Source organism: Lepus europaeus, chromosome 9, assembly GCF_033115175.1.
Source record: "Lepus europaeus isolate LE1 chromosome 9, mLepTim1.pri, whole genome shotgun sequence".
In the NCBI taxonomy this organism is placed as follows: Eukaryota; Metazoa; Chordata; class Mammalia; order Lagomorpha; family Leporidae; genus Lepus; species Lepus europaeus.
Genome location: NC_084835.1, coordinates 3,695,164 through 3,837,926, shown reverse-complemented (window position 1 = coordinate 3,837,926; position 142,763 = coordinate 3,695,164). Strand labels below are relative to the sequence as shown.

At 52.9% G+C, this 142,763-nt stretch overlaps 2 protein-coding genes and 1 long non-coding RNA gene across 5 annotated transcripts; 1 reads left to right on the top strand and 2 right to left on the bottom strand.

Annotated features, from left to right (window-relative positions):
- Positions 1-19,795: 19,795 nt before the first annotated feature.
- LOC133766402 (uncharacterized) lies at positions 19,796-21,898 on the top strand. 2 transcript variants are annotated; one of them, XR_009866703.1, is made up of 3 exons: positions 19,796-19,988; positions 20,385-20,740; positions 21,677-21,898. It is a non-coding gene; the product is annotated as an uncharacterized LOC133766402 (long non-coding RNA). The 2 variants fall into 2 exon arrangements; XR_009866704.1 differs by lacking the exon at positions 21,677-21,898 and adding an exon at positions 21,277-21,398.
- Positions 21,899-60,986: 39,088 nt separating this feature from the next.
- On the bottom strand, positions 60,987-82,067 carry EDEM1 (ER degradation enhancing alpha-mannosidase like protein 1). Its single transcript, XM_062200356.1, has 12 exons — positions 81,562-82,067; positions 79,109-79,181; positions 76,667-76,770; positions 75,575-75,746; positions 74,646-74,829; positions 73,063-73,237; positions 71,499-71,619; positions 71,016-71,186; positions 69,447-69,520; positions 68,034-68,130; positions 65,361-65,564; positions 60,987-64,142 (listed from the first exon to the last, which is right to left on the bottom strand). The coding sequence occupies exons 1-12, from the start codon at positions 82,032-82,034 to the stop codon at positions 64,053-64,055; spliced, it is 1,938 nt and encodes a 645-aa protein (XP_062056340.1). The 5' UTR covers positions 82,035-82,067; the 3' UTR covers positions 60,987-64,052.
- Positions 82,068-86,508: 4,441 nt separating this feature from the next.
- Positions 86,509-137,291, bottom strand: ARL8B (ADP ribosylation factor like GTPase 8B). Of its 2 annotated transcripts, XM_062200354.1 has the most exons (7): positions 137,072-137,291; positions 96,771-96,851; positions 93,825-93,898; positions 93,344-93,437; positions 90,972-91,039; positions 90,617-90,687; positions 86,509-88,591 (listed from the first exon to the last, which is right to left on the bottom strand). In XM_062200354.1, exons 1-7 carry the CDS (start codon positions 137,192-137,194, stop codon positions 88,542-88,544), a joined length of 561 nt encoding a protein of 186 aa, XP_062056338.1. In that variant the 5' UTR covers positions 137,195-137,291; the 3' UTR covers positions 86,509-88,541. The 2 variants fall into 2 exon arrangements, with proteins under 2 accessions (XP_062056338.1, XP_062056339.1); XM_062200355.1 differs by lacking the exon at positions 90,617-90,687 and having other exon boundaries at positions 137,072-137,290.
- Between the last annotated feature and the right edge of the window lie 5,472 nt (positions 137,292-142,763).

Below are 142,763 nucleotides of genomic sequence, written 5' to 3'. Positions count from 1 at the left end.
TACGCCATAGACTCTGGGGCCAACACTGTGGCACACAGAGTTAAGTCACAAGCAAGTATACACAGCACAGAACTCTCAGCAGGAGAAGAGAGAGTGAGAGGTACAGAAAGCTTATCTAAAAAAATAACCAAGATTTTTTCCCAAATCAGAGGGTTAAGAGAGACATTTGGGCAGGCATTTTGGTTAAGATGTCACTGGGGCTATTCTTGTGGCCCAGTGGGTTCAGCTGCCACCTGAGATGCAAGCATCTCATATGGGTGCCAGTTCGAGTCCCAGTTGCTCAGTTTCCCATCCAGCTCCCTGCCTACGCACCTGGGAAAGCAGCCGGAGATGGCCCACTTGGGCCCCTGCAGCCAGTGGGAGACCTGGAAGAAGCTCCTGGTTTCAGTCTGGCCCAGCCCTGGTCATTGCAGCCATTCTGGGGTGTGAACCAGCAGATGGAATATCACTATCTCTCTCTCTCTACCTCTCTCTCTATCTCTCTCTCTGTAACTCTGCCTTTCAAACAAATAAATAAATCTTAAAAAAAAAAAAAAAAAAAAAAAAAACCACCACTTGTGCTACTCACATCTCTGGATTCAAGTCCTGACTGCTGATTCCAGCTTCCTGCTAACGTTGAGGATAACTCCAGTGATTCAGCCCCCGCCACCCGCACGGGAAAACCATATGGAGTCAGGGGCTCTGGACTTCGGCCTGGCCCAGCCTTCTGGGCTGCTGGAGACATTTGGGGGAGTGAACCATCAGGTAAAAAGATCGCTCCTTTTGCTCTATCCCCCAACAAAATACAGTAATTATAAATACATATGTACCCAACACCAAAACACCTAAATACATAACAAATACAGATCTAAAGAGATAAACTGACACTGACACAAGAGAAGTTGTTTTAATATTTCACTTTCAACACTGGATAGAACATCCAGCCAAGAAATCAGTAAATAAACAGCTGAGTTGAACAACACTCTCAAGACCAAATGGACGTAACAGGCACACACAGAACCATCTACCTGACAGTGTAAGAAGCCACATTTTGGGGCTGGCGCCATGGCACAGGTTAGGTTAATCCTTCACATGCGGTGCTAGCATCCCATATGGGCACCGGTTCTAGTCCCAGCTGCTCCTCTTCCAATCCAGCTCTCTGCTATGGCCTGGGATAGCAGTAAATGATGGCCCAAGTCCTTGGGCCCCTGCACCTGCATGGAAGACCTGGAAGAAGCTCCTGGCACCTGGCTTCGGATCGACGCAGCTCCAGCCATTGTAGCCATTTGGAGAGCGAACCAACAGATGGAAGACCTCTCTCTGTCTTGCCCTCTCTCTGTCTGTAACTCTACCTGTCAAATAAATAAATAAATAAATCTTAAAAAAAAAAAAAAGCCACATTCTTCACAAGTGTCCACGTAGCACTCCCCACGACAGGTCACACGCTGGGTCACTAAACAGCCTCGATACATTTAAGAAGACGGAAATCATACCTCAGATCTCAGAGCTCACCGGAATGAAACCAGAAATTACCAACTAGGAAAAGACACAAACACATGGAACCCAAACAGCACACTTATGTAATTGTGTGAAAGAATAAATCAACAGGGAATTTTAAAAGAATCCTTGAGCCAAATGACAATTAAACTTATGAGATGTAGCAAAAGTGGTACTAATTAGGACTCTTGTACTGTTACATGTGCACACTGAGGAAGACAAAATATATCATCAATCTGACTTTGTAACTCAAATAACAAAAAAAAACTAAGCCCAAAGTTATCAGAAGGAAGGAAATAATAAAGATCTGAGCTCACATAAATAAACTAGAGAGTTCAAAACACCAAAGGAAAAAAAAATGAAACTAAGAGTTCATTCTTGGAAAAGATAAACAAATTTACAATTTTTCAGCCAGACTAACATGAGAAAGAATTTCAAACAAAGAGGACACATTGGAACTGATATTACAGAAATACAAAAGACCACAGAACCACAGACACCTGTATGCCCAGAAATGAGACAACCCAAAAGGATGAATCCCTAGCAACATACAACCAACCAAGACTGAATCATGAAGAGACAGAGAATCATAGCAGACCAGTAAGTAAGAAGATGGAATCAGTGATCAAAATTCCCTAACAAAGAAAAGCAAACAGCTGCACAGGTGAATTCTATGAAGGATTTGAAGAATTAGTAGCAAACTTATTGAACCCTTCCAAACACAGAGATAAGGGGACACTTCCAAACAAGGCCAGTGTCACCCGGATTCCAAAACCAAAGATAGCACCAGGAAAACTGCAGGCCAACATCCTGCATAAACAGAGTTGTAAAATACTCAATGAAATACTAACAACCCAAACTCAGCAGCAGATTGGAAGGCTCATATTCCACCATCAAATAAGTTTAACCCTAGGATGTAAGAATGATTCCACATATGCAAATGAATGAATGTGACCCACCACAATAACAGGATGAAGGAAAAAAATTACGATGACTTCAGCACATGCAAAATTTTAAAAAAAAGCACAGATAAAAATCACTGTCCCGGGGCCGGCATTGTGACACACGGGTTAAGCCACCACCTGCAATGCCAGTATCCCCTATGGGCACTGGTTGTAGCCCTGGCTGCTCCACTTCTGATCCAGCTCCCGTTAATCTGCCTGGGAAAGCAGCAGCAGATGGCCCAAGCACTTGGGTGTCTGCACTCATGTGGTCAGCTCCTGATTCCTGACTTCAGCCTGGCCCATCCCTGGCCATTGTAGCCCCTTAACTCTGCCTTCCAAATAAATAAAATCAATCTTCGAAAAAATTCGCTGTCTCTTTATGCCAAAACTCTCAACAAAATAGATACGTAAGAAGCTTACCTTAACACAATAAAGGTTAAATACAAAAAACTCACAGGTAACATTATTACCAAGTGGGAAAAAATGAAAGCTTTTCTTCTAAGATCCAGAATAAGCGAGGAAACAGCTTTGTTCTGCTCTTACTCAGCCTGATTCTGAAAGTTGCGGCCAGAACAACCAAGCAAGAAAATAAAAGGCATTCAAATCAGAAGGGGTAAAGTCATGTTATTTTTGTATGCAGATGACTTAATACATAGAAAATCCTAAAGACTACACACACACACACACACACACAGATCTAACAACTGAAATCAGTGAAGCCGCAGGACACTAAGTCAACACACAAAAACTTGGTGCTGGGGTTGGCACTGTGGTGTAGCACCTAAAGCCACCACCTTCGATGCCAGCATCCCATTTGGGTGCTGGTTTGTGCCCCAGCTGCACCACTTCTGATCCAGCTCCCTACTAATGCTCCTGGGAAAGCAGCATCAGATGGCCCAACTGCCTGGGCCACTGCCCCCATGTAGGAGACCCCAAGAAAGCTCCTAGCTCCTGGCTTCAGATCGGCCCAGCTCTGGCTGTTGAGGCCATTTGGGGAGTGAGCCAATGGATGAAAGATCTCTGTCTCTCTGCAACTCTGCCTTCCAAATAAATATATCTTTAAAAAATGGGCCAGTGCCACGGCTCACTTGGCTAATCCTCCACCTGCGGAGCTGGCACCCCGGGTTCTAGTCCCAGTTGGGGCGCCGGATTCTGTCCCGGATGCTTCTCTTCCAGGCCAGCTCTCTGCTGTGGCCCGGGAGTGCAGTGGAGGATGGCCCAAGTCCTTGGGCCCTGCACCCACATGGGAGACCAGGAGGAAGCACCTGGCTCCTAGCTTCAGATTGGCGCAGTGCCGGCTGTAGCAGCCATTAGGGGAGTGAACCAATGGAAGGAAGACCTTTCTCTCTGTCTCTCTCACTGTCTAACTCTGCCTGGCAAAAAATAAAATAAAAAAATAAAAATAAAAAATGTTGCCATGATTTGTCCCCATCAACACTCAGATTATAGCTTAGTTTCTTAAAGCTGGGACCAGCATTGTGGCACGGGCAGGTTAAGCCGCTGCCTGCAACAGCTGTAACCTCTATGAGTACGGGTTGAAGTTGCAGCTGTTCCACTTCTGCCCCACCTCCCTGCTAATGCACTTGGAGAAGCAGTGCAAGATGCCCCTGCCACCCACATGGGAGACCCGGATGGAGCCCCAGGCTCCTGGCTTTGGCCTGGCCCTGACCAGACCAGTGCGGCACCTGGGGAGTGACCCAGTAGAGAGATGAATGCTACCTCACAGGACTGGGTGAGCTCCCGCTGAACCAGCTCCTGGGAGAACAGGTGTCACGAAGCACAGCTCCCCCCACCCGCTGTGTCTTCTGCGGGCGCTCTCTGGAGCCTCAGCCTCCTGCCAGGAGCTGGCACAGCACGAGGTCCCCAGCAGGCGGGGCTCACATTTCCCACCCCCAGAGAACCAGAAAGCAAAGCAAATCTCTCTTCTACACATGACTCAGCCTCAGCTATTCCAGTGCAGCAACAGAAAACGGACCCTGCCCACACTCTGTGATGGAGGACGCTGGTACCTTGCCACGGAGCTACCTCCGAGTCCTCGGCCAACACTGGGTCTGCAGGGATGTCTCTGGGGACACAGACAAGCATGCACCTGCCCGGCTCCTGAGCAGCCAAGACAGGACCGCTGCTGGGCATGGCTGGAGCCAGGTCACCAGGCTGGGCACCGTCTACAGCCAGACTGCTGCTCCCTACAGAGGGACTGGGGGGTCCACAGCTGAGTGGGCAGCCCTGTCAGGGTGGGAAGGACCACAGGGAGCACTGCCCCCCACTCTCAGTGTGCAAAATAAAGTGATGTGATGAGGCGATCCTTAAAGACACCCCAACCATCCACCAAATTCCACAGTGGGAACACAACCGTTGTCCTTGCTTTCGGCTACCTGGATTTCAAGAACCGCTGTTGTGTAAAAGAAAGGAAGAAGGAGTTGTGTTGAAGTCCCGGCACCAGCATAGCTAGCTCTGTGTGCATCGATTAAACACGTAACTGCTCTCCCCCTCACTTACCACACCTGTAAAGCGGCTGCAATGCCAACCATCCCCCCAAGCTTAAATCGGGCCACAAACAGAAAGTGAACCTCGAAACAACTCAGAGCCTCGGTTCCTGTCCTTCAACACTCAGGCAGCGTCCACGTTGCGGTGGCTTGTGTTCGCTGTAACGGGATGGGTCAACGCTCTGTCAGCAAACAGGCAGGCACAAACAGGGAGAGGGAGGGAAGAGATATTTTGCCTCAATTCCCGGGGTACTCACAGCTCCATCACTTTGACGAGTGAAGAAGAGGGAGAGTTAAGTGTGCCTCGGGCTGGGGAAGGATTGACCAACCTCGCTCTATCCTCTTTTGCCCCTTCTTTCACACAGTTGGGACTGAGAGAGATGTATGCTGTGCTGCACGCTGACAAAGGCGTGGAACCACACACACCGGGCGGAGACCTGTGTGGGCCGGGTGTGCTGTGTGTGAGTTTTCACAGCAAAGGTTAAGAGATACGATCACAGACAACGCCCGGCACCTGGCTCCATCCGCCAGTAGTGGACACAAGGACTGCAGGAAGCAGATTCCAGGGATCTCCTCCTCCAGCCTGGGTCCCCATGGCCGATGCCAGCCCTGGCAAAACGACCTCCCAGAAAGACAATCGCCCCTCCGATGACTGAGAAACGCACAGCCGGTCTTCCCGAAGCCAAATCAGCACCGCGTTCAGGCGAGACCAGGGGAGGGCAGCTCACTGCCCAGCCTCCATGCCCAGCTGGGCTCCCACCACGCACGCGGGAAGCAGAGCGTCATACTATGTTTTTGGTTTTTCACCAAAGTCCTCACCATGGCGTGCAGTTTTCTCTGCACAGCCAAGGGCGATGCTGAAGGAGCCGACGCCCCTGGCCCAGTCTCTGTGGAAGCCACAGAGCGTTTCTCTGGTCCTGAGGACCTTGGGCATAAATTACTGCCCGAGAACTCTATCAATAAAGCCGTGAATGGGGGAGGGGAGCTGCTCTGCCCGCCTCCCGCTCGGCTGGCTGCTGTCCCTGTCCTGTACCTTTCGGCAAAGGCCCAGTGCAGCCCATAAAAGCTGACAGCACTCACCGCACCTGCTGCTCTCCCAGGAAAACAAAAGCAAGAGCAGACACAAAGACAAACTGACGTCTCAGGTGCGGGTACCACGGGTGCTTCCTCAGCTAATGCTCACGCCATTGGGAAACTGGAATAATTAGGTCTACTTCATTTTCCCTTTAATTTTTTTTTTTTTTTGACAGGCAGAGTTAGACAGTGAGAGAGAGAGACAGAGAGAAAGGTCTTCCTTCCATTGGTTCACCACCCAAATGGCCGCTGTGGCCAGCGCACTGTGCTGATCCAAAGCCAGGAGCCAGGTGCTTCTCCTGGTCTCCCATGCGGGTGCAGGGCCCAAGCACTTGGGCCATCTTCCACTGCACTCCTGGGCCACAGCAGAGAGCTGGACTAGAAGAGGAGCAAATGGGACAGAATCCAGCGCCCCAACTGGGACTAGAACCGGGGGTGCTGGTGCCATGGGCGGAGGATTAGCCTGTTGAGCCTGAGCCTGAGCCTACGCCTGTGGTGCCAGCATCCCACACGGGCACCAGTTCACGTCCCAGCTTCTCCATTATGATCCAGCTCCCTGCTGATGGCCTGGGAAAGCAGTGAAGATGGTCCAAGTGCTTGGGCCCCTGCACCCGTGTGGGGGACCCGGAAAAAGCTCTTGGCTCCTGGCTTCACATAGGCTCAGCTCTGGCCATTGTGGCCATTTGGGAACTGAAGCAGCAGATGGAAGACCTTTCTCTGTCTCTCCCTCTCCCTGTCTGTTACTCTGCCTCTCAAATAAATAAATAAATCTTTTATATAAGAAAAAAGACGTACTGCTCTTTTTTGCAGCTCCCATTTTTAGCTCTGCGTCACTCCCACAGTTCATTAACGCCCATTTGGCTGGACAACAATCCACCAAGCACGCTCTTCCGTGGGCACATTACACAGACGTGTGCTGTACTCAGGGGGAGTGTCCTAACTCTGGTAACACACGTGTGCTGCACGCGGGAGCCAGTGTGCTAACTCTGATCACACACGTGTGCTGCACTCGGGGGGAGTGTCCTAACTCTGGTAACACACGTGTGCTGCACGTGGGAGCCAGTGTGCTAACTCTGATCACACACACATGTGCTGCACTCGGGGGGAGTGTCCTAACTCTGGTAACACACGTGTGCTGCACGCGGGAGCCAGTGTGCTAACTCTGATCACACACGTGTGCTGCACTCGGGGGGAGTGTCCTAACTCTGGTAACACACATGTGCTGCATGCGGGAGCCAGTGTGCTAACTCTGATCACACACATGTTCTGCACACCTGGGTGAGTGTGCTAACAATTACACACACGTGTGCTGCACTCGGGGGGAGTGTCCTAACTCTGGTAACACACAAGTGCTGCACTCGGGGGGAGTGTCCTAACTCTGGTAACACACGTGTGCTGCACGCGGGAGCCAGTGTGCTAACAATTACACAGACATGTGCTGCACTCGGGGGGAGTGTCCTAACTCTGGTAACACACGTGTGCTGCACGCGGGAGCCAGTGTGCTAACTCTGATCACACACGTGTGCTGCACTCGGGGGGAGTGTCCTAACTCTGGTAACACACATGTGCTGCATGCGGGAGCCAGTGTGCTAACTCTGATCACACACGTGTGCTGCACTCGGGGGGAGTGTCCTAACTCTGGTAACACACATGTGCTGCATGCGGGAGCCAGTGTGCTAACTCTGATCACACACATGTTCTGCACACCTGGGTGAGTGTGCTAACAATTACACACACGTGTGCTGCACTCGGGGGGAGTGTCCTAACTCTGGTAACACACAAGTGCTGCACTCGGGGGGAGTGTCCTAACTCTGGTAACACACGTGTGCTGCACGCGGGAGCCAGTGTGCTAACAATTACACAGACATGTGCTGCACTCGGGGGGAGTGTCCTAACTCTGGTAACACATGTGTGCTGCACGCGGGAGCCAGTGTCCTAACTCTGGTAACACACGTGTGCTGCACGCGGGGGGAGTGTCCTAACTCTGGTAACACGTGTGCTGCACGCGGGAGCCAGTGTGCTAACTCTGATTACACACACGTGTGCTGCACTCGGGAGCCAGTGTCCTAACTCTGGTCACACACGTGTGCTGCACGTGGGGGGAGTGTCCTAACTCTGGTAACACACGTGTGCTGCACGCGGGAGCCAGTGTGCTAACTCTGATCACACATGTGTGCTGCACTCGGGGGGAGTGTCCTAACTCTGGTAACACACATGTGCTGCACGCGGGAGCCAGTGTGCTAACTCTGATCACACACGTGTGCTGCACACATGGGTGAGTGTGCTAACGCTGATCACACACACGTTTGCTGCACACCTGGGTGAGTGTGCTAACAATTACACACACATGTGCTGCACACCTGGGTGAGTGTGCTAACAATTACACACACGTGTGCTGCACACCTGGGTGAGTGTGCTAATAATACACACACGTGTGCTGCACACCTGGGTGAGTGTGCTAACTCTGATCACACACACATGTGCTGCACACGTGGGTGGGTGTGCTAAAATTACACACACGTGTGCTGCACATGTGGGTGAGTGTGCTAACAATTACACACACGTGTGCTGCACACATGGGTGAGTGTGCTAACTCTGATCACACACACGTGTGCTGCACACCTGGGTGAGTGTGCTAACTGACACACACGTATGCTGCACACGTGGGTGAGTGTGCTAACAATTACACACACGTGTGCTGCACACCTGGGTGAGTGTGCTAATAATACACACACGTGTGCTGCACACATGGGTGAGTGTGCTAACTCTGATCACACACACGTGTGCTGCACACCTGGGTGAGTGTGCTAACAATGACACACACGTATGCTGCACACGTGGGTGAGTGTGCTAACAATTACACACACGTGTGCTGCACACCTGGGTGAGTGTGCTAACAATTACACACACGTGTGCCGCACACCTGGGTGAGTGTGCTAACTCTGATCACACACACATGTGCTGCACACCTGGGTGAGTGTGCTAACTCTGATCACACACACATGTGCTGTACACCTGGGTGAGTGTGCTAACTCTGATCACACACGTGTGCTGCACACCTGGGTGAGTGTGCTAACACTGCTCGCATGTGTGTGTTACATGCAGGAGTGAGTGTGCTAACTCTGATCACACACACATGTGCTGCACACGTGGGTGAGTGTGCCAATGCTAATTACACAAGCTGGGAACCAAGGCCTTGTCACTCACTGTGGGGAGCAGCCATGCAGAGGGGCAGCACAGCAACGTGAGAGCTCCCTAACGTGGCCATGGGGTCCATTGGTGTGGAGTGGACTTCATCAGAAGAAATTTCCAGAACCTAATTAATTAAACCTCCATCAGAGGCACTCGGCTCACAGGACTCCGCTCTGAGTTCCAGCATCCACATTAATTAACCCCGTAGCCGATACATCCCCAGCCGTGTGAAGAACATTCATCATCTTAATCAAAAAGATCGCAATATTAATGAACACAAATGGAACAGCAAACGCTGATGACCTAAGTGCGACCTTTTCGCCCCTCCAGTTTTAAACTCATTTCTGTCTGTGGACACTAGGAAAATCGCTGGATGACACAGACCACAGAGGAAAGGTTTTTCTACTTGGAACTAAATGTTTTCTCAGTTCCACCACTGACGCACTGTATGGCTTCTGGAAGCTACTTCTGTTGTCTTGCTCTTTTTCCAAATATTTGAAAAATAGTTTCCCTTGTATCTCTAAAATTCTAACTGCTATCCAGCTCAAGTTTCATTGTTAAATTTTTCACACTTTATTTATTTGAGAGGCAGAGTGGCAGAAAGAAAGGAGAGAGAAGAGAGAGATTTTCCATTTGCTAGTTTACTCCCTAAATGACAACAATCAGGGCCAGGCCAGAGCCAGGAGCCAGGAACTCCATCCAGTGTCCCATGTGGATGGCAGAGGCCCAAGCCCTCGGACAAGCATCTGACGCCTTCCCAGATGCAATGCGGAAAGCTGGATTGGAAGTGGAACAGCAGACACTTGACCCAGCTCTCTGATCCGGGAAGCTGGCACAAGTGGCAGTTCTACCTGCCACAGCACGACACCAGCCCCTCGAGGTTCATTTAGGTATGTACACACACATGCGCTCCTCAGGCATGTTTCTATATTTGCACAAGTCAGCAATTCTTCCCTGTGAACACCCGAGATAGGTGCAGGCCACACATTTGCAACAAGCAGACACAAGAAAACGGCGTCGGGCAAGCCGAGCACAGTATGCCCAACTAAAAATGTACAGACACGGAACTCCGAACTTTATAAAATTCTCACTGCTCTGTAATTATTTTTGTTTTTGTTTTTGTTTTTTAACTTTTTTTAAAAACTACATAACAATGTAAAAACCATTCTTAAAGGGCCAAGTCTTTGGCCTAGAAGTTAAGGTGCCCACATTCCGTATCAGCACCTGGGCAACTCAGCTCCAGCCCCAGTCCCAGTGCCTTTCTAACACAGACCATCAGGGCCAGCTGTGACAGCTCAAATCCTTGGGGTCCAGCCACCCACAAGGGGGACCTGGATGGAGCTGCCAGCCCCCAGCTTCTGGTTGGCCCAGCCTTAGCGTTTGGGAAGTAAACAGTCAAGAGGAGAAATCCTGAGCTCTCTTTCCCCCTGCCACCTGCCCACCTTAAATAAAACAACGGTAATAACAATAAAGTCCACTCTTAGCTCGCAAGGCTGACAAGCAAAAGGGGGCCAGATGCAGCCCACAGTTTGTCAGCACTGCCAGGAAGGACGGCAGCAGATGAGACCCAGCCTGCGCCATGAGCGTGGTGTGGAATGCTGGCTCCCCCAGGTTGTAGCTCCTCCCCAAAAAGCTCATGCAGTCAAAACAAGATGCTCACCACTTGCACCAAGTGTGGAAGACACCAAGTCCCCGAGCGTCTGTGTGTGCAAAACAAGGGACTGGTTCAGGTGCTTCATAAACACCAAACCCAGCAGGTGCTCAGTCTCTTTCACTGAGTAACAACATCCGTACTGAACCTGCACATATCCTCCCATACACACCAAGTCCCCTTAGATTCCTGACAACACCTAATCTAAGAGCTATGCATACAGGGCCGGCACTGGGCACAGCAGGTAAAGCCGCCACCTGGAGTGCCAGCATCCCATATGGTGCCAGCTCCAGCCCCGGCTGCTGCACTTCTGATCCAGCTCTCTGCTATGGCCTAGGAAAGCAGTAGAAAATGGCCCAAGTCCTTGGGCCCCTGCACCCACATGGGAGACCCGGAAGAAGCTCCTGGATCCTGGCTTTGGATCAGCACAACTCTGGCTGTTGCGGCCATTTGAGGAGTGAACCCGTGGATGGAAGACCTCTCTCTCTCCCTCTTCTTCTTTCTGTGTAACCCTGACTTTCAAATAAATAAACCAATCCTTAATTTAAAAAATCCAAAGAGCTATGCATACAGCTGTAATCCTGTACAGACCGGCCGGCGCCACGGCTCACTAGGCTAATCCTCCACCTGCAGCGCTGCACCCCGGGTTCTAGACCTGGTCAGGGGCACCGGATTCTGTCCCGGTTGCTCCTCTTCCAGTCCAGCTCTCTGCTGTGGCCCTGGAAGGCAGTGGAGGATGGCCCAAGTCTTTGCACCTTGCACCCACATGGGAGACCAGGAGAAGCACCTGGCTCCTGGCTTCGGATCGGCGCAGCGCGCCAGCTGTAGCAACCATTGAGGGGTGAACCAACGGCAAAGGAAGACCTTTCTCTCTATCTCTCTCACTGTCCACTCTACCTGTCAAAAAAAAAAAATACTAAATACTGTACAGATCAGGGAACAATGACAATAAAGTATCTGCACATGATCAGTACAGGTGCGTTTTTCCAAATATTTTTGATCTGCGGATGGTTGGATTCAGGGATGTTTCACACCCAGGTGTGGAGGCCAACTGTAATACTGTCTTCTCGTGTTTTCACGCTTGTGTAGACTGTTCGTCACCATATTTGCCTTCTTTCTGCTAAGCGGGGGTGCGTTTCTCTAACCTGTGACTTTGGGCTTTGCCATGGGCTAGCCTTGGGCGGTGGTGTGCCAATAAACACGACACACACATAGACTGGAGGTGCACACGTGCAGTTCAGCTTGTTCCCTTGTGCTGCTGTCATCGCTGTGAGGAACTTCCAAGCCTGCTCATGTCGTCCACCTGGGATGACAAATAACTCTCAGCAGATCAGATCCTGCAGGCTTCCGTGGGAACCAGAGCCTCCCAAACCCACCCAACCACAGATCCGTGAAAACAAATGATCTCTGGTGGTCTGTCTCTAAAGTGGTCCCAAATATTGCATGTCCAGGGGCTCGCCTGTCTGTGGAACTCCCTTCCCTGAGGGTAGGCAGCCCTGTGGTTTACTTCAGCCAACAAGAGGCAGCAAAGGTGATGCAAGTATTGGCCGGCGCCGTGGCTTAACAGGCTAATCCTCCGCCTCGCGGCGCCGGCACACCGGGTTCTAGTCCAAGTTGGGGCACCGGATTCTATCCCCGTTGCCCCTCTTCCAGGCCAGCTCTCTGCTATGGCCTGGGAAGGCAGTGGAGGATGGCCCAAGTGCTTGGGCCCTGCACCCGCATGGGAGACCAGGAGAAGCGCCTGGCTCCTGGCTTCAGATCAGCACGGTGCGCTGGCCGCGGCGGCCATTGGGGGGTGAACCAACGGCAAAGGAAGACCTTTCTCTCTGTCTCTCTCTCTCTCACTATCCACTCTGCCTGTCAAAAAAAAAAAAAAAAAAAGGTGATGCAAGTATGACCTCTGTGCGCGTTTTATCTAAGAATGGAACTTCCTGTTGAGAACATGCTCTCTGTACTGCCTTCTCGTGGTGGGTGCTTGAGCAAAGGCAGCCGCCATGATGGGGCAAGAGAGCGAGCGCAGCCTATGGTCAACAGCCAGCAAGGAAACAAGGCCCTCAGTCCACCAGGCTGCACCTTGCCCATACCCACGGGAGCCTGGAGTGGCCCTTTCCCCCACGTGTCTTCCAGTGCAGACCTCAGCCCTGGCCAGCGCCTTGACTGCAGCTTCCTGGGAAATCCTGCTGCCGAGGACCCAGCTAAGCTTGCCCGGATGCTTGCCCTGGAAGACGCTCTGCATGGGCAGCAAGTGGACTGCACCCCGAAGAACCACACGAGCTGACACTGTCTAACTCCAGGCTTTCATAAGGAAATAAACTGCCATCTTACCAAAGTCACTTCGTCTGTGTGTTTTGTTGGCTCTGTATTTCCGTGTCATTACTTGGGATTAAATTCAATCATAATATAAGAAACACGGCATTTGGAGTTTTGTGCTTGTGTTGCTTGTTTGTCTCAAAATCAACATGGTAATGGCTGGCATTGTAGAGTAGCCATTAAAGCCACCACCTATAATGCCAGCATCCCGTATGGGTGCCTGTTCAAGTCCCAGCTGCTCCACTTCTGATCTAGCTCCCTGCTAATGGCCTGGGAAAGCAATGGAAGATGCTCCAAGAGTTTGGGCCCCTGCCACCTGCATGGGAGCCCTGAATGAAGCTCCTGGCTTCAGCCTGGCCCAGTGATGGGCATTGTGGACATCTGGGCAGTGAACTAGAGGATGGAAGATCTCAATCTCTCTCCCTCTCTCTCTCTAATAAATAAATAAATAAATAAATCTTAAAAAAAGGCAACATGGCCAGTAAAACCTCCAGTCTTGAGGAGGAATTCCTATCTCTACCTGAGTTGCTAAGAGCCTGAAGCAAGCGTTCAGTGCTGGAGGTTATTTACAGCTGTAGCTCTAGGGTAGTGACAGCAAGTGATGCAGAACAGAGAAGAGTGGTAACTCTGCAGGGGGCTGTGTCACTCCCGTGGCCACTGCTTTCCTTGGAGCCGCAGAGAGAGACGCCCACATGGGACATCTTCAGGCCGGCTCCACACGTGAACCATGCAGCCCATGGGAGACCACAAGAAGAGAAAATCCATCTCTGTGCCCCCCTGGGATAGCCGACATCCCCCTCTGCTCAACTACCTCCCCCGCTCTCCTGGACTGGATCAGCTGGCTCCCTGCACACAGCCTAGAAAGCAAGAGCTCACACACTGGGTGCCCCGTCTTCATCCCAGGAAGCAGCGAGAAGAACTGGAAAATCCATGTGGGGCCACTAGCTGGGCACGCAGCAGCAGCCATGGCAGAGAAACCAGACTTGCAGGAACAATATGACTCCAGCAAGATGCCTGCGACGTTGGCCTGGACCAATAAACCCACTGCAGTTCCTACTCCAACCATGTCTGCTGGGTAACTCAGACCCCAGACGTGCTCAGAACTGGCACCTGTGGTCCCCATACACATGCAGTCCTGCCTGTGAATGTACTCCTGTCCATTTTGGTATCCTAGAGCCTACCTTACCGGGGCATGCCTAGCTCGGCCCCTGGAAGCCGAAGGTGGTACCTTCAATCTACAGAGGATTGGACAAACAGACAAAACATGAGCCAATCAATCATAATGCTAAACTGATCAACTCCTCAACAGAACACAGAAAATGAGTGGTGGGGAGGCTGGCATTGTGGCACAACAGGTTAAGCCACTGCCCGCATCACCAGCATCCCCTATCAGAGCACCGGTTCAAGTCCCGGCTGCTCCACTTGAGATCCAGCCTCCTGCTAACAGCCTAGGAAAAGCAGCAGAAAATGGCCCAAGTGTTTTGGCCCCTGCCACCCTCATGGGAGACCCAGATGAAGCTCCTGGGCCCTGATTTTGGTTGGGCCCAGCCCCCACCATCACAACCATTTGGGAAGTTAATCGGCAGGTGGAAGACCTTCCCCCCCCGCCCTTGCTCTCTGTCACCTAGCATTTAAGATAAGTATTTTTTTAAATGAATGGTTGGAATTGCTGGGTTTACAGTGCAGAGCAGATAACACGAGGGTCAGTTTTGACAAATACAGGGAGACTCCGTCTCAGATAACAAAACCCAGGGCCTCCCAGTTTTTCTCAGTTTCTCTCTGGAAGCAGGAATGGATTTTGGGAGGCTGCTGGCATCGCCTGGGTCCTGGTGTTGGGGATGCCTCCAGGTTTCACAGTGCCATTGGAAAGCTTCAATTCACATTCTACCTAGAGACACAGACCTTTTAAAAATGCGAAGCTTCCTCTTCTAGAAACGCACAGCTTCATCTGGTAGACACGGCTTCCTGCCCAGGGCTGTGTGCCAGACAGTTCCCAACTGGGTGAAGAACAGAACGGCAGGACCACCTGTTCTTCCTCCTCACCAGGAATCGCGAAACACATTGCAGCTCCAGTTCAGCCACGTCCTGGTTTAACAGGGGCAAACCCCTTACATTTGGTAAACCCAGTTTCCAATTCTCTAAAAGGAGGTAATATTCCTGCCACTTTCAAACAGTTTCAAGTACGATCCTCATGCAGATAGAAAATTGATGTGTGGGCCGGCGCCATGGCACAGTACATTAATCCTCTGCCTGTGGTGCCGGCATCCCATAAGGGCACCAGTTCTAGTCCCGGCTGCTCCTCTTCCAGTCCAGCTCTCTGCTGTGGCCTGGGAAAGCAGCGGAAGACGGCCCAAGTGCTTGGACCCCTGCACCCACGTGGGAGACACAGAAGCAGCTCCTGGTGCCTGGCTTCGGATCAGTCCAGCTCCAGCTGTTGCAATCATCTGGGAAGTGAACCAGAGGATGGAAGACCTCTCTCTCTCTGTCTCTACCTCTCTCTGTAACTGTCTTACAAGTAAATAAAATAAATCTTTAAAAAAAAAGAAAAGAAAAGAAAATTAGTGTGTTTCAGGGCGGTGTTGGGGGTTAATGGGTGAAGTTGCCATTTGCAGTGCCGGCACATCCCTTATGATCACTGGTTCACACTCCAACTGCTCCACTTCTGATCCAACTCCCTGCTAATGACCTGGGAAAGCAGCAGGAGATGGCCCAAGTGCTGCCCCTGTCAGCCACGTGTAAGACCTAGAAGAAGCTCATGGCTCCTGCCTTCATACTGGCCCAGTGCTGGCTACTGCGGCCATCTGGGGAATGAATCAGCATATGGAAGATCTCTCTCTCTCTCTCTCTCTCTCTCTCTTTCTGTGTAACTCTTTCAAAATAATAAAAAATTTTTTGACAGGCAGAGTTAGTGTGAGAGAGAGACAGAGAGAAAGGTCTTCCTTCTGTTGGTTCACCCCCCAAATGGCCACTACAGCCGGCACGCTGCGCCGATCCGAAGCCAGGAGCCAGGTGCTTCCTCCTGGTCTCTCACGCACGCACAAGGCCCAAGTACATGGGCCATCCTCTATTGCCTTCCCGGGCCACAGCAGAGAGCTGGACTGGAAGAGGAGCAACTGGGACAGAATCCGGCACCTCAACCAGGACTAGAACCCGGGGTGCCAGTGCTGCAGGCGGAGGATTAGCCTAGTGAGCTGCGGCACTGGCCAAATAAATCTTTTTTTACTAATGAAATATGAACATGCTTCCTGTTGTTATTCAACTCATCAATTAATAAGAGAATCAATAAATGTTCTGACAAGTTCAAAGAAGAATATAAGAAACAGATATAGTCAATTAAAAGAATGACAAAATAAAGTTTCTAACAGCTCAAACCTAGTTAATATCTTATAGGACAATAAGCTGTACTACACAAGTCATCTCTTTCCACCACATAAAAATAATATCCAGCAGACAAAATTTGCTACATCCCTACGGAGAGCAGACACGTTTCTATTGGAAAAGAAACATTTGCAATGTTCCTGGGGTGGTTTTTTTTAAGTTAATTTCCACCTCTACAGAGTTACAAAACAGCCTACTCTTGGAACTGGCAAATGAGTCGCATTTAACCTAGACTCTGTTCAAAGAATGGCTTCTACACTTCTAAAGCAGCATAAAAAAGAAAAAAGGGGAAGACAACAGTCCAGATACCACACATTTCCTAAAAATCCTAAAATCTTGCTATCAGATAGATCACCAGAAAACATTTTCTTGGACCAGCCTCATGGCGCACTCTCGCAATGTCAGGATCCCTTATCAGAGCGCTGGTTTGATTCTAGCTGCTCCACTTTCCTGTTAATGTGCCTGAGAAGGCAGTGGGAGATGCCACACGTACTTGGAAGCAGTGCAGGAAACCAAGAGGGAGTTCCTGGCTCTGGCTCTAGCCCGGGTTCCACCTGGCTATTGTGACCATTTGGGGATTGAACCAGCAGAGGGTAGCTCTCTCTCGCTCTCGCTCTCACTCTCCGCATCACCCTGCCTTTCAAATAAAGAAATGTTGGAAAAGAAAAACTCGTTTTCTGAGCCTTGGTCTAGTCAGTAGATAGTGAACACCCCTGCAGAATTAGTCTGTGGAGGAGCTGCTACGTGGGATCTGTTCTTCAGTGAAAAAAACGAGCATCCCTTTAGCCTCTTCTCAAACTCCAGATAATGTTCCTGGACACAATGTTCCATGTTGAACTGCCAGAACTGTGATGAGAGTTCTAGATCATTTCTCTGGACACGGTCTTCCACTGCCAGAACTGTGATGAGAGTTCTAGATCATTTCTCTGGACACGGTCTTCCACTGCCAGAACTGTGATGAGAGTTCTAGATCATTTCTCTGGACACGGTCTTCCACTGCCAGAACTGTGATGAGAGTTCTAGATCATTTCTCTGGACACGGTCTTCCACTGTCAGAACTGTGGTGAGAGTTCTAGATCATTTCTCTGGACATGGTCTTCCACTGTCAGAACTGTGGTGAGAGTTCTAGATCATTTCTCTGGACACGGTCTTCCACTGTCAGAACTGTGATGAGAGTTCTAGATCATTTCTCTGGACACGGTCTTCCACTGTCAGAACTGTGACGAGGGTCAGTTTAGCTAAGGCAAGTCCGCATACTATAGAGAGCCACCTGTATCCAGGGACACGCGCTCGTGGGCAGGGGCTGACAGCTCTCCATGGGAAATCCTCCAGGGCCTGACAAGCTCAGGACCACACCTGCCCCAGGCTGAGGCTCCAAACGTACTCAGAATGCTGCCATGAGGTCATCTACCTGCACAGGGTCTGTCCCATATGTCGTTCTCAGTCCCATTCAGTGCAAGAAAACTTGCACTTTTATCCTCTGGGATTGGCTCAACAATCTGGAAGCATGTCGGACCCCTCACTGAGTTTTGGCTTTGTCTGTATGTGTATAAGACAGAGAGACAGTTCCCATCCACGGACTCACTCCCCAGGTACCTGTAACAGCCAGGGCTCAGCCAGGAGCTCCTGTGTGGGCAACAGGGACCAATCAGCAGCCCCATCACTGCTGCCTCCCAGGGTGCACATCGGCAGGAAGCTGGAATTGGGAGTGGAGCCAGGACCCAGCTCACTCTGATACAGACACAGGCATCCTAACCACGTGGTCCAACACCTGCCTGTTTTCACTTTTTGTTACAGTTTTTCTGTAAACTGCTCAGCTATTCTCATAATGACAGTGGTGTCCTCCCTCGTCCCCAGCCCGATTACAAGGCAATCACATTTCTATGCAGGCTAAGACTTCCTGAAGCCATTAATACTTTTCTTAAAAATGAGAGTGATTAATAAAATTAAGCAACTCTCAGCTTGCCTGCTCCAAAATGTAACTCCTACTGAAAACACATGGAAATCCGTTCCAGTCTATAAAATACACCATCTATCTCCATCAGGGAGTGTCCTGGTCTCTGCTCACGTCCAGCTGAGTATGAATCGTTCTGACACACATTCCAGCAGATGGAAGAACAGGGAGGAGAGCCCAGCTGTGTCCCCTAAGAGGCTTAAAATCTACTTAGAAAAATAACCACAGGCCTAAGTGCAAGGGCAGACCCTCGAAACGCCAAGTTCCAAGTGGTGCGGAATCTGTGTCAGCCACCAGCGTGGCTCACGGCTCCGGGACACACAGAGAGGTACCCCATTCCTACCAGCAGTTGCGTAAGTATCAGTCACTGCTACTGACGAGACATTTCGGGGCGAGCACTTGCAGAGTGGTGAGAGCACACATGCTGCCCTGGAGTGCCTGGGGTTCAGTCCAGCTCCACGCACGACCAGGTTCCTGCTAACGCACACCATGGGAGGCAACTGATGATGGCTCAGCGTCTGGGTCCTTGCCATGCACTTGGGAGACCTGGATACAGCTCCCAGCTCCCGTTTTTGACCTGGCAGAGCCCTGGCTACTGTGGGTATTTGAGGCAAGAATCAGTAGGATGAAATAGCTCTCTCCTCTGCTCGCTCACTCACTCGCTCTGTCTCTCTTTCTCTCTCCCTTTCAAATAAAGTACGTTAGTAAATTTTCTTTAGCATCATATAAAACAGAGATTTACAAGTTTGCTTTCAAACTCCAATAACCTGGCAAACCGGACCCACATTCCTATGTGGCAACACCAGCTGGGTTCTTACGTCTCGGAATGTGGACCAGGAGACCAGGAACACAGCACCACCTGGGATAATCAGACTTGCACAATCACAGGCCCCCTGGAGATGAAACCCCAGCAGCGAGTGCCTGGGTCACTCCCATGAGCACTAAGAGTTCAGCTCCATGTTAGGCTGCACGAGATCTTCGGATGGGCACGTGCTCTTCACACCGGCTCGGTCCCCATCTCTCTGTCTTCCTTCCCACCTGGTCATGCTGATCGCGTTACATCATCTGCCTTGCTTTTGTAAATATTATGGCTTCAACCCTGATCCGACTCCCCTAAGCCATCAGACAAACCCACCAGAACTGTTTCGAAACTTCCTCTCACTACTGCCCACACAAATCCTTCAACTCTCAGGAATCTGCCAAACCACCTCCCCCGCCGACACTCCCCATCATTCTCTCCCCTGAAGTGCCCCCTCCCTCGGTGCCAGGCCTGATGCACAGCGGGGTTTGCTGAGTGATTATTGTCCTCGTCCTTTCATTCATGCCCAGGGGACAGCACGCATACAGTGTGCGGGAGCCTCTGATAGGACCCTTCCGCACATGTGCAGTCTCGGCACCAGCACGGAGCCTGGGTATGGTAGGAATTCAGCAGCGGAAGAGTGGGAGCAGGGACAAGGCATCCCATCCAGCTGACGCTGTAGACAGCAGATTCCTGGGACCCGCGACGGACTCTCCAGGTCTCGGTAAGTAAGATGCCACACCTGCTCTTCAGCAGTCCCCACTCAATCCAGACAGCCTGGCGGGTAAGCATCACTGGTACACAAGACAACCGAGCTGAACTAGTCCAGCCGTTCCTGATGGCTGTAACAAGCTTGAATGACAACAGCCACAAAGCCTGAATGGCACGCAGTGGTTACCACTCTTCATCATCTGGGGTGGTCACCAAGTGACTTCGCTGCTCTTGGCCGGCGTTGACTATGTACCTGTGACTCAACTGGAGGTCCAATGTTCTGGAACATTCCACCTGGAAACACTGGCTCCCCTACTTCAGTAGACCTGCCTGGGCATTGCCATGGTCATGGCAGACGGGCAACTCTATTTACAGGAAAATGGTTAAGATTTACTTTTCTTTGGCAAAGGAACCACCTCCACTGTGCGCACTGCGAGTTTCCCAGCAAGTGAGCTCCCAGCCCTGCCTCTTCACCCACAAACACTTCCTGATGACGCCGCAGCTCGGAAACCCGGGGCAATCTGCAGCCCTCGAGTGAGCCGACTGGAAAAAGGTGACTCACTGCTGTGTGGAGCTTTGTGAGACACCCCCAGGAGCTGTGTCTCGAAGGAATCTTGCTGGCAGCGTGGAGGAGACGCCTGGAGCGCCACTAGGCAGTGGCTCAGGACCAACAGCAACACCCGTGGCTCTTTTACAGCTTTCTTGGCATCACGTCCAAGGCAGCTCATGGACCAAGACGGTCACGTGATGAATTAGAAACAAAGAGTAAGCAACAAGAGCATGTTCTTATTGCCTTACTTTTTGATTAACAGGTAACATTTGTACACCTCTAAGGGGCACAGTGAAATGCTGCAACAGGTGCACCCAAGGAGATCTTCCTGAAACGGGCAGCCAGCATCCCCACCTCCCGTCATGCTTGGAGCCTTCTGGCTCCCGTCTTTCAGTCCTTCCCAGGGCACGTAACACACTACCTGGGAGCTCTCGTCACCCCACTGGGCTGTGGGACACTAGAGCTTGTCACTGCTACCTGGCTGTGTTCTGGCGCCCTTCATGCAACCTCTGTCGCAACTTCCCTATTCCCAACATGCCCAGTCTCTACTCATCACTCTTCTAAGCTCAGATAGATTTTTTTTATTATTATTATTATTTCCTCATGTGTTGTCTTTCTGGGTCTGGCTTGGTTCACTGAGCACAATGGCCAGCAGTTCTACCCACTCTGCGGCAAACGTCAGGACTTCACCCCTCTGTGTGGCTGGAGCACGTCCCATCGTGTGGAGGCACCAGTTTCCTTCTCCTTTCAGGCGCTGTGCACACCCACATCGATCCCCTGCCGTGCTACTGTGAACAGTGCTGCCTTGAACACGGACATCTGTGCGTCTCTTTCATACGCCAATTTAGCTTCCTTCAGACATAGACTCAGAAGTGGGAGAGCCGGGTCATGGTAGAAGTATTTTTAGATTTCTCAGGAACCTCCATACTGTTTTCCATGTGACTGTTTAATTTGCATTTCCACCAACAGGGTATAGGAGTTCACCTATCTCTGCTTCCACACCGATGCTTTATCTTTTTTATGATAACCTTCTAACTCAAGTGAGAAAATGTCTCACTGTGGTTTTGATCTGCATTTCCCCAAAACCTAGTGATATCGAGGGCCAGCACTGTGGGGCAGTGGGTTAAAGCCCTGGCCTGCCATCCCATTAGGTGCCAGTTCGAGTCCCGGCTGATGCACTTCAGATCCAGCTCCTTGCTCATTCACCTGGGAAAGCAGCGGAGGGTGGTCCAAGTCCTTGGGCCCCTGCACCCATGTGGGAGACCCGGAAGAAGCTCCTGGCTTCGGATTGGCTCAGCTCCGGCTGTTGCAGCCACTTGCGGAGTGAACCAATGGATGGAAGACCTCTCTCTCCCCCTCCCTCTCCCTCCCTCCCTCCCTCTCTCTCTCTCTCTCTCCCTCCCTCCCTCCCTCCCTCCCTCTCTCTCTCCCTCCCTCTCCCTCCCTCTCCCTCCCTCCCTCCCTCTCTCTCTCTCTCTCTCTCTCTCTACCTCTGGATGTAACTTTGCCTTTCAAATAAATAAAATAAATTAAAAAAAAAAAAAGCTAGTGATATTGAGCATTTCTTCATACATTTGTTGGTCATTTGTGTTTCTGTTGTAAAATGTATATTCATATTCTCTACCCCTTTCTTAACTGGATTGTTTGGGGATTTTTGCTATTGAGCTGTTTATTTTTTGCTTCTTCTTTTTGAGAAGCACACAGAGACAGACCATAGGGAGGGCTCCTGGGGTTGGCGCTTTGGCATAGCAGGTAAAGCTGCAGCCTGCAGTGCCAGCGTCCCATATGGGCACCAATTCCAGTCCCAGATGCTGCACTTCTGACTGAGCTCGCTGCTGTGGCCTGGGAAACAGCAGAAGATGGGCCAAGTCCTTGGGCCCCTGCACCCACGTGGGAGACCCAGAAGAAGCTCCTGGCTCCTGGCTTCAGATTGGCGCAGCTCCAGCCACTGCAGCCAGCTGGGGAGTGAACCAACAGTTTTGGAAGACCTCTCTCTCTGTCTCTGCCTCTACCTCTCTGTAACTCTGCCTTTAAAATAAATAAATAAATCTTTAAAAAAAAAAAAGGAGGGCTCCCATCCACTGTTTCACTTCCCAAATGAACACAATGGGTGAGGCTGGGCCAAGCCAAAGTCAAGAGCTGGGAATTCCATCTTGGTGTGGCCGGACCCAAGCACTTGAGCCATCACCACTGTCTCCCAGTGCCTCCATTAGCTAGGAAGCTGGAATTGGGCGTGAAACGGGGACTGGAACCCAGGCACTCCAGTATGAGAAGTGGACATTTCTTCCAGTATCACACCCACCTCTGTACACTTCTTGGAGTTCTTCATATATTCTAGATACCAATCCTTTGTCGGAGGAGCAGCTGGCAAACATTTTCTCCCATTCTGTCAGTTGTCTCCTCACTCTGTTGATTGTGCGGTTTGCTTTGCAGAAGCTTCTTTCTCTGGTATAATCCAGTTTGTTTGCTTTTCTTGAGGTCTTGTCCAAAAAGTCATTGCCTATACTGATGTGCAAGTGTTTCCTCAAGGTTTTCTTCTGGTACGTTTAGTTTCAGGTCTTCTGTTTGCACTGGTTTTTGCACAGAGTGATGGGCAGGGCAGAATCTTCAAATGCCTGGGTGTGGAGATGCAGTTTTCCCAACACCAGTTACTCAGGAGGCCATCCTGTCTCCAGTGTACGTTTTTGGTGCCATTGTCAAGAGCCAGCTGGATTCACTGTTGGGTTCATTTCTAAGATCTCTGTTCTGTTACACTGATCTGTACATCTGCTCATGTGGCATACCATGCTGTTTTGGCTACCAGAGCTCTGTGGTATGTCTTACAGTCAGGTAGTGTGATTCCTCCAGCTTTGTTCTCCTTCAGGAGCCCCTCTATTTTATTTATTTGAGAGGCAGAGTCAGTCACAGAGACAGAGAGAGTCTTCCATCCACTGCTTCACCCCCCAAATGGTCACAACACTCGGAGCTGGACCGATCCAAAGCCAGGAGCCAGGAGATTCTTCCAGGTCTCCCACATGGGTGCAGAGCCCCAAGCCCTGGGCCATCTTCCACTGCTTCCCAGGCCATAGCAGAGAGCTGGATGGGAAGAGGAGCAGCTGGGACACGAATGAGTGCCCATAGGGGATGCCGGAACTGCAGGTGGAGGCTGAGCCCACTGCGCCACAGTGCCAGCCCCAGGAACCCCTGCTGAATGGGCAGAGCACCAAAGACACACGGCAAGCAGTGTGGATGGAGGAGGAAAAAGCTGGGCCATTTCTCCCATCTACCTTAAGAGCTGCGAAAAAAGGGCTGGAGGCAAAGCTTAAAATCAAAAATCTACACACAGGGAAGCTACTTTAGAAGGTTTTCCAATCCACAAAGATCATTTTTCAGAAATGCCTCTCAACCAGGAAGACCACTGATAGTCAAAGCCATGACACAATAATAAAAAATTAACAAATCTTATTGAGTTCTTTTGATGAATCAGGACCTGCGTGAGACCCTCCACATGCCCTACCTCCTACACCCGAAGACCCCAGGCCTCAGAGAAGGTGAGCAGCTTGCTCAAGGTTGCACAGCCTGGGTCCAGCTCTGCTTGGCTGTCTGAGGCCACACCCCTGACACTGAAATCCCACCCGTCTCCTGTCTTTCCATTTTTGTCAGACAGAGGGTGGGTAACGGTTTCACGCACAGATTATTTTGGGCCAAATGCAGCGTCCTAAGAATTAAAATTTCAGCCGGAGTGAATTACAGCACAGGTCAGCCCTGAAATCACAGCCGTGTGTTTCTAGGGCCGTTGTGTACTAACAGACAAGGCCTATTTGTTTTCCTTTTCTTGCAATATTGAATTCTGAAATTGCTTCCTTGGTTCAAAAAGTCCTCATGCCATTCGTGTTATGTCAGTCGCAAAACAAATTTGAGTAATCCTGAGGAATCTAATAATCGCGTGTCAACCAACAACGAGGGCTGTATTTTTCATTCTGTGAATAATGCATTTTTAATGAGCCCACTTCGCTTCTCAAGTTTGAAAACTACAGCCTCCATCTCCCTGCCTACCCCTTTATTTGTTCTGGGTGGTCATTTGCCTGCCTTCGCTGCCCACTTCAAGGTCCAGAGCATTGGGGGTGCTTGGGAGCCGCCCACTGGTGTCGGAGAAAACTTCCCACCCTCAGAGACCAGACGCCCATTGGGTGCAACCCGCAGGCTCCCCTGCTGAAAAACACAACTTCCCATTTGTTCCAGACGTCGGCTGCCGCCCATGACTGGCATGGGGTGAAAGGCTCAAAACTAAAGTGAGGGCTGGCTGCGGCGAGCCAGCCAGAATTCCCGGGAGAGCAACTCAGGCAGCTCGCTGCTCAAGCAATGAGGCGTCCAGTGACTCAGCAGGAAATGCCAAATCCAGGCAGCCTGTCCCAGGCGTTTACGCAAGGTTAAAAACAAACAGCAAAGAGAAGGGGAAAGAGAACTTTTTCTTGTAAGTCCACGGGACAGGGCGAAGGGTTTCAGCTCATGTACCAGCCCCAGGCTGGCGCCTCCCACCGCTGCTCCCCGGCAGCTCTGTGTAGAGAAGAGCTGTGTGCTCAGGTCTGGCCAGCAGTCCTAGGCAACGTCTCGGCCACACAAGAGGGCTGGCAGCCTGTGTGCCAAACGGCTTCCTTCTTGCAAGACACAGATGTCTGGAACTTCATGTCTGCTGTGTCACTGTATGTACAGACCATTTTTATAAGCATCTCTTCATGCCCAGGGTAACTGACACAAGCAAGAATTACTGTAGACCTCAGCAGCTTTCGGCACGGAGCTCCACCTCCACCCAGTGTCATCCAGAAGACTCTCCGAGAAACGTACAACCCACGTGCCTAAGTACTGTTCATTCCTGAGCTCCCTAAAGCTAGCTTCAGCCAACTACATCAGGGGATTGCCCTTTAAAAATAAATATTTGTGGAGCCAGAGTCCCAGTGCAGCAGGTTAACCTGCTGCCTACAGAGCCAGCATCCCATATGGGCGCTGGTTCAAGTCCCAGCTGCTCCACTTCCCATCCAGCTCTCTGATACTGCACTGGGAAAGCAGCAGAAGATGGCCCAAGTGCTTGGGTCCCTGCACCCATGTGAGAGACCGCGTGAAGCTGCTAACTCCTGCCTGGCCCAGCCCTGGCCACTGCAGCCATCTGGGGAGTGAACCAGCAGATGGAGGATTTCTCTGTTTCTCTAGCTCTTCCTCGCTCTGTGAACGACAGAGTCTCCCCCGGGCACCACGCAGCAAAGACACCATGGAGTTCACCCTGACCTTGGACCCGGCCTCTCCCAACCAGAGCCCAGGTACCAGGCTGGAGTCTATTTCCACAGGTTCTTCTGAGACGTGCCCAGTGGGAGCAGCCTCTCACTTCTGAGCCCCAGGAAGGCAGGGCAGACCAGTCAGATGCTTTTCTGACCATCTGTCTGTCCCCGATGCCTGCCACTGCTGCTGATGGAAGCTCCGGTCCCAGGGCCCCACGTGCCCACGCACACAGACCCAGCATGGCACTAGGCCATGGGTTAAGAGGCAGAGCCTGGTCCCAGGTAGGGACCCCTGGGTGCACATCTCGTAGGGGCAGTTCCCCTGTGGCCATGATGGGGGGTGCAGTGTGGGGTGCAGACCACCCTCCAGACCCTCAAAAGCAATGGGGAGGGCTTCTCCAAAGACCCAACTGAAGGCTCAGCAGACCCTGCAGGAGGGCATTGTGGGGCATGGGGCTCGACCAGAGAGGAAAGAGAGATCCAAGAACATGGATGAAGGCAGGGACTAGGACTCGCAGAAACACCCCCCACGGCTGGATAGAGAACTGGTATCAACAGCGCACAGCTCTGCAGCAGAATACAGTGCAGATGCCAAAGATGGACTCGGGGGAACCATGGTTGCTAATGCGGGATGCTCTCCAAAGCACACGGTTTTTAAAAGCAGGGTGTGGAGCCACGGGGACTGTATGATGTCAGAGAAAATAAAGGAACTACAGCTGTGAACACACACGCATTGGTCTGGGGCAAGGACACTTCTAGAAATAGACATGAAAAAAATCGGGCAGAGGCCTGGGTAGAAGCAAAGGCTCAGGTCTGCTAACACAGCCTTCCTAGATTACTGTATGGCTATAAATCCTTTGTTCTAAAGACGAGTTCACGGACAGGTGCTTGGCACAGCAGGAGTGTCGCTGCTCGGGGTGCCCACATGCCCTATCGGAGTCCCCGGGTTCCCGTCCTGGTTCCACTTCCGATCCAGCTTCCTAACAATGCACACCCTGGGAGGCAACAGGGCATAGCTTCCGTACTTCGGTCCCTGCATCCATGGGGGAGACCTGGATGGGGTTCCAGGCTCCTGGTTTTGTCCTGGCCCAGCCCTGACCATCGTGACCGTCTGGGGAGTGAATCAGCAGGTAAAAGATCTCCTCTCTGTGTCTCTCCCTCTCTCTCTATAACTCTGCCTTTAAAATCAAGCAATCAATCTTTTTTAAAAATGAAAATAAGTAAATCAAAATGTCATTCCCCACAACTGGCTCCCTCTTCGGGTAAAACGTGCCCCCACCCCTAAGATGCTCACAAAGAGCTGGTCGCCAGCCAGGTGCAGACGGGCGTTTGGGCCCTGAGGTGGTCTGCACCAGATGATCTTCCCGGGACACTCTCAGACTCCGCCCATGCACACTTGGGGGCGGGGCTCACGTTACCAAATGCAGTGACTCAAATCCATCACTGGTGCTCAGTAGCTATTAAATCCAAAATCGTATTAATATGTATACACTGTAACAGTTCCATTAACCCAGGATTTAGATGTGAAACTTGGTTCACAGGCACACTAAAGATCAGACTCATAACTGTCAACACAGGCAGCCAGCATTTACTGCAATTATTTCTCTCGGGCAGGAGACCCCTCGGCGGCCGTCGCGATTGGCTTGCCGGGTGCACCTCATTATGGTCCCTTCACGGCTGCTCAGCTCCGGCCTTGCCTCCGTGATGTGATCTGGTGGCACTGTCTGGAAATTTCCTCTGAGCTCCATATTGTTAGAAAAGTGATTTCCTCGGCTGCCTGGAAGCCGCTGGTGGGTGTAATTTGTGACATTATGCCTGGCCAGCGGGAGGGCGAATGGAGGCAGAGCATCCATCACACTTGGAAACAGTGAAGAGACAGGGGCTCCACTGCGTGCAGCCATGAGCAGCAGCCACTGCATCAGGGTTGAGAACAGAAAACTTGAGGGTCTGCTGGCCCAGCTATGCACCTGCTAGAGCCAAGTGCCACCTGCAGGCCACTTCTGAGGCTCTGAGCACCAGCACTGCTTTCAAACTCACAAGGTCAAGGTCACTGATTGTCAGTTGTTTGTATTTCCTGCCTCTCCACTGTGAACTGCAGATTTTCAGAAAATGAGGGATTTATCACTTCTGGGCAGTCCCGAGCACAGCACCAAAGACGCAGGGGCTTCTAGAGGGCTTGCAGCCCGTGCAATGCTCGTTGAGCGTCTAGTGCCCACGGAAGGCACTCCTGGCGATGCAATGTTGGGAATGTCGTACTGTTTCGTGTTTTTCCCACCTCCAGCTTCCCGAGTTTCCTCTTCACAGAAATGTTTTCCCAGTCTTTCAAAACCGAGCTCATGCTTCAAGTCCCAGCTGAATGCCACCTGCAGCTCTGCCTCTAATCCCCTACTGCCTCCCCCCCACCACCACCAAGATCCCACATGGTCCATGCGGCCTGTGAGTGCTCAGCACGAACGTCGACGCACAACAGCCACCTGCACACGTATTCCTTATTCTCTCTCCTGGAGCCAGGAGCCTGTCTGCTTGAATGGCAGCTCCCCCTGTGCAAGGCCCAGCACAGACCCTTGAAAACAGCACGTCCTCAACATTTTTCAAACAGAGACACAGAAATTAGCCTAAGGGGTCAGGTGTTTGGTGCTAAGTCACCATGCGATGTCAGTGTGCTTGGTTCAGCTTCTGATTCTGCTTCCTGCTGACGCACACCTGGAACAAGCAGGTGATAACTCAGCTGCTTGGGTCCCTAGCACCCACATCAAACACCCGCATGGAGCCCTGGCTTCAGCCTAGCCTGGCTGTTGCAGGCATCTGGAAAGTGAACCAGCAGGTGGAAGATCTCTCTGTATTTCTCTGCCTTTTGTAAACATAAATTAGTCTCCAAAAAAAAAAAATTCAGCATGTGATACTGTAGTGGATTTAATGGGTTTTCCTCCCAAAGGTGGTGTCCATCTGGAACACGTGAACGTGCTTATTCGGAAAAAGGCCCTTGCAGATGGGACGAAGTTAAGCATCTCTAGGTGAGGTCATCCTGGATTAACCAGGTGAGCCCCAATCCCACAACAAGTATCCTTTTAAGAGACACAAGAAAAGACTGAGACAGAGATGGAGAGGCCCAGAGAAGCCCCACCTGGCTCACGCTACACAAGCCCAGGGACGCTGCAAGCCCAGGAGCTACCAAGCGCAGGAAGAAGCAAGGGAGGACTGGCCCCACGCCCTCAGGAGAGCAGGTCCCAGCCCACACTTAGGAATCAACTTCTGTCCACCAGCAACACCAGTCAGTCAATGCCTCTTTGTTTACGTCACCACCATCACGGCCATTTTTTTACAACAGCCATGGAAAAGAAACACAGCTCTGGTCTCTGGATCTGAAGAAGTCAGGTGAGGAAGTGGCACAAGCAGAACCAGGGGAAGGAAATTCATAGCAACAGGGCAGCGTGGTGTAATCAAGGGCTACCTGGACTGCACACACTGTGGACGCCAGGCACTCAGCCGCTCCACAAACAGCAGCTCTGACGCTGCAGGCTCTGATGCACACACCAGTGGACAACTCAGGCTTCATTTCCAGCCTCAGAGCTTACCAACAAGATGGGAAATGCAACACAGAGAACTTACAGAGGCCAAGGATGGGAGGCAACCGGCTCAGCTGAGTGGCTCCAGCATTCGTCTTCTGACTTTGCATAAAACGAGCACACAGAGAAAATTCCCTTAAGAAAATATCAACACAGAGATGATACAACACCACGCACCACGCAGACTTCACTGGGGGGAAACGACAGGGGGAGGTGCAGACTGTGGCAGAGGTACACCCCAGCCGAGCGGCAGCTTCACCCCAGGCCCAGCTGGGACCACGGGACCGAGAACGCAGTGTAGTCAAAGTCCCTCTTTTAGGAGAAATGGCGACTCCAGGTTTCTTACTGCATCAAATGAAGGCGCAAATGTTTCACTACAACCACACAACCCAGGCAAAACTGACCCGCGGCCCCATGCAGTCCTCGAGCCTCAGGGCCTCTAGTGGAGACATTAGTTCAGGAGGTAAATGTTTCCGGTTCACACAGCACTGGGTCCCCCCAGATCCCGTGTTGGAGCTCAAAGCCCCAGGGCAGCTGTATTTGGATACAGGGCCTCCAAGCAGGTAATGAAGGCTGAATAAAATCATAAGGAGGGCCCCCTGATCCAACAGAACTGGGGTCCTCCTAAGATGACACAGAGACACCAAGAGGAAAAACCTCGCCAGGGCACAGCGTGAAGACAGCTGACCACCAGCCAAGAAGCCAGGCGCCAACCCTGCTGCACCGCGGTCTGGGACTCCCAGCCTCCAGACCATGAGAAAGCCACACAGAAAGCCTCTGTCATCTTAGAGGATACAAATTGCACCATGAGCAGAATGTTGCTTAAAAAAAAAAATCCACAGGAAAGGCGCCTGCTGAGGTCTCTCCGGGAAGTGAGGAGCACTAGATTTCAAACTAGCAGGAAGGCAAGCCTGGTTGCAAAGTAGCAAAGAACCTGGTTGAAACCCACTCCCCGTGCTCTAAGGCAGAACTTGTGATTGACAGGCTTGTCTATGTAGCGGAGAAGCTCACTGTGCAAAGTGTCGCTGGTGCAGCCTGGTTGCTCCTTACTGCTTACAGTGAAATTAAAGAGTGGACAGATAGTCCTTGGGCCCTGCACCCGCATGGGAGACCAGGAGAAGCACCTGGCTCCTAGCTTCGGATCAGCGCAGTGCACCGGCTGCAGCGTGCCGGCCACAGTGGCCATTGGAGGGTGAACCAGCGGCAAAAGGAAGACCTTCCTCTCTGTCTCTCTCTCTCTCTCACTGTCCACTCTGTCAAAAAAAAAAAAAAAAAAAAAAAAAAAAGAGTAGACAGATAAATTGAAGGAAGTGTTAAGACAACATACAGAAAGAAAAACAGAGCTTGAATATTTGAAAAACTCTCACCATATCCATGTTATAAAACACAAGAAAGGGGGGCTGGTGCTGTGGTGTAGTAGGCTAAACCTATGCCTGTGGTGCTGGCATCCCATGTGGGCACCAGTTCAAGTCCCTGCTTCTCCGCTTTTTTTTTTTTATTTGACAGAGTTAGTGAGAGACAGAGAGAAAGGTCTTCCTTCCATTGGTGCACCCCCCAAATGGCTGCTATGGCCGAACTATGCCAATCCGAAGCCAGGAGCCAAGTGCTTCCTCCTGGTCCCCCACTCGGGTGCAGGACCCAAGGACCTGGGCCATCCTCCACTGTACTCCCGGGCCACAGCAGAGAGCTGGACTGGAAGAGGAGCAACCAGGACTAGAACTCGGCGCCCATATGGGATGCCGGCACCGCAGGCAGAGGATTAACCCAGTGCACCACGGCGCCGGCCCCGCTGCTGCACTTCTAATCCAGCTCCTTGCTAATGCACCTGGGAAGCAGCAGAGGACGTCCCAAGTGCTTGGGTCCCTGCACCCACGCGGTACACCCGGAAGAAGCTCCTGGCTTCAGCCTGGCCAGTTTGAGCTGTGGTGGCCATCTGGGTGAGTGAAATGCTGGCTCTCTGTTTCTCCCTCTCTCTGTCTGTAACTCTGCCTCTCAAATAAATGAGTAAATCTTAAAACAACAACAACAAAAAGATACAAGAAGGCAAGCTGTGGAGGAGGGCAGACACATCTGCAGAAGCACGGCCAGCTGGAGCTACAGAGCCCGAGAAAATGAGACAAAAAGAAGGAAAATGGACTTCTAGCATTCTACAGAAAGGGACTAATAGAACAGCTCAGCAATCAACACAGTGAACCATCAAGAACAGAGGAAGAGGAGGAGGACCAAGAATGCCACCTCCACCAGGGGCCAGGGGCCACACCGCCTCCTCAGTCCCAGAGGTCAGGACGGCACTGTCCAGTGAGTCAAGGGCACGGCCAAGGCACCACCTGAGCTCTGGGTGTGACATAGCCACTGCGGTGCAAGTGCACGGCCGGGCAGCACGCAGCCTTAGTGACCAACAGAATGTGTCTTCCTAGGGTTTGGGCTTCCTGGGGACCCAGCCACCTGTTCTATTCCCAGAAATCCCCCCTGACAATGAGAGTCTGTGTCCCAATATAACAAGTGTGCATGCAATTACAGTGAGAATGTGTGTCCCAATATGAGTGTGTGTGTCCATTACAATGGGAGTGTATGTCCATTTTAGTCAGAGTATGTGTCATCACACCGGGGGGGGGGGGCGGCACTGTGACATAGTGGGTAAAGCCGCCGCCTGCAGTGCCAGCATCCCATATGGGCACCGGTTAGAGTCTCGGCTGCTCCACTTCCTATCCAGCTCTCTGCTATGGCCTAGGAAAGCAGCAGAAGATGGCCCAAGTCCTTGGGCCCCTGCAGCCACTTAGGAGACCCGGAAGAAGCTCATGGCTCCTGGCTTCAGATTGGCACAGCTCCAGCCATTGTGGCCAATTGGAAAGTGAATCAGTGGATGGAAGACCTCTCCTATCTTTCTTTTTTTTTTTTTTTTTTTTTTGGACTGGCAGAGTGGACAATGAGAGAGACAGACAGAGAGAAAGGTCTTCCTTTTGCCTTTGGTTCACCCTCCAACGGCCGCCGCTGATCCGAAGGCAGGAGCCAGGTGCTTCTCCTGGTCTCCCATGGGGTGCAGGGCCCAAGCACCTGGGCCATCCTCCACTGCACTCCCTGGCCACAGCAGAGAGCTGGCCTGGAAGAGGGGCAACCGGGACAGAATCCAGCACCCCGACTAGGACTAGAACCCGGTGTGCCAGCGCCGCAAGGCGGAGGATTAGCCTAGTGAGCCACGGCACCGGCTCTCTTATCTTTCTGCCTCCACTCTCTCTGTGTAACTCTTTCAAATAAATGAAAAAAAAAAAAAGTAAAACATTACACTGTGCATGTCCTAATGTGTGTGACCATTACAGCGAGAGTGTGTGTCCATTATGGTGTGTCCATTACACTGTGTGTCCATTATGGTGAGTGTGTGTCCATTACAGTGAGAGTGTGTGCCCATTACAGTGAGAGTGTGTGTCCATTATAGTGTGTCCATTACACTGTGTGTCCATTACAGTGATTGTGTGTCCATTACAGTGAGAGTGTGTGTCCATTATAGTGTGTCCATTATAGTGTGTCCATTATGGTGTGTGTGTGTCCATTACAGCGATTGTGTGTCCATTACAGTGAGAGTGTGTCCATTATAGTGTGTCCATTACACTGTGTGTCCATTACAGCGAGAGTGTGTGTCCATTACAGTGAGAGTGTGTGTCCATTATAGTGTGTCCATTATGGTGAGTGTGTGTCCATTACAGTGATTGTGTGTCCATTACAGTGAGAGTGTGTCCATTATAGTGTGTCCATTACACTGTGTGTCCATTACAGCAAGAGTGTGTGTCCATTACAGTGTGTCCATTACACTGTGTGTCCATTATGGTGAGTGTGTGTCCATTACAGTGATTGTGTGTCCATTACAGTGAGAGTGTGTCCATTATAGTGTGTCCATTACACTGTGTGTCCATTATGGTGAGTGTGTGTCCATTACAGTGATTGTGTGTCCATTACAGTGAGAGTGTGTCCATTATAGTGTGTCCATTACACTGTGTGTCCATTGCAGTGAGAGTGTGTGTCCCAGACCCTTCTCACCATGGCATCTTGGACACAGATGAGCTGTCTGGATCCACAGTTCACATCAGGGCTGACTTAGGGAACACCAGGTCAGACTCTGCACTGACGCTGATGGCGTTGAGACTTGGGGGAGGGGCAGTGGCGGCTGAACAATGGAGTAGACGTGAAAGGAGGACGTGAATTTGCTAGGGGGGAGGAGTACCAGACACCAATATTCAACACAGGTACAGGTTCCAGTCCTCACTGCTCCACTTCCAATCCAGCTCCCTGCTAACACACCTGGGAAAGCAGAAGACAGCCCAAGTGCCTGGGCCCCTGTGCCCACATGGGAGACCCGAAAGCAGCTCCTGGCTTCTGGCTTTGGTCTTGTCCAGCCCCTGCCATTGTGGCAATCTCGGGAGTAAACCAGCAGATAAAAGATTCTCTCTCTCTCCCTCTCTCCCTCTCTCTCTCCCTCCCTCTGTTTACTAACTGACTTTCAAATAAATATGTCTTTTTAAAAGATTTTATTTGAGAAGCAGAATTACAGAGAGAGGGAGAGACAGAGAGGTCTTGCATCCGCTGGTTCACTCCCCTAGACGGCCACAAAGGCTAGAGCTGGGCTGATCGAAAGCCAGGAGCCAGGAGCTTCTTCTGGGTCTCCCAGGTGGGTACAAGGCCCCAAGCACTTGGACCATCTTCTGCTTTCTCAGGCCACAGCCAAGAGCTGTATCAGAAGTAGAGAAGCTAGGACTTAAACCAGCACCCATATGGGACACGGGCACCCCAGGTGGAGGCTTAGCCTACTACGCCACAGCACCGGCCCCAACTGATATTTCTTTTAAAGAAAAAAAAGTTAGTGAAGTCTCTGAGGCAGGGCCCTAAGCCCACAGCATTGGCGCAGCTCTGATCAGCCCAGTCTCCGTCTTAGCTCAGGCTGCTAACAAGAAACTCCGCCGACCGGGAGCCTTCCTCACTCATTCCTCACAGTGCTGCAGCTGAGATCCGCAGGGCCGGCATCTGCCGAGGGCTCTGCCCTCTGGCTGCAGGTGCACAGCTGGGTGTCGGTGGGGAGAAGGTGGGGCAGGAGGGCAGCAGGCACCAAGGCTCTTGTTGGTCAGTGGTGACGGTGGTGAGGACCTGGAGCAGGGAGGTAAGCCCTGGGACCCCTGCGAAGGCCAGGGGGGTTCCAGCTACTGATGTCACCATTCTAAGAGGGGCCTGAACTCCCAGCCCGTGGTGTGACCCCCAGAGCTACGTGGAAAAAGCACCTTGGCAGTTCTCATTAGGATTGCCAACCAGGCGCCCGTTAGGCAGGAAGACTCAGCTAAGCACATGAGTGCTTTAAAAGCAGAGAATTTATTCTGCAAGGGAAAGGCAGGCAGTTTGAGGCCCTCGCGCTTCCTCGCAGGCTTCAAGATGCAGGCACTGCGGGGTAAGGGGTGGGAGTGGCCGCCAGGAGCTGGGAGGGCCTCAGGTGCCCACCAGCCACAGAGAAGCGAGTTCTGCCAACACCCTGGTGGCCGTGGCCTTGGAGGCCAGACCAGCCCTGGCCTCAGCAGTCCTCTCAGAGCCCACGTGGCCGCCCACCCTTCCAGCCAGCAACGTCACAACAAGTGGGTGCTGTCAGAGGCTTCTCGCAGTAACCGATAAGGCAGCTCAGGAAACAGACGGGCACGGCAGGGAGCCGACACACCCGAGTGGACAACATGAGAGGGGGTTGCTGGGATGAAGCAGAGACAGCCACAGCCAGATCGCACCACGTGTCCGTGTGAGCAGAGAGTCGCGTGTCAGCGTGAATCCCGTGTCAGTGTGAGCAGAGAAAACATGGCCCTGGCGTGCCCCTGGGTGCTCAGCCTGGCCAGCTGAACAGATGCCCAGGGCAACAGCTCCACTGAGGGACACAGCTGTGACCTCCAGTGGCACGGGCAAGTAGAAGATTATTAAATATTCACAAGGGTGCCGGCGCTGTGGTGTAGTGGGTAAGGCCACCATCTGCAATGCCAGCATCCAATATGGGTACCACTTTGGGTCCCGGCTGCTCCACTACCGATCCAGCTCTCTGCTATGGCCTAGGAAAGCAGTAGCAGACGGCCCAAGTCCTTGGGCCCCTGCACCCATGCCGAACACCTGGAGGAAGTTCCTGCTCTTGGCTTTGGGTGAGCGCAGCTCCAGTTGTCGTGGCCACCTGGAGACTGAACTAGCGGATGTAAGAATTCTCTCTCTCTCTGCCTCTCTGTAACTCTGCCTTTCAAATAAATAAATAAATCCTTGAAACATTCACAGGAAGTTGGCCACCCCCATGGAGTACAGCAGCGAGGCTGATAGACGGAGGTCATGCACAGCATTAAAGAAATGCAGGCAGCTTACCAGCAAGCACGGAGCCATCCAGGGAAGTCAGGGCAGGCAGCGTGACTTCGACAGTGACTCCCGCTGCCAGTACTAAGGGGCTGCAAGCAAACACGGCCCCCTCTCACCTGCACCTGCTCTGCAGAACCAGCCTGGGCACCACCCAAAGCCAAACAATGAATGAGTGACCCAGCCTGACCGTCAGCTGTGGCTGGGAATGGGATGGCTCATGGGCAGAGACTCGGGGCACTTGAGTTGGCAACAGGGGGCTTTGCCAGAATCTGTCTCCCAGAGGGAGGGAGGTTTGGAGCGTCGACCGAGGAGCCCCTGGGGTGCCCCCTGAGAGTGTCACAGCAGCAGAGACAGAGACAGAGCCTGCCACCCACTCCCCGGGTCAGAAATACCTTGGGTTTCTTTAAACCTGGTGCCAGCACGCTGCACACTTTATGATAAGAATCCCCACGTGCAATCCCAGGCACCCAGCTGCACTGGCAGAAGCCTCTGTGCTGACATTTGAGGGGTGTGTGCCCCACTCTCAGAGCAGCCCTGGGGGAGAAGACGCCTCTGAAAGTCTGCTTTGTGTCCATGGAGGCATTTGCCGCTGGGTCCTCCCGGGCAGGGCTCCGAGCTCCAAGCTCTGAGCTCCGGCAGGGTCTGCTCAGATCTGGCTGCCTCTCTGCAGTGGGCAGCCACCCAGCAGGAAGCAACCTGAGGGCCACAAGGCCAACAGGGAGCCCGCAGCCATGGCCCTGGCTCCTCTTTGATCCTGGTCCCTGCGGCGCCTGGCTGATCTTCGTGGCCTTGGGATGGGTGGAGTTGCAGACTTGAGCTTTTGTGACTTCTGATCAGCTTTTTCCCTGCGGCCAGTTTATGGCGGCTCCTCTGCTCCTGGAGCCTGCCCCTGTGCCCCATTTCTATTCTTGCCAGTATCTGCTTTCTCCTCTCCACTGCCCCCCATCTCTCTCTCTCTCTCTCTCTCTCTCTCACTCACTCACTCAGGGTCACTTTCTGATATTGTCACCTGTTAAACAGAAACATGACTGAGTCTCGGAGGGTGCCTGGGATGAATCCCAACAGAACACACAGGGAGCCCTGGCAGACAGCTGGACACACAGTAGCCATGTTCACGAGGAAAGCTGGTGAGGAGTGGGGAAAGGCAAGGACCAAAGTCAGAGAGAGGTTCCAGCACTGTGGCACAGCAGGTAGATATCCTGCCCGAAGCATCAGCATCCCACATGGATGCCAGTTCAAGCCCCAGCCACTCCACTTCCAATCCAGCTCCCTGCTGATGGCCTGGGAAAGCAGTAGAAGGTGGCCTAAGTCCCTGGGACTAAGTCCCACGTGCACCCATGTGGGATACCGGGATGAAGCTCCTGGTTCTTGGCTTTGGACTAACCCAGCACTGGCCATTGCAGCCATCTAGGGAGTAAACCAGCAGATGGAAAATCTCTCTGTCTCTCGCTTTCCTTCTCTCCTTCTAATGCTGCCTTTCAAATAGAATAAATAAATCTTATTTTAAAAAATAAGCCAGAGAGCTGGTAGGAGAGGAGACTCAGGTATTGGACAGAAATTAAGCGTCCTGTCTATGTAGAAAATATTCTGGACACTGGAGCCCCCTCTGCTGAGCCCCGGCTCAGCCCTGCAGCCACAAAAACTCCCCAAGAGTCGACAGGGAGGTCAGGTCACACACACGTGCGTAACTCACGTAAGTGATTCCGGAAGGACCTGTCCCAGACACGGCGATCAGAGATGGCCTCCCGAGACGGTGACGTCTGAGCTGAGATCTGGGGATGAGACCAAACTAGTCAAGCCCAGAGCGGGGGCAGGGCCAGCAGGGGGCCTGGACAGGAGTGACCGCAATCAGTCCCTGTGTCCCGCTGCCCTCGGGGGACCTGCGACGTCAGAGCCATCCCCAACTCTGCAGGCAGGTACCGTTCTGCCCGGGGGCAACCGAGGCCCGGAGAAATGAAGTGCATCGCCCCCTGCCTGATCCGAGGTCACACAGCACGTGGCCTCGTTCTGGTAGCCCAAAGTCAAGGTCAGGGAATGGACCAGAAGCTCAGTACCAAAGGACAAGGCTTGCAGGCCAGCGGCAAGGCCACCAGCTGCATGATGGATGCATAAGAGCCGAGCCCTGGGCCCCAAGCACCACGCCCTGCCCTCCCAAGCACCATCTGTGTGCCCCTAGGCTACCCCGCCAATGCTCCCCTCCAGCTTCCCAGGTGAAGAGAGGGCTACAAACCCCTTCCCCATGGTTCCTTCTCTCCTCCACCATGTCACACAGACCTGCCAAAATCCACATCTGGAACACTGATTCCTAAGCAACGTGAGGAGGGTGACTGCAAAGCTTTGAGCCACGACATGTGGGAAGTTTAACCTGGAGAAGTGCAGAGCACAGCCAACAGGGGTGTAGAAGCATCCAGAAGGTTTGCGTCTTACAGAAGCTGGGCTCAAAAAAACTGAGTCACGGGGTGCAGAAGAGGTAGTGGGTGCTGTGCCCGAGCCCCTCCTTCTCAAAACCATTGTCTTGTTGCCAAGGCGCCGAACCAGTAGCCTCTGTTTGCACAAGGGACCAGCACGAAGCCACTGAATGCTGGTTCCGTCCAGCACCTACTGCACCTGAACTTCGACACATACAAGGAGCATCGGAAAACTGCACCACTACTGACACAGCTCCCTGAAAAATAACCCGAGAGCAAAACCCACGAACCCGCGGTCCCCTGACCATCCCTGCACAGACACAAGAGGAAGCAGCCAGTGCCATCCCTAGGCGACTGCTCAGCAGGCTCTCCCTGTGGATGCTTTGTGTGGCCCCAGGGCTTCTGCTCACTCTGATCAGCTGAGGTCGGTTGTTCTCCTGCCCGCCTCACGTCCCCCCCTCGCTTTCTACAAGGCAAGCGGGGATGCACGGCCCAGCAAGAAGCAGTTGTGGAAAACATCGCTCCGCCACCAAGCATTTATGCTGCAGCCCGCAAGGTGACTGATTGCAACATCAGAGGATAATACATCATTTGGAAAAAGAGGGAGAAAGAGCGATCAATGTGCATACTGTAATTTGCCTTTCGTGTGTGCTGTTGATACTGATTTTTGTTATTGTTTACCTAACAATGATCATTTCTGATTCTCTCTCCTCTCATTTAAAAATTCTTTTTGCCTCCCCCAAGCCACTCAGATGAGATTGAGCCAAGAGGCGCTGGCCTCCGCACTTTGTGCCCCGAGAAAGGGAACACGTGCTGTTCCCAGAGCCCACGTCTGTTTCCCAGTGGCTCCTCCTGTTGTTCCGTGGTCAAGAAATTGGTTGAACTCAGATCAAGTATTTTGAAGAACACTCACGTTCAAATTATGGATTTCAATAAGCAAGATGTAGAAAAAGTTAACAGCAGCCAACATTTCTCACCCCCAAGCATCCCAAGCCCTGCCCCAAGCCCAAGCAGGCAGCAGGCAATCATTCAGCAATAAGGAAAGAAAATATGAAAGGGGACAGTTTGACATCTCGTTAGCATGAAAGGGTCAAAAAGCAAGATGTCAGATAGCTTGTTAAGGTTCTTATGTAGGACCATCTGTCCTGTTGGATGTTTAAAATTTTTCTTATGTGCTTCTATTATAAAATCTTCTTTGGGAAACTCTAACCCACAAACAGCCGTACTTGGAAGATCAATCACTGTAATAGTCAGCCTGTGTGATCAGCAGCCTGGGCACGTCCAGTGAAAATAACCTGAATCTTACAGAAAGCTAAATACTGAAGGAATCTGCTCCTCCCATTATTTTTTTAATTCTGTTTTACTCATTTTTATTCATGTCAGAAAGAGAGAGAGACATCCTGTGCACTGGTTCACTCCCCAAATGCCGAAAACAGCCAGGGTTGGGCCAGGTTGAAGCCAGGAGCCCAGAGCCCAGTCCGTGTCTCCAGAGCTAGCAGCAAGAAGAGAACCACTGGAGCCATCACCTGCTGCCTCCCAGGGTCTGCGTTATCAGGAAGCCGGAATCAGGAACACAGCTCCAGCCCAGGCAGACGGTTAAGGTGTGTACATGTTCCAAACGCAGGTGCCAATCCTCCAATTTAAAAAAAAATGTGTTTATAATAAGCACTGGTGTATAACTAACATAGCACACAACTAGTCCACTTAAAATACATAATTCAATTATTTTAGTCTATTCACAGTGGCTGATTTTCTTCCGAATAACCACAATCCTGGTTTTTGGATTGGTTTTTGCAGGAAACCCTTCTAGGAAAATGGAGAACTTTAACCTCTTGAACAGAGAACTCAGATCTCAGCTCTGCTTCGCATCCCCCTCAAGACGTCTTTCTTCCCAAGTTCTTATTTCTGCTGTAGGAGAGCGCGTGCCAGCAGAGCACACGCTCTGCGGTTTCTGCAGGTGCAGAACAACGTCAGGAAGTTGGGGCCGTACGGTCGCGTGGGAAGCAGCCAGGGATGGTGGCGCCGCCCGTGTGTCTCCTGCCGGTCCGTCTGGGCATGGCCATGCAGAGCGAGCCCTGCAACTCCACATCTACTCAGGCCAGGGACTTCTTAGGAGCGGCACCGAGCAAAGTCACAGAGGAAAAGGCTTCATAAAGCATCAGCAGGTGTGAGTTCAGGGGTTAAGACTCATCCCAAACCGAGTGTTGTGGCTCAGGTCCCCACACTTCCAGTTCCAGCTTCCTGCCAACGTGCACCCTGGGAGGCGGCTGTGATGGCTCAGGCTGTATGGGTGTCCGCTACCTCCGTGGAAGACCCGGAACAGACTCTGGGCTCCCAGCTTCAGCCTAGCCCAAGCCTGGCTTTTGCAGACATTTGAGGAGATTTCTCTTTCCCTCAAATAAACAAAACAGTGAAAATTTTTTAGACATCAAAGAATCAAGATTGCTTTCTCTTTTTAAAATTTAGTTATTTGAAAGGCAAAGTTACAGAGAAAGGGAGAGACCGAGAGATCTTCCAACTGCTGGTTCACTTCCCAGGTAGTTGCAGCAACCAGGGTTGAAGCCGGGAACCAGGAGTTTCCTCTTGGTCACCCATGTGGGTGGCAGAGGCCCAAGGAATTGGGCCATCTTCTGCTACTTTCCCAGGCCATTAGCAAGGAGCTGGGTGGAAGGTGTAGCAGCTGAGACACAAACCAGCACCCATATGGGATGCTGTCATCATGACTGGTGCTTAATGCATACAGCACAGTGCCAGCCACAAGGTTGCCTCTTCGCACCTGTGTTGCCTATGTGTGTGCACACACATGTGCATTGTGAAAACACACTGTGCACACACAACACACGTGCACCATGTACACACAACACACATATTGTACACACACAGCACATATGCACTGTGCACATACAACACACATGTACTGTGCACACACCACACACATGCACCACGCACATACACCATGCACACACAACACACACACCATGCACACACACACACATGCACTGTACATATACAACACACTGTGCACATGCAACACACACGCACTGTGCACACACATGCACCATGCACACACAACACACATACACTGTGCACACACAATACACACCATGCACACACAACACATACACCATGCACACACAACACACACGCACAGTCGTGTAGGTATGGAAGAGGAGATCATCCAAAATGCATGTTTGCATCCACTCAGCTCCTGTACGCCCCTCCCCTCACCCCAGACTCCTTTAGCCTCTTGGGGCCTGGGAATCTGCATCTTAAGCTCCCCAGGAGACCCTGCAGCTGCCAGGGGGAGGCTGATCTCTGCTTCACACCAAGCCTGGGCACTCAGCGATGTCACGAGGGGCTGCACAGCTGAGAGTGACAGCAACCGAGCCCCTGCCTGTGTGAGTGCCCAGAGTTGCGTGTGAGCAGAATGTCCACCCAGCGCCACCCGCACAACAGCACAGACGCGGCCCAGCTCACGTCTGTCTCTGTCCTGTGGGCAGAGGTGTGGGTACAAAAATTTACCTCCACTGGGGAAAAAACTTGAAAACATCCTCAGGTTTCCTCTGTCTGCTCTTCCCTTCTCTCTGATCCATCTTTCTTTTTTTTTTTTTTTTTTTTTTATTAAACTTTTATTTAACGAATATAAATTTCCAAAGTATAGCTTATGGACGGAGAGAGCCTCCACTTTGACTATGACCCTATCGGAATAAGATCAAAGTCAGCGAACTCTAAAGGCTTCCATAGCCCTGATCCATCTTTCATCTCCCACTCACAGAGGTACACACCCCCATCACAGTCACTCACACATGCACACACCCTCACCACACACATACACACTCCCCAAAACACACTCACACAGGCACACACACCCTACCACACTCACACATGCATACACCCCATCACACTCACACACCTCATCACACTCACACACATACCATCACACTCACACACATACCACCACACTCACACACATACCATCACACTCACACACATACCACCACACTCACACATACACACTCCATCACAATCACACATATGCACACTTGCACACACTCTCCACACAGGCATCACACTGATAGAGTTGCCAAATTCGGCAAAAAAAATGCGAGATAGCCAGTGACATCAGAATTTCAGATCAACACACATGGGACATACGTTAAAAAGAAATACATTATTAACTGAAATGCTAATTTAACTGGGTCTCCTATATTTTCCTTGGCAACAGTACACATATCCCAGACACACACACACACACACACACCAAACTGCTACTCCAGCCCACAGTACTGTTGAAAATCCTCAGAGCTCCGAGTCACTACGGTTTTTACTTTCTGTATCCTTTGTTTACATTTGTATCAAACATATGCCTTACATCTGAAACTAGAAATTTTAACATGTCCACAAATAGTTGAAATGAAGCCAGGACAACTTGAAAAAGTTCATAGAAAATGAAATTCAAAGATAAAAACAAAAACACAAAGTGCTTCTCAACGTAAGCTCCATTGAGTTCAGCTCGCTCTTGTGAGTGGCACTGCCGGCCACCCGGTCCTTCAGTAAGGAACCGAGGGTGCTGGGAGTCAGCCATATCCAAGCAACCTTTCTTCCACTACTAGCAGGAAACAAACAGAGGGGCCAGCCCTGTGGTACAGCCAGTAAAGCTACCACCTGAGACACTAGCATCCCATGTGGACGCCAGTTCGTGTCCCAGCTGCTCCACTTCTGATCCAGCTCCCTGCTGATGCACCTGGGAAAGCAGTGGAAGACGCCCCAACTCCTTGGGACCCTGCACCCGTGTGGGAGATCCCAAAGAAGTTCCTGGCTTCTGGCTGTGGATAGGCTCAGCTCCAAGCGTTGCAGCCATTTGGGGAGTGAATGAGTGGATAGAAGACTTCTCTCTCTCTCTCTCTGTAACTCTGACTTTCAAATAAGTAAATGAATCTTAAAAAAAAAAAAAGATTAGCAAACAGAAAAAGTGAGAAGGAACCAGGACTGCATGCAGATACCTAACGATTTCTCGACAAAACTCTCCCCCATCAGCCCTCGTGTGATGAGTGAGCGCACACATCCTGGCGGAGAGGGCTCCTGCTCAGGTATCCTGGCATTTCCCTGCTAAGGATTTGTCTTTCCCAAGGTACTCCCGTAACAAGCAGGTCTTTGGCCCTCCGGAAAGGTGACAAGCCAAAGGCCTTGAGCATCCAAGGAAACGGCTGAGTGACCTTTGCTCTCGGAGCACATCCACCTGTCGGTAGCCATCGCTTGCCCTGGGCTTTGTGTTCAGGACGGTGCTGGGAGAGCCGCCGTTCACCTCCTGCCCCGGATCTCGCCCCACTTGAAGCTTGCCACCGAGAACTCCGCTCTTGTCTGCAGCTGATCCGAGTGTGGTCTGACACCCACCGTGCAGAGGGCTTGCTCCGTCTTAATTCTTCCATCAGAACAGAGCGAATGAACGAGCAGGGATGTGGGCAGTGCTGGCTGTGGCTCCTGCTCTAAGTGCCCACCAGTCCTCTTCGGTTAGGGCACGAACAAGGTTAGTTTTTTCTTCCAGACTGATGTGGACGTCTGCTTCTGCAGGCTTGATCCCCAGCCACACATCTACATGGGACTCCTACATGGGACAACGCCGATGGCTCTGCAGCGCTGGCCCCGTCAGATCGCCATAAACCATCAGTGCTCTCCCACCCAGTCCCACCCTAAACCTGATGTTCACTCTTCCTTTAATTCTAGCAGAATTCCTGTTGCTCTGATACGAGCTCCATTCAAGCTGATGCCTTATCTTCCCGGTACCTTCAACAGACCCCATTCAGACATCTTGCAACAAGTTACTGTGACTTATCCTGGCACACACACCCAGCTCCCGCAGGGGAGCACCTGGGTCTGACACCCGGCTCCAGCCTCCTGCTAGCGTGCTCCCTGGGGGCTGTGGGGATGGCTCCAGCTCCTGGGTCCCTGCCTTCCACGGGGGAGACCTGAAGGCAGTTCCAGGCTCCTGGCTGTTGCAGGCATCTGGGAGGTGAACCAGCAGAGGGGAAGATACTCCCCAACCCCGCCCTCCCTGAAATAAGTGCACTTTGGGTTATCAAGTCCGCTCTGTCCGCTTGTGTGGAGGGGTGTATTCTTCCTGTCCCCTCCCCCGGGCCAGAGACAACCGCTGTTAGTTTGTATAAAAAGCCCCACAGAGGCCCCAGGTAGTGCTTTGGGTTACTTGCTACATGCTAGCTGCTGTGCTAAGGGACTCAAGATCCACAACTCCCGGTGAGGAGATCCCTCTGAGAAAACCAACTCCAGGAGCCGGTATGGTGGCAGAGCAGGTTAAGCCGCTGCCAACGACACCAGCATCCCATGGGAGTGCTAGTTCGAGTCCCGGCTCCTCCAGTTCTGATCCAGCTCCCTACTAATGTGCCTGGAAAAGCAACAGCTGATGGCACAAGCACTTGGGTTCCAGACACCCATGTGGGAGACCTGGAAGAAGCTCCTGGCTCCTGGCTTCAGCATGGTCCAGTCCTGGCTGTTGCAGCTTATTTGGGGAGTGAATCAGTAGATGCAAGATTTCCCTCTCTCTCTCTCTCTCTCTCTCTCTCTCTGTATATATATATAATAGATATATTATTATATATATTATATAATATAATTATATAATTATATATTATATTAATATATTATATTATATTAATATTTATATAATATATATTATATATAATAATATATAATATATAATATATAATATATAATATATTAATATATTATATTAATATATAATATATTAATATATTATATATAATTATATAATTATATATTATTATATTATATTATATATATTATATTATTATATTATTATTATATTATATTATATTATATATAATATATTATATTATTATATATTGTAAAATATATATTATATATTATATATTATATAATATTATATATTATATATTATATATTATATATTATATTATATATAATATATTATATATTATATTTTATATTATATTATATTATATTATTATATAGTATTATATATATTATATATAATATTATATATTATATATAATATATAATATATATTATATATTATATAATAATATATAATATATAATATATTATATTATATATTATATAATATATTATATATAATATATTATATTATATTATTATATATTATATATATTATAATTATATATTATATATTATATATTATATTATATTATATATTATATATTATAATTATATATTATAATTATATATATTATTATATATATTATATATAATTATATAATATTATATTATATATAAAATATATATTATATAATTATATAATATTATATTATAATATATATATTCTGCCTTTCAAATAAATAAATCCTTGTTAAAAAAAAAAAAAAAAACGCACCTCCACCCTGGGAAACTGGAGCACCAGTAAGCAACGTGGGGCTTTTGGTGCTCTCACCCCAGAGGCTGGCACAGCTTGGTCAGCCTGCACCCACACAGTGCGCTCCCGACAGAGGGGAGGGTGGCTATGTTTCCCAAACATGACAGCATTGCTCTTCTACAACAGGGACGCCCCATCACCAGGTGGGGTCTATTCCCCCAACCTTGACACCAGGACGTGGTGCACCTGTTTTCACCAACCTTGCCCGGCAGCGTTGGTGGTGACAAGTGAGACAGCCTCCCCTGCGTCTGCTGGACCCTCACAGGTGCAGAGCTGAGCCACAACCAGAGTGCAGCTCCCCTGGGGCTCCCCTGCTGTGAGGAAGACGGGAGCAGGCTCTCGGGGTCGTCCTGTGCATTCTCCAAATACTGCAGGAATGACCGTCAGAGCACACCAGCTCCCAGCAGCCACATCACCACCAGCATCTGTGTCTTCCCAAGCAGAGACCTGGCATCTGCAGTGAGAGAAGCCACCCCCACCGCACCCCGAGTCCCTGTCCTGCTGCACCGCCGAGCGCAAGTGACTGAGTGCCGGAGTCACTTCTTACACTGCCGCAGTTTGAGGAGAGAACCTGACCTGCGAAAGTGGTGAAAGGCAACACATTGTATCAAACTTCACGCTGCACTGAAGGGCAGAGTAGTACAAGCAAGCTAGGCTAGGGCTGTCCTCCAGGGCCTGAGCCCACCTGATCACAGCAAGACAGCCAGCAGAATGAGCCTCCGCCGGCCGGGAGCTCCCAGCAGTGCTGAGCTAGATCAGCATTCTGCACTGCTCCCACCCGCTGGGACACTCGGGGCCAGCGGTGGTCTGCAGGTTCCTGAGATCAGCAGCTGCACTGCCCTCCCAGCACTAGGGACAGGACTGGAAATCTGGCAGGTGCACTGGGCCCCCCACTCCCAAGCAGAGAGGTGCTGTCATGCTGCTAATGCTGTCTGAGCAGACTCGGTGCCACCGGGGGGGGGGGGGGGCTAGCCCACCACAGCTGGCTCCCTTGTGGGATTCCAGGTACAAGCTTCTCCCCAGTATGGCTAAGTGCAGGGGTAACGGCAAGCAGGAGGCGTGGCACAGGCTCACACGCTGCTCCTGGGGGGCGCAAATGTGTGTTTCCCAGTTCTGGGGAACGGCACGGCAACCTTGGCAGACCCCACAGAAAGACTAACTGTCCATAAAATGAGGAAGTCACTACACAGTGGCATTGCGGGTGTTGAGGCCCGGCTAAAGGCTTTTCTGAGGGACCCGTGACACTCGCAGGGGTGGGGGTGGGGAAGGGTATACAGATGCAGAGCTCGGTCTGTTCAGCCACCCTCGCTTCCAGCAGCCCTCATTCTCATCATCTCCCCCGACTCCACAGTTCCTCCCCTCCACCTCAGCCTGTTCCACTGGGACACCGGCCGAGTGGGCCACAAACAACCAGTGGAATCGGAACCCAGCCAGCTCCTTGTGCTGTCAGCCAAATCCAGCCAAGGGCCAGCCCCAGCTCTCACCAGCAGGGAGCTAGGGCGGGAGCTCCCAGATAGAAGCGCCGAGAATCTTGCCAGCAGTTCCTACTTTTCTCCAGGGGTCTGCAGCCTCCACTGCCCTGCCTGGCCCTCCAGGGTAACCCACTCCTCCCTCACAGCCCCCAGAACAGCAAGAATGGCGCCTCCTTCCCACAAGCAGGCAGTGCTAAACAATGCCATTCTCAGAACACACTGATTGGCTGCACTTTACATAAAATGCCTGTTCCTAATCCGAGTACGTCAGCTAGGTTTCTGACCCACTCTCCGTGCTGTTGGACCCCTGTAGAGAAAGGGATTCCAAGGCCATGACCGGGTCCCTAGCAAAGAGCTCTCGGATCGAGGAGTGGGCATTTGGCACAGCAGATAACACCTGCTCGGGACGCCCACAGCCCCTATCCAAGTCCCTGGGCTCACGTCCCACGGCCCCTTCTGACTCCAGGGTCCTGCTAATGCTCACCCTCACAGGCAGCAGATGAGGGCTTGGATACTTGAGTGCCTGGGAGGTCTGCACTGAGTTCCAAGCTCTGGCTCCGGCGTGGTGAGCCCTGACTGTGGGGAACCGCAGGCTGGCCACCTGTGAGAACCTCCTCATCTGCATAGCTTGCAGCAATCGGTCGACCACAAGGCCCACGAAAACAGCCAGGTGAAACAGATGAAACAGAATGGACTCTGCGTAAACAACTAGGAGGAACCAGGTGAAATAGATGAAGTTGAGGCAGGACGGACCTGCATAAACAACTAGGAAGAACCAGGTGAAACAGATGAACTTTTGACCTGAGGCTGTACGCGCCCTTTCATCTGATTGGACGATACCAGCGTGAACTGCACGTGGAGAGGGCCGCTATTGGCTGTGGAGCACGTGCTCCACGGGACTTGGGGTATAAAGGGACATTGGGATCTGGGCTCGCGGGGCTCTTCTCTTTTCTTCTCTCCCTCTCACCCTCTCCTTCTGCCCCTACAAGTAAAAGTTCCTTGAGAACCGAGAACCAGTGACCGTGTTGTGACTGCGTTGGACCCTCGCTGGCGAGGGTCCGGCACCTGGCTGCTGTGGACACTGTGCAGTAAACCAGCATTCAGACAAAATGAAAACAATTTCTTAAAGAAGTGTCGTGTGACTGATGAGGTCTGCCAGGGATCGGGCAGCACAGGCGCAGGCCATGCACCTGCAGTCCTGGCTCTGAACCAAGCCGAGGTGGCGCAGGCGGCCAACCACAGCAAAACGGCTGCTGTGAAGATCGGGCTGGGGAATCTAACAGATGCTGAGGGTGGCTTTTCAATATCGTTCTTCTCACACCACAGCCCTCAAGAAAAAAAAGCTGTGACCAATGAGTCCATGTATTACACTCCCAGATCCAGCTACTGATTTGAGAGGGGTCAGAGTTAACAAACCGCAGAGACGGAAGACTGACGTACAGGTAACAGGCACTGGCCATGTGCAACTTGATCATTCTTCTGACATCTTTTATCTGATTCAGAGATGGGCAATCCCAGCTGTGGAATCCAGGGACCTCACACCAGGACCTCTAGAAGCTGGCCAAGTGCCTGGGAGTCGGCGCCCGTGGGGCGGGATCCGTGCCCAGCCCCGCAATCGATGCCATGTAAGCGTGCAGGTGGCGGGGGGTTTCTGAAGGCTTGGACCCCAATCCCAGGTAAAGGGGCGGGAATCATGGGGCTCCCCTAGTCCTGTTGCACTCTGCGAGGCTTGGGGTACCCCCAGGACCAAGCACAGGCTACAGCTCTGACATCTGCCCCCAAACACTCAGAGCCTCCAAGCAGAGCCAGGGGACCAGAAATCCAGCCACTTACAAGGAAGGAACTACAGAAAACCTGGCTCTAAGCCATGCCCCACCCCCAGCACAGTGGAAGGATCCCACCACTGGGCATGCCCTGCGGACCCCACAGGCGCAGGGGAGCACACAGGCATCGGGGAGCACACAGGCGCGGGGGAGCATCCCACAGGTGCAGGGGAGCACACAGGCACAGGGGAGCACACAGGCACGGGGGAGCACACAGGCGCGGGGGAGCACACAGGCACGGGGGAGCACACATGAGCAGGGGAGCACACAGGCGCGGGGGGAGCACACAGGCACAGGGGAGCATCCCACAGGCGCGGGGGAGCACACAGGCGCGGGGGAGCACACAGGCACGGGGGAGCACAGAGGAGCAGGGGAGCACACAGGCGCAGGGGAGCACACAGGCGCAGGGGAGCACACATGAGCAGGGGAGCACACAGGCGCGGGGGAGCACACAGGCACAGGGGAGCATCCCACAGGCACGGGGGAGCACACAGGCACGGGGGAGCACACAGGCGCAGGGGAGCACACATGAGCAGGGGAGCACACAGGCGCAGGGGAGCACACAGGCGCAGGGGAGCACACAGGCGCGGGGGAGCACACAGGCACGGGGGAGCACACAGGCACAGGGGAGCATCCCACAGGCGCGGGGGAGCACACAGGCACGGGGGAGCACACAGGCGCAGGGGAGCACACAGGCGCGGGGGAGCACACAGGAGCAGGGGAGCACACAGGAGCAGGGGAGCACACAGGCGCGGGGGAGCACACAGGCGCAGGGGAGCACACAGGCACGGGGGAGCACACAGGAGCAGGGGAGCATCCCACAGGCACAGGGGAGCACACAGGAGCAGGGGAGCACCCAGGCACAGGGGAGCACACAGGCACAGGGGAGCACACAGGCACGGGGGAGCACACAGGCACGGGGGAGCACACAGGCATGGGGGAGCACACAGGCGCGGGGGAGCACACAGGAGCAGGGGAGCACACAGGAGCAGGGGAGCACACAGGCGCGGGGGAGCACACAGGCATGGGGGAGCACACAGGCGCAGGGGAGCACACAGGAGCAGGGGAGCACACAGGAGCAGGGGAGCACACAGGCGTGGGGGAGCACACAGGCGCGGGGGAGCACACAGGCACGGGGGAGCACACAGGCATGGGGGAGCACACAGGCGCGGGGGAGCACACAGGCGCAGGGGAGCACACAGGAGCAGGGGAGCACACAGGCACGGGGGAGCACACAGGCACAGGGGAGCACACAGGCACGGGGGAGCACACAGGCGCGGGGGAGCACACAGGCACGGGGGAGCACACATGAGCAGGGGAGCACACAGGCGCGGGGGGAGCACACAGGCACAGGGGAGCATCCCACAGGCGCGGGGGAGCACACAGGCGCGGGGGAGCACACAGGCGCGGGGGAGCACACAGGCACGGGGAGCACAGAGGAGCAGGGGAGCACACAGGCGCAGGGGAGCACACAGGCGCAGGGGAGCAGTGGCTGGCACCAAGAAGCAGAGATTTTTATTCTGTACCGTTTTGACTCCTGTAAGTTCCAACAGCCACTGTGTGACTCCGGTTTTACTTCCCACACATCTCCCAAGTCCACCTACATCTCTCCTCCCTGCCAGCACCCTGATCCCCAGACCCCTGAGTCCAGCCACTCAGACAGTCTCTGCCCTCAGCAACTATAAAGCCTCCCAAGTAACTCCCTCTGTGGACTGCGAATGCTGAGCACCTACAAAATCACGTCTGGCTTTAAAACCCCTCCATGACTTCTCAGTGCTCTCAGAAACAGCTCTGATGCTACGCGGTCAGCTCATGAGGCCCTGTGTGAGTGGTGAGGGCCCTCGGCACCCTTGGCTCTCACTGTCTGGGCTCCACCCTCCCTGGTCTTTCCTGCCCCAGGGCCTTTGCACAGCCTTCCCTTACCCCATGCTTTCTGCCTGCCATGACCCCTCCTTCACACCTTCAGAATCCAGCTCAAGTGCACTGCACTTCTCCAGGGAAGCTGCCAGGTGCCGTCCTCTGCCAAAGCCAAGGTCGCTGCTTCCCTGAGAACCGAGCACAGCCTTGTCTGAACCTCAGCAGTGTCTCAGTGGGGAGGGCACAGCTGGACATTAGAGGACACCAGGGGACACTGGCTGGAGTGGCCCTGCAGGGCCAGGTTGGGGAGGCTGGGGCAAAGTCCCCACTCAGTTAAGATTGGGGGTGATGGCAAGGCAGGGTCGGCAGCGTCTTGGAAATGTATTTGATGAGCCTCCCTGCGGCACCTGCTGCCCTTGGACAGGGCTGCGTACCCTAATGAGAGCGAACTGGGAAGCCCCAGGGCGCATAAACGAGGCTCCCCGCACTGCTCAGCCACTGGCAGCCTCAGAGGTGGACCAGGCTGTCCTGAGTACCGGGCAGGCACCGCCCAGAGCTGAGGCTCCTGACGGCAGAGGGCTCAGTGCCGGTGGAGGCGCTGGTTCTCACCCCTGTGGGAGTCTGCAATCACGCATTTGGGGCTAATGTGATTAAAGTCCCTCTCTTCCTGTAGGCAGCAAATCCTCACGAGCCGCCAGCCTACCCGGCGGTTCCTCTAGCACAACGTCAGGCACTGACCATCTCAGCAAGAGTTCAGCACAGGCAGGAGTGGGGCCAGCAAGAGTTCAGCACAGGCATGGAGGAGCGAGTTCACAGCGGAGGAAGAGCTGGGAGGTGGGAGGGACGGATCACGAGGGGCTAGAACGGTGCAGAGCACAGACCGTGTCCGTGTCCCAGCAAACAGCGCTACTGCGGGCACAGACACGGCTCTGCCTCAGTCCCACCTCCCCCACCTCCCTCTGTCCCCTGCCCCTTCCTCCAGCAATCCCTCGCATTGATCATGCCCCACCCTTTCCTGTGAAGTCCCCACACCCTTGCTGCTGCAGAATCAAAGGCTGTGCCCAGTCAAGGAGCAGAGGGGTCCCCAGCCTCAGCTGAGCAGAGGGCCCCCATGTGCACAGGAACCGCTCCAGCAAGCCTGGCAGAGCCCTGGGGCTGAGTGCTCCCTGTGAAGACCTCTGTCAGCAGGCCTGCCCGGTCACGCCCTCCTGGGCACGACGGGAGCACACAGGCCACAGGACGAGCAGGTGACACTTCGGGTCCCCAGGAGCACACAAACTCACAAGCTCGGTGTCGTAGCTCGTGCCACAGTAGCGTCCTCCCTCGGCCAGCTTACTGCATACTCAGCAGTAAAGTGGTGACTCAGCAGCTTTTATAGAGCCCCTCCCACCGGCTCAGTAATCACTGAGGATGGCCACCAGGGGTGAGGCCCCAGGCTCAACACGAAGCCGACCAAGACCTCCTTCCTCTGCAGGAGCTCGGGAACGCCCGCTGGCTCTGTCGCTGAGACGTGGGACGAGAGCAGCTTTCCAGGGCCTGGTCGGGCAGCGTGCACCAACATCACGCGAACATCGGTGCCCTCACAACTCCATCATGGAAAACGACTCCTAGGCAGTGAACAGAGGCTCAGAGTACGTCCACAGACCGTGCGGGCACCACGAAGGCCATCGCAATGGCCATCAACCCGAGAATGACCAAACCAACCATGACTCCTGAGTGGGCGGTCAGCAATGACTTGGGGAAGGGTGGCCACCTCCCTACACGGAGTTTATGGACGCACAAGGCAGGCTGTGCCTCCGTTTCCACCTCCCAAGACTCCATGTCAGCTGTCTCCTGCTGTGTGAAGAGTGTCCCTCTAACCCAGCAGCTCTGCATACCACAAGCCGTGTGGCAGGAAGTCAGGCTTAGCTTAGCTGGGCCCGGTCCACTTCTCTCCCAAGGCTATTGTCATCCAAAGCCACAGTCTGGTGGCTGCTGGGTGGAGCCCCCCCCCCCCGTCCCCATATCCCCAGACGGAGCCCACACACAGGGGGAGGGGTCCCACAGAGCAGGGAACCAGCACGTGGGGGCACCTGCTTCCAGAAGCTCACCTGGCCTCTGGCCGCCCTCAGCACTGTGAAGAGCTGACTTTGTGCACCTGCTGGGTTTCCTGAGTCAGGGCATAGTGAGATGATGTGGGCAGCAAGCAGGGAAAAGGCCCTCAAAGACCAGGAAAGATCCCTGGCCATGGACGGCGAGCACCAGAGCAGCAGCAGCAACCGCGGGAGGGGCGGCTCCCGGGTCTGAGGTTAAAGCGCCCAGAAGCAGGGCCCAGCCACGGCCACGAGGGACCTCCTCACAGACTTCCCGAGAGAACGCCGGGCTCTGGGCACGTGGCCCCTGCCTGGCCTGGCTGCCTGGGAGGACGCCCGTGCCCCCAGCCCCATGTTGCCCTCGGGGAGCATCGGACACCGTGGTGCATGCTGGGCCTCTTTCCCGAGAACGCCCACAGATGGGCAGCTGCCCACGCAGCCCCAGCCAGGCCGGACCCAGGGCCCGTCCTCGCTCAGCCACTTCCCTCCCTCCCTGCCTAACAGCTGTCTTTCTCCTTCAGGAAATCACAAGGGTCCAGACCCCAGCTCAGGCTGTGCTGTGAGCCAGCACACCTGAGAGGGAAGGAGGGCAGGCACAGGTGCCAGGTGTGGGGAGAGCTCTGCAGGTGCAGGGAAGCTGACTGGCGGCCAAGGCAAAGCCATCTCTCCAATCACACAGTGCAGGGGCGGGGCTAGGGCTGTAGATGGGTGGTCCCATGAGGAATATCTGTTCCCCACGGAGCCAGCATTGCAAACTCAGGTCTGGACAAGAGGATGAGAACAGCCCAGGTCGGGCCTCAGTGGCCAGGAAAGCCCTGCTCCAGCCCTCCCTGCCTGGGCACGGCTGCTGTCTGCCTCCAGCGTCCAATCAGCACAGACCCTGACCCCAGCCCCTGGGATCTGTCAGCCCTCCTTGGTGATCTCGGCCCATGAGTGAAGGCTGGGCCTGCAGCCATCCCTGGACCACACCCAAGAGCCAGGCTGTGCAGTGTGGAGGTCTCTGTTGACATGTTCTAGAACAACGGTGCCAAGGCTCAAGGCCTTGTGCAAACATTCACCGTCCCCATCTCAGTGCATGCATTTCCTAGGGTGACGAGGTCAGAGGTCCACCCCCCTGGTACCAAGGGCAGTGCACACGCATCCTCACGCATACCCCCTGGTAGAACCGAACAGCAGCTCTGGAGGTTGGGACCAGGTGTCTGTGGGGCAGCTGCTAAGCTGCCTGCGCTGCATGTGTTCTCCCGTGCAACAACAGCACCTGCCTCCCCGCACGAGCGACAGGAGCCCCTGGCCCTTCCTGCCACGCTGCCTGCATTTGGCCTTGACCAGGCAGAGCCCTGGCCTCTGCCCGGCTCCTGGGAGGCCAGACACAGCAGAGAGACTGGCCTTGGGATGCAGGGCAGGCCTTCCCCCAGGGGATTAATCCAGCCGCCAGCCAGGCTGCGGGATGACGCCTCAGTGGACTGTAGACGCCAAAGCATGGCTGGGCGTCCTCAGCTCCGGCACGGCCGCCAGCAGGGCGACGAAGGAGCTCAACCAAGCAACAGCAGCGCCACGTCTGGGCTCTTCCAGGCTCCGCCCAGGGCGTTCCCTTCTTCGGGCTGGCACTCTGCATGCTGCCCCTGGGACACACATGCCCCAGAGCAGGAAGGACTTGGGGCAGCCCCAGGACCCCGGGAAGTCCCGGCTCCCAGGACTGCTCCGTTTGACTTTGCTTCGGCCACGATGCCTCCTCTTGGGTGTCAAGGGTGAGGGAAGTCTCAGGCAGAAAGCTCAACTCTGTCAACCCGACAGCCACCCACCAGCCCTGCGGCCGTGGACACATCATTTCTCTGTGCCTGGGCACCAACCAGCATGAACTGGGGACAGCGGATGGCGGCGACGCCGGGAGCTGCCACAGTCAGCACCGAGCAGAGCACCTGCCACATGGGGGCCAGCACCCAATCGATGGGGGGGCGGGGGCCCTTCGTGCAGGCAATGCTGCCGAGATGGTGAAAACAGGGTCCTGGAGGCTGCAATGTCATAGGAAGAGAGCCCAGGTGCACACGGAAGCCACACAGCAGCAGGTGCCACCGTGACTCCACCAGGCACGGTCAGGAGGAGCAGGGGCAGAATTCTCAAGAGCAATAACCCCCCAGGGTGGATGCCAGCAGGGGTGGAGACAGAGACCACGGGCCCCACTGGGGCTGGCACACGCAGCAGGTGCCGGTCAAGGTCAAGGTCTCAGAGGCCACCTCCGCAACAGCCCCTGACCCAAATGTAGGGAATGCACTGCTCCCCACTTCACCCCTGCATTGCGTATTACCAAAACCAAACCATTGGCTCTCTGGGCTCAGAGGATTTTACTACTTTCCTCATTGAAATCTGCTGTGGAACTGAAGGACACGGCTGGGGGGAGGAACCACATGCAAAGCCAGTGCGGCCCAAATGGGATGCTGGGGACAGACAGCACTGCTCTGAGAAGAGGCCATCAACCTACACGCAGCCTGGCCTAGAGGGAGACCCTCGGCGGCAACCTGCTGTATGCCCCCCGCACCAGTGCCGGGAATCGCAGCCACCTCTGACGACGTGTGTCACCGGGGGCGTGATCCCACAGGCTCTCTCATCACCCATGTCACACTGTGCCCTGTGGACCACGGGAGAGGAGGAGGCTCAAGCAGCCGCTCGTTCTACTGCTGGGAGCGCACCTGCCGCACGGCCAGGCTGCAGGGGTGCAAACCTTCCTCCTGACAAGGGCCTTGGATATTACAGCCTCATTCACACGCCTTACAAAATCCGCAACTTATGTTAGCCTGCTGGGGCCAGCACTGTGGCATAGTGGGTAGTCGCCGCCTGTGGTGCTGGCAGCCCATATGGGCATCAGTTCAAGTCCTGGCTGCTCCACTTCTGATCCAGCTGCCTGCCAATGGCCTGGGAAAGCAGCAGAGGGCAGCCCAAATGCTTGGGCCCCTGCACCCACATGTGGACCCAGATGAATTTCCTGGCTCCTGGCTTCAAATCCACCCAGCTGTGGCCACTGTGGCCATCTGGGCAGTGAACCAGCTGATGGAAAAACCTCTCTCTCTCTCTCTCTCTCTCTCTCTTCTTGCCCTCCGGGGGGATGTGCAGCTATCACATCAGGGACTCCTCCTTCAGATTGGGACCCACTGCCTTGGGGACCCTAAATTGTGCTAGAACAGAAAGTAGGGGCTGGCGCCATGGCTCACTTGGTTAATCCTCCACCTGCAGCGATGGCATCCCATATGGGCGCTGGTTCTAGTTCCGGTTGCCCCTCTTCCAGTCCACCTCTCTGCTGTGGCCCGGGAGGGCAGTGGAGGATGGCTCAAGTGCTTGGGCCCTGCACCCCTATGGGAGACCATGGGAGACCTGGCTCCTGGCTTCGGATTGGCGTAGCTCTGGCCATAGCGGGCATTTGGGGGGTGAACAGGTGGAAGGAAGACCTTTTTCTCTGTCTCTCTCTCTCTAAGTCTGTCAAATAAAATAATTAAAAAAAAAAAAAAAAAGGGGGGGGGGGGGGACAGAAGTAGGCCCTAAGTCCAGCAAAGCCCTCAGACAAGGAGCAGCAGTTCCAAGGGTGGGGAACCTGCACTCCAGACCCTGGGCCACAGTGCTGCTCAGATCCCTGCAAGACCCCGAGACAGGTACCCTGTGGCCCATTTGACAGATGGGCAAACTCAGGTTCTCTGGCAGGTTCAGTGACTCCCTCACAGTGCTGCCTCCAAGCCCTGCCTTCTGTCTGCAGCTCAGCTACGGGACAGCAGGGGGCAGAGCGAGCAGGTCCCACAGGTAGGCAGCTCCCGGGTGAGAGGCTCTTTGCTGGGCAGCCGCCCTGGCTACATCTGGGAGTTCGCGGTGACACCATTTCACGTCACACTGGAGGCCACGTCACAAAAATTAAAGTGGGCAGGGAGGGCAGAGCAAGGCCGGGCCCTGCCAGGAGCAGGGCCACAGCTGCCCCTCGGCCTGGGAACCCCGGCACTGCGATCCCACCGCCCCCATCACAGCCGGGGCCTCCATGACACCCAGCTTCACCCGACTCCCAGGTGCACGGCTGCGTGAGGCCCCTGTGTGCACCACACGGCTCTGCTCTTGGGACCAAGACCTGCCCACACACACAGGTCCTCCCTGTCACACACATACAGGGTTGTCACACACAGGATCATCACTGTCACACACAGGGTCGTCCTCACACATACACAGGATCGTCACTGTCACCCAGTGTCGTCATCGTCACACACGGCCCCGAGAGCAGCAGGCACCCCAAATCCCATAGGAGACCCCGGAGGGCCGTGTGCAGCTCCAAGGCAGTGTGTCTGGTGCACCCTGGGTCCTGGAAGCTGTTTGTCACAGGCACCCTCAGAAAAGTGAAGCAAGAGCGGTCTCTTGTGGACATGAGAGGTATCTGCAACAATTTTGTGGTGGAAAATAAAATGCAGGCCGTTTGTGGTGCCCAGTTCCACAGTGCACACATTTTCACAGCACAGCCTAAAACCCGAGGCCGTCATTAGGGGCCTCCCTTGGGGCCACGGAAGATATGTGTTTCCAGGGAACCCTGAGTCGGGGCGGCACGCGGTCCCTGGAGTCCCATGGCACCGTGTGTGCACGTCATGTGGCCATCTCCAAGTCCCACGGTCCACATGGGGCCAGCGACAGCCCCTTCTCTGAGCGTGCATCCTAGCCAGGCAGACATAGGACTAAGGCGAGCAGGAGGGTGGGGCGGGGCAGCCGCTGGGAGACGTCCCCACCGGCTGACACACGTGGCTCCAATTCTCCGTTTGGAGGACCATTTACTGTACACACTGAGCCCGGACAAACCGAGTGATGGCTCAGGTCACACTCTACATTGACGTCCACTGAGTGACAGAATCCGCCACACACTGGCTGGGTCCACACCCCACACAAAGCCCAGAAGGCCCCAGGAGAGTCACTCCCAGGTCCCAGCAGGGTGGAGTCAGGGGCCTCGGCAGTCAGGGGAGGGAAGTGCACGCCCCGAGGCTCTGCATCCTGACCCCCAGCCTGGCCGGGCGCAGGGGTGCTGGGCAGACAGGAGCTGTTGAGCCCCTGCTTCTGGAAGGAGAAACCGAGAGCACCCCAGGCCACCGTGACTTGGGCTGCCACCTCAGCCGCCCTCCCCGGTATCCCACGGCAAAGCGCTCGTGCCGAGAATCCGTGCAGAGCGAGCAGGATGCACACGAAACGCTCCCTCGGGGCATCTTCAAAACACTCGTGAAAAGTGGCTGTCATGAAAAAACCGCGTGGACCTCAAGGTATTTTTGTACCCAAATCAACTTTAAATTCCGTCTTCCCAGACTTGCAGAAACGCCCTCACATACAGACCTGTACTCCCCTCGGTTCTTCCCCTGTGGCTAGCCAGGTCGCAGCTCCTGCCTTGGTGAGCGGTTCTGCCGTGAGCAGCCCCGTGTCCCCCAGTTCTCACAGGGGGGCCGCGCAGACCAGGGGTCCGAGGATCTTCTGGGCAAAGGGTCTCTCTCTCTGCCACTGCAACCATAGACTTCAGGTAAACACAAGCAGGAGCGTGCATCAACAGGACCTGAAAAAGTGAAGCTGCCAGCCAGGCCTCCCACCCCCTGCCCACCGCAGTGAGCACAGCCCAGCAAGGGTCCCAGGGCAGGGCCAAACTCCCACGAAGCGGCTGCACCCCGGTGGTCTCTGCCCCAGTCGTGTGCAGTCATTTGCGTGCCCTGTGGAGCTGAGCCCCGGGTCCCTGTTTGCTGCCAGCACCCTCTGGGGGTGGGGGGTGGCCGGGGCGCATACCATCAGCACTGCTGAGGTGTAGGGGGCACCTAGCAGGCACGTGCACATTTCTGACGTGCTGGAAACAAGCTGGGCGACTGTTAAAGCCCAAGAGTGACAGCCTTGGCATGAAGAGAACAGCCTGGGGGGCTCCAGACACAGAGGCACAGGCCTGGCTTCGGGGCTCAGGTCAGTGCCAGGCGTGCCAAAGGCAGACTCACTTCCCACCACAGCTACCAGTGGGGACGCTCGTGTCTGTGTCGGCATCTATCCCCTCTTGGCACTTCACCTGCAGTTTTCCAAGGTCTGTAAAAAGACTGAAGGCACCAATCAATCAGTCAGACTGCCTCACGTGCAGTGTGGCTGAGAGCCGGGTGCTGCAGCCGCACAGCCCAAGTTCAAACCCCGGCTGTGGCACCTCAGCCTGGGGGTCCTTGGGCTAACTCCTCCCACTCTCACTTCTTCATGCACACAGAGGGGGCAATGCAGGGGCCTCCCTCGCTGGCTCAGCCCAGGTGGTAAATGGGCACAAAGATGGGTTTAACTATACGGGAAAGGCTAAGCCTCAGGTATGCAAGCTTGCAGTAAATGCTGGCTTTTGGTGTCTTAGCAGCATCTCCGGGGATAAGGTGCAAAGTCCCTTATAAACCTACAGTGAACTCTTCTGCTCAGAACCACTCATCTCCCATAGAAGCAACAGACACGGCTGAGCCACCCTGAAAAGCTCAGTGACACCCCCTTCCTCTGCTCCGGCTGCCAGGGAGCTGGTCCTGACCCAGACGCTTGGGGGTGCATGCGATGCAACCCACCAAATAGATGCACATTGTATCAATACAGATACAGGCAGTAATCAAAGGACCCCAGGACACAGCAGTAAAAGGGGTACACCGGTAATTTTCGTTAGAGCATTGCTATCTGTACGCGCTTTGTGTTATTGTATTTGTCAGCTTTCTAGGGTCTGCAATGCCTTGTGATTTCTTTGCTCATCCTGAGTAGCCACTCTCACATTTCCAATTCTGCCTCACACTGGGTGGGGCCGGCCCTCAGCATGGTCCCCGGGGCAGAACCTTCCCCTGCAAACTCACTGGCAACACAGGTGCAAAAGGGGAGACACGAGACACAGGGACACAGCGGTGGGACCCGGGGACACAGGACAGTCCAGGGTAGGGAGTCCATCTGCAGGTCTGATCCTTACCACCCAGGCGACCTCCTGCAGCTGCACGGGGCCACGGCAGCAGCCGACCTGCCCGCTCTCATTCTGTGCCCTCCTCTGCTTCCCTGAGAAGGGACCCACCTGGGCTCAGTTCTGGAGGTTGAGTGCAGGGCGGGGCTGCCCGGCTGGTCCAGCTCCAGGTGCCGGCTGCCCGCTGGTGGAGCTCTGAGGTGCGCACTGCAGCAGGTGGCCAGAGAAAGGCAGCGTGCAGGGGTCTGCCTCGGCCCTCGCGGTCTCCTAGGAAGCCCCCAGCAGTCAGTCACTGGGGGCTCCACCCTAGCATCCCAATCTCCTCCCACAGGCCCCACCCTCACTCGGTACCTTAACAGGGTTGCTTCCACCCTCTTAGCACCATATAGGTGAGTATCTAGGGATCAAGCCTCTGGGGTGGGAGGAGAAATCTTCCAGCCATCCCCCAAGAGGAGGCCACGCCCCCATGTGCCCACGCCCCCCACAAGCAAAGACCTGCCCTACCCCCAGGCGCAGACACCTCAGCGGCACCCACACCCCATTCAACATTCCCGGGCAGCCACCCTGCCTGCAGGCACGGCTCTGAGGCTACACCCCCAGGACTGCAGGCTGCTCCTCCCCAAGGTGGACTCACCAGGGACAGGTGGGAACACTCTCGCGAGGAGGGCCACGTCGACGCAAACTTCGCCCGCCTGGCAGGGCTCCCTAGTTGGAGGGACAGACACGCTTCTGCGTCCTATCTCACTCCCCAGAGCAGTCAGGGGTGGGACTGGCTCTCCTGGGAGATTAGGAGAGGCTCAGCTCCCATCACCACCTCACAGAGGGGAGGAGACAGGAAGTGGCTCGCTTGGGACAGACTGCAATAGGACTGGCATGAGTCAGCGCCCAGAGGCAAGACGGGGGGGGGGGGGGGGGGCATGGGTGGGACCTAGATCCCGAGGGGGACCTGGCCCACAGGAGAGAGCCCGAGCCACAGGATGGGGCAGACAAGACCCGGGAACTAGCTGGAAACCACAAAGCCAAGTTCTTATGGGCCTGGCTCCGGGGTGGGGGTCACCCGATCTGGGGCTGCCAAGGGTACCGTGGGCGGGGCTGGAGACCTGGAGACCTGGGAAGTCCGCAGGGCAGGCTCAGTTTTAGGTGGATCATTTTGCATGGCCTGCAAGCAACGCTGTGAAAACCCAAACGGCCCTGTGCAAAAACAAGTTTCCCGCCCGCCTGACGGCTCTGCACTGACGCTGTCCATCTGTCGTCTGTCCCGCAGGTCTGGGAGCACAGGAAGGAGAAACACGACTCAAAGAAAAGAATCTTTTAATAAAAATTACTCATAAAAAGGCTAACAAATTTCAAAGAGCAAGAAATTCTGTAATACATTTATAAAAGAACATTTGGTCCTTTTACAAAAAGCTCCCTTTTAATTTAAATACATTCCTTATTTACAGAATAAACATCAAGTTTCATCTATATTTGCAAAGCATATTGCACATTATGGAGAGAAGCCTTTAGTATTTCAGCGAGTTCTCCCAGAGTTCCCGGCTCGCTACTGTTTCTGTGAAAAGATTTGCCTTTCTTGTGCACAATAAATAAAAATGCAGCTTGTGTTTGTTAATTAAGACTAAAACTAAATACCTCTGGAAGTATCATTCCCCTGCCTCGGACAGAGAGGAAGGGCACAGGGCACCGGGGACGCCCTGGGTTCCAGCCAGAGCCCAGCGGGAGCAGGACCCCAGCCAGGGACACCCACGACACCCCCTGCCCTGCAGGTAGAGGCACTGCGACAAGAGCTGGGCATGGGGACAGGACAGTGACGGTCAGGATTCTCTCCCAAAGCCCCCGCCCAGCAACCCTGAGGCTGAGGGAATCGGTCATCCCCTGCTCGGAGCGCAAGCAAGAAAGACCCCTGGAGCCCCCGAAGGAAGGGGAATTGTCTGACGTGCAGTCTGCAAGAGCCACAGAGAGGACGGACGCCTGTCATCAAGGGTGGGGGAGGGGGCAGCTGCCCAGCCACAGATGCCGCCCTGGACCCTCTGTCCCCAGATCCAACATGGCAAATGCAGTCTCCAGTCCAGGGCCAGAAAGGCCCGGGGCATCATCAGAAGCCCCGGGCTTGGTTACAAAGAGCAAGTTCTGGTGGAAGAGCCGCAAAGACACAAGGAGAGGCCTGCAAACAGAGGCAGCTTCCACGAAGGCGGGCACCGCCAGAGCCAGCACACTCCTCCTCGGTCCCCTCCCTGCCAGGGGAACAGAGCTCCCCGTGCGGCTCAGGGACAGCAGCCGAGCCACCCAGCCGCGAGTGGGGCACGAGGGTGGCCCTGGCTCATGGCTCCCGCAAGGATGCGGCCCCGCCAGACGCTGGCATCCCCAGGCAATTGCCGGGCCACCCCCTCCTCTGCCCCCGCCCTGCAGGATTCCCACAGCTGCTGAGGTTCTGATCCTCACAGAGATCTGACCTGGGCTGACCTGGGCTCCAAGAACCCTGGCGCCCACCACTTGACACCGGGCAGTCCGGGGGCGCAGGACTGACACACAGAACAACCAGCACCTCCTCTCCTGGCTCTGTGAACCCAGCACCCGACAGTCAAGGGGGCCTGACTGACACCTAACACGCAACACGTGTTGTGCCACCCAGGCCCGGGATGCACAGGCCACACCCCAGGCACAACCACAACAGCGCTGCCCAGCCCAAGAGCTGGGCCCGAGCCCGGGAGCCAGGGCACCCAGAGCAGGGAATGCAGGCACGGGGGCAGCCGCTCCCCCACGAGGGTCCTTAGTAACCCACCCCACGTCGATCCGCAGGCAGCAAAGGTGCGGAGACGCGTGTGTGACGTTTCTGTCAGGCCAACAGAAGTGTGTACAGCAGGTGATCAGTTTTCTACCCAGGAGACCAAACACTGCTGGAACCAGGGCAGTGCTTTGGAAATGAAGAAAAAAGGCAAAACCGAAGCGCTCAGTTCACTCCCCCAGAGCCACGTGCACAGCAAACACCCAGAAGTCCACAGCCACACCGACTACGTCAGCCCCCTGCGGGATCTCAGAGGACCACACGACGGACGTGTGGACTTTCAAAACAGAAACTCCTCAGTGTTCAAGTCAGGAGAGGCTGCCTCCCCTCAACCCAAAACACGAGGAACTGGGGGCGCCCACCGCCAGCCCCGGACAGAGTGGGCACACAGGCAGGCCGGCAGGACACACGGGGCCAGGGCGGGGCCAGCGACAGCCTGCCCTGATTGACACCTCATCTAGGTGCAGACACAGCACAGCTGCAGCTCCAGCTGAGAGAACAGAAACCAAAGATCCAAGGCTCCAGGTTCAGCATAGCTTCCTCCTCCCCCTCAGCATGCCAGCCTACAGCACCTGGCTGCGAAGCCAAGGCTGCCCAAGCCATTTCCAGAAAGTTCCTAACCCACACCCACCCAGACCCCTCTCCCTGAGGGCCCAACACCGACAAGCCTGCTACACTGCACAGGAGCTGCAGCCGCCAGGGCCCAAACCCACCCACAGTCCTGGCGGAAGCGGGGATGCCACGGAGGCGGCTCAGGGCATCCCTGGGGCGCTCGCGTCACCGCTTCCTCCCGGCGCACCCACCTGGCACAACCCAGGGATGAGAAACCCAACCCGGAACCGAAGCCCACACCCGGCTCAAGCAGACTCCAGTCAGCACAGCACAAGGCTGTGCTCGGGCGTCGCTGGCTCTCTGAAGGCACTGGGTTTGGGGACTGCAGGAGGTCAAGAAGGGCAGGCCACCACCCAGCCCCGCCTGGCACACTCCGACACACTCGGGCACAGCCCAGCCAGGGAGGGCGACCACAAAAGCCCGGCAACGCCGCTGACCGAGGCAAGAGCCTGCGGCGGCACTGTGAAGCTTTGGGCACAAGGGAGTGACACTGTGACGTTTCCCCTGGGTGACCCCAAATCAAGGCGGGACCCCTGGGAACGAGCCCAGCAGGGAAGAGAGAGGCCAGCGCTGGCTGTGGTCACGACCGCAGGTGACCACGGGCCCGGGCTGGACAGTCTCACTGTGGCGCACAGGCCTGGCCTGAGAGCACGGGGCCGAGAGAGGCAGGCACGGCGGCCCCGGCTCCTGCAGCGTGCCACGAGAGCACACAGTCGAAGCCCGTGCCCTGCACCTCCTCACCTCGGATGACACCCTCGCGACAAACAGGGCATTTTATTGAACAGAAGGGAGACACCGAACTGAACGAGAATCAACCAGGGCCGGCCAAGGAGCCGAACAGCGCTTCCCGTACCACCACGGACGCCAGGCTCGCGCTCATCGTCCCGGCTCGCGCTCATCGTCCCGGCCCGCGCCACCACGGACGCCAGGCTGGTGTTCATCATCCCGGCCCAGACGCAGGCAGGGTCACACGAGGCCAACCATCTGGTCGATCTGCCGCATGTACACGCTCTTCAGGGGCAGCGCGTACCTGCGCTCGTCTGGCACGCGGTTGCACTGCAAGACAAGGGGCAGGGGAACGCTAGCATGGGTGAGGGCGCCCCCAACCCAGGGCTCCCGGCACAGGTCGTTAGCACAGCCCCTGCCTCCGGGGACCGCGGCAACTCCTGCCCCTGGCCAAGCGGCAATGACAAAACCCCGCAGATAGAGCGTGGAGCTCCCCACAGTTCAGACCCACTGCAGCCGGCAAGCCCCTCCCTCCAACCACCAAAGGCGCAGTCCCCTCAGAGGGGACTCCCAGCGTGCCATCCCCAAGAGTCGAGATGCTTCCGCCACACAGCACCCCAGCTCACCGCACCCTGCACAGCCCAGCAACACTGGTCCCCATGCTTTCCCCATCCCTGCTGCCCAAAGGCCCCAGGCTGGGCCATGGCCCTCACTGTCCACAACCCACCACCAAGCAGCCTGGACCATGACTCCTCCTGCTCTCTGTGGGACAGCCCCCAACACGTCCCAGGGCCAGGCCCCTCCACGCAGCCAGCACCCAGAGGAGCATCTCTGGAGGACTCCGCAGGGGCCCAAAACCCAGCCGCCCCGCAGGGCTCCGCAGCGCTCTGACAGCAGCCGGCCTGATTCCCTGGGGGCCACACCTGCCCTATGCCCCTCTCCTCTCCTTCCCCACACTCCAGGGCCAAGGGAGACTGGCCTGTCAAGTTAGCCCAGGCTGACAGTGAAGGGATAGACATACGGTCTGAGCCACCAGGGCCCCCAGCACGCCCCAGCCTGAGGGGACACAAGGCCACAGCGCACACTGTGGGAGCACAGGCTTCAAATCTCACGGATGCAGGCCCTCCCTGACCCCCAATTCAGACTTGAAGGCTCTTCCACTGCGGACCAGGAGAGCCAAGACCGCCGGCTCCCGGTGGAACCAGGCCCCCATGGCGGGCAGGGTTTGCACTCAATGGCCCTGGGACCCCGTCTCCACCCAGGCCACCTGCTGCAGCCCCAGGAAGACACCCTGACGAACCAGGCCAGCAGGCTCCCTGGACCTCCTACTTCTGAACAGGACAGCCAGGCAGGTGCCCAGCACGGGACGGGCAAGGAGCCTGGTGCTAGCTGAGCCACCCCCACACAACCTCCTCCAGGTGCCCTCCCCACAACACGCCATCTCTCCAGGAAACTGCCCAGGCTCGCAGGCCGGCGTGCCCTCCCGCTCCTGTCAGGGGCCCGCCTTCCTCTCCTCCTCCCACACCCAGCCCGGAAGCCACCACTCACGTTGGAGCTGGAGTTGATGACCCTGAGCTCCTGGGACTTGGGCCTGGGCCCCGACTTCCTCTCCGAGGCGGGGCTTCCCTCTTCAGAGAAGAACTCCTTCCACGGCAGCTCCCGGAGATGCTTGTCCACGGACACGATGTGGCCCTCCGTGGTGAACATGTACCTCGTGCCAGACTTGTGCACTGGGTTCTCCTCATCAAACAGCTCCAGGGGAGGAAACAGGAAAAGGCACAGCTGGTACCTGTCACACCACCCCACAGGGGCTCCCGGCTGCTCACCTGCTCCATCCAAAGCCAGAACAGGGCACACACCCAGACCCGCCCTGCCCACACCCAGCGCAGCCTAGAGATCCACCAACTCCAGGCCAGGAACCAAGCCTGGGGCCCCTGGAGCTCCCTGGATGTTCCCCAGGAACTCCACGAACACCCAGACAAAACACTGCCAATGTCAGGACCCCGTCCAAGGATCCTGACAGAACCTGCACCCCTGTCCCTAGCACACCACTCATTTCTTCCATCAGAACAACACCGGCCCTCCACCCCCACACCGGGGCTGGCACTGTGGCACAGTAGGCTAAGCCTCCACTTGCGGTGCCAACATCCCATATGGGTGCCAGTTTGTGTCCTGGCTGCTCCTCTGCTGACCCAGTTCTCTGCTATGGCCTGGGAAAGTAGCGGAAGATAGCCCAAGTCCTCAGGCCCCTGCACCCACGTGGGAGACCCGGAAGAAGCTCCTGGCTCCTGGCTTCAGATCAGTCCAGCTTGGCCGTTGCAGCCATTTGGGAGGGTGAACCAGCAGATGAAGACCTCTCTCTCTCTCTCTGTAACTCTACCTCTCAATTAAATAAAATGTTTAAAAAAAAAAAAAATGGCAAGGGGCCAGCGCCGTGGCTCACTTGGTTAATCCTTCACCTGCGGCGCCGGCATCCTATTTGCCCATTTGGGCACTGGGTTCTAGTCCCAGTTGCTCCTCTTCCAGACCAGCTCTCTGCTGTGGCCCGGGGAAGGCAGTGGAGGATGGCCCAAGTGCTTGGGCCCTGCACCCTCATGGGAGACCAGGAGAAAGCACCTGGCTCTTGGCTGCGGACCAGCGTAGCTCCGGCAGTAGCAGCCATTTGGGGAGTGAACCAACGGAAGGAAGATCTTTCTCTCTTTCTCTCTCACTGTCTAACTCTATCTGTCAAATAAAAAAATTAAAAAATAAATAAATAAAAATGGTAGCCCCATGGCTGAGCCCTTTCCTGTGACAGCGGGTGTGGTACGGAAGGAGAGGGTGCAGCAGGGGCATCCAGCAAGAACACCCAGCCCAGTACAGGTGGGTCTGGGACAGGGCAGGCGTTTGGTCCGTGATGACTGGAGCCCCCCACCCCACCCTGTTTCCCACAAGGCTGTGTTCCAAGATCTGCAGGGGACGCCTGGAGCCCTGGGGGGCACAGAGCCCCCAGCTACCAGGTTTTCTCCTACGTAACCTGTAACTGAGGCACGCCAGGAAACTGAGAGCAAGACGGGTCCTAACCCCATCCTACAATACAAATCGTCAGAAACACAGAGGCGTTCACACTGGGATTTCCCATTCAGCATTTCTGGACCAAGGTTGACGACAGGTAACAAACTGAAGGGAGCCAAACAGTGGGGAAGAGAGGATGAGACTCAGACACAGCAGGCCCATCACTGGCCCATCGCTGTCACAACTCCACAGGAGAAAAATGGGACCCAGCACAGCTAGGGACCCAGGAGGAGCAAGTGCGCCCCTCCCAGGCGTCCTCAGTGAGCCCTGATCTCCCCTCAAGGCGAGTTAGCCCCCCACACACCCCTGGTCTCCACACTAACTGTGAGCCCCCTCCTCCTACCCGTGGCCAGGCTGGCTGCCCACACCCAGATCACCTGCCATGCTGGGCTGCCCTCCCACCCACAGGCACACAACCCTCCACGGGCTCCTGCAAAGCGTGGCCCCAGAGGGGAGCGTGGTTGTCCAGGATCAGAACAGCTCCACAGCCTGGCTTCACACAGACCCACAGGAACTGCTACTGGGCCTCTCGGAGCCCGATCACCCCGGCCAAATCCTGGCTCGGGAGTCACAGTACTGGAAGACCCCACCCAGCCCTGTGGCTGCCACCCCTGCAGCTCAGCTCCCAGCCCCTGCACCTTCACAGGTGTGCTGGCGTCCGTGGCCAACCTGTGTGCAGAGACAGAGTGGGCAGAGCAGCCACGGCACAGTGACCACACATGCACTGGACACGTACTGGTGTGGCTCAGCCATAGTCACCTGCGACGCCAGGCGCTCTGCCCTGTCCCCACAGGCTATGGATCCCAAGATGGGAAGGATGCGTGCCAACCAGCTATCCCAGGAACTCTCTCCTGTCCAGGGGGACACAGTGTGTACCCAGCAACGTATGTCTAGACAGATAGCTGGACTTGGGTCTCAGCCAAGACCACGTACTTTAGAGGTGACCAGGGCCATGGACGCTGTCCCCTCCTCAGAGACACCCCACACACCACTATCAGCACTTCCCACTCTGCCATCACAGGTTCTCATCTGCGGTCACCGAGAGGCCAGCAACCAGGGAGGAGGCAGCAGTGTCCCCGGCACTGCAGCAGGGCCCAGGGAGCACAGGGCACACCCGCCTCGCCACGTGGCACCTGCCACCCCAGGCTTCTCCCGCCTCACACATACCAGGTACAGGTACTTGCAGGTCTCGCTGAGAAAGAAGCTCTCCATCCGGTCCTCCTTGGACTTGTCTATGACGTGGTGCAGGGTGGCATACCCACATCTGTAAAACAGGTGTCCAGTCAGTGCAGCCTCCGTGGACAGCCACCAGCCAGGCCAGCCAGCACAGACTGAGCAGGGTCAGGCTCCGCCAAGGCCGACCTGCTTCAGCCTGCACGTTGCCAATCCATCTCTACGGTGGCTTCGCTGCTCAGTGACCAGGTTGGTTGTGGGCTGGAAGGAACGACAGCAGTGGGTGGTTCCCGAAAGGTAACAACACAGAGATTACCGGCAAGAGGTTTACGAGGATGGGGCTGGCATTGTAGCACAGCGGGGAAAGCTGGTTCAAGTCCCAGCTGCTCCATTTCAGATCCAGCTCCCTGTCAATGCACCTGGGAAGGCAGTGGAAGATGGCCCAAGTACCTGGGCCCCTGACACCCATGTGAGAGACCGGGATGAAGCCCCGGGTTCCTGGCTTTGGCCTGGCCCGACTATGGGTGTGGCAGCCATTTGAGGAGTGAACCAGCAGATGGAAGACCTCTGAATCGGCCTTTAAAATAAACAAATCTTTCATAAAATTGAAGAAATTTATCAACCCTGATTTAAAGCTTTTTGTTTTGTTCTGTTTGAAGACTCACTTATTTTATTTGAAAGGCAGATTTAGAGAGACAGAGACAGAGAGAGGGCCAGAGACAGAGAGATCTATCTTCCATCCACCGGTTCATACCCCAAATGGCCACAATGGCTGGTGCTGGCCCATGTCCAAGCCAGGAACCTGGAGCTTTATCTGGGTCTCCCACGTGGGTGCAGGGGCTCAAAGACTTGGGCCATCTTCCACCGCTTTCCCAGGCGTATTAGCAGGGAGCTGGGTAGTAAGCAGAGCAGCTGGGACCCAAACTGGCTTAGTCCTCTGTGGCACAACCCTGCGCCCCAGTTTAAAGCTTGTATTTACGCCAAGTCAGGACTTGTAGCGCTGACTTTATAGGACAGCCTAAAACAGTATTTTGGAAATATTTATGACGCTCCAGTTGGTTTAAAAACAACAACAAAAAAGGCCACAAGACGGAAATACAGTTTTTGCACACATGTGCACACGCCCATCTGTATAAGCAGGGAAGACTGTGGGAACCTCCACAGCTGGGCTGACGGACAACAGGCTGCAACTTCCCATTCTCCGTCCTCCTGAGGTGTGTGTGCGTTATTTGTGCAACCAGGGGATACAGTCCTGCTGGGCACTCCCAGCAAAGACGGGCCCTGAAAAGCAAGTGCCCCTCCCGACGGACCAGCTTCCCGCAGGGCCCGTGTCCGGGATCTGCCCAGCGATCCACAACGCAGGGCCACGAGGGACCAGCGCAGCACGCAGGGAGCGGGGAGACTCACTTGACTTTCGTGTGCTTCTCCAGACTCTGCAGGATGTCCATTCCCACGTGGAGGTAGAAGGGGTTCTTGGTTGCCTGGAGGAGCACGAGAGCGCGTGACTCAGCAAGCACAGGAGACGAGGCGCCCGCTCACCGCACCGAGGGGTCACTGGCAGCCAAGGCCCACGGCATCCTGTGGTTCCCCTCACAGCACACCTGTGACCTTGCTTCACTTTAGCCAGGAGAGGGTGACCTGACCGCGGCTGAGATGACTCCAGGGTCTATCCTGCCTCAGGTCTCTCTAGAAACTCAACACAGATGGGCAAACAGGCCCCGGCCCCACTCCACTCGCTGCACGTGAGGAAGGGCCAGCAGAGGCCCCTAAGAAACCGGCCCTCAGGGCTTCCTCCGCCGCCGGAGGGCTCTCTTAGGGCAAAGTTCTCAGGAACTCGGGCGGCCAGCCGAAAGCCAACAACTGCAGGGTCAGATCCCTGGAGTCAGGGCCCCCAGGTGCAGCCTCAGAGCCGACGAGGCGCTGATCCCCGGTGTGCACAGGTGGTGACAACTGAAGGAGGCAGTGACAGAAACCAGGAGGGCAGGCCCACGGCCACAGGAAGAGGAAGAGGAGAAGAGAGACAACAGCGGGAGCCCCCTGAGAAAGGGGCTCTCCCCTCTGCCCTCTCGGGCGATCAGGCTGTCCAACTCACACGTGCCGGCACCTCATTACCAGGATTTCCCCTTTCCTCACCTAGAGGCAAACTCCGCTCAGCATTCACCCCGCTTCCAGAGCACGCAGGCCCAGGGGCACCTGCCGAGGCCTGGCCTGCTGACCTACACCACGGCCACTTCCCAGGAAGCCGAGGGCTCAGGTGGCAGCCCCAGGAACAGACCAGGGCTCCTGGAGACCGCGTGCTAAGGCACACAGCGAAGGTCGAGAAGAGCACTGCCCAGTGTTCCCATGTGAAGCCAAGGGGCACTGATACAACCCCAAGAGAAGGAATTTCCTTGTTGTCTGGCAACCAGGATGCCGGTACAGAGTCACCGCAAACAAAGGGCTGTTATGGTCAAATCGATCTGAAACACAGTGAGCGCACAATCTCCCTCTTCAGTACGGATAGAAAAACAAGTCCTTGCAAATGTGAAGAAAACACCCAGGTGAGGGGCAGGCGTTTGGCACAGCGGTTAAGCCACTGTTCAACTCCTGAACTCGAGTGCCGGGTTCAAGCCCCGGCTCCTCCACTTCTGGTGCAGCTGATGCCCTCTGGGAGGCAACGTGCAGGAGACAAGGACGGGGTCCTGGGACCCTGGTTTCAGCCTGCCCGGCCCTGGCTGTCGCAGGCCCTGGGAAGTCCCGCAGATGAACGGTATCCCTCCAACTGTCTCTCTGCCTCTCAAACAAAATGAAAATAAATAAGAAAGATACCATCTGCCTACAGATGCAGACCCCACCCTGTGGAACCGCGACTAACAAGACCGCAGACAGGTGGCGACTCCGAGCGTCCGGGAAACAGCTTCATCCCACAGCAGCCAGCAAACGTTCACCAAGAACCAGCTGGTGCTCAGAGACACGGCACCACAAACAAGCCCCTACCTGGTAGAGGAGATAGGTGGACTCCACCAGCTCCGGCCGCAGCGGGTAGAACAGCACGTCTGGGGCCTGCAGCTGCCAGTTGTACCTCTCGGGGAGGGCGCCGTACCGCTTCCAGATGGCGTAGTAGAAGGCGTGGAGACAGATGGCGTCTTCCACGTCCCCTATGAGAACCTAGGCGACACAGGTCACCCACAGTGACAGGCCGGACAGGAAAAAACACCCCAGGAGACCACCCGGACGACCAGGGGCCCTGGCTTCCAGCCCATCAACGCCAAACGGACGGGAGCTGTACACACAGGTCCAGCTCCATGGTTCAACCAGCAGAGCCCGGAGACCCACAACCCAGGACAGTCGCAGCCACTCCTCCAGCCGGGTCCGGCCTGTCTCTGCCCAGCACCGGGAGGACGGCGACTTCACTCAGTGCACAACAAGGACCTCCCCAAAGCAGCCAGCAAGCCCCCTGACGTGGAACCTGCCACCTACCTGCAGCCCGGGGAAGAAGGCCTGCAGGGAGTCGATCCAGGTGTTCATGAGCTGCCCGCTGAACATGTTCACGTTGACATACAGCGGGGGGTCCCCCTCTCCTTCGTTACAGGCTTCCCGCCTGCAAAGTCAAGGAGCACACAGAGGTGAGGAGGAGCCGCACACAGCCACACCGGCAGCGGTGCCCACACGGCATCAACTCCACCTCTCACCCACTCCCGACCCCTCCACAGTGGCCTCTGCAGGGACACGGGGCCCCCATGGGCCAGAACCCCCGCCATGGGCGCCCAGCTCTCAGCCCAGCCAATGACACAGCAGGACCTCACAGTGCCTCCCAGACAGCACCAGCTCGCGAGATGAAGGGCTCTGTAGCCCTGCTGCCCTTGAAGTAGACTGGCAGGGAAAGCCAGCTGTGGCTGCAGGGAGTCTAACCGAGCGGGGTTGGAAGCTGCACCTCCTTCGCTGTGTTGCCATGGTCACCCACCTGTCAATCAGGGGCGCCCTCCTGCCCAAGTGCCACCTCTTACCCGGGACGTGGGGGTGGTGCCACGTAAACACTTCTGTTTTTCTAAGCTCATCACGAAGCCACGTCTGATGGAAGCTCGCTCCCCCCCTCACTGACTCCGGACGAGCAGAGCAGGCTAAGGTAATCCCCCTTCCCTGGCCCACGCTCCCTGAATGAAGCCCTCAGGTGCCCGTGCATTCTTCTCACTTTGTAGGTCAAGTTCCTCACACAGCACACTGTGTCTGTGCCTGTATTAGGATTCTCTACGTCAAAGTTAACAGTCTGGAAAATCAATTTAGGCCCAACCCACCCACAACGCAAGCAAGCCCTGGGGGAGGGGAGGGGCTGCCGGTGAAGCCCCTGTGGCTTCCACAGCTCCCTCTCCCGTGCAGCAGCCTGGATGCCTGGCTGAAAAACGCCACTAATGCGGCTTGAAACCAACTCAGAGACGGGAGTGAGGAAGACGCATCAGAACCCACCCTCGGGGCTCTGGCTACAGCAAGGCCCAGAGCACCCCGCCCGCTGCCTGTGTGCCTCTCTACAGCCAGCCAGGATGCATCCCCGGGGCAGCCAGTACCAGTCTCCCTCCCAGGGTCAGGGCCAGCCTGGGTGACCAACAGGGCAGGTCACGGAAGCACTAGGGATCCACACTGGTTTCTGTCTCTTCTCTCTCCCATCACTCCCTGGGGGGACCCCACGATCCCAGTACCTACAAAGCAGCCCTTGTGCCTAGGAGCTAAGACCTACAGGCAACAGTCAATGAGGAAGACAGGCTGCCAACCCCTCGGATGACCTGGAGAGGGCCCCAAGCCACAGGTGAGCCCCAACACAGTGTGGGACAGCCAGGAGCTTCAGCCAAGCCTGTGAGATGCCCTGGGCTGGAACCACCCACTCAGCCACTCCTGGGTGCCCCCTGAACGCATGTGGGCTGTGCCTGAGGCTCAGGGCCACCAGCACTTCCCCCAGGGCAGACCAACAACAGCTCGGGGGCGCAGGGCCAGGGCAGACCAACAACAGCTCAGGGGCGCAGGGCCAGGACCAGCAGGACGGCGGACACACCCTCGGCGCATGTAGCTCTGGATGCTGCGGTAGGCGGCGTTGAACATCTCCAGGTCTTCCTTCTCCCCAAACAGAATGTAAGACTTCAGCAGGTACTCGTAGAAAGAGTCCAGCCCGGCACCCAGGCCGCTCTGCTTCCCCACCCAGTGGCCCGTCTGGATGTTCACGACGTTGCCTGCAGAGACAAACACGCCCCGTCAGCTCCCAACCACCCTGGCTGTCGTCAGCCCGGCAGGGCAGGGTGGGAGGAGGGGCCTGTGTGTCAGTGCCACCAGCAGCCCCCTCCACACACACGGCCTTGGACAACCGGCCCAATGTGGGGATCAGCACTGACCCCAGAGGGAAGTGCTCCCGCCACTGCCCTTCCAGGCCCACAGGGCACCGCAAAGTCCTCCCTTAACTCAGCACTGCCCCTGCGGGGGATCTATGCTGAGAAAAACACGCTCTTCAAGATGTATAATGCTGCCTGCCGTACAATGGAAAAAGAAAAAAGAAAAAAAGGCCGTCTCAGCGTGCAACATCGCAAACAGTCTCAGTGGACGGTTACGTAGCTTTTCATAATGATAACGCAAACAAGGCAACGACTCGGCTACAAGTGATTGTCTGCAGGTTCCACACAGGGACACGCCGGCACGAACGGGCGACACTTTATCTCCACTGCTGTTCAAGACAGCACAATTGTAAAAACCTGGGAACTTAAGACCTGTGAGGACGCCCTGTAGGTCTGCAGCAGTCACGTCATCTCTCAATGCCCAGAAGCAAACACGTCCCAGTGCAACACGGCAGTGTGACAGCAAACTCCATTTGAAAGCAACATTTTGTGTTATCTCAACGGTTAACTGCTCATTACTGACCACGGGTGATGAAAATGTGGGGTCATCACACCTCCCTATCACAAGTGTCCGATTTCCCATGACCACTGAGATATTTGCTCAAACACCCTCAAGAGGGCAGGAAATCCAAGTCTCCCAACAGGTTCCCTTCCCACAGCACACGCCTACACTTTCTTGGAGGTCAAGGGCGCTCCATGGCTCACCCCAGACGACTATTACAGAATACTGGAATGAGGCAACAAGACTCATCCTGGAGGCAGTCAATCATCTGTAGTGGAGTATGCCCAGCGGACTCAAAGCCAAGGGAGTCCTGAGCCAATAACGTGATTCTTTCCTGCCAAGGCTCAGCTCACAGCCTCAGGGCCGGCACCGTGGCACAGCAGGCTGAGCTGCACACCAGCATCCCATCAGAGCGCCGGTTTCAGGTCCTGGCTGCTCCACTTCCAGTCCAGCCCCCTGCTAATGCGCCTGGGAAGGCAGCAGACGATGGCTCAAATACTTGGGCCACTGCCACCCGTGTGGGAGGCCCACTGGAGTTCCAAGCTCCCGGTCCAGCCCTGGCCACTGCAGCCATTTGGGGAGTAAACCAGCAGATGAAAGAACTCTCTCGCTTTGTATCTGTCACTCTTTCAATCAAAAAAGACAAAGAAGAAACTGCAGTCTTGCTCTAAGCGAAAGGTGAAGGGGACACTGCAGGTGGCAGGCGCTGTGCGTTCCCGGGCAGACCCCGACGGCACCAGCCCCACGCACCCAGCAGTCCCGTGTCATGGCTGCGGAGGTTCCACAGGGCTTTCACGGCGCGCCTGGCCACCCACTCAAACGTGGAGTCCCCCAGCAGCCGGCTCAGAATCCCGAACTCCACCAGGAGGGAGCCGGCTCCCGCCGTGCACGTCTCGTTGTTGCTGTCAGGAGGAACGCCCGTCTTCAGATTCACCTGGAATAGCAAGAGACAAGGGACCCGTGGCAGCCACAGGGCTGGAATCCAGGGCACACACCACACCCCATTCCAAGCCACGCTCGCCACATCACAGCGAACACGGGCGTCCAAAGGACACAAGTGAGACGCCGCCAACCCCAGGGCGTGTCTGGCTCTAAGAGCCGCCTATGGGGAAAGATTCCAACAGGACGCACCAGGCCATCTCTCGCCTGCAGGTTTCCATGGTTACACAGGCCCCAGGATTTGGGGATGGAGACAAAAGCAAGCAATGGAATCGCTTATTCATCTTAAAAGTGAGCTCAGCAAACAAGAATTCGTCTCAGACCAGAGGACGGGCAGAAGGCAGGGCCAGGATCGAGTGCAGCAGGCTGGCTGGGTCCCCGGTGGAACTGTGGGCCCACGGATGCCACTGAGACACAGGCTCATCACAGAGCTTACGTTCAGTCAACAGCCAGCCTGTGGGGCAGCACAGGCCGCTGGGGAAGCAGACCCGAGTCAGAAGGACAAATGCCCCATGCGGCTCTCCAACAGGGGCCCGAGTCACACAGGAACACAAGTTCCAGCAGGGCAGCGTCATGACAGCGAAGCCACTGTGTGCCTCGTACACAGTAGGTGCTCAATAAATGCTGCGTGCGTTCCAGCACATTTAATTCCCCTCAATGTTCCATTCTACCCCAGGCCTGCTCCCACCCCCGCAAGAGAAACCCATCAGGGCAGAAAGGAGGGGCAGCCGTCTACCTACCCGTGGGTAGGGGATCCCCGTCTTGGTGTTTTCAAAGGCGGGGAGCAGCCGCACGGCCAGGTCGTGGGCCATGTGCAGCAGCTCATTGTCATAGTCCTTGATCGCCATGTCCCCAAAGGGCTGCTTGGAGTCGGTGATGATTCTGTGAGCAGACAGCAGGCTGCCCAGGACCCTGATGGCGGGAGGAACAGAATGGTAAAGCCACGCCCCTGGGAGCGCACACACTCTGGTCCAGAACGGGAGAAGACGATCCTCCTTCCTCAAGGGGCCGGGGAGAGAAGACGGCTCGCCCAAGGACCGAGGGCAAGGCTGAGCAAAACCCAAGCGACTGAGGGGCAGGGCGCTCACAAGAGACTGTTCACGGGCCTCAGGGACTCATAACCCACTATGGACGGCCCTCACGTGGGGCCGGCAGGTGACACACAGAAAGCAACAGAGGGCCAACACCAGGCCACTGGGCTCCTGCCTGGGAGAGGCCTCAAGGATGGACAAAGGGCAGAAGATGACCCGCTCAGGGCGCAAGCCAAAGGATTAGACTGCGCCCCTGGGGCCCCTGGCTGTACTGGTCCAGGGCTCCGAAGTGACTGTGACCCCTTCCCCAATTGTCCCACAAGGCTAACAATTCCATCACCTGGACTGTTACAAGCTAATGAAATTCCAAAGCATTCAAATTAAACAGGGGAACTGCCACAACGTATCAGACTACAGAGTTCAAGATACAAAGAGGGGCATGGAGCTCATGGCCCTGGCCCAACCCATCACGCACAGAGAGGACAGACACGGACAGGCGACACGCCCACCCAGCAGGCGGGCACGAGGGACAAGCTTACAGCTCTCCAGATACGCAGGGCTTTTCCTGCGCCCGAGGGCGGGAGGAAAGAGAGTGGACACAGGGGCAGGGGGACTCGCGCTCCTGCCACACGCATGTCTTTCTGAGCAGTCCGAGTACAATCACTCCGAAACAGTACCTGCTACAGCCAGGGTGGGGACTAAGGGAACCAGGGGCGTACTGCGCGCAGGCGGCCTGGGCGGACCCTCCTGGCCTCCCCCCATGCTCCGAGACACCCCAGCCCACCTCACGAGCCGCTGTACCTTATGGTGGCCTCGAACACTTGCACAGTGGAGTCTTTGTCGAATGACACCGTATCAATGACGAGCTTAACCGCCTTCTGGAATTCGGACGTGTTTCCCATAATCTGCAGGAGAGGAACAGGAACCCTCAGAGCAATGCCAGGAGGCTCGAGGCTTCGCATCCCAGGTCTGCGCAGTCTGCGGGCCGGATGCCAGGGGAGGAGACACGGCAGGCAGACGGGTGAGTTCTCAGGAGGCCATCTCCACACAGCAAAACGAGAAGTCACCCTGTGGCCGCCTCACTTCCCCGTGCAGGGGCCCACCTGCCGCAGCAGGCAATCACGGGAGAGGAACAGCACCCCGGCTGCAAACGCCACACAGCCATGGCAGGAGTGGCCCAGAAAACCCAGGGAACAGAAACACAACTTTGCTCCCTCTTCCTGCTCGACTTGCTGCCCGCGACCCAGCGTCCGTCCGTTCTGAGAAGCGGTGACACCTGTTAGAGCTTGAAACCAGTGACACTGAAGACACACCGAGTGCACGATCAGCCCGACGTCCTTCAAAACACACAGCGCGAGCTACCCTGCCTCTGCTGGGTGTGCAGACACGACGGCACACTAAGCTACCCTCTTCTCCATGAGGAGCAAAACGGGCCTGAGATTTCACGGGATAACCTGAGCTAACGGATCAACTGCAGACTTCTGGGAGCAGAGTGACGTCACACGCAGAAATCAAGCAGACCCGAGTCCTCCCAGGGACGCCTTACTCTCCGGCGTCTGCCGGGCTGCGCCAGACAGAACAAGCACAGACGGCTCTGCTCCTGCTCTCACTTCCTCCTTCTGAGAAGATGACGCAACAATGCCACAAGTTGCATGCGGCGGTCAGGAGACCGCGTTCCTGTGTTTGCACAGCAAGTCTGCCCAAGCCTGTTCAAGACGTCAGCCAGAGAAAAGCAAAGGCTCAGCCTAGGAACCCCTGGAAAGCCAGCCTGAAGACGGCCACAGCCACGGGCGGCTCCCGCGCGGTGGAAGCCGCAGGCAGGGAGCTGCTCAGCACAGAGGCCCGCTGCCAGGGGCGTCTGCCACAGGTGCAGTGGGCCAAGGAGCACAGATCCCACAGAGGAGCGGAAGAATCGGCTACAGAGCCCCGGGGGCCAGCTGGGGGGACGGAGCAGTTAGGGGTGTCCCGACCACAGGACTGGTCCACTGTCCCCACACGCTGACCCGCACCGTGGCCCTCCCTTCGTGGGCCAGGCAGAACCCCCCAGGTTGAGCTGGGAAGAGAACTCTCCCCTCACGGAACACACCCTTGGGATCTTGCCAGGAAACGCTGGGCCAGCAGAAGTTCCTCCTTGACACACACGCCTGCACTTCCCCCACGTCCCCGGCAGCACAGAGCGCGCAGGGAGTAACAGCCCAGGTCTCCATACTTCAGGAGCGCAGCAGACGCTCAGAAGGGCGAGCTGCCCGCAGCCACAGGCATCTCAGGTCCTCGGCCTGCAGGCTGAGGCAGCCTCGCTGTCGCCCGTGACTCAGGCCGCACACAGCTGTCTGGGCACGTTCCGACGGCTGCTGTGCACAGTGGGAAACTCAACCGCTCTGCCACCACAGCCTCACCCGGCCGAGGCCAGCACCCCGGACTTCTGCCTCTGCTCACCGACACGGCTGTGGAGCAGCCCCCCCGGCTCTTTCCAAGTGCCTACTGCCGCCAGCAAGACCCCAATGGCTGTCACGCAGGCTTGGCTAATGGACTCAGCTCTGACCTCCACGGGACGCTGGAGAACCTGAGTCAATTATTAAACCCAGGACCAGGCCAAGGCTGTAGCAACACCAGACAGGCAGAGGTCTGCTGGGCAGGACCCAAAGCAGCAGAGGCCCCAGAGCCACCAAGACGAGGAGAACTTGGATCAACAGCTGTGCCCACCTGGCCTGAAGACAGGCGCCACGCCTTGGCCCAGCAGCAAGGACAAAGGCAAACCACGAGGCGAGGAGAGGCAAGGCCAGCACCCGCCCTGGCAGCCCAAGGCCACGCTCAGTGTCCAGGGAACGAGGGCAGTGGCAACAGGGGGCTGTTCACACGTGGCTGGCACCAGACGTGCTCAGAGTGCCCACCCGCCCAGAGCTTCTGTCCCTTACTCCTGAGCCAGCCACAGCACCTGGAGTAGTCGCAGATTCTCGGGGGGCCCTCTGGGAATGAGACAGGGAGGCCCGGGGCACACAGCACTTCCCGGGGGAGAGTCACACCTGCCTTCTCCGTTGCTGTACGAGAACCACATGCCCCTCCCCTCACGGAACCATCTGCGCTTCTCCCGCTCTTACCACTGTTGCCAGGAAATAAACACAAGCGATCAGAGCTATCAACAGGTTCTGTGTACCACGGTCCCCGGAACTCGCGCTGCAGGGGGACCAGGGGTCACCAATTCCCAAGCACCCAAATGAACCGGGGAGCAGGGCGGACACTCACCGCAAGCGTATCTAGGGCATCCACCAGCGTCAGCGAGTAGTTCCCCAGCACGTCGTTGATGTTCAGGTTCGAACTGAAAAAGCAGCAAAATTCAAATCAAACACAGGAACTTCTGAAAGACAGAGTGACAGATCTTCCATCCGCTGGTTCCCTCCACAAATAGCTACAACGGCCAGGGCTAGGCCAGGAACTCCACCCGCATCTCCCATGTGCGTGCAGGGGCCCAAGCAGGTGGGCCATGACCAGCTGCCTTCCCAGGGAGCAGGGAGCTGGACGGGAAGTGCAGCAGCTAGGACTGGGACCAGGGCTCCACTACGAGACGCCGCTGTCACACGCTGCAGGGTATTTTCACCCACAATGCTGGCTCTAGGCACTTCACTTCGAAAGAAAAAAAGGACAAAACCAAAACCCATCACTGGCCAAGTCCTCGTACTGGGGGAGGTATACGTCACAAACAGCAGTTCCCACTGGGCCTGTGGGGACAGCCACGTCGCAGAACCAGAGACACAGGTGGGGACAGTCCCACAGCGGGAAGAGAGACCTGGCCCCGTCACGTGCCCTCTGTGACAGTCTTACACCATCAGCAACGTGTGACCCCACGCACAGCTCTGCTCTCAGCACTGTTAGTAGGAGAGGGACAGCTTGTCACAGGAACCAGGTGTGATACCTGAATACAGACCACACTCCCAGCCAATCACAGACTCCGACAAGCACACACCTTCCGCCCTGCACCCCACAACCCACACACGCCAAGCCCTTCTGTCGCTCTAAGTGCTGAGGACCCTGACGACCACCAACACAACTGATACCTCTGCTGGGAGGGGGCGTTCTGGGGGCTGCATGTGCCGCTCCGGCCCAGCCCTACGGCCGGAGCTCGCCAAGACTACAGAAGGAGACTTCATTTACCAGACTCCAGAGCGAGAAGGCCCGGTTTCCCTGCCAGCAACAGCTACACTGGCGTCTGCCACCTGCTCTCACATCCCACAGCTCTGCACGGGGGCCCCCGGATCAGCCTGAGGGTCCTGCCCCGACCTCCCGGGGGAAGCCCCTGCCGGACAGACCTCCCAGCAGGCCTGGCCACTCCGCACTGGCCAAGGCCTCCCCACCCAGCCTCAGCACACCCAGCTGCTCGCCCGCTCTCCTCTGAGCCGTCCAGGCGCCCTGCGGGAAACCGTGCCACCACCCAGTGCAGGACACGGCATTCATGGCAAAACCTTAGATGTACTTTCTAAAACAAGCTACAGAGATGGGGCTGTGTGGGAACCAGGGCTATCCTGGTCCCACAAGCTGTGCCACCTGCATGGCCTGGGTTCTTCCGGATCGAGTCACAGAACGGCAAAAGGGGCCCTCAAGACAAGAGCCGTGGATGCAGGGACGCCTCTCGGGGCAGCGCCAGCCAGACAGGACCCAGGAAACGCAGGAGGAGGGAGGCGGGGTCAAAGGCCATAAGAAGGTGCTCCCTGCTCACTTCCGCTGCTGAGTTTAAATATTTAACCACAACGCCCTGCAGCCCAGAAACAAGAGCAGGGTCCAGCAGCCCCTCGGCCTGGCGGTGACCAAGCAAGAACCCCTCATGGGAATGCCAGAGCCCTCTCTGGCCGCACAGGCCCGGCAAGGAAGCGGCCAGCCGACTGTGAGCACCTCACTGCTCTCCAGGCTCACTCACTGAAATGGCCCCGGCGCAACACTTCCTGTGCCAGGCCCAGGCAGTCACCAACAACGGCTAACAGCTGCCCGGGGTACAAGAAAAGACTGGCAGCAGCCACAGCCGTGCGAAGGTGCTCCCTAGAGCCCTTCTGGTCACTAACTGTAACAATACAGTAAAGAAGCCAGGCGGTGCAGGGCTGAGGCCAGCACCCCCGAGGGCGGGGACCAGGCGGCTCCGGGATGCTCTGCTTCCGAGCCGGCGTCCTGTGCCTGCGCCTGGGAAGGCGGCAGGGCAAAGGCCCAGGCATGCGGGTCCCTGCCACCTGCGTGGGAAACCAGGACGGGGCTCCGGCCGCTGTCACTGTCAGCTGCGCGGCCACCTGGGGGTGACCAGCGGAGGGGGGGGGGGGGCGCTGCCTTTCAAACACATCGATCCATCTCAAATAGGAGAGGCGCGCTCGGCCGGTCCACACCGCGAGCGCCCCGCGCGCGCTGCCGCCGCCGCCACAGCTGACAGCGGCACTGGCGGGAGGCTTAAAGCTCCGGAACTTTCCTGTCTGCCCACCAAAGGCCGGGACCCTACAGGGCCCGGCGTCCCGGCGTCAGGTGCGCCCGGGCGGGGCCACACCCGGCCCGGCCCGCCCGGAAACCCGCAGCGTGGCCGCGCTTTCCGCGTCTCGGAAAAGCGAGCGCAGACCCCGCGCTCGCCATCCGCGGGGCCGGAGAAGCTGGCCGCACCGCGTCCGGGAGAGCTCCGGCCCTCAGCCGGCCCCGAGGAGAAGCCGCGCCGCACGCCCCGCACTCACGGGTCCCCGCGGTCCGGGCCGCGGCCGCGGCAGTGGATGGGGTTGAGCTCGTCCTGCGGGAAGGCGTGCGCCATGTAGTTGTCGTAGCCGAAGACGAACATGCCCCGCGCCAGGTCGCGCATGCGGGCCCGCAGCTGCGGCGGGAAGGCACCGCTGTAGCGCCGCTCGTACTCGTCCGGGCCGCCGCGGCCGCCGCGCGCGTAGCCCCAGTGCGCCGCGCCGCACACGCCGCGCCCGGGCCGCGCCGCCCCGCGCCGCGCCGCCGGCCGCAGCCACGACGGCGCGCCCGCAGCGCCGGGCTCCGGGGCGGGCGGCGGCGCGGCGCCGGGGCCGCTCAGGCGCGGGAAGCCGAAGCCGAGCGGGAAGCGCTGGTAGAAGCCCAGGCTGGGCCCCAGGCCGAAGACGAGCCACAGCACGGCGTGCAGGCCGAGCCGCAGCAGCAGCAGCCCCAGCACGAGCGCTCGCCACTGCATGGTGGCGCGGGCGCCGCGGGCATTATCTCAGCGCGGGGCCGCCCGCCGCCCGCCGCCGCCGCCCGCCCGCGCGCCGCGCGCGGCCCCTTTAAGGAACTTCCCGGTGACGCACCAGGAACTGCCCATTGTCCCCCGCCCCCAGCCCCGCGCCCGGCCGGCCCGGCCGCGCGTTGGCCATCCCCGGGTGGGCGGGGACCAGCCGGGAACGCCCCCTGGCGCCATAGGCCGCGGGAGGCCGGCGGCGCCCGAGGCCCCGCCCCGGCCGCCGGCCCCGCCCAGTCGGCAGGCCCCGCCCCTGGGCGGGCCGAGTCCGGACGCGCTGGCGTGGCGAGCCGGGGTGCCTCCGGCGCCGGGCGAGCGAACTTCCAGCCAATGGGAGCGCGGCCCGGGAGCGCGCGCCGGGCCTCGCAGAGACGTGGCCGAGCGGCCCTGGGCAGCGCGTCGGTCCCGCCGGGCCCGGACGGGGCCGCGGCGGGCTTGCCTCGGGAGCGTCGGCGGCCCCGGGCGGCTCCTGGGCTCCAGTGTCGAATGTGGCGAGGCGGGGCGCCCCCTGTCGGCGCCCCAAGTCCCGTAGCCCAGGCGCTGCGTGACGCGGGACCGCACGCCCCTGTGGAGGAGGTGCGGCCGTGGCTGCCCTGCCCCGGGACTTTCGCAGACCGGGGCTGATGCCTCGCGGAGAGGACCCCGCTTGTCGATCAGGGCGGGACCCCGTGCACCTGCTCCTAGCAATGTGAGGTGGGAGGGACCCTGGGTCTTCGCCCCGTGCGCCTGCTCCCAGGAGTGTGAGGAGGGGGCCGTGGGAGGGACCCTGGGTCTTCGCCCCGTGCACCTGCTCCTAGGAGTGTGAGGAGGGGGCCGTGGGAGGGACCCTGGGTCTGCGGGCTTCGCCCCCTGCACAGCCCAGGAGTGTGAGGAGGGGGCCTTGGGAGGGACCCTGGGTCTGCGGGCTTCGCCCCCTGCACAGCCCAGGAGTGTGAGGAGGGGGCCGTGGGAGGGACTCTGGGTCTTCGCCCCCTGCACAGCCCAGGAGTGTGAGGAGGGGGCCGTGGGAGGGACCCTGGGTCTGCGGGCTTCGTCCCCTGCACTTGCTCCCAGGAGTGTGAGGTGGGGGGTGTGGGAGGCACACTCTGCGGGCTTGGCCCCGTGCACTACGCCTAGGATGCGGTGGGAGGGGCCCGGGGTCTGCGGACTTGGCCCCCTGCACCTGCTCCTAGGATGCTGAGAACAAGGCAAACCTCAACTCCGAGCCTGTGACATTCACGTTCCATAGGTGTGCTGACCTTTGCTGCACTTGGAATGCCTATCAGGTCTGCCTCCCTCTGTGGAGACGGCGCACCTGTTCCCTAGGAGCTTGGGAAGCCAGCAGATGGGAGCCCCAGGAATACGAGGGGTCCCTGCCACGCGGTCCTCCTGTCGCATTTCCCTGACGTTTGATAACACACAGTAGCTGGCTTCAGTGAGAGCCTGTGTGTTGGCTGAGCGTTGCTCTTGCCCAAAACTGCGCAAAAGGCAGGCCCAAGCGGAGAAGAGGGAACAGCTTGAGCAAGGTCTTCCGACTGGTGTCCCCTCCGTGAAGGGTGCGCGGACCCTGCTGGAAGCCCAGCCCCAGCCTGGACTTCCAGCTCCTGTCTCCCCAGGCCTTGTGAACTGGATGTATTGATTTGCACGTGTGCAATTGCTTTCTCAGATTTGATCTTGCATCACGTGGGTGGAGCTCCTGTCCTCCATTAGGGAACAGCTCTAATAAAATCTAATAACTAGAGAACCACAGCAGCTGCCTGGGGGGAAATGGCCTTGTCATGGGGAACGCCAGAGATGACAGCTAAGACCCGGGGTTGGAGTGCGACAGGCAGGTGTTCTGATCACAGTGCTGGCCTCGAAGGTTTGGTGGCAAGTTTCTTCATCCGTCAGTGATGAAAACAGCACTTGGCACAGCTGTGAGAATTAAAGCACTCAACGGACATGTGACATACAACAGTCAACACACAGCGAGCCCTGCTACCAGCACGGCCCAGCCCTGGCCCTTTCAGAGGGGCTAGTCACAGCCCCGGGCGTGTACACACCCGAGATCTGCTGAATGAACTGGAAAGCTAAGCTTCTCCTCTGTGCAGGGAACTGTTTGAGACGGAGGCCATGCCTGGGAAAACCAAGCACAAGGCAGCACTGAGCGGGAGACGCCACCTCCAAGAACAGCGGGGCGAGCCTGGAGTTGTTTGCCACGACCTGTGGCAGCACAGCACATCAGGCCGTAACACCTGTGGAAGGAGACGTGGCCAACACGACATACTAGTCATGTTCAAGTCCCAGCTGCTCCACTTCTGATCCAAGCTCCCTGCTAACGGGCCCAGGAAAGCAGCAGAGGGTGGCCCAGCTTGGACCCTTGCACCCACATGGGACACCTGGATGAAGCTCCCGGCTCCTGGCTGTTGCTATTTGAGGAGGGAGCCAAGCCCATGGAAACACTGTCTTCCTCCTCTCTGTAACTCTGCCTTTCAAATAAACAATTTAAAAAAAAAAAAAAAGCCTTGAAATTGGTGACTGACAGCATGTCATTCAAATAAAACCCAACTGTTTCATCCTGTAAAACTTCTGTGATCCCCACTCCTTCAGTGTGTCCAAGTTACATTTTGTTACATTTCTAGTTTTGGATTATTTTCAAGTGGAAGGAACATACACTAACATCTTCACAAGTGGGTACTTTCTAAAAAAAAAAAAATGTATGGGGTGGCGTTGTGGCACAGCAGTTAAGCCGCCACCTGCAATGCCTACATCCCACGTGCACACCAGCTGGAACAGCCGGCTGTCCCCTGCGAAAGCAGCAGCAGATGGCCCCTGCTATCCACGTGGAGAGACCCAGATGGCGTTCCAGGGTCCTCACTTGGGCCTAGCCCAGCCCTGACTGCTGCAGCTATTTGGGGAGTGAACCAGCAGATGGATGATTTTTGTCTCCCTCTATCACTCTTTCAAATAAATATTTTTAATTTGCTTAAAAGACAGAGTGCTGAGGGGTAAAATCTTGTATCCACTGGTTCACTCCCCAAATGGTCCCAGCCACCAGGACTGAGCCAGGCCGAGGCCAGGAGCCTGTAACTGCATCGAGGTCTCCCATGTGGGCGTTCCCACTGCTCTCTCTGGGTGCTGGAACTGCAGTGGGGGCTGAGGGAGACGTGATGTTAGAAATCCCTTTAGACAGACAGGAAAACCAAGGAGCCACAGAGGTTCAAGCAACTCACCCTTCAGCTGAACCCATTCTCCCAGACACTCCTCAGGGCACCACGCTGACGATTCGGTCCCTACATCCCTTTCTTGGGGCTACGGTAGCTCCCCCCAGCTCCTGATTTCTGCTGTGAATCTGCATTATCAAACGACCAGCTGTCTTGGGATTTTAAAACAGACTGGGATTATGGAAGATGGGGCTCGTTAACGAACAGAGTAATCAAGACGAACAAACTTCCTCTGCAGTGCAGCAGTGCCAGCGACCTGCTGTGCTTCCCTGAGAATGCCCAAGAGACAGGAAGGACAAGGGGCCCGGCTCTATTAATAGCTGGATTTTGAACAAACTGTGGAGGGTTTCTGCCCACCAGCAGGAAACACCTGCAGTGGGCCCAGCCACTTGGTGCAGCAAACTTCCGGGGGATCTGTGAGACTTCCTGAGTCCCTCCACCAGCACACATGGTGCTGACACTGGGACCTGCGCCTTTACCATGCACCACGGGGTGGTTTCTCCACGATGGCGTCACATCGGAGCACAGCATCTGGCTGGCTGGCTGATAGAGTACAGTGTCTGCTATGTTAACATGCCCTCTCCAGTCCCAACCCACCAGACCTGGTGAGCGCTGGAAAGACCAAATCCCAGGGGAAAAGACAAGCCTGTTAGCTCCTCAGTCAAAACACAGCACACACTGGAGCAGCCACGGCCCATTGCACCCATGGACTCCGTGAAGACGCAAACTTAAGAAATGAGCTGCATGTCAAGTTCAGTGCCCTCCGCCACTCCTGCTCTGGTGGCAGAGTGGTGTGGACTAAATGGCTGCACCCACAATCCGACGGTGGGATCCCAGCGACAGCAGAAGCGCTGACTCACACATCCCATCAGTGGGAAGAGTGCAGAATGTACAGACACAGAAACCCAAAGGAGCTTTTCTGAGTAAAACATGTAAAATCACTTCTCAGATAGCCGTGAGGAGGTACAAAAACAACTTATGGTGCAGAAAATAACACATTAACCAAAAATGAGCCAAATGCCGGATTCTAAAAATGCGTGTTTGTGGAACACGGATGTACTCAGATCTTCATTCTGAAGTCAGTAGAAATGCATGCCTGTGAGTTCAGTTCATTCGACTGTACTTGGATTTTTAAAATGGGATTATAACCCATATCCCTGGCTCCTACTGGAGCACAACCTTGGCCGTGTCCCAAGCCCACCAGGAACGCCCCCTCCACCGCCACCACACATCACAACACCAGCACTATGGATATTGTAAAAGTTTATTTCTATTTTAGCCAGCTCACAGACCCAGTTCTCTGAGGACTGAGCCAATTTCGTTTTAGCGCAGTCTCTGTACCCTCCTCCTCGTAATGTTCCTTCCATCTCCACACCTTCCATTGGGATGGACATTTTAAGTTCAAATTGCCAATACAACCCTCAAAATGCAAGTTTATTGAATAAAGCTGAGAAGAGCAGTGATCAGACAAAAAACGCATCCACCTAAATAAAAAATGTACGTATTTACAAAGTTCGGTAACTGTTTTCACATGCAGAGGTTATGCACAGGAAAAGGTTGGTAGTATTCTTGAGAGATCTTGAAATACTAAAAGCGGTGAACAGACACAAACACATCAAGGTTCAGCTCTAGGCCAACTAACAAACCTATGCAGTCCCTACAGAGTCGCACCTTCCAGCTCCGGCTCCTCCTTGCAGGCACAAGCACGTTGCTGTACCCTGTGCAGTGGTGCCCAGCTGCAGCGCCACATCTGGACGCCCCGTCACACACAGGACCGTCCTCCCATCGGGGAGGTGCACTTCTGAGAAGGAGAACGTGAAAAGCCCCAGTTCTGCTCGTTAAAAATGTGAACGGAGAAAAACAAGTAGTGTTTGTGCAACACGGTGCGGTACTTTCACAGAGTGTGTTTAAGGCCATGGCAGTCTATAGATTAAACTGGATTCCTTAAAGAGCCTGCTGTTGACTACACTGAGTGCTCAACACATGAGGAGACGCACAGTCTACAAAGTGCTGTTTAACACAAGGAACAAAATCACACAGTGCGAGGCAACGTGGAAGCAGGTGTCCTGCTGGCTTTCCTACTACAGCGGTCTACTGTGACAACCCTGCACAGATGAACCAGTGTCAGAAGTCCCTTTATGGACGTGAAGACCACCAACTACAAACCAGTTTCCATCCACCTCTGTGCCACAGAGCCAGCAGGTGCCAGCCGCAGGTCCTGGCTCTCTGTGCAATTCTTAAACAACCTGTGGACGCCACGCATGATTACACAGGTAAAGCAGGCAGGGCTAGAGTTGTCACAATAGTCAAGACGTCTGACGGCATCAGACACCAGAGTGCCAAACCTCACGTCAGTAAGAGAATGAGAACCTGCGTGTAAGTGTCGTTTGTGCTGAGTCGACGCCACGCCCGGATATACAAAGTGAGACGTTCCAGCGTCATGCGGCGGCCATGACAGCATGACCGCAGACAGAACAAACAGGTGTTGGAACAAAGTCTGGCGTTCGAACAGGTTTTATTATATTGGCTGGAATGCTCTAAATTCATGAAAGCTTTTGAGAAAATCTTCAATTCCCAACCCCTTTAGAAGGTGTGTGAGACCAGGGACAGCTACGAATCAGCATGCTCTAGCTCCGCCCCGTCCACAGCAGAGGGGTCTCAGAAAGCACAGTGTCGTGAGAACCCCTCAGGCAGCGGCAGCAGCAGCGCTGACCTGCGGCCTCGGCCTGCTCTGCGGACGGTGTCTCGGCTCCTAAGGTGTGGTCACGCCCTTCACATGCATCAGGAGGGAAGCGAGGCACCGTGTTTGTGTCCCCGTGAGTCAGGCTGGAAGGATTCCTAAACACTGTGTGGCACTAGAAGCCGCATGCTGTACCAAGTCAGGCTCCTGGTAAGCTACCAGATTCTATAGTAAAATATTACAGTCATTAACTGATAACCAATATAAAAATCTGGCCCAGAAAGGCCAGAATAGAAATACGCAATTTCCTTGATTTAAGATGGTCAAAAGTGTGGGTCTGGTTTTGTTTTAAAAAAGAAAAGAAAGAGCTCCACACATTGTTTAAGCATGTGTAAGAAGCCTTGGTGTGCTGACTTCATCGCGACAACTCTAGCTGATTCTGGACGAGGGCTAGGGAGACACATCTGCAGTGCACATGAGAACGTAACTCTGGAAAAGGCGATCTCTCAGGTTTAGGAAGGGCCACGTTCTGGGAAGTACGTCAGAGGAAGGACAGTAATCTAGGGCTACAGCCAAGAAGGACGGAAGACTTCCGGAGGTGCTTCAGCTTCTTCTCGATTTTGAATGTTGAATAAGCCACTGAAGTGTGATATCTAGAGACACAGGGCAAAAGGGGAACGTATTACAACACCGTAAGACACAGTCAGGACTCACACAATGCCGCTAACTCCAGGCACAGCTGGGCCTGCCCCGTGCTACTGCACACCACCACCTGAGTGTCAAGAGGAGAACATGGGGGCCGGCGCCGTGGCTCACTTGGTTAATTCTCCGCCTGTGGTGCTGGCATCCCATGTGGGCACTGGGTTCTAGTTCCAGTTGCTCCTCTTCCAGTCCAGCTCTCTGCTGTGGCCTGGGAAGGCAGTGGAGGATGGCCCAAGTGCTTGGACCCCTGCACCCACATGGGAGACCAGGAGGAAGCACCTGGCTCCTGGCTTCGGATCGGCACAGTGCCGGCCGTGGCGGTCATTAGAGGAGTAAACCACGGAAGGAAGGCCTTTCTCTCTCTCACTGTCTATAACTCTGTCAAATAAATAAATTTTTTTAAAAAGTAGGAGAACACGAGGAATCGGCAGACTGAGAGTCTTCTGACAAACACGCGTGCAGCACGGCACATCATGCATTCCACTGTGGACAACATCAGGGACTCCTTATGACGGAAAAGGCCTAAGTCGTCATCCGGGTTTCTGGGTCACAGGCAGCAGCAATCTTTGCAGATCATGTCCCCAGAACTCCATCTACTCTGTGTGTGATTTGAGGGCACTTTCCTATGGAAATGAAGGTATTCTTGTACCTCAGGCAGCCGAAGGCACAGCATACTTCTTGTGCACCAGAATACTTCCTGGACTAACATACTGAAGTCTTAAATTTGCCCCCAAAGCACGTGCCTCAGTCTGAACGAGGACAACATCCTGACTTTGCACAGAAAGTCTAACCCACTGCACTTGGAACTTATTACCTACTCCAGATAAACAGGCATTCTATTTACAAACTACCAGTTTGAATCCAGAGTGGGTCACAAGTCCTTGACTTGGTAACACTTTCACTCAACCAAGTGTGAGGGTCAGCCTCCAACACAGAAGCTCCCACCAGCTCTCCCACACTGCCTGCAGAAACGAGCCCGAGCGACTTTCTCAGCTGGCTACTCTCCCTCTATTCAGAGAACGGCAGAGAAGGCATAAGGAATACTGGACGGGTCAGCACAGTGGCACACTGTGCTAACAGCTGTGGCCCGTGGGGGGCCTCTCTACCTGATACCACCAAGGTCACACAGGCAAGTTCTCGGCTATGGTGTCATTACGACTACCAGAGATTCTCCTTGAGAAGCACTGGTATGGAAAGCAGTGCTCTCGTGGGGTCCTGTATTAAAGTTTAACAAGTGTTTCCACTGAACACTGAAAACGAGCTTCTAACAGAATACTGTACTACACTGAGTAGTGCCCCTAAAAATTCACATCCATCCAGACCCTCCAAAGGACTTCACTTGGAAACTGCATCTCTGTGGTCATCCCAGGAAGAGAGTCCATAGACACACATGGGGAGAATGCCACGTGAGGCCGGATGGGAGGCAGCGATGGCAGCATGGTCTCTAGAGGGTGCTGGAAACCACCCAGGCTGCAGCGAGGCAAGGCAGGCCCCTCTGCCACCTGCCCACACAGACTGGCAGCCCCTCGAGCCAGGAAAATCGGTTTCTGCTGCTTTAAGTCACTGAGCTCAGGTTACTTTCTTGTTGCAGTTCTAAGAAATTAGCACAATTCACAGGCTTATGCTTCCCATGAAGTGCTCACATACTATCCTAACGACTCGGGGGCTCCATGAACGGCAGCAGTGCCTCAAGACCATCTCATGTCAAGTCTGACTTCAAAAACATTATTTTCTATTTTAAAGCACAACTGGCTAATAGTTCTTCAAAAATCAATATAATACATTTAGTACTACATCACGCGTAAGCTAACCACTTCACAGCTTTTACGTATTTAAAAAGAAGATTCAGGATTCTTCATCTGTTGTCAAAGGTAGAATGCCAGCACTTCTTTCATCGGGCCAAATCCACAGTGCCCTACAAAGGACAGAAATGACGATAACAAGCAGCAGAGAGCATCGGCAGCCCCTCCCCTTACCTATGTTATCCTTTTCTTTGCAAGAAATTGAATAGCAGCAGATTTCTCTATCCTGAATAGCAGACAGATTCCTGCGAGAAGCAGAACTGAGAGTAAGTCTGTGCGTACAACAGCTGTCACACATAGCACTTCCACTTAATTCTACTCATTTCTTTTATTGTAAGCCAAAGAAATTATTTCACTACTACTGAAATTTTAGGGATTCACCTCTCTGGTAGACCGCGTCGATCCACCTCAAACCATGGCTCTGGTCACAACTGAATAATGTTAACCATGCTCAATCAGCAAAGCAGCAGGCGAGAGTGTACCATACTGTACGCAGTTTCCAAACTGCACCTTCATTCTCAAGACTTACATTTTTTCAATTAGCTGTTTCTCATCCAAGGCATTGGGAAGATCTCTCTTGTTTCCAAGTACTAGCACCTTTAAAAAGGAAAAAAGTACCAGGAATAAGCTCTTATGCAAGAAATGTCACATAGGTATACCATCTTGACGCTGACGACATTAGCCTCCAGATGTTCACACACGCCATAATACTAAGGCATGTCTGTGTACCTGGTGGCCTATTTCATTCATTTAATTATTCCTGCTGGCATTCACTTAACTCCTACCAGGCAGACACCCCTAACTGAGAATGTAGCTGACAACTCCTATGTCAAACCAGCCAAGTCTATGTTATACATGTCATTTCTTAATAAATCGCTGCCAAATGCAAACAGGATCTTAAGTAACCAGGGCAGGGGTGGAAGAAGCACTTTTCACGACAGCCACTAATCATGTTAGCAGCTAAGTTCTTCACATTCGAGGCCCATCCCACAGAGCATCACTTGCTGGCAGGCTGCTAGGTGGATGGCTGAGGGCCTTGGGCTGACTGTGCCCCAGGAGCCACAGCCAAGAGAATAAAAGCTGCCAAGGACCCTGCCGTCACAATACCAGCTTTCCCAGGCACAACAACAGAGTCGGAATCTGCAGCTCTGACCCACCCTAGCTAACCAAGTATACACCCCTTTCCTGCCCCAACTCCAGACACTGTGACCAGTGCCACTCATGTCCTTAGACTGTCATCCCCATTTCATACAGAGGGCAGAGGCACAGGCAGCCAGGGGTGCTGGGAGCTCTGATGGGAGTGAGCTGGGAAGCCAGGAAGCAAACCTGAACACTCTGGGTCGGCTCATCTTCCCTACCTGGCCACCACCTGGCTAAGTCTCTAATCATACATCACAGACATCTGGGATCAGCTGCCGGTTTTGTGGCTGCCTGCAATCTCCTAGCTCCTTCCTCTTAATAAAACAACTTGCTTTCATTGATGAGATCATTCCTGTCCCAGCTTTCCTTTCCACTAGATCACACACTCTATACTTGGAAAGCAGGGACAGAGGACCCCTGGTGACACTGCAGGAGCAGCCTGCACAAGCGCTCCCATCAAAGCCACTGTGCCCGCGGCCCGGGGCGGTCGTGGAGGGTGGTGCGTGCTTGCATCTGGTGCTGGTGGCCTCTGAGCTCCTCCTGTGCCAGCCGGCTTCCTAAGCCGGGGACGTGCAGCCTGCCCAGAAACTCAGTGTCCTTTCAATGAATTCCTTTTTACTTAAACAGCTCTCCATGGTTTGCAACTGAGAAAAAACAACTGAATTCATAGAGAAAACCAAAGAATAAGCTTTCAGGTCAGATGGACAGGACTTAAACCCTGTTGAGGCTTGCCAATGGCTACCAGGCCACTATCAAGAAGGAACACTACCAGACTGGACATGCTGTGACGAGTCACTGAGACCACACAGCTCCAGGCACTGACTTTAATGCCCACTCCTCTGCCAGTGTTCCTGAGCTCAACAGCTCAACTTCCTTCCTTCCAACTGCAAGAGGCAGGAACTAGGAACTCTCACACACACACAATCCATCAACAAGCCCAGTGGTCTATGTTCCAAGATTCCTCTGGAATCCATCTGTCTCTCCCCACCCTGTCTACTCTACCATCCTAACTCAAAGCACCATCATCTGCCAGGAGAAACGAAACAGCCTCCTCCCTCCACCCTCGTCATCCCTCCAGCTAGCTCAGTGCGTCCATGACATGTAATCAGAGCACTCTTCCCAACAGCAAGTCCTGCCCACGGAGGCCACTCCAGTGACATGGCTGCCCAAGGCACGCCAACTCACCGCAGCTCCCCCGGCTCTCAGCTCGAGAGACCCTCCTCCAGGGTCTGTACCCACAGCTCTCCGCTTCCGCAGTTCACAGCTTTGGGTCTCAGTTCCTGCCTCCCCTCATCAGGGACACCTTCCCCCTTCTCCCACCAGGTCAGATCTCCCCACTAATGTACCCGTGGTCCTTTGTCCTACCCACTGTTCCTCACCACCACGCCGGGCCGAGCAGTGCTCCTACTGCACGTACTTCAGAATGGGCAGATACTCATAACATCTACAATGTACTGTAGACACTCAGTACTTAAAAATGATTCTTTACCAACCTCAAACATAATTTTTTAAAGAAATCTTTCACTTAATGAGTACAAATTTCAAAAGTACGTCTTTAGGAATACAGTGATTGTTCCCACCATACCTGCCATCCCATCCCCACTCCCTCTCCCATTCCCAGTTCCATTCTCCATTAAGATTTGTTTTCAATCAACTTTATACACAGAAGACCAACTCTATATTAAGTAAAGATTTCAATGACTTGCACACACACACACACACAATATAAAAACACAGAATGAGCAGCACCCCGATACTTACTGGGATTCCTTGTAACTGTGGTTTGTCTAGAAGATTGTGTAGCTCATTTCGGGAGGCTTCTATCTTCTCACGATCTGCAGCATCTATCATATAACTTTAAAAAAAAAAAAAAAAAAGAGGTGATCTCAATGTGCCTTCTCCACGTGCTTTGATGAGTCCCAGGGTTACAGACTCAATTTTCTTGAGATTGATGCACCTGACACTGTTCACCAAAGGCAAGTCCTACATGAAGAAACCTCGGCACTCACACACTTATCTAGACTGTCCCGAGCGGCCACTATGTGGCAGGAAAACATTTATACCCCAAACAAAAAACAAAACTCATTCTATGATTAATTCTTTAAATCACAAGTAAATGGAACTGCTCAAGAAATTAGCTAACAAAGATCTGCATTGCCTAAGAAAAATTGAGTCTCTGAAAGTATTGAAAACAACTTTCTTCTCTGAAGCCTAAATTGACTTTTAGAAAAACAAAGCTTACACAATAGCGTTGACTCCCCTGCAGTATCGTTCCCACATGCTCCGGAAGCGGGGCTGTCCTCCTATGTCCCAGATCTTTAAATCAAGACAAGACAATTCTTAACACAGGTATTAACATACTTCACTGGAGGGAGAAGCAGCGGAAGAGGGAAAGAGAAGGGAGACACACTCACTCGCACACACCAGAGCCAGCATTCTCCTTAGGGGCATGAGCTCAAGCAAGCTGAGTCTGGGAAGTCCTGGCGCCGCTATGAAACCTAAATCCTGCTTTTGACATTCACACCTGATCTAGAGCTCTACTTGAGCAAAGATTTGGTTCATGTGCAAAATTTTCTTTGTCAGTTAACCAATATATTTGTAATGTCAAAAGTACATGTTTTTAAGATTATACCTTGGGCTGGCACTGTGGCATAGCAGGTAAAGCTGCAACCTGCAGTGCCAGTATCCCATATGGGCACCGGTTCAAGTCCCGGCTGCTCCACTTTCAATCCAGCTCTCTGCTAATGGCCTGAGAAAGCAGTGAAAGATGGCCCAAGTTGGCCCAAGTCCTAGGACCCCTGCACCCATATGGGAGACCTGGAAAAAACTCCTGGCTCCTGGCTTCAGATCGGATCAGCTCTGGCCATTGTAGCCATTTGGGGAGTGAACCAGCAGATCAAAGACCTCTCTCTCTGTGTCTACCTCTGGCTCTCTATAAACTCTGCCTTTCAAATAAAATAAATAGTGGGACAGTGCTATGGCACAGCAGGTTAAAAACCTGGCCTGAAGCACTGGCATCCCATATGGGCTCTGGTTCAAGTCCCAGCTGCTCCATTTCCAATCCAGCTCTCTGCTATTCCCTGGGAAAGCAGTAGATGGCCCAGGTCCTTGGGCCCCTGCACCCACATGGGAGACCTGGAGGAAGCTCCTGGCTCCTGGCTTCAGATCGGCACAATCCGGCCGTTGCAGCCAACTGGGGAGTGAACCAGCGGATGGAAGACATCCTCCCTCCCTCCCTCCCTCCCTCCCTCCCTCTCTCTCTCTCTCTCCACCTCTCTTTGTAACTCTTTCAAATAAATAAATAAATCTTTAAAAAAAAAAAAAAAAGATTACACTTATAAAACCTACCTATAGAACCATGCACCACCCAAATCTGAATACCAAGAAAGAAAACAGTTGGAAATCTGTTACTATCTAACTGTGTGATTCAGTAGACATCAGTGTCCAATCTTTTTAAATTGTCCTGTAAACAAAATAGCCAACATCCCAACACAGGTGTTTTTCTTGCATAAAATTCTTTACTCTATGTGTAAGCCACTATCTGTAAGAGCTCTGTTGGGGCTGATGTTGTGATGCAGTGGGTGAATTTTAATACTGGGCACCAGCTCATGCCCTAGCCTCTATCATCCCTGTGGGAGACCTGGAAGAATCTTCTGGCTCCTAGCATCAGCCTGGCCCAGCCATGGCTGTTGCAGCCATGTAGAGAGGTAGGCCAGCAGAAGGAGGAGCTCTGGCTCTCTCTCTATATATAATTCTGTCTTTCTAATAAACAAATAAATCTTTAAGAACTGGGGGGAGAATTTTATTGCTCTGTCTACTGTTTAAGTACTATGTTTGGACACTTTGGCTACACACGTCTTTAGTCTTGGCACTCATCTTTAAGAGGGGTTCAACCCAGCTATGACACATGTGTTGTGCATGAAGGGATACATACCACTCAAGGGTGTCATTACAAAGAGTTCAGGAACAGATTCCGTGACAAGGTATGCCAAAATGGCCATAAAGGTCCAGGCCAAAGAAATAAACCCTCACCAACTCCTGAACAAAAAAGTCAAAACAAGCAAACAAAAAAGCTAAAATATCACCCCCAATAAAGAGTCCAACAGTCCATGATTTAAACCTGCTGAACTCATCTTCCAAAAAATTATGTTTGGAGTCGGTGTTACGGCTGCCCTGGCGCCGGCATCCCACATGGGCACCTGTTCGAGTCTCGGTTGCCCCACTTCCAATCTAGCTCCCTGCTAATGGCCTGGGAAAGCAGGGGAAGATGGTCCAGTGCTTGGGCCCCTGCATCCACAGAGGAGATCCAGAAGCTCCTGGCTCCTGCCTGACCCAGGTCTGACCACTGTGGCCATCTGGAGAGTGAACCAGCAGATGGAAGATCAACCTCTCTCTTCCTCTCTGTTTCTCTGCCTTTCAAATAAATAAATAAACCTTAAAAAATTATGTTCAACAATATTTTACTATTTTATACTTTCAATCTCTGAGAAAAGAAGAAAAAAAAGACTTGTTCATATATTTAAAATGCAAAGTGAACATGAAAAGGGGACGGGATAGAGACAGAGAGGAAGCTCTTCCATTCGTTGGTTCACTCCCCAAGTGTCCACAACAACCGAGGCTGACCCTGGAGCTGGAATTCCACTCAGGTCTCCAAAGTCAGTGGCATGAACTCAAGCACTTGGGCCACCATCTGCTACCCCAAGCACATCAGCAGGAAAATGGACTGGAAGCAGAGGCTACAGGCTCAGTGATAGGGCTGAGTAGGAAAAATAAAGGAAAAACAAGGTTACAGTGTTTGCTATTACAAGTATCACACTAAACTACAATATCATAAATAATAAACTATCTTTCAATATAAAATAGCATCCACAAAATAATAATACCATACTCCAAGTACTCTGAAGATGAGACTTTATTTCCTAGGAACATCTAAATCCCAAGTATTACTTCTGCTACTCCATCTGCTGTTTTTTAATGTTTGTTTGTTTGTTTGTTTTTATGGGTACTTAACAGTATTTCAACTTTTCTCCACTTGGAATAGAAAACAAAGCAATCGGTTTACACTCAGGACACGCCAATTCACTGCCTGGGAACTGCAAGTACTCCAGTAAAAGCAGAGCAGCACAGAGGACAACTTGGAGCCGTGCGTGCACTCTCAGGGAGCGTGACGGGAAACTGACACACATACCTTTATGGTGACGTTACCTTTCGTGACCTTCCTCATGTTGAAGCCCACCGTAGGTATCATGTCTTCACTGAACTGACCCGACTGAAAGACACAAAGCATCTGAGGTCAGACTGATCAGCATCTGTAACAAAACAAGGCAGCTCACCCCTCTAAGCAATTCTGCATTCACACCCACGCTGTAAACAAGTCATTCTCAGTGGCGGTAACAGTCTAAGGAAATGTTCCTTAGTACAAAATCATGCTCATACAAAAATATACTCTATTATTTCAAAGACACTTGTGAACAAAATTTTAGATACTCTTAAATTTCAAAAAAATGTGCATTAAATATGAAAATTTATAAATTCTTCCACCTATAAAGGTAGAAAAGTGAAGTCAAACCAATTTTCTATTTTCAATATTAATGTTATTTTAAACTTAAAAATTCAATGTTGAACAGCTTTTCCAAGTTTCTCTCTTTTTTTAAGATTTACTTTATTTATTTGAAAGAGTTACAAAGAGAGGTAGAGACAGAAAGAGAGAGAGAGAGAGAGAGGTCTTCCATCCACTGGTTAACTCCCCAACTGACCGCAACAGCTGGAGCTGAACGGATCTGAAGCCAGCAGCCAGGAGCTCTTCCAAGTTTCCACGTGGGTGCAGGGGTCTAAAGACCTGGGCCACCCTTCCCTGCTTTCCCCGACACATGAGCAGGGAGCAGGACCAGAAGCAGAGCAGCTGGGACTCTAACTGGTGCCCACATGAGCCAAGTCCTTGGGCCCCTTCACCCATGCAGGTGGGAGACTTGGAAGAAGCTCCTGGCTGCTGGCTTTGAATCAGCTGAGCTCTGGCCATTGAGGCCATCTGGGGAGTGAACCAGCAAATGGAAGATTTCTCTCTGTGTCTCTACCTCCCTCTGTAACTCTTTTCAAATAAATAAAAAATAAATATTAAAAAAAAAAAAAGAATCAGTTCGACCACTCATTTAAAAGACGCCTTTTCCCAGCTAGCCAGCAGTGATAGGTGAGACACCAAGCACTGACAATTTCTTCCACTAGTCTGCTGATTCCTAACTGAACATCAGGTTTACAACTACAGCTTAAAATAGCTATCAATCAGTAAACCCAATCAAGAATTCATGTCTTAATTCATTCCACACATGCCAAATAAACTTTTAAAACTAGTATCTGTGTTACTCCACTGTTTACGAACGTGGGCACAGCCCTCTGCAGACTCCCAGGACTTCAGAACTATCCAGTTTCTGCACACAGGCACACAGTCTGTGGGGGCCAGCAGTACACTCCCCACAAAGCAGAGCATCCTCGAGAGTCTTCACACATCTCAGCTGCTTCTTCATTTTGGCAGTTACCGTGAAGCTCATCTGAATGAGCCACAGTTAAATCTGAGTTTAGGTATTCCCTGTCTATCCACTCTACCCACACTAACTCCTCAGCTGATGTGAATATTACATTTTGGGTAAACATCCTACGATTAACCTCAAAAAGGGACTACTTAAGACTATTTTCAGGCCCTAACACAGCCTTGCTGCGCCCTTATGCCCCACAAATCCATTCCCCAATGGTCCAAAAGTCCTGAACACACTCAATACCAATTTCACAAATTAATTTCCTCTACAGAACTCTAAAAGTCCTTTTTCGTTTTCCAAGTTCAGTGGAGTTTGGTTTTTTTTTTTTTTTTAGTTAACTCATAATCACTACTTTCATTTTCATTAGACAGAATTCTCAGATACACAATTCATTTGTGAAAATCTAGTCATGATATAAAAATGAGATACAATAACACTAGTTGTGATAGGAGATAAATAGAAGCAGCACATGTAGAGATGGTCAGCATCACTCATCACTAGAGAAAGGTGGTTCAGAACCTCAGAGACACCACTGCACACCCACTGGAACAACTACTTAAAAAAACAAAGGTAAGTGCTGGCAAGGATGTAGAGAAACTGGAATTCTTGTGCATTACTGGCAATGATGGTAGAAGTAGAAAATGACCTAGCTGCTATGAAAAAAAGAGTGATGGTTCCTCAAAAAGTAAAATTAGAATAACCACATGATCCAACTATTCCACCTCTGGGTACAACATCCCACTGACTGTACGACAGGTGTTCTGCACAATGAAGCAGCTAAAAACATGGACACATTCAGGTACCAAAACTTTGTACCCAGCCTGCAAGGAGAGCTTTCTAAAACACAACACACTTGGTTAACTTCTCAAACACCATTTTATATGTGATTTAATACTGTCAGTATTTCAGGGTCATTTTCCCTACTTCTTGGAAGGAAATTTTTCTAGAAGTAAAATTCTGTGATTATAAACATCAATGATGGCACATCACTGTGATAAAATCATGCACAGGCTAATGTCTGCAGGGTGCACCTGGATTTTCTTCAAGGTTCATTCACTTTTCCCAGTGATGTCTCACGGCAAACAGACGCCACGTTGTTGCTCATCTACAACAACTGGAAATCAGGTAATCAAGCCCGTGGGTTTCATTCCAGAACAGCTCACTACAGCAAGATGGCCAATCAATATTTCTTAAACAAAATAAGAATTACTAGACCACAAAAGAGGAAAATGCTGGAACTCTTCTATCAACAGGAGCCTCCTGCAATGCATGGGTCACATGGCATGACCACTCTGTGGACCCAGCAGCATCTCCTGCTTGTCTTCATTGCGGCTTTTCACAGTGCCAGGGTTTCCAGCTCCTGCTGATGCACATCTGGGAGGCAGCAGGTGATGGCTCAAGTACTTCTGTCCTCAGCACCCGCGAGGGAGCCCCAGATGAAGTTCCTGGCTCCTGGCTTTGGTCCAGCTAGGCTCCAGTTGTTTTATGTATTTGGGGAGTAAACCAGTGGATGAAAGGTTTAGGTCTCTCTAATGCAGCCTTTAAAATAAATAGAAATAAGAAAAAAATAAACTTAGGGCTGGCATTGCATGTGGGCACCAGTTCTGTCTGGCTGCTCGACTTCTGATCCAGCTCCCTGTCGAAGTGCCTGGGAATGCAACAGAGGATGCCCCAAGTACTCGGGCCATGTAGAAGACCTAGAGGAAGCTCCTGGCTTCGGCCTGGCCCAGCCATACCCATTGCAGCCATTTGGAAAGTAAACCAAATAGAGACCAGCTTGGTGAGTAGTGTTGGGACCTGCAAATGTGTTCTGTCCATTACTCCCTGCACATGGAAGATCTCTTTCTCCCCCCTATAACTCTACGTTTTAAATAAATAAAAGAAAAATATTTTTAAAAAATAAAATAAAATAAAAAGACAAAGCTCCTGTCACAAAGCTAAGCCCAAGGCTGGCAGCTGCGCTCAGGGCAGCTCAGGGTTGGTTTCTCCTGCTCCGGAGCCACATAACTGCAACCAGCACTTCGGGAAACAAACACATGATTGGAAAATACTTCTTCACTGGGTATCATTTTACACATTTCAACAAACTTACCAAGCACTGTTGTAAGAATTTAAACCAGCATTAATTCATTTAATCCTCATAACAACTTTAAAAAATAAAATGGTGAGGCCTATCTTCAGATCCAAGGAACTCCGATGAGCAGCTTGTGCTACTCAGCAACCACGTGCAGGTCATCTGAGCTCTGGAGTTCAGCTTCCCTATCTACAAGAGGGACCCAGCAGATGACAGGGAAGCTCGTGCCAGCTCCAGCATACAGTTTCTACATGGTTTACAGGCCTTTCATCTAGAGCACAGCTAAGTAGGCATCTGAGTACCTCCAGCGGCAGGAAAACGCAGTCTTCACCCCAAATCCATTAGCACAGGCAGGGCTAAAGCAGGCCTTGCCCCTAGTGCCAGCCCCATCCTGTGGAGCTCACCTGTTTACTATGAAAGAGCTCAGAAACTAAAAGAAAGACAAGAACCCAGGTCAAAGTTAACACCGGAGGCATAAGGATGATATTTTTAAAAAATTTATTTGTGAAAAACACTTCACTGAAAATACCCTGAGACCAGAGGCATGGGGATGGAGCAGAAATGGACTGTCAGGCTGCTTAGAGATGGCGGCACTGACACCGGCAACAACACCAGGAAATCCTCATAGGTTTCAGTGTTTTAAAGCTGGCCAAAATAAACTATTTTACATACTACGTAATGTGAGCTCTTCTCTCTTCTTTTTTTACCAAAACAAACTATGACTCAACTGTTTATCTGCCAACATTCACACCCTCAACAAGTGAAAGATCAGTCAGATCTCTTCCAAAAACATTCAATCCAATATGACGAGCAGTCCTCATTTTCCCCATCATTTAACTCCTCTAGTAAGTGAGGAAACTGGTAATGACTCTGATGCTTCCGTGTGCACTAAACAAAGGGCATGAAAACCGTTCCTTGCTGATGAAGGACTTGAAATGAAAGGTAACCAGATACGCAGTCTGGGGGAGGCTGGAGTGGGGGCAGGATTTTCGTGGTCTTGGGGCATATCCCTCCCTCTAGTAAGTGCTCACTGCTATGAGGGGGGTTAATGAGTAATTATGCGGAACGGAGAAATCACACCAGACCTCAACTGTGTGACCATGGTCATCATGTTCCTCCACACAGTGTCTCAAGGATGGAGACACACTCTAAGAATGACACCAAACTCCCAAGAACGAAAACTGTTTGAGGGTGAGGTTGGTGATACAGTTTTCAAAAACGTCAGTGACATTAAAGAAAGAAAGAAAGAAAGAAAGGGAAAAAAAAAGTTGCCCACTGAAGGCAGCTGAAGAGACACGGCCTGCAGTTCCAAGATGCTGCAGAAGCGGCCGCGGCCCTCACGCTAAGCGCTTCTGACTGCGGATCTGGGCAGGCTACCACAGAGCTGCTTGAGAGCCCGCCCACTGAGGGGCAGCCAACTCATGCAGTGCCTGTGTGCCATGTCGGGACCCCATCAGAAGCCCCACAAAGCTACCTCTGCCTTTACACATTCACTCACTCAGTCACCCAGTTACTCAACAGACGCAGAAGAAGCAACAACACACACAGACTCGTTCAACAAATAGACGTCGTGCAAGACGGCGGGAGCACTGCGTGGCTGCGTGTTCAGAGTACTGCCCTGCAGTTGTGACATTTAAGCCCAATGGTGAGTGAAAATCTCAACAGCACAAGAGGTCATTTTCTGCAGAGTATCAACCTGCCGAGTGACCTGAACAACAGTGAGGCGATCTGAACTCGAGGGCCGGCCCTGCCACTGACGACACAGAGCTGAGGGGCCCACTCAGGATGCTCACAGCGCCCACACCAGCTCACTTCCTCCACCAGCTCAGGCCCGGCTCTTTCCCCAGCTTCACCTCTCTGCTCAGTCTCAGAGGCCGTCACACAGAGGCAGCAGCACGCCCACGTCATCTGGGAGGCAGGCAGACCTCCCACGCCCAGATGTGACAGCAGCTCCAACTGCTGCGCCGGCCGCCAGGGAGGCTCCGGATACACGGAAACTGCCGGGGCCAGAAGGCAGGGCTCCAAAATGCAGCCCTGGAATTGCCACAGGGTTCCTATTTGGTCCTTTTTGATGGCGTTAAGTTTATGGTAATCTAGAAGCATCTGGGTTTGCTCTGGGGGACAAAGGCTGACAGCTTATTTTTCAAGGTCACCAGTGGTATGTTTTTGCCCCAAAAAGTAACAATATGGTTTAGAGTAACAAAACACTGAAACTGAGTGGAAAACTCCTTAGATATTCTTTGGCATCATACTAGAAAACTGAATCAGATAACTGTCTAGATAACTGTAAAACATAATAGTACACGGGTCGGCACTGTGGTGTAGCAGGTAAAGCTGCCACCCCTAGTGCCAGCATCCCATATGGGCACTGGTTCGAGACCAGGCTGCTCCATTTCTGATCCAGCTCTCTGCAATGGCCTGGGAAAGTAGAAGATGGCCCAAGTCCTTGGGCCCCTGCAGCCTGGGAGACCTAGAAGAAGCTCCTGGATCCTGGCTTCGGATTGGCGCAGTTCTGGCCATTGCAGCCATCTGGGGAGTGAACCAGAGGATGGATGACTTGTGTCTGTCTGTCTGTCTCTCTCTCTCTCTCTGCCTCTCAGTAACTCTGCCTTTCAAACAAATAAATCTTTTAAAAAAATTTTTTTAAAACCTAATAGTATAGGAATTCTCCAACTACTAATTAAATTCCTGTCATTCCGATTCAAACTAATTAATCCTCTGCCTAACAGCATCAGCAGCAACCTCCCTCACAAAGACAACTCTTGAGGATTAAAAGGTTCTCCAAGCCAAGTTTCAAATCAGAACCTGAAAACACTCCGGTTAACCTCTGTTCCTGAAGAGCATTCATTGTTCAAAAGGTCTCCAGTATTTCCCGTGTTCACAGTATCTCAGAAAGAGCACTCTAATAATGGTTTTACTAAATCTGTATCTAAAACCTGCTTAGGAAAACCTCCACTGCTTCTCTGCAAATTATTTGCTAGGGGCATCCCACGTCACTCCCCCAGCAACCCACTCCCAGTGTGACGTCTCCACGGACGTCCAGCAATCCTGCAGTGGCCACAGCAATGCCAACGCCGACTCTGAAGACTGTGGAGTCATAGCAAATACGGTGGCTGTCAAACTGTCAAGTACAGCGCCTGCACGGACTTCCCATGAACATCGAGGGCTGTCACCTTCAATCAGCACCTGCATCCTTACACAACAGCCCGCTCATGCGCACACAGGGGCTCAGCGGGCCCCACAGAGCCACTGAGTGTGCAGGGAGTAACGGACACAGCACATTTGCAGGTCCCAACACTACTCACCTAGCTGGTCTCTATTTCTAGTATGCTTTTACTTTTACTTTCTAATACAAGTACTTTTATTTTTATTTTTTTTTTTTTATTTTTTTTTTTTACAGGCAGAGTGGATAGTGAGAGAGAGACAGAGAGAAAGGTCTTCCTTTTTGCCGTTGGTTCACTCTCCAATGGCCGCTGCGGCCAGCGCATCTCACTGATCCGAAGCCAGGAGCCAGGTGCTTCTCCTGGTCTCCCATGGGGTGCAGGGCCCAAGCACTTGGGCCATCCTCCACTGCCTTCCAGGGCCATAGCAGAGAGCTGGCCTGGAAGAGGGGCAACCGGGATAGAATCTGGTGCCCCAACCGGGACTAGAACCCAGTGTGCCTGTGCCGCAAGGCAGAGGATTAGCCTGTTAAGCCACGGCGCCGGCCACTTTTAAAATTTTTTAAAGCAACATTCTTTACTCAAAATTTTCTTTCCTCTTACCTGAGAAGAACCGCATATTTAAGAAAGAGGAGTAGCTGTTGTGGTCCAGCAGATTAAACCACCACTTGGGTGCCCACATCCCCTTTAAGAATGCCTGGTTCAAGACCCGGCTCCTGCACTTCTGACCCAGCCTTCTGCTAATGAAGCAGGGGCACTTGATGTCTTGAGACCATACCCAGATGGAGTTCCCGGCTTCTGTTTTTGGTCTGGCCTAGCCTCAGCTGTTGCAGGCTGGGGAATACACCAGCAGATAAAAGCTCACTTGCCCTCTCTCATTGCCATTTTGCCTTTCATATATTTATGTACATACATATATAAAAATTGTAAAACTGTTAAAAGAGAAAGGCCTTCTTCCAAATCCCTTTCTAGGTTTTTATTCCTAAACACTGGCTCATTTCCCAAATGACTGCAACAGTCATTCTTCAGTCTAGGCCAAGCCAAAGCCAGGAACCAGGAACCAGGAGCCCCACCTGGTCTCCCACATACATGGCAAGGGCCCAAGTACCTGGGCCATCTTCTGCACCTTCCAAGGCGCATTAGCAGGGAGCTGTTTCCAAAGTGGAGCAGCCAGGACTCATATCAGCCATCTGATAGAAGATGCTGGTATCACAAGCAGTAGTTTAACCTACTGCACCACAACGCCGGCCCTCAGCTACACAAAAATTTAACCTACAACAGTAAAATAAATTTCATTCTCATTAAAACAAATTCTGAAAGCCTAGTCTTTTTCAAGACTTAGAAAGGTAAGCCAGAGTAGTAAAAGAAAAAAAAAAAAAAAAACTTGGTCACTTATGAAGTCTATCCTACTGGACAGAAAGTAAAGATCACATAGTTAATAAATGACCATTTGAGTATGAAGCATCTCAGTGACTGGAATTACTTTAAGAGGCCGTGTCCATGTTCTTAGTAAACAGATGTCAAAGCACAAAGGTTGGGGCGAGTGGCGCAGTGTTATAGCAGATAAAGCTACCACCTGTGACGCCAGCATGCCGTGGCTTCAGGCTTGGGTCCTGGCTGCTCCACTTTTGATCCAGCTCCCTGCTAATGGCCTGGGAAAACAGTCGGGGATGGCCCAACAGCTTGGGCTCCTGTACCTGTGTGGGAGACCCAGAAGTTCGTGCTTCCTGGATTCTTCCTGGCTCAGCGGCCCCGGACATTGCAGCCACTTGGAGCATGAACTGGCAGACAGGAAGATACCGCTCTCTCTGTAACTCAGCCTTTCAAATATATAAACTTAAAAACAAAACAAAGAAGTATCAAGGTAGTGCAGACTGGGGTTCAACCTGGAGCACTGGAGACAGGCTCAGGAGGGACAGTTCTGCCCTTACCACTTGCCCGGCTGCAGCCTTCACATGCAGTCCTTTCCCAGTCTCTATTCTGGTTTTTCCAAATGTAAAACATGCAGATCCCAACACCCTCTGCCTCACAGAGTTTTAAAATAACACAAATTAAAAACACGCAGCATTTTGAACATGCCTAGTACGGGGAAAGCCTTCGATATCTGCTGCCACTATTACCAGGCACTTAGAGATGCAGCCTTACAGTTCCTCCCCTGAAGAAGCCCCAGACTGCAAAATGAGGCATGGGAGGGAGGTCAGGGAAGGAAATGAGGGGCCAGACTGCAAGATGAGGCATGGGAGGGAGCTCAGGGAAGGAAATGAGGGGCCAGCGCTGCCTCAGCAGGCTAAACACGGCTCGTGGTGCTGGCACCTCTTAAGAGAGCCAGTTCAATTCCCGGCTATTCTACTTCCAATCCAGCCCCCTACTAATGCACCCAGGGAAGCAGTGAAAGATGGCCCAAGTCCCCGGGGCCCTTGCACCCATGTGGGAGACCCAGAAGAAACTCCTGGCATCAGCCTGGCACAGCCCTGTTAAGGGGTAAACCTGCAGTTCGAAGATCTAAGTCTCTGCTTCTCTCTGTAACTCTACCTCTCAAATCAATAAATAAATCTTTACTTTAAAAAAAAGAAACTGAACAAAGTCAACCCACAGCTGATTCCTACTTATGTTGTTTGTTCCTTTGTTCCCAGTCTCCTGACCTTGGATTCAAAGGCAGCCTGATTGCCAGATATCTACACCAGGCACCACCAAAGGCTCCCAGAAGAGCCTTCTGTCTGGTCTGGATGGAACGCAGGCAGTCCTGGACAGAGTGGGATAGTCTCCCAGATTTTCTTTCCCTCCCCCTGCCAATGCACCCAGACCGGTCCCTGAGACTTAACTGAAAAAATGCCCAGCAAATTGAGCCAACTGTAGCCCCCGCCACAAGCTTTCTACACAGAAAGTGGGGAGGGGGAAGGGAGATGGGACCCAGTAACCCAGTGACAGAAAATGTCAGAAATGAACTAGAGATGCAGACACCATACAAGGTGGTGGATGAACACCATACTCTTTTTTTTTTTTTTTTTTATAGGCAGAGTGGATAGTGAGAGAGAGAGACAGAGAGAAAGGTCTTCCTTTGCCGTTGGTTCACCCTCCAATGGCTGTTGCAGGCGGCGCATCACACTGATCCGAAGCCAGGAGCCAGGGGCTTCTCCTGGTCTCCCATGGGGTGCAGGGCCCAAGCACTTGGGCCATCCTCCACTGCACTCCCGGGCCACAGCAGAGAGCTGGCATGGAAGAGGGACAACCAGGACAGAATCTGGTGCCCCAACCGGGAATAGAACCCGGTGTGCCAGTGCCGCAAGGTGGAGGATTAGCCTACTGAGCCACAGCGCCGGTCAAACACCCATACTCTTATAAAACAGTGTTAGTGTTATAAATTCAGCTTGTTAAACATACCCCCCCATTGATTGTAACCACAGTGAAAATAGTTAAAGGATATACTCAAAAGCAAATGAGAATGAAATTTAACCATTTCACAACAAAACAAAATCAACTAAGTGCAAAAGAAATACTAATACAGGAAATGAGACCAAAAGTTGTGAGGCATACAGAAAAGCAATAGCATAAAGACAGAAGTCTCTTCTTACCCATAATCACTTTAAATGTAAATGAATTAGAGGCCAGCGCTATGGCGCAGCAGGTTAAAGCCCTGGCCTAAAGGGCCAGCATCCCATGTGGGCACCGGTTTTAGTCCCGGCTGCTCCTCTTCCAATCCAGCTCTCTGCAATGGCCTGGGAAAGCAGTAGAGGATGGCCCAACTGCTTGGGCCCCTGCACCCACGTGGGAGACCCAGAAGAAGCTCCTGGCTCCTGACTTCAGATTGGCTCAGCTCCGGCCGTTGCGGCCATCTGGGGAGGGAACCAGCGGATGGAAGATCTCTCTCTGTAACTCTCTTAAATAAATAAATAAATCTTTTTTTAATGTAAATGAATTAAACTCTCCAATCAAAACAGAGACAGTCAGAGGCATCCTGGATCACAGTGTTTGGATTTATCTGAGTGCCACCTCAACTTGTCATTCCAGCTTCCCGCTGACAGGCAACCTGTGATGGTTTTAGCCGCACACCTGGGACACCCAGACGCAGTACCTACTCCTGGCTTCAGCCTGGCCCAACTCTGGCTATGGCAGCATTTGGGGAGTGAACCAGCAGATGGAAGAGCTGTCTCTCTGCCTTTCAAAAACATAAATAATTAATTAAATAATTTTATAAAGATGCAGATTAGGGGCAGGCATTGTCCAGTGGCAGATTAGCCCACCACTTAGAACACCCATACCCAATATCTGGAGTGCCTGAGACAGAGGAGGGACTCTGTTTCTGACCCTCGGTCCCGCTAACAAGCACCTTGGGAAGCTGCAGACTCAAGCTCTTGCATCCTACCACCCACATGGAAAACTTGGAAGGACTTCCTGGTTCCTGGCTTTCAGTCCAGCCTCAGGTGTTACAGCCATCTGGAAGGTGAAAAAGCGGACGACGATCCATCTCTCCTCATCACTCTGCCTTTCAACTAAATAATAAATAAATAAACTTAAAGATATTAGTGAAATGAATGCTTTTAAGTAATCTAACTATATGTTGCCTTCAAGAGACTCACTTTAAATCCAAAACCAAAAATAGGCTGAAAGTCAAAGAACAAAAAAGAGATTTCATGGAAATGGCTAAATGAGAGCAGAGGCAGGTATACTAATGCCAGAACATATTTTAAATCAAAAAAGGTACAAGAGACCAAGAGTTACATTATACATTAATAAAAAGTCCATACAGTAAGAAGACATAATAATTATAGACATGCATGCACCTAATAGTTTATCAAAATATACAAAACAAAAATTTACAAGATTGGAAGATGTAACTCATGAGATGCAGTAAAAGCAGTACAAGAGAGAAACTCATCGATAAAATGCTTATAAAACAAGGAAGCTGGGGCCAGTGCTGTGGCGTAACGGGGAAAGTTGCTGCCTTCAGTACCGGCATCCCATATGGGCGCCGGTTTGAGTCCTAACTGCTCCACTTCCAATCCAGCTCTCTGCTGTGGCCTGGGAAAGCAGCAGAAGATGGTCCAAGTCCTTGAGACCCTGCAACCACATGGGAGATGGAGAAGAAGCTCCTGGCTTCAGATCAGCGCAGCTCCAGCCATTGTGGCCAACTGGAGAGTGAACCAGCAGGTGAAGACCTCTCTCTCTCCCCCCTTCTCTGCCTCACCTCTGCGTAACTCTGACTTTCCAGTAAATAAATAAATCTAAAAAAAAAAAAAAAAAAAAGGAAGAAGGGGCCAGCACAGGTTGGAATCCAGGCTGCTCTGCTTCTGATCCAGTTCTCTGCTAATGCGTCTAGAAGTACTAGGACTTCTGTCACCACTGTGGGAGACTCAAATGGAGTTCCAGGCTCCCAGATTTGGCCTGGTCAGGCCCCAACCATCGCAGACATTTGGGGAGTGAACCAACAAATGGAAAGTCATTCATTGTCGTCGCACTTGAGTCCCCACCTGCTGCTTCCTACAATAAATTAGCAAGAAGCTAGATCAGAAGCAGGGGCAGAACTTGAACCCTGGCACTCCAATATGGGTGGCAGACATTGGGCATGGCAGCTTAAAACACTGCACCACAAAACCTGCTCCTAATAACCCAGGGAGGGGAGGGGAGGGGAGGGGAGGGGAGGGGAGGGGAGGGAGGAGGAATCCATAGTAAAATTAATATGAAATCTCTGTAGACTCCAAATAGCCAAACAACCTTGGAAAAGAAGTATCCGCATTTCCTCATTTCAAAACTTCACGCAAAGCTGCAACGATGAAAAAATGCCATACTGGCACTAACAGACATACGGACCAATGCAACACTGCGGTCCAGAATAACGTCTCCCATGTGTGGTAAGGTGATTTTTAATACGGGCACCACAGACATCAAATAAAGAAACAAGTCCTTCAACAAAAGTGCTGGGGAACTGGACAACCAGATGCAAAAGAATGAAGTTGGACCCTTACTTTATGCTACATACAAAAATCAGCTGAAAATGGATAAAAGACCTAAGCACAAGGCACAATTCTATAAAACTCTTAGAAGAAAACATAAGGAAAAAGTTTTATGATACTAGATCTGGCAATGGATTTGAGGATATGACATCAAAGACAGAGACAGGGCTGGCACCGTGGCACACAGGTTAAACTGAAATCTGAGACGCTAGCATTCTACATGGGCACCAGTCCGGGACCTGGCTGCTCTACTTCCTATCCAGCTCCCTGAAGCTGGAAGAAACTCCTGGCTCCAGCCTAACCCAACCTCCACTGTTACAGACGTCTGGGAGTGAACCAGCAGACAGAAGATTGATCAGGCAAACGACTTCATAAAAATATGAAAGTGCTATATACATCAGTGGATACATCAGCAGAATGAAAAAGTAACCTAGAGAATGCAAGAAAAATATGTACACATAAGCATATCTGAAAAAAGGATCAATATCCAGATTATAGGATTCTTAAAACTCAACAACAAAAATGGACAAGGAATTTGAACAGACATTTCTCTAAAGACAACATCTGAACAGCTAATAAGTTCATGAAAAGCTCCACAGCATGGCTAATCCCAGGGAAACTCTAGTCAAAAGCAGAAATAACCTCCTCACACCAATTAGGATGGCTACTATCAAAAAAAAAAAAAATCAGAAAATGGAGGACTTTCAATACCCCACTTTCAGCAATGGACAGATCAACCAGATAGGAAAACAGCAAGGAACAACAGTTAACTGACACTATAGACCAACCAGACCTAACAGATATCTACAGAACTTTTCATCCTACAGTTTCAGAATACACATTCTTCTTACCAGTGCGTTGAACTTTCTAAAATAGAACACAGGCCAGGCCATAAAACAAGTCTAAGCAAATCTGAAGGAATCAAACTATACCATGCATCTTCTCTGACCACAATGGCATGACAGTGGAGAGTAGAAACTTTAGTCTCTACAACATGCAAACACATGGAGACTGAACCGTGGATCACAGAACAAATCAAAAGAGAAATTAAAGAACTGTTGAGGGGGGCCTGCACTCTGGCCTAACAGGTAACTGCCACCTGCAGTACCAGCATCCCATAAGGGTGCCGTTTCGAGTCCCAGATGCTCCACTTCCAATGCAACTCTCTGCTATGGCCTGGGAAAGCAGTAGATGTCCCAAATCCTTAGGCCCCTGCACCTGCATGGGAGACCTGGAAGAAGCTCCTCACTCCTGACTTCAGATTGACACAGCTCTGGCCACTGTGGCCATTTGGGGAGTGAACCAGCAGATGGAAGACCTTTCTCTCTCTCTCTGTCTCCCTGTAACTCTGCCTTTCAAATAAATAAATAAATCTTTAAGAACAAAACAAAACAGTGTTGAGGAATGGTTTTTCATAGTATTTGTTGAAATCTTTACTTAGAAGAGAGTTAATCTGTGTAAAAAAGTTAACTGAAAATAGGTCTTATTTTAAAAAAAAGTAAGAATGGGAATAAGAGAGAGAGGAAGAAGAAAGTTGGGAGGGGTGGGTATGATGGAAAGAATCACTATCACTGTGTTCCTAAAGTTGTATTTATGAAATGCATGAAGTTCGTATACCTTAACTAAAAGCTTTTTTTTTTGGGGGGGGGGCGCTGCAAATACAGATGAAGATACTTAGAAATGAGAGCTCTTCTTCACTTTTGTTGGGAAAGTAAAATGCTCCAGCTACTGCGAAAAACAGCATGGCAGTTTCTCAAAAATTAAAAATAGTGATGAGCACTTGGTGAAACCACTGAGACACCACTTGAGATGTTTGCGACCCACGTCAGAGTGCCTGGGGTCCAGGTCCCAGCCCACTCTGATTCCAGCTTCCTACTAAGGCACACCCTGGGTGGCAGCAGGTGATGGCCCCAGTACTTGGGTCTCTGCCACCCAAAATGATAGACTAAGTTGTAGGCTCTTGGCTTTGGCCCAATCCTGGCTGTGATAGGCACTTGAAGAATGAACCGGCAGATGAAGAACCTGCCTCCATTCCTTTCAAATAAACAAAAATAAGTGCTCTTTTAGAAAAGTTAAAAATAGAATTGCCATGACCCAGAAACTCCATTCTAGAATATACCCAAAAGAAAGTCTCAGATATATTTGGACACCTATGCTCACAGCAACATTATCACATTGAGGAAGTAACCAGTGTCCATTCACAGATTTCTGGATAAACCAACCATGAGAATCACAAATAATTAATATTCAGCCTTAAAAAGGGAATTTTGACACACTACCATACAACACAGATGAGCCTTTAAGTCATGCTAAGTGAACTAAGACAGTCACAAAGAGACAATAAGTGATCCCACCTATACAAAAGACCTAGAGCAGTCAAGGACGTGGAGACAAAGTAGAATGCTGTCAGGAATGGGCTGGCGTTTCCATTTAATAGATTTAGGATCTCAGTGTTGCGAGATGAGAAAGAATTCTACAGGTGGATGGTGGTGACAGGTTCAAAGCAATATGAATGGATTTGATATCACAGAAGAGTCCAGTTTTCAACATGTTGAAAATGAACAGTGGGACAATAACAAAAAAAAAAAAAAAAAGACTAACAGTCATTATGCTCCCAGAATAAAAGCAAAAAAGTGACACTTAATAAAAAAAAAGTTAAAAAAAAAAAAAAACCCTGAAACTTCCAAAGCTGTATGAAACACAAATCAACAGATTCAAGAAGGAGCACGTTCTCAGAGGACGCCAAGGTCAAGAACTCTCACACCCAGATTCACTGCAATTAGACTGCTGTCACCAAAGACAAGAAACGCTTTCAGAGGCAGCCAGAAACGGTAACTTGAGAGATTATAAATTTCTCACAGAAGCAGTAAAGGCATTTTCTAAATTGCTAGGGGAAGAAAACCTGACAGCCTAGAATTCTACAGCCAGTAATAATTCCTTTTAGGAATGAAAATGATAGACATTCTCAGGTGAATGAAAAGTAAAGAATCTGTAACCAGTATATTTGCACTAGAAGAATTATCAGAAGAAATTCTTCAGGCATAGCAGAAATTACCAGAGGGAAACATGGATCTGGGAATGAGGAGAAAACAGAAATGTTAACATCTGAGTAAATATAAGAAACTATTCTCCTCTTAAGTGATGTTCAATAATGAAACTGAGGTTAAATGGTCTAAGCACACTCTCTGAAAGACTGTCTACAAAAGCCCCAACTGTATGCATTTACCAGTACCCTCTTTAAAGAGTATGGAGAGAAGCTACAGGAAAAGCAGAGTAACGCTACCTCAACCAGTCAAAAGAACGTTAACTACATACACAGGAGAAAAAGTAGAAGTCGGCACAAAGACACACGCCAAAGATAAAGGAAGCCCTTTCATACTTATGAAAACATCAACTCAGTAAGAATACAACACCTTAAGTGTGTGTGCACCTAACATCACTTCAAAATACAAAAGGCAAAAACCGATGGAAGTGAAATAAACAAATCCACAAACCCAGTTATGCTTAGAGATGTCAACACTTCTATAACTTAATTACAGCATAATCAGAAAACCAGCAAGGATGCACAATTTAACACCACTAACTGGATCTAATTAACACTTGCGGAACCCTTCACTCACAAACAGAATACCTATTCTTTTCAAGTGCTCACAAAGCACTGATTTAAGAATAAATCACACCGTGGGTCATAAAGCAGTGGCTGGATAAATCTCAAGGATTAAAGTCATGCCAAGTTTATTCCCAGGGCTGGCGTGCGGCAAGTGGGTTAAGCTGCTGCCTGCAATGTGTGCGTCCTATACGGGCACCAGTTCTGTGTTCTGGCTGCCCAGGAAAGACATCCATGTTCACGGACTGGACTTATTATTATTATTAATTTTTTTTTTTGACAGGCAGAGTTAGACAGTGAGAGAAAGAGACAGAGAGAAAGGTCTTCCTTCCGTTGGTTCACCTCCCAAATGGTTGCCATTGCTGGCGCGCTGCGCCGATCTTAAGCCAGGAGCCAGGTGCTTCCTCCTGGTCTCCCATGCGGGTGCAGGGCCCAGGCACTTGGGCCATCCTCCACTGCCTTCCCGGGCCACAGCAGAGAGCTGGCCTGGAAGAGGAGCAATTGGGACAGAACCGGCGCCCCAACCAGAACTAGACCCAGTGTGCCAGTGCCGCAGGCAGAGGATTAACCTAGTGAGCCACGGCGCTGGCCTGCTCAGTTAAGATGTCAGGTAAGATACCCACATCCCATTTCAGGTGTCTGGGTTCAAGTCCAGGCTCTGCTCCAGATGCCAGCTTTGTTAATGCATCCTGGAAGACAGCAGTGAGGCCTCGAGTACTTGGGGCCCTGTCACTCCACAGGAGACCTGGATGGAGCTCCTGCCTTCCAGCTTCAGCACTGCCCAGGCCCTGCCACTGCAGGCATCTGGGGAATGAACCAGCAGATGGCAGCTCTCTTTCTCTGAATCTGTTTCTTCACCTTTCAAATAAAAACAAATGTTGAAATGAAGACAAAGGAAGTCAAAATCCCAGTTTTCCTCACTAGGCATGTGACGCTGAGGAAGTTCTTTCAAAGTCATCTGCCTCGGTTTATGATTCTGGAAAACTAACACTAGTACTTACATCACAGGGTTCTTGGGAAGATTAAATGAGTCAGTTCATAGAAGGCCTAAGAACATCAGCAACACAGAGTTGTTGCTTATAGGCGTGAGTACCTGTGAGTGAAAGTGGAGTAATAGGGGACTGGCATTGTGGCACAGCAAGTAAAAGCGCCACCTGCAATGCCGCCATCTCCTATGGGTGCCAGTTCTTGTCTCGTCTGCTTCACTTCAATTCAGCTTCCTGCTAACGTGCCCGAGAAGGCAAGGCAAGGTGGCCCAAGCGTTTGGGCCCTGGCACCCTGGCTCAACCTTGGTCACTGTGGGCATCTGGGGAGTGAGCCAGTGGAAGGAAGACCTGTCTGTCTGTCTCTCTCACTGCCTGTAACTCTACCTCTCAAATAAATAAATAAAATGTTTTTAAAAAATAGGGGAGAAAATAAAGTCTCAAGGTAAATCAGAAAGTCTTTGAAAAAGAAATGAAGTGAAACAAAATGTGGGGATGCAGCTAAGCAAAGCTTAGAGGGAAACTCACGGAAAAGAAGAAATGCCTCAAGTCAAGCTAAGCCCTAAATTAAGAAGCTAGAGAAATGCAAAAGGAAACAGTATAAGCAGTAATTAACCACTGAAACAGAAGAGCAGAGCAAATAAAAAAAAAACAAAAGGTGATTTTCTCAAATGAAAAATAAAATTGATAAAGCAAAGCAAGAGACAGAAATTACCAATACTAATAAAGAAATGTTATCACAAAAGACTGCACAAACATTAAAGAATTACGGTAACTGTAAATCTTATGCTCAGAAATCCAACAATCTTGATGAAATGGACTCAGGCTTTGAATGCCACAAATGACCAAACACTCTCAGGAGTCCTGTGCTAAAGAAATGGAATGAGTAGTTTAAAACCTCCTTAAAGAAATCCCAAGGCACAGACGAATTCCACCATGCACGTAAGAAGGAATAACACAAAATCTCCTCAAAGAGAAGAGGCAAGACTATTTCCCAACTCATTTTATGAACCCAGCACACTACCTGGATACCACGAAGTAGTTCACAATATTAAAAACAGGACAAAGATGTTAAGATAGTAACACCGATCCACAGAAAATTCTATACACTAACAGGCATGGGTGACCAGAGTTAATACAGCCCTTGACCAAGAGGTAGCAATCACTTGCTCAATGGCCTGGACTGTCCATTTTGTCCAGCCAGGTGCTGCTGGGGTTGGGGTTGTACCACCTTGGCAGCAGGAGGCCACAAGCAGGAACCACTGCTGCAACCTAGCATTTTCAGAATACTGTGCGAGTCACACTCCACAGACGTGAGTACAGGAGGGTGTCCCTCTGGCTCTTTTTCCTTCTGAATATAACCCTAGCTCACTGTAAGCAGTGTGGAAATCTGCCCCAACTTCAAAAGAAAATTAATGATAAGTCAAAGGTGTTGGAATTTAGCCTAAAAAGGAGTGGGGGAAGACTTAGTTCCTGATGAACTCAGAGCAAAGTGCTAATTTTTAAAGTTGACCAAGTGAGCAGCGTGAGCTGATCCCATCTTGGTGGAGAGAGGCTGCCTTGACTGGAGCCAGCTGAGAAGAAAGATGAGCAGGAAGACAGCGTGGTGAGGCCGGAAGACCGTGCACGGCATGCACCCTCACTTCTCTAGGACTGGACACTGCTGGAACACCGACGTTCACAATCCCCACGCCCGACATGGCCCATTATCTAGATTCCTGTTCAGCTCCATGCCTTAACAGAAGCTTTGCAGAAGCTCCCTGGCCGTGAAGACATCCAGCAGGTGCAAGCACCAGACACAACATTCTCACTGCCCTGGCAGAGAAGCAAGCTCCACCAGTATGAAACTGCAACCACCTTAGCAGCTAGTCTGGTCCTCAGTCACTGAGCGCTGTGCAGAAGTCGTCTCCTAGGTTACAGTGTGCCCTGTGGCACCTACTGCCACTCAGTCTTTAATTACATACGAGAATGAGAAATCCTCTAAATGCAATCAGGATTGCAACTGTCCCTCTCCACCCCCGCGCCCAGTTCTCATCAGCTCTCTTACACCTGGAAGCTACAGGAGACCACAAAATCTTGCACGGCGGTATGCCAGACAATGAACGGCATCCTTCCCTTTCTCACCTTTAGTGAAGACCTGACAGCAGCAGCAGAACCAAGGAAACAAGGCAAAAGGCGGTCAGACTCTGGAGGAAACAATCGTGCACCTGTCATCAAGACACAGGAAAACCTGGTTTCTAACTTAGTTTTTACAGAGAGAGGGAGAGACAGAGACAAAGGTCTTCTATCCACTGGTTCACTCCCCAATGGCCACAATGGCCGGAGTTAAGCCAACCCGAAGCCAGGAGCCAGGAGGTTCTTCCAGGTCTCCAACGTGGGTGCAGGGGCCCAACCACCTAGGCCATCCTCCACTACTTTCCCAGGCCAAAGCAGGGAGCTGGATTGGAATAGCAGCACCTGGGACTAGAACCAACGCCACAGGCAGAGAATTAACCTACTGTGCCATAGCACCAGCCCTGTTAACTTAATAGTTCTTTTTTTTCTTTCTTTCTTTTTTTTTTTTTTTTTTTTTTTGGACAAGCAGAGTGGACAGTGAGTGAGAGAGAGAGAGAGAGAGAGAAAGGTCTTCCTTTTGCCGTTGGTTCACTCTCCAATGGCCGGCACATCACGCTGATCCGAAGCCAGGAGCCAGGTGCTTCTCCTGGTCTCCCATGCGAGTGCAGGGTCCAAGGACTTGGGCCATCCTCCACTGCCTTCCCAGGCCATAGCAGAGAGCTGGCCTGGCAGAGGGGCAACCAGGACAGAATCCGGTGCCCCGACCGAGCTAGAACCCGGTGTGCCGGCACCGCAGGCGGAGGATTAGCCTGTTGAGCCATGAGCGCCGGCCCTTAATAGTTCTTGATTGCTGACTTTGAACATTTTTGCGCCTCATACACGCACAACTTTACCTCTCCCACTAACAGTCCTCCTCTGTGCTTTCTCCTTCTGTGCAATATTCAGTGCCACTATTTATTTTTAAAGCACTAAACTTTTACTAAATTCTCTGAAAAAAAAAAAAAACTGTATACCTCAAGGCCTCAAAGACTTCTGTTTTTTGTTGTTGTTGTTGTTGTTTTTAAGATTTATTTATTTGAAAGGCAGAGTTACAGAGAGGCAGAGGCAGAGGCGCAGAGAGAGAGAGAGAGAGAGAGAGAGGTCTTCCATCTGCTAGTTCACTCCCCAAATAGCTGCAATGACCGGAGCTGGGCCGATCGGAAGCCAGGAGCCAAGAGCTTCTTCCACGCCTGCCATGTGGGTGTAGGGGCCCAAAGACTTGGGCCATCTTCCACTGGTTTCCCTGGCCACTCAGAGAGCCAGATGGGACGCGGAGCAGCCGGGACCTGAACCAGCACCCAGATGGGATGCCGGCACTACGCTGTCTCCGTAGTCTGAGTAGAGGCAGCTTTGCTCCACAGGCCAGCTTCTCAAGATGCCAGTGGTGTGGCTGCGCTCAGGGGCTCTCCCACAGGGCCCGCTCTCCGCAGGGATCCCTGAGAAACACTGAACTCTGAACAGGCAGCTGCACTGGCCTGCCCAGCACCGCCGCACGGTGAAAGGTAGCTCTTAAATGACACACAGGCGTGAAACACTGCTTACGTTCCAAACTGCAGTGACTTCCAGATCCAGCCTTCGGTGTTCATTCAGCAGCTGCCTAGAGTCCCATTTACTATCATCAGAGCAGGGAGTCTGGCAGGCAACCAGAAGTGCAGTGAACACAAGGTTCTCCAGCAACGTGTGACCATGCAGCAAGAACACCAGTATTAGCTGTGCACGTGTCACTGTGTCACTGGCCTCTGCTGGCCCAAAGGCAGCAGCGATGATCGCACCAGCACAGCATTAGTCACGTCTCCAGTCTCACTTCACATAAAAAGGAAACGGAGGTCAAGGACGCAAGGTCAACACATACAGCTAAATACTCACAGTGGCAAAACCAGTATTTAAACCCAGACCCCAACTTAAAAGCCCCTAAGTTACTTTCCACTCAAGTATAATGCCTCAGGCATTGAAGGTTATTTGTTGACAAGAAACAACAGTCGTTATTTGTACAGAAGCAAGAAAGTCAAGGTAGGTGTTCAACAGCAACACAAACTAGATGGCCAATTGAAAGGCCATAAACAGGAAGCTGCCAGTCGTCAGCCACGAATAGCAAAATAAACAAACACCCATGTCAAACAGTCACAAACTCTTCCACCAAGCCAAAACTAGTCACCACAACCTGACAGACCATAGGAAAGCAGACCAAAAAGACCAGTCAAGGCTGCAGCAGGTTGCCCATAATACCCCAGCACCTCCATTGCGGCTTATGCCATTAGTTTCTCTCAAAGTGGCCGAAAGCCTTTGTTGCAGATCAGAAACAGGCTCCTTGTGCACAGCAGACCATTCTGAAACTCAGTCACCTTTTATCCTCTCTGGAACTGAATGTCTCCTCTGAGCTCACACGAGAGGTGAGGGGCTCCAGCACATACTCCATCACCAGGACACATGCCCCACCCAGCACAGAAGTACTCACCCAGGCTAGGTACTGAGGAGGCTCATTCCCATATCACCAAGCGATAAACTTTCACTCAGGGAGATCGCAGAACTCAATTCAGGCCTAACTCCACGTACTCACACATCACCCTACAATGCTCATGCTATCAAGCCAGTAACTAGAGCACCTACTAAGTCAGCCCCACTGCTGTATTTAAGAGGTATAAATAACAAGGGAGTTTGCAACCAGGAAGTAAAGACAGATAACCACCACGAATAAACACAATTCTGAACAAGTGCTGTGAAAACAAAGCAAAGGGCAATTAACTGTGCCTAGGAGAAGACCTGGGGCAAGGTTCCACAGATGGGGACCAGACAACAAGCAACAGCACATCATCAAGGGACAGCAACACCCTCAGACATATGTGTATGTGTTTTAAAGAACCCTGGCATCTTGGGCATCTCATTCTTCACCACTCAAGGCCTACTTCCTCCACACCTTGCTAACTTTATCTCTTATTTCTTTGTATGAAAGAGAGAGACAGAAAAAAAAGGGCACAGATCTCTCACTGGTTCACTCCACAAACGCCCACAGTGGTTAGGGTCAGGCCAGGTCAAAACCAGAAGCCAGGGACTCAATCCATGTGTTCCACACAGGTGGCAGGGACTCTACTGCTCGAGCCATCCCCACTGCCACCTCCTGTGTGCATGAGCAGGAAGCTGGAATTAGAAGCAGAGTCAGGACTCAAACACAGGCACACCAATATGAGATGCAGGTATCCCAAGCAATATCTTAACCACAAGGCCAAACACATATCCCTCTATATCTTGGTAATTTTCTCCAGCAAACTTGAGCCTCTCTTCCAAAGCCTGTAAAGATAAACAGTAAAATAAGTGTTTACAGGAAGGAAAATGCAGGTAAGTAACCAAGCCAGCAGACTTAAAACATCTGGCAGGCCGGCGCCGCAGCTCACTAGGCTAATCCTCCGCCTGCAGCGCCGGCACACCGGGTTCTAGTCCCAGTCGGGGCGCCGGATTCTGTCCGGTTGCTCCTCTTCCAGGCCAGCTCTCTGCTGTGGCCTGGGAATGCAGTGGAAGATGGCCCAAGTGCTTGGACCCTGCACCCGCATGGGAGACCAGGAGAAGCACCTGGCTCCTGGCTTCGGATCAGTGCAGTGCGCCGGCCGCAGCAGCCATTGGGGGGTGAACCAACGGAAAAGGAAGACATTTCTGTCTCTCTCTCTCACTGTCCCCTCTGCCTGTAAAGGAAAAAAAAAAAAAAAAAAATCTGGCAAAGAGCCAAATAATGGTAACAAAATATATGGAACACAAGAGGTCACAACCAATTAGCAACACAGGACTTGAGAACGCCATGCTCAGCAAGTGGCAAAGCAAGGCCCTAAGAGTTATCTGTATAGGCTGGAGCCCAGAGGCCAGTATTGTGGTGCAGCAGGTTAAGCTGCCACCTGCGATACAGGCATCCCATCTGGGAGCACGTTTATGTCCCAGCTGCTCCACTTCCAACCATGGTAATGCACCTGGGAAAGCAGCAGAGGACGGGCCAAGTGCTTGGGACCCTGCCACTCCCATGAGACACCTAAATGAACCCCTGGTTCCTAGCTTCTGCCTGGCCCAGCCTAGGTCAGTGCAGACATTTGAGGAGTGAACCAGTGAATGGAACATCTCTGTAATCTTTCACATAAATAAATAAATCTTCAAATAGAAAAAGATGGCACCCAGATTCCTCCCAGCTCATCTACTTTATGGAAGAGAACTTCAGGCTGAGAGCTCCACTCCAGACCCACCTGACAACTATGTCACAACTTTCGTCATCTTATCTAACCCAACGAATGTATGCTTAACAAGGGGACCAAAAGAATTCTACAATGCATTATCTGAAACCATTTTATAAAACACTCAAGTGTGTTTCATTAAGAAAACAGATGAAGGGCTGGCACTGTGCAGTAGTAAGCCAAGGCTCCACCTGCAGCGCCAGCATCCCATATGGGCACCGGTTCATGTCCTGGCTGCTCCTCTTCTGATCCAGCTCCCTACTAATGGCCTGAGAAAGCAGTGGAAGATGGCCCAAATACTGGGCCCCTGCATCCATGTGGGAGAGCTGGCAGAAGCTCCTGGCTCCTGGCTTCAGATCAGCCCAGATCTGGGCATTGAGGCCATTTAGGAAGTGAACCAGCAGACGGAGGCCCTCTCTCTCTCTCTCTCTCTCTCTCTCTCTCTCTCTCTCTCTCTCTCTCTCCCCCTCTCTCATCTGTAACCCTGCCTCTCAAATAAATAAATAAAATCTTAAAAAAAAAGAAGAAGTTCTACTTCATGCCCCTCAGTGGTCAAGACAGGAGCAGGCACTACATTTGACCTAGGCGGGAAGTCTGCGCTAACTACCCTGAAGAACAGCACAGGGAGGCTGCGACATCCATCTCTGGACACAAAACACAGTAATGGGCACCAGCTGCAAAACCAACTGGCAGGTCTGAGCACTCCAAATCCAATCGGCGAGTCTCCAAGCAGAGCTCAAACAGCCTACCCTGGGTATAAGGCTGAGGATAAACTGCCTCTTCCACTACAGTATAAACCAGTCAGTCATCTGAACACAAGAAAAATGACGTTCCGAACCTAACACCATCTACATGTGTACCTGACACTTAAGAAAAACCCCAGCCCAAACCCCAAAAGGTCAGATAGTCTTTAAGTTCAAAATCCACAAGTTACGCATACAAAATTACCCTTCTGCACAAACACACTACCCAAACTGAAGCCAGTCACTACCTGAGGGAAGAAGTATCTTCTTCAAGCTAGCTAAGAAAAGGCTTCCAAGCCCGTGGCTGAACCCCAGCCCCTCTAGCATGGCCGATGTGGCTGCAGCCTTTACCCCAGCTCCAGGAGGGCAGCGTTAGGCCCTTCTCGGGGTAGCCTGCATTCTGGCCACAGATGAAGGTGTGCAAGATCCCTCATACATCTAGACAACCCAAGTGCAACTCTGCAGGAATGGAGAACCTTCTGCTTGGTCCCTGTACACAACATGGGCAGAACAAGCAATGAGTGGAGCAGGATAAACGACACCAATCACCAGAAAGAAAACACTCTACAAATAACTTTCTTGACGAGAACCCAGGGTTGGAGTCTCAACTACTTCCACGTCTCTCACGAATCCTAAAGACAAAGTTATAAAATGGACTGCAGTGCAATTCTCAGTTCTGCTCCCACTGTAAAACACAGCTGCCAGCGGCAGCAGCACCCTCCCGTCATGTACACGCACTCCACACTCGGCTCTCTCCCTCTTCTGCACCCACACTCGGCTCTCTCCCTCTTCTTCCGCACTCCACACTCGGCTCTCTCCCTCTTCTTCCGCACTCCACACTCGGCTCTCTCCCTCTTCCGCACTCCACACTCGGCTCTCTCCCTCTTCTTCCGCACTCCACACTCGGCTCTCTCCCTCTTCTTCCGCACTCCACACTCGGCTCTCTCCCTCTTCTTCCGCACTCCACACTCGGCTCTCTCCCTCTTCCGCACTCCACACTCGGCTCTCTCCCTCTTCTGCACTCCACACTGGGCTCTCTCCCTCTTCCGCACTCCACACTCGGCTCTCTCCCTCTTCCGCACTCCACACTCCGCTCTCTCCCTCTTCTGCACCCACACTCGGCTCACTCCCTCTTCTGCACCCACACTCGGCTCTCTCCCTCTTCTGCACCCACACTCGGCTCTCTCCCTCTTCTTCCGCACTCCACACTCGGCTCTCTCCCTCTTCTTCCGCACTCCACACTCCGCTCTCTCCCTCTTCTGCACCCACACTCGGCTCTCTCCCTCTTCTGCACCCACACTCGGCTCTCTCCCTCTTCTGCACCCACACTCGGCTCTCTCCCTCTTCTTCCGCACCCACACTCGGCTCTCTCCCTCTTCTTCCGCACTCCACACTCGGCTCTCTCCCTCTTCTGCACTCCACACTCGGCTCTCTCCCTCTTCCGCACTCCACACTCCGCTCTCTCCCTCTTCTGCACCCACACTCAGCTCTCTCCCTCTTCTTCCGCACCCACACTCGGCTCTCTCCCTCTTCCGCACTCCACACTCGGCTCTCTCCCTCTTCTTCCACACTCCACACTCGGCTCTCTCCCTCTTCCGCACTCCACACTCGGCTCACTCCCTCTTCTGCACCCACACTCGGCTCACTCCCTCTTCTGCACCCACACTCGGCTCTCTCCCTCTTCTTCCGCACCCACACTCGGCTCTCTCCCTCTTCTTCCGCACCCACACTCGGCTCTCTCCCTCTTCTTCCACACTCCACACTCGGCTCTCTCCCTCTTCTTCCACACTCCACACTCGGCTCTCTCCCTCTTCTTCCACACTCCATACTCGGCTCTCTCCCTCTTCTGCACCCACACTCAGCTCTCTCCCTCTTCTTCCACACTCCATACTCGGCTCTCTCCCTCTTCCGGCTCTCTCCCTCTTCTGCACCCACACTCGGCTCTCTCCCTCTTCTTCCACACTCCACACTCGGCTCTCTCCCTCTTCTTCCGCACTCCACACTCGGCTCTCTCCCTCTTCTTCCGCACTCCACACTCGGCTCTCTCCCTCTTCTTCTGCACCCACCTTTCTCCACGACAGCCTTCTGCTGACAGGACAACCACATTCCCCACCCTGACTCCAGTTCTTTAACGGACCTTCCACTGTTAACCCCATGTCCTGCTCATCCCACCGAACCACCACGCCACACACACTCTACTTCCCTAACAACGCCCATGATCCCATTCTCCCCAACTGCTCTCTACATTCATTCAGCCACTTCACTGCAACCGATTTCCTCATCTGTGGATGGTCTATGCGCTGTAACTAAACTAAGCCATCAGAAACACAGGTCATACTTTTTCCCTGAAAAATCCTTCCATCAGGGCCGGCACTGTGGCAAAGCCACCACCTGCAGCGCCAGCATCTTATAAGGGCACCAGTTCAAGTCTTGGCTGCTCCACTTTCCAATCCAGCTCTCTGCTATGTCCTGGGAAAGCAGAAGATGGCTCAAGTGCTTGGGCCCCTGCACCCACATGGGAGACCCAGAAGCTCCTGGCCCCTGGCTTTGGATCAGCCCAGCTCCAGTCACTGCAGCTATTTGGGGAGTTAATCAGCAGATGGAAGATCTCTCTCTCTCTCTCTCTCTGCCTCTGCCTCTGTAACTCTACATTTCAAATAAATAAATCTATTTTTAAAAAAAAAGAAAGAAAAGCAAAAAACCTTTGATGGCTCCCCATGCCTGCAGAGTCAAACTCACTCAAGGAAGCCCTTGGGAGAACGAATCCATCTACTTTTCCAGCCTTTTTCTTTTTCCTTGTGTAGAATATACTCAGTTCCACAAAGCTTGCTGCCCTCAGCTGTCTCTCTGCTCCTCTGTGCCTTCCTGAACATCTCCCTCTACCTTTCCCTGACAATGGAAGCCCACAAAGACAGAAACCAGGTCTGCTCCTGCTGCCCAGAGAACAATGCTTGGCATATGTTGTCAAATGCACGAAATCTATTCTACTTCCAAAACCCAACTCAACAACGCTTGCTGCCATGGTATCACCGTACGTCAGCAAACAGCACTACTAAACAGAACTTCCCCCATGTCTTGGAGGGGATGCGGGAATTCCCAGAGCATTTTGGACCACTCTTAAGGGCTAAAACATAGCTCGTGTGGAGCATATACCCCACCATAAATGTTCCTGTCAGCTATACCTTTATGAATCATCAGAATGCCCTGCACGTAGCTGGCATGGAGATACTTTGCTGATACATTTGTTCATTCACAAGGTCAGCACTGGGAAAGCTGACTGTGCCAGACACTCTTCTTACCTGACACACAGCAGTGAAAAAATGACAAAGCCAGGGCCAGCACTGTGGTACAGAGGGTTACGATGACCTCTGTGATGCCAGCTTTCGAACTGAGCACTGCTTCAAGTGCCAGGTGCTGCACCGCCGATCCAGCTCCCTGCTGATGTGCCTGGGAAAGCCGGAGATGTCACCTGTGTGGGAGACTCAGAGGAAGCTGCTGGCCCCAGGCTCGTCCTGGCATGCCCTGGCCTTGCAGCCATTTGGAGAGTAAAGCAAGCACTCGCTCGCTCACTCTCCTCTCTCTTACTCTGCCTTTCAAATAAATAAATCTTTAAAAAGGAAAAAGCCATTTACAATAAGGACAAAGATAATCATCAAGGAAACAAGGCAATTTCTGACTATGGTAAATATGATGCAAACAACACGTGTGGTAAGATCAGTCATTTTCAAAATGTTGATTTATTTACTTTCATTTTATTTGAAGGAGAGTCAGACAAAAATCTTCAATTGGCTGGTTCCCTCCCCAAACGCCCCCAACAGCTAGGGCTGGGCCATGATGAAGTCGGGTGCCCAGAACTCAACCTAGATCTCCAATACAGGCGGCCAGGATCCAAGCACTCACGTCACGCTCTGCAGCCTTGGCATTGAGGAGAGTGCCTTAACAAGAAGCTGGATCCAGGCGGAAAAGCCAGGTTCTCCCACGTGGGATGAGGACGTCCCAGCAGCATCTTAACTGCTGTGCCAAATGCCTGCCCCAGTATGATCAATTCCAATTTAGGAAGATAATCTGCTATGGGCGAGGGTGTTTATGGTGCAAGTGGACCACAGGCTGGGCCACTGCTTGGGACAGCCAAATTCCAAGGTTCAAGTCCTGCATCTGCTTCCTATCCAGCTTCCTGCTAATGTCCACAATAAAAGGCAGCAAATGATGGCTCAAGTACTAGGGATGCTCCCACGTACATGGAGAGCAGGATGAGTGCCTAGCTCCTTGCTTCAGCCTGGTCCAACCCTGACTGTTGCAGGTGTTCGGGGGAGTAGACAGCAGATAGAAGATCTCTCTCTCTCCTCATCTGTCTCTTCCTCTCTCTCCGTCACTGTTTTTGAAATAAATAACCTTTAAAATGATAATCTAAAACAGATAAGATAGGAAAATTCAAAGGTTAATAAAACTGGTCAAACTAGGGCAGGCACTGTGGCACAGTAGATTAAGCTTCTGCCTGCAGCACCAGCATCCCATTTGGGGGCCTGCTTGTGTTCCAACTGCTCCTCTTCTGATCCAGCTCTCTGCTGTGGCCTGGGAAAACAGGAGAAAAGGGCCCAAATGGTTGGGCCCCTGCACCCACATGGGAGACCCACAGGAAGTTTCCGGCTCCTAGCTTCAGACTGGCCTAGCTCCAGCCATTGTAGCCATTTGGGTAGTGAACCGGTGGATGGAAGATCTTTCTCTCTGTCTTTCCCTCTGTCTGTAACTCTACCTCTCAAATAAATAAATAAATCTTTAAACGAAGGAAAAAAAAAAACTGGTCAAGCCACTTGGCTCACTGATTTCATTTACAGAACTCCAAAGAAAATCACAAATACCAAGAGTTTAAGCACAGAGACCAGTGCTGTGGCGCAGTGGGTTAAAGCCCCAGCCTGCAGTGCTGGTTCCAGTCCCGGCTGCTCCACTTCTGATCCAGCTCCCTGCTGATGCACCTGGGAAGGCAGCAGAAGATACCCCAACTCCTTGGGACCCTGCACCCACACGGGGCATCCGGAGGAAGCTCCTGGCTCCAGATGGGCTCAGCTCTGGCAGTTACGGCTATTTGGGGGAGTGAACCAGTGGATAGAAGACCTCTCTCTCTGTCTCTGTCTCTACCTCTCTGGTCTGGCCCTGCCTACCCAGCTGCGGGGGGGCGGGGGTGGGGATGACTCAAAATCCAATTCTACAGCCGGCTAATTCTTTTGTTGATAACTGTGTATGGTACGTGAATGCTATAAATATCCAAATGTCACCTGGCAGAAGAAAAGTTCCCCACCCCTAAATTAAAGCCTTAAACAGCATATTGATTTAATGTTTTCCGAAAATGGGTAGGTGTCAGCCCTTGGGTTAAGGGAGGTGGGGATCAGGAGTTCTATTTGAAAGTGAATGAACTTGAGGTGCTTAGGAGCCACCTAAGAGGATAAACCAAGCAGACTAGACAAGATCACCTGGAATCTACACACCAAGGTCTTCTCACTATCACCAAGAAAACATGTACTTGTATATCTGGGTATAAAAGCATCTAAAAATCAGCTTCAGTAGCGGTGATTCCATTTTAGTGTTACTGAGATGATTTTCCTAATTTGGACACCTGCACTACTATTTTAACCATGAATATAGATTTTATTTTTTAAGAAACAAATATTTCATTTTTCTAATTTTTAAATCAGCTACTGAACAAAGAAATAATATCCATAAAGGAAACCAACAGCTATTGGAGTGAAAGAACTAAATTATGGAGGAAAACAAACAGTTTTCCTAGGTTTTCATCTGGTAAGAACTACTTAGAAATAAAATGTGTGTTGCTATTACGACATTCTCCAACAAAAGAAACTGAGGAAAAGAAGGCCTAGCTTTGACCGACAATCCCAGGGTGAGCCACTGGGAGGAAGGTAGCTCTCTCAGGCCCGTCTTCGGAGGCCCTGCCAGCCAGGGCCACCGGGCTCACACACACAGCCTGCCCGGGGCTGTCAACAGAGTTCAAGACCACTCTAATCTTAAGCCCTAGGTAAAAAATTGCAATGCACACAGACACCAGTATCACAATCTTATCAAACTTAAAACTGCAAACTAAGCATATGCACCCATAGATCATCTAAGTTCTGGAGGGCAGGAGCGATGCCAAAGGCCATTCACTTCCTCCTGCTGCAGTCAGTCTGCCTTTACACTTCCCCATCATAAAGCTGCAAATCATCTGTCTGCATTCTGGTCGAAGATGAGAATTTATAACCAGACCTAACACTGCAGTCCTAATACATTTATGTCGCTGATCCACGCCCAACGCCCAAGAGTTCTAACTCGAGGCATGAGAAGGCACCGCTCTTGAACAGCAAGACCTAAGGTTACCACCATGACTCTTTTTTTTTTTTTTTGGTTATTTTTGACAGGCAGAGTGGACAGTGAGAGAGAAAGACAGAGAGAAAGGTCTTCCTTTGCTGTTGGTTCACCCTCCAATGGCCGCCGCGGCCAGCGCACCGCGCTGATCTGAAGCCAGGAGCCAGATGCTTCTCCTGGTCTCCCATGGGGTGCAGGGCCCAAGCACTTGGGCCATCCTCCACTGTACTCCCGAGCCACAGCAGAGAGCTGGCCTGGAAGAGGGGCAACCGGGACAGAATCCGGTGTGCCGGCGCTGCAGGCGGAGGATCAGCCTATTGAGCCGTGGCGCAGCCCCCACCATGACTCTTACAGCAACCTGAAGAACAGAGCAGATAGAGTACCTGTCCACCATCCTGCCGGTGGAAAACAGTGACAGGGAAAAGGAGGACTCATTATTTCCAACTCTCTGTTCACAATGGCTCCTGTATACAACAGACCCTAATTACACCATGCCCAAGAAGCAGCAGGAGGCATGGGAGTAGATTAAGGAGCCATTTGCAATATTGGCATCCCACATCAGCGTGCTGGTTCAAGTCCCGGCTGCTCTGCTTCCGACGCAGCTTCAAGCTAATGCACCTGGGAAGGTAGAGGGCCTCTACCTGGGGCCTCTGCCAGCCAAAAAGAAGAGACCAGGATGAAGTTCCCAGCTCCTGGCTTTGGCCTGGCCCAGGTCTGGCTATTGCCATTCAGGGAACAAATAGTGGATGTAAGATGTCCCTCCCTCTCTGCCTTTCTTCCTCTCAAAAAAAAAAAAAAAAGTACGTCTTAGAAAAAAAAAAAAGAGGAGGATGAAGAAAAATGAACTTCAAAAGGTTCATGCAGAATGCATATTATAAAAAACTACAATGGATTTCAATATTTTTTGCAACAAAATAAACTTAAATTTTAACTCCACTTTTCCATAAACTTTTTAAAGCACTCTCATATATCAGATCTAATTCTATCTTCTAAAAGGAAGTGCTCTAGTAGTAGGCCACCAAAAATTATTGGCCTGCCTGGGGCGGCTGCAACATTTATTCAATCAGTCCATCGGTGCTATCAAAGCCAACGTGAGAAAACATGTTCAAACGTTTCCCAAGATTTAAACAAATAAAAAGCTTACTTCCTAAACAAAAGCTACCAATAGTCAAAGCAGAATTAAGCAAAATGTAAACAAGAACTGCACATGAAAGCTACTAACCACATGGAGCACGACTGAGTGCCGTCCTCTGCTGAGCGCTCACTCCACACCAGCACGGTCCAAGCACAGTGCATACCTCCCTCTACCCAATCCTCAGGACTACTGCAGGAGGCAGTGTTATGATCACTCCACTTCCCAGATGAAGCACAGAAATTTATGAAAGGGAGACATGGCCAGGTCTATGCTCAAATCCATGCCTGCCACACTCCAGAACCTCACTCTGACCATCAGGTTGCACTTCCACACCGAAACGCAAATATGGGGTCATAAGAAGATAAATGTTTGCTTGCTTTTTAAAGATTCATTTAGTTCAAAGCCAGAGCACTAGAAAATGACAGAGGGAGAGAAAGACAGCCATCTTCCATCCTCTGGATCACTCCCCAAATGGCAACAGCTAAGTATGGGCCAAGCGGAAGCCAGGAGCCAGGAACTCCACTAGAAACTCCCACGTGGGTGGCAGAGGCCCAGGTACATGGGCCATCTTCTACTGCCTTACTAGATGCATTAATAGGAAACTGGATCGAAAGCCAAGTCACAAGACTCAAACCCACACTCTGATATAGGATGCCGACTTCAGCAGTGGAGGGTTAACCCACTGCACCACAATGCAGGCTCCCTAATTTTGTATTCTGAATAGTATTTTCAATTTCAAGCATTTTTCCAGGTCCTTGAAATAAAACGTCTGCAAGCCAGACAGACAGAAACCCCTGCCCCGAGGACTCTCCGGAAGTACTTCCCTTGTGCCTTGTTTTCAACAATGTTCCCAGGGTAACACACATATTACTTGCAAAAACTCTGGAAGGCAGACACCACTTCATTCTCACTTTATAAATAAGGAAACAAACACTGAGAAGTTGAAAATCCTGACAAAGAAAACACAAGCCAGGGAGTCGGTATCCTGGATGTGACGAGGCTGGCGCTCAGCTCTCCATCTCCAGGCGGTGGCTGACTGCCAAGGCACCTAACTTAAACATCCTCCACATCAACCCAAACCCAACACATTCATACGCCAACAAATGTAGGCTCAAAATAGATTCTCACCATAATACCACTTGCTGAGACGCTAAGTACTGTTACCAAGTAAACAGGGACAGACATATTTAAGTACTGTTCTGCCTTCTAAGTTCCTCACCAGTGTTCACCTTTCTAAAACCCAGCTAAGGAGGAAAGGCATCAATTTCTTTTCTTTTCTTTTTTAACATTTTATTTCTTTATTTAGAGAGGTAGAGGTACAGAGAGGGAGAGACAGAGAAAGATCTGCCATCCTCTGGTTCACTCCCCAAACGGCCCCAACAGCCGGAGCTGAGCTGATCCGAAGCCACGAGCCAGGAGCTTCTTTCAGATCTCTCATGTGGGTGCAGGGGCCAAAGCACTTGGGCCATCTTGTACTGCTTTCCCAGGCCACAGCCCAGAGCTAGATTGGAAGACGCGCACTCAGGACTAGAACTAGTGCCCATGTGGAATGCCAGCGCTGCAGGCAGAGTCTTAGCCCATTACACCACAGTGTCAGCCCCAAAAGGACTCAATTTCAGAGCAATGTCACTACTAAGAAACCTGAAACCTAAAATTATATTGCCAATATTACAATTTTAAAAAGACTCTCAGAAACTATTTTTAAGTAAGCCCTAAACTTTTGTTGATTTTTTCAACTTAAAAAAAGTTCCTTTCAGGATATGAAATAAGGCAATCATTATAGTATATCAAACAGGGAAAACTATGAAATTAAATTCAAAATCTATTTAGCAAACAATGTAACCTTTAATAAATACCACAAAAGATAAGGCCTGTGTTTGTAATTATTTTTTAAGAAAAACACTAACAGGGGCCAGCTCTGTGGCACAGCAGGTTAAAGCCCTGGCCTGAAGCGCCGGCATCCCATATGGGCACTGGTTCGAGAACCAGCTGTTCCACTTTGGATCCAGCTCTCTGCTATGGCCTGGGAAAGCAGTAGAAGATGGCCTATGTCTTTGGCCATAGATGGCTTCGGATCGGCGCAGCTCCGGCGGCTGCAGCCAATTGGGGAGTGAACCAGCGGATGGAAGACCTCTCTCTCTCTCAGTCTCTACCTCTCTCTGTAACTCTGTCTTTCAAATAAATAAAATAAATCTTAAAAAAAAAAAAAAGAAAGAAAACCACTTACTCATGGAAGATTTCAATTTTGGCTTTGCCATATCTAAAAAAAACAAACACCTTAAATTATCATTTAATTCTGAATATTCAACCAGCAGGCTGACAATTTTTTCCTTTGTTTTTATCAAATATGTTCATAAAGGACATCAGCAATTCTTACACGATGCCCAAGTTACGAATTTTTAAAAATACACATAGGCTATAGTTTCAAAAAGTGGTCTACGACGCATCTTGTTCACAAAAGGTTATTTCTAAGCAAAAAATTCAAACTTCAGTAAGCAGTACCCCACTCAAACAGGTCCACGGTTAAGGAAGGACTACACGGAAATGGGTGGGATTCTGGAACATGCAACCCATCATTAAGACTTCAGTAAATCAGGACCATGACAGCTAAAGGGGATGAGCTATACCTATGTTCATACAATCTGCCTGCAAAAGCCAATGAAAAGAAAACTGAAAAAATACTTTCTCTGCAGTTTCAGTCTTGGGAGTGACCGAAACGGTAAGAATATCTTAAACACAGTGGACACAGAATCAAGGCAGTATCTAACTACAGCTTAAAACCACTGGCAACTCTTCTTTACCAATAAAGTTAAAAACACCAAGGAACAAAGTGATTACCCAAAGTTCAACGTGCCTGTGAAGTCTGTCCACAGAGCCTCTCAGTGGGCGCGCACTTTCTGGAAAGCGATTTGGCCTTGAGACTTGAAATGTGTTCATATCTTTTGACCCAGTAAAGCCAACTCCAGAACTCATCCTCAGGAAATGCAGATTAAAATGATACAGCAAAACCTTGGAAACCACTCCAGTGCCCAACGAGGGAACAGCCAACTATATTATGGCATACTCGTAAGACATATCCTAAGGGAATAACCATAAAGGCATCCAAAGGGGTTGTAGCCACAGAGAAACTCATGATGGGGGTGGGCTCTGTGTCGCAGTAGCTTAAGCTGCCGCCTGCGATGCCAGCATACCATATGGGCACCAGTTCAAGTCCCAGCTGCTCCACTTCTGCTCCAGCTCCCTGCTAATGCACCTGAGAAACCAGTGGAAGATGGCCCAAGTACCTGGGTCCCTGCACCTGCCCCTGCGGCCCAGAGCTCCTTAACTCCTGGGATGGATCGGCCCGGCTCCAGACACATCAGCCAGCTGGAAGTGAACCAGCAGGTGGAAAACCCTTCTCTCTCCCTCTGTCTGTAACTCCACTTCTCCAGTAAGTAAATAAAAATCTTTAAAACAAAAAAAGTCTCGAGCCAAACCTTGTAAAAGGAGAAATGCTAGAACAGACAAGTGGTTCTTCCTACTTCATACTATTTTTTTCAATATTTCACTAGCAGGCCTGTTTTTCGAGGATAATCAGTGGGAAAAGTCTTCTAAAAATAGTATCTCTCTCTCTGTAGGCATAGAGCATTCTGTATGCATGTTAAGTGAGCATCCATTTAGGGTTTGAGAAATTTTAAATGTCCATTAAGTGGTGAAACATCCTCTAAGACAGGCCTCTGAAATGCATTACTGTACAGTGTCATCTTCATAATGAGAGCACTTGGCTTTAAGACTCTCAGTCCACATGAAAAACACGCTGGGTGGGGGAGGGGTAAACATGGCAGGGCGCCTCCCAGGCCTCACCTGGACCCAGATGAAGACACCACCTCAAGCAGCAATGGCTCTGGCAGTCCAGTTTCAGAAATGTTCAACACCTAAACTTGACCCACAGTGTGTTTTCTTTAGAAACTGTTTTGGAGGATTGAGCTGCTGCCTGCATCGCCAGCATCCCATAGGGGCAACGGCTGCTCCACCTCGGATCCAGTGAACCATAGGATGGAAGATTTCTGTGTCTCTAACTCTGCCTTTCAAATAAGAAAATCTTTAAAAAAAAAAAAAAAACTGTTTGCAATTCATATCCAGAAGTAATTTAGAAATAAGCCATATAATCAAAAACTATTTCTGACTTTTAAATATGTTACTGATAAAATAATATCTGATTTTTAAATATACTGGAGGTGGTTCAGCAACAACAATGCCTGTTGGACAGTGATTTTATGTCTAAACACATTCCACTACTCCTGCTTTCCACAGGACCACTCCTAAATTCATCTCCATGTGCATGCTAACACGTATGTAATACATGGACACATTACTCATGTCCATACATAATGTAAAAGAACATGCTGACAAGGCCTGGATTTACAATGTTATTCATAGAAATTCAGAAGGGGACTTACTAGGGGCAGCACTGTTGCCTGGTGGGGTAAGCCACCGCCTACAGCGCTGACATCCCATATGGGTGCCAGTTTGTGTCCCAGCTGCTCCACTTCCGACCCAGCTCCCTGCTTATGCACCTAGGAAAGCAGCAGAAGATGGCACATGTGCTTGGGTCCCTGCACCCATGTGGGAGATCTGGAAGAAGCTCCTGGCTTTGGCCAGGCCCAGCCCTGACCATTGCAGCCATTTGGGGAGTGAACCAGCAGATGGAAGACGGTTCTCTGTCTCTCCCTCTCTCTCTGAAACTCTGCCTTTCAAATAAATAAAATAAATATTTTCAAAGAAGAACTTACTACAAAAAAGATGTCTGAAGGATTAAGATCTCCCAATTCACAGCACTATGGCTCTAAGCTTGGCTGGACCTCAAGAGGCAGGTGAAGGTGGTCGTTTGGCACAGGTGTTAAGACACCACATCGTACCTGCAGCGCCTATAGCCATGGTCCACTTCCTACTCCATTTTCCTGCTAATGGGCGCACCAAAGAGACAGCAGGTGCCAACTCAAGCACCCGAGTCCCTGCCTCCTAAGCAGGAGACTGGAGCCAGCTCTTCGCTCCTGTACTCAACCTGGCCCAGCCCGGGCTATCACAGGCATTCGGAATACACCAGTGAACAGAAGGCCTGTCTCTCTCTCAAATAAAATGAAAATAAATGAATACATTTGTAACTTTAGAAGTAATAAGGAAGATTTACATCATAAAAAATAGAGGGGCAGACAGGAAAAGTAAAAAAGGCACAAGTTCTGGATTCTGATTCTATCTCTGCTACTTTTCAGCTCCAGGATTTTCATTGAGCCTCAGGATCTCCTAACTACACCTGTAAGAGGGTAAGGCTGTACTAACTGTAACTCCTACAAACACTTAAAAAACTTACTCTAGGTTTAGACTCCTACATACCAAGTATGTTCTTTTCCTAATTCTTAGCAAAGAGTTTTCTTTGAATTAACCTTTCAGGTAGCAACAATTTGCAAAACTACAGATGAGTATTTATATTATCCATTTTAAAGAATACGTAATGTCTATGAAATTTATCCTGTCACACTGGCAAATGCTATTAAATATTTCTTAATAACCATATCATAACCTAACCAAGAAGCCCAGTTAAAAATAAATATTACTCAATATACATTGCACATGACACATGACTCATTACCCAACCGCTGCCAGAGGAGAGCTGTGCAGCGTTCATTCTCTCAACACCAAACAGAAAACTAAACACGGGTAACGTTTTTGTTAAAATGTCCCAAGTAAAAGAACACTATGTACATCAAGTGTCTCTACAGGCAACCCTGCGAGTTGTACTTTTCAAGACTGAACTTCTCTGTAGCTAAGCATCCTAATCTTTAGAATTGGAGTAAATCAGATACACACGCTAACTCAACCTCACAAACCTTTTGAGTAAGTTAAACATCTATTAACTCCTTCTTAACTTTTAAGGACGATGTGGGGATGTTTCAATTTGATGTTTATAAAAAAAAAAATTTCTGCTTACAAAAGGAAAAGTGACTTTACCTGCAAGTTTTCCATAGCTGGGAAGCTACTTGTTGACTCTGAACAACCAGCCAGCTTTCCAAGTGACACACAAACCATCTCTATTTCTGATGCCGTAAGGGAAGCACTTTACAGACTACTGTAGTTGTGGTTTTTTTTTTTTGTTTTTTTTTTTTAAGGTAAGGCTAAATTGACTTTTTAGACATTGTTTCTATGTAAAATCTAAATCATCTTTAAGCTACCTTGTTCATCCTCTTAACAGGTTCTGTAAGAATCCCTGACCACAGGCAAGCATGTGGTCTAGCAGTACCCACATCCAAGGCCTGGATTGCTACCCTGGCTCCAGCTGTCCTGACTCCAGCTTCCCGATGACCCTGTGCAGACCCTAGGAGGCCCCACTGAGGGCTAACTAGACTCCTGCCACCCACCCACCCACCCACCAGGGAAACCTGGATTCACTTTTCAGGCTCCCCCAGGCCCAGCCTCTGTGGCCATCTGGGGAGTAAACTAGGGGATGGGAGCTCTCTCAGCCTCCCTCTCGGTCTCAGTCACTCTCTGGCTCTTGATGTCTAAATAGAGCTTACAAAGAAAAACACAAACAAAAACAGATCAAGTTAGCATTTAAACTTTTTTTTCTGAGGCCAGCGTTGTGATGTAGCGAGTAAAGCAGCAACCTGTGGTGCCGGCATTCCCATGTGGGCACCAGTTCAAGTCCTGGCTGCTCCACTTCTGCTCCAGCTCCCTGCTAATGCACCTGGGAAGGCAGTGGAAGATGGCCCAAGTACCTGGGCACCTGGTACTCACAAGGGAGTCTGGGAAGCAGCTCCTGCCTCGTGGCTAGCCCAGGTCCCCTCCCCAGGGGGTGGGGTGGGGTCTTATGGTGAGCAAACCAGTGGATGGAAGATCTCCTCATCTCTCAAACTCTTTCAAACAAATCTTTAAAAGAAACTTTTTTTCAGTATCTTAAAGGCCACAGACAAGAATGATTTTTCTTAAAACTAATGTTTTTACTTGACAAATTGTAATTTACGTATTTATGGTGATAGTGTGGTGTGTGGACACACACAACAGAAAGCTATTAGGGGCCAGTGCTGTGGCACAGTAGGTTAATCCTCCACCTGCAGCACCAGCATCCCATATGGGCGCCAGTTCTAGTCCCAGCTGCTCCTCTTCCAGTCCAGTTCTCTGTTGTGGCCCGGGAAAGCAGAAGATAGTCCAGGTCCTTAGGCCCCTGCACCCACGTGGGAGACCTGGAAGAAGTTCCTGGCTCCTGGCTTCAGATCAGCACAGCTCCAGCTGTTGAGGTCATTTGTGGAATGAACCACTGGATGGAAGACCTCTCTGTCTCTCCCTCTCACTGTCTGTAACTCTACCTTTCAAATAAATAAATAAAATATTTTTTAAAATTTTTAAAAGAAAACTATTAAATCAAGCTAATTAACACATTCGTCACTCACATTTTTACGGTAACAGATCTTTTAATAGAATCTGTCCACACCATTCTAACAAAAAAGAGCAGTCTAACGTTAACCGAACTAGCCCACTTTTGAGTCCAACAGTTTTGCAGAAACTGCTCTTCTTAAAATAATCTCATGGGGAAAAAAGGGGGAAGGCCAAGCGCCTCTGGCGTGCTCACTTCCCACAATCCAGACTGCGATGCGGTCCGGGGAACAGGGGAGGGTCCAGCGCGGCCCTCCAGGCTTCCCACGCACGGCTTCCTGCTGAACCGGGCGACCAGTCCCTCGCATCTCTCCCCTCCCCACTCCTCAGCGCCACCCCGCAGGAAACCTATCACTAAACTCGTGCAACAGTCGAGCAGGCAAGGGCTCCAGGCTCCTGGCGCCAAGCGGCGGAGCCACATTTCAGACCAGGCTCGCCCGGCGTCGGAGCAGCAAGCCGCGCCACGCGCGACGTGCGAGGCCACGAACCTCCAACAACAGGTCCGCCGAGGCTGGCCGACACAGCCGCCACTCCGCTGCCCACGGGGCTGCCGGACGGCCGCGGGGGAAGACCGCACCCAGCACACACGCACGCTTTTCTTCATTAGCTCCGAGGGCACGAGCTCCACGCCGTACCCGCACCCCAGGCGGGACCCCCGACGCTCCACCCGCCACGGCAGAGGCTCGCTCTCCGGCGGCCTCTGAGTCACTCCTGTCGCCAGACCGGTCGGACGGCTTGCGTCCAGTCCGCGGATCTGCACAGCCACCTGGGGGTGGGCGCCGTGGGGGCGCCGCCCCGTCTCCCCGGTGCGTGCGACCCAGGCCGGACGCCCACCGCCCCGCCAGCGCGGGCCATACCCACGTCCTCGGCGCAGTCGCCCCAGCGCGAGGCGGCAGTCACGGTCCGCAAGCCGCCCAGCCCGGGGCCCCCAGCCAACGAACACCGAGGGCGGCCGGCGGCCCCGCGACCCGGCCCCGACCTCCGCCGCGGCGCGCACGACGCGGGATGCGGGCGGACCGGCTCGCCAGACCGCGGCCGCGGGAAAACGACGGCCTCCAGCTGGCCCCCACGGGGCACCGAGGCCGACCGCGGCCCCCAAGCACCGCGAGCGCGGGCGGACCCTCGCCGAGCCCCGCGCAGGCCACGACGCGGAGCCGGGCCGCCGCGGACGCGGGAGGCGCCGGCCCCCCCCGCCGCCCCACCCCCGGCCCCCGGCCCCGCCGCCGCCGGCCGGCTGCTCACCGCGATGACATTGACGAAGGTGGTCTTGCCCGAGTACTGCAGCCCCACGAGCGTGAGCTCCATCTCCTCCTTCCAGAAGAGCGAGCGGAACCAGTCCAGCAGGCGGGAGATGAGCGCCAGCATGGCGGCGGCCGGAGCGACGACCCGCGGCGCGGCGGCGGAGGCGGCTTCCACACGGGCGGGCCTCGGCCCGGACCCCAACGGCTGCTCGGGGCCCGGCGCAACGCGGGCGGAGACGGGCGGCGGCGGCCGAGCCGGGAAGCCGAGCGGTCATGTGACCCGCCCCGCCCCAGCGGGCTCCGCGCGGCCGCCGCCGCCCACGGCAAGAGCGGCGCAGTTGCGCGACCAGGGCGGCCGCCGCCTGCAGCGCCTCCTGCCGGGGCCTCCTGGCAGCGGGCCGCGCGCCGCGTTCCTCGCTCGGGGCCGCTTCGTTCCCCGAGCCGTCGGTGCCGGGCTTCGCGTGCTCGCTGTCCGTCTCCTGTGTGCGAGACGGCCCACGCACCGGTGCAGTGGGAAACTGGGGAGACCCCAGCACCCTGAGGGGCAGCTTAGACCCCAGGACCCGAGAGCCCGGCGGGCCTGCGAGGGCTCTGCGCACTGGCGGGGACCTGGGCCCCCGGGTGGGCTTGGGCAGCGGGGGAGCGGGGAGAGCCGCCCCGTTCGTGCGTGGAAGCCCGCACAGGCGGATCCGTGCGGGAGCGGCCGTGGAGGGAGTTCCGGGGGTCTCGTGCCTGCCCGCACCCCTTAACGAGCGGCAGGCGGCGGCCCCGAGCCCCGGCCCCGTCGTGCTTGGGGTCACTGCGGATGCTGACGTGGGGTGACGTCATCACGAGGCCGGCAGCCTCGGGCACTGCCGGGACCGCGCTCCCGAGATGAAGCGGGGCTTCGGTCAGCACGGCTGCAGCGGCGCCACGCAGCCTCCCGCCGTCCGAGGAGGTTGGGCGCGGCGGACAGAGTCCGGCGGGGACAGGGGGCCAGGTGGGCGGGGGCAGGGGCGGAGCCGGGCGGGGGCGAGGTGGGCGGGGGCTGGGGGCTTAGGTGGGTGGGTGCAGGGGGCGGAGGTGGGCGGGGCAGGGGCGGAGCCGGGCGGGGGCTGGAGGCTTAGGTGGGTGGGTGCAGGGGGCGGAGGTGGGCGGGGCAGGGGCGGGCGGGGCCAGGGGCAAGGTGGGCGGGGCAGGGGCGGAGCCGGGCGGGGGCTGGGGGCTTAGGTGGGTGGAGTGCAGGGGGCGGAGCCGGGAGGGGCTGGGGGCTTAGGTGGGTGGAGTGCAGGGGGCGGAGCCGGGCGGGGCAGGGGCGAGGTGGGCGGGGCAGGGGCGGATCCAGGGCGATAGGGGCGGGGCCGGGCGGGGGCTGGGGGCTTAGGTGGGTGGGGTGCAGGGGGAGGAGGTGGGCGGGTACAGGGGCGCAGGTACAGAAAGCGGAAGTGGGCGGGCGCAGGGGCGGAGCCGGGCGGGCGCAGGTGCAGAGGGCGGAGCTGGGAGTGCCTCGGTGGCGGCAGTGGAACCCAAACTTAACAAATCTATTTTTGCCCTAAACCGCAACACGATGGTTATTTAAAACCAATGAAGGGGTGGACTAAGGAAAGAGTCGGCACGCGCCTTCGGGCCGCTGAGTAACCGGGTCACCAGCACCTACACACACGGGGAGTGGGGCGCTCCCTCTTGTGTTCAGGGCTGTGTAGCCTCCATGGCTCGCTGACAGTTCAGTACCTTCAACAACAATCAAGCAGCAGTGGGCAGCTGGCACGGTGGTGCGCACACCCCTCGGGGCCCCGGCGTGCAGCCGCAGCCCCGCTCCCTGCTCCAGCGTCCTCCTGACGCACACTAAGAGCCCTGGACCTTGGTCTGGAGCGGCGTTGAGAGAACGGGGACGCAGGATCACCTGCTCACACGTGCGGCATCAGGCAGGGCTGGCGGAACCCTCTCACCCACCAGAAAGCTGAGGCTTGGAGGGGAACGGATTGTAAAATGATCATCTCCCTCAGGACAGGGAGCAGCTCTGCCTACATCATCGTGAGGGAGGAGCCGCGCAGCTCAGGGGCCATGCAACCCCGCCTCTTGGGGGTCTGTTTTATTAGCTTCCCCTTTCTCCCAGGAGATAAGAGGTTTGGCCAAAGAATGAGACTGGTGTGACACACGGTAAGTTTCTACTGGCCACGTGAGGGACAGCAGAGAAGCCTCATCCACAGGACAGCTGGCCAAGTCAAGGAGCCAGAATTCTCCACCAGCCCTGGGCGTCCTTGCAGGGCTGCCAGGGGCGGGATGTCCACTCCGGGTGTCCAGGAAGCTGGATCAACAGCCAGCCAGGAAGTCCTCTTTGAAAGGAGCACTCCTGGCTGTTTCTAAGAGGAGCCAACCCCATTCCATGAAAACCCAATCATGACAGATTCGCAGACAGAAGGCAGAGCCTGGGGGTGTGGGGCGGGAGGAGGGGCCCTGGGGTGCAGTCCGCAGAGCCTGCAGGAGAGAAACGCTTCTGGGATCACACAGGCCTCCTCTGGGCTCTGGACGCTAAACAGCTGGGTGGCCCTGGGCCAGTCACCTCCCCTCTCTGGCTGTAGCAGGGATGGGGATCTCTGGAGAGACCCCCAGCTAGACTCTGCACAGGTCCTGTCTTCCCACTGGTGAGAATACAGCCGCGAGACACGGGTAGAGGTGACCAGGGGAGCTAAAGGGACAGCTGATGCTTAGCAGTGACTGTGGGCAGCCTCATGACAGACAGGACAGCGCAGTGCTCAGCGCAGGGCCGGAGTGAGACCTCCAAAGGAGGCCAGGCGTGGGGGGGGGGGGAGGAGGGGGTTCCAGTGCCAGGTGTCCTGGAGCTTCCAGGAGTGAGGAGTGGGCGTGCCGAGCCTTCAGCCAGGGAGTGGGCAGGGAAGGTGACTGGATTTGAGAGGCGCGCGCAGCGAGGGTGTAGGTCGTCCTCGGCTCCCTTTCCCTTCCTGCCTGCCTGCCATGGCCACTTCATGCACAGAGGTTTGGACAAGAACCTCCTGTTTCTACAGTCAGGATTCCACAGCAGCCTGGATGCAAAGTTAGAAAGGAGTTCCTGCGCAGTAACGGAGATGATTCTTTAAAATAGCCGTTTTGGGGGCTGGCGCTGTGGTGCCTCGGATTAAGCGGCCACCTACAGTGCCAGCATCCTGTGTGGGTGCCAGTTTGAGTCCTGCGAGCCCCACTTTGGCTCCAGCTCCTTGCTAATGTGCCTGGGAGAAGCAGCGGAAAATGTCCCAAGTGTTTGGGCCCCTGCCACCATGTGGGAGACCTGGAAGAAGCTCCTGGGTCCTGGCTTTGGCCTGACCCAGCCCCAGGCATTGCAGCATTTGGGAAGTGAACCAGCAAATGGAAGACCTCTCTCTCTCTCTCGTTGTTTCAATCTGTCTCTTCTTCTTCTTCTTCTTCTTCTTCTTCTTCTTCTTCTTCTTCTTCTTCTTCTTCTTCTTCTCTCTCTCTCTCTCTCTCTCTCTCTCTTTCTAACACTGCCTTTCAAATAAATCAATCTGGGGGGGCAATTTTTAGAGAAGTTTTAGGTTTGCAGGAAACCGAGAAGAATGCAGTTTCCCCTTGTCCTTTCCCAGCCACGTGTGTGACAGCTGTCAGCCAACATGGCCTGCAGGTTACACGAGGCTCACCTTGGTGCCGTGTGTCCTGTGGCTCTGGACAGACGCATGTCAGGCACCACCATCACAGTGATGTGTAGCAGTGACGGTAGTGTGTAACATCAACCATAAAGGTTTATGGTTTGAGTATCTACAGGAAACAGTGATCGAATGCTAAGACATTCGATGTTCGCTAAGACAAGGATCAGGAACGGAACGAGGAGACACCCCCTACCCAGCTTGCAGGTGAAGAGAGTCAGAGGGTTTGACGGAGCCAAGCCTGGGGCTGTTCTGAATAGTGCACTCCTAGAATACCCCAAAGTGTTTGTGGGAAAATGGACCTAACTGACAAGTGATGTTTGGTGCAAAACATTTTGAGATCCATTTGTAGGTTTTCCATCTATGCATCTTCCAAACTATGAATTGTTTCAAGACCCGGGAAACGCATGGATTTCAAAAAGTTTCTGCACTGAAAGACTGAATTGTGTCCCAGGAACTTGTTGCAAGTCTCTCTTCTCCGTAACCCACTCGTTAATTGGGTTACTGTCAAGTGCTCTGTGATAAACCCGTCTATGACAGAGAAATCAAAACAGGTGTGTGGCAAAGAGGGTTAAGGCACCGCCTGTGACACCAGTATCCCATACTGGAGCAATGGTTCAAGTCCCAGCTGCTCCTTTTCCAATCCAGCTCCCTACTAATATGCCTGGAAGAGCAACAGACAATAGCCCTAGTGCTTGGGACCCTGAGGATGTACACGAGACAGGGAGTCAGGAAGGGACGAAGAGCTGACAGAGCTGATGTTGTGGCATAGCGGGTGTCCGGGCTGCTCCACTTCTAATGCAGCTCCCTGCTGGTGGCCTGTGGGAAGCAGCAGAGGATGGCCCAAATGTTTAGGTTCCTGCCATCCACGGGGAGGCCTGGATGAAGATCCTGGCTCCTGACTTTGGCCTGGCCCAGCACTGGTCATTGAGGCCATCTGGAGAAAGAACCAACAGATGGAAGATCTCTCTCTCTCTCTCTCTCTCTCTCTCTCTCTCTGGCTTTCCTCTCTGGCTTTCAAAATAAATAAATACATCTTTAAAAAAAAGAAAAGAAAGCTGAGGACGGCCAGCACCCACACCATGTGCACTGCCCAAATCTCATCACCTCCCTTTGGATCCAAGGGGGCTGAAGGTGAGGCACACCCACCCATCACGGCACAGCTCAGCTGAGCCTCGTCATACTCCAGGTGCCAGAAGACCTTGCTGGAGACCACCCCAGGCACCGCAGCCCTACCCCAAATCCTGCCTCTTTGGGGTCTTCGATCAGGCCCCGAGCATGCCCCCACCCTCTGAGAGGACGACCCCAGCCTGCACGGGCACAGTTCTCTTGAGGCTGCCACCATGGGCCACCTTTCTGCCTTCAGTAAATCTTGCTCTTCCATCACCTCTGCCTCTGTCTTTAGGTGGTGTTCCTACACCCGGAAGATAAGAACCTCGACTGTCTAGCTGAGGGGGTCCTCCAAGCCAGCCAGAGCTCTCGATCCCCACAACCCTGTGCCCACGTGGGAGACCCAGATGGAGTTCCAGGCTCCTGGCCTCAGTTGGGCCCAGGCCTGACTTTGTGTCCATCTGGGGAGTAAATCACCAGATGGAAGATGCTCTCCCTCCTCTATCACTCTTCCTTTCAAATAATAAAGAAAAATCAAAAGCAAAGTGAAACAAAAGGGAAGCATGCCCTGCCAAGGATAGAGACCTCCGAGGCCCAGGAGACACCTCAGGTCTCCTCAGAGATGGTGGACACCGCTGGGAGGGGGGGTGTAAGGACTAGGCGGCCAGTCAGGGAGGCTGGCACAGTGTGTGTGGTGGGGCCAAGCCACTTTCTCCTCCCATGTCTTGCCTGGGCCCAGCTGCTTCCCTCCAGTGGGAGTGGCAGTGTCTACCTCTCCTGGTGCCCACAGATGTGGCCAGCCCTCTGCTGGCCCCCAGAGAATGCCCTTCCAGAGCCCAGCATCTGATGAGCAGGTCCCCTTCCTGCGTCTCGGCCCGAAGCTGGGCACACACGCTCAGATGTCTCAGGCAGCAGTCCCCTGGGCCCCCATCCTCCCGGGGGTCT

Excerpts from the sequence above, each read along its gene's own strand:
- ARL8B (XM_062200354.1), bottom strand. The coding sequence starts at position 137,194 with ATGCTGGCGCTCATCTCCCGCCTGCTGGACTGGTTCCGCTCGCTCTTC. Across the intron at positions 93,438-93,824 it reads AGGGGAGTCAACGCTATTGT|TTATATGATAGATGCTGCAG; the intron begins GTAAGCTTTGTT and ends TTTTTTTTAAAG. Across the intron at positions 88,592-90,616 it reads CAAAGAAAAGGATAACATAG|ATATCACACTTCAGTGGCTT; the intron begins GTAAGGGGAGGG and ends CTGTGTCTCTAG.
- EDEM1 (XM_062200356.1), bottom strand. The coding sequence starts at position 82,034 with ATGCAGTGGCGAGCGCTCGTGCTGGGGCTGCTGCTGCTGCGGCTCGGC. Across the intron at positions 75,747-76,666 it reads GTGTTCGAGGCCACCATAAG|GGTCCTGGGCAGCCTGCTGT; the intron begins GTACAGCGGCTC and ends TCCCGCCATCAG. Across the intron at positions 74,830-75,574 it reads CGGGGATCCCCTACCCACGG|GTGAATCTGAAGACGGGCGT; the intron begins GTAGGTAGACGG and ends TTGCTATTCCAG.